Source organism: Leucoraja erinacea, chromosome 19 (genome assembly GCF_028641065.1).
Source record: "Leucoraja erinacea ecotype New England chromosome 19, Leri_hhj_1, whole genome shotgun sequence".
NCBI lineage: Eukaryota > Metazoa > Chordata > Chondrichthyes > Rajiformes > Rajidae > Leucoraja > Leucoraja erinaceus.
The window spans coordinates 3392451-3514950 of record NC_073395.1 but is presented as its reverse complement, the minus strand read 5'-3'; the positions used below and the strand labels follow the sequence as shown (position 1 = coordinate 3514950).

General features: G+C 47.3%; 6 protein-coding genes across 11 annotated transcripts in view; 4 read left to right on the top strand and 2 right to left on the bottom strand.

Annotated features, from left to right (window-relative positions):
* Positions 1 to 18137: 18137 nt before the first annotated feature.
* LOC129706107 (testis-expressed protein 52-like) lies at positions 18138 to 22161 on the bottom strand. The gene is made up of 3 exons (XM_055650094.1): positions 22025 to 22161; positions 20929 to 21524; positions 18138 to 18475 (listed from the first exon to the last, which is right to left on the bottom strand). Exons 1-3 carry the CDS (start codon positions 22106 to 22108, stop codon positions 18397 to 18399), a joined length of 759 nt encoding a protein of 252 aa, XP_055506069.1. The 5' UTR covers positions 22109 to 22161; the 3' UTR covers positions 18138 to 18396.
* Positions 22162 to 28079: 5918 nt separating this feature from the next.
* Positions 28080 to 59992, bottom strand: foxm1 (forkhead box M1). Of its 4 annotated transcripts, XM_055650083.1 has the most exons (10): positions 59908 to 59992; positions 50628 to 50799; positions 45289 to 45962; positions 41696 to 41841; positions 40363 to 40521; positions 37916 to 38044; positions 36131 to 36199; positions 33139 to 33196; positions 31302 to 31507; positions 28080 to 29314 (listed from the first exon to the last, which is right to left on the bottom strand). In XM_055650083.1, exons 3-10 carry the CDS (start codon positions 45917 to 45919, stop codon positions 28475 to 28477), a joined length of 2238 nt encoding a protein of 745 aa, XP_055506058.1. In that variant the 5' UTR covers positions 45920 to 45962; positions 50628 to 50799; positions 59908 to 59992; the 3' UTR covers positions 28080 to 28474. The 4 variants fall into 4 exon arrangements, with proteins under 4 accessions (XP_055506058.1, XP_055506057.1, XP_055506059.1 ...); XM_055650082.1 differs by lacking the exons at positions 50628 to 50799; positions 59908 to 59992 and adding an exon at positions 46766 to 47131; XM_055650084.1 differs by lacking the exons at positions 36131 to 36199; positions 50628 to 50799; positions 59908 to 59992 and adding an exon at positions 46766 to 47131.
* On the top strand, positions 47441 to 54852 carry rhno1 (RAD9-HUS1-RAD1 interacting nuclear orphan 1). 3 transcript variants are annotated; one of them, XM_055650092.1, is made up of 5 exons: positions 47626 to 47791; positions 49890 to 49926; positions 51084 to 51115; positions 52268 to 52452; positions 53839 to 54852. In XM_055650092.1, exons 4-5 carry the CDS (start codon positions 52288 to 52290, stop codon positions 54670 to 54672), a joined length of 999 nt encoding a protein of 332 aa, XP_055506067.1. In that variant the 5' UTR covers positions 47626 to 47791; positions 49890 to 49926; positions 51084 to 51115; positions 52268 to 52287; the 3' UTR covers positions 54673 to 54852. The 3 variants fall into 3 exon arrangements, with proteins under 3 accessions (XP_055506066.1, XP_055506067.1, XP_055506065.1); XM_055650091.1 differs by lacking the exons at positions 47626 to 47791; positions 49890 to 49926 and adding an exon at positions 47441 to 47609; XM_055650090.1 differs by lacking the exon at positions 49890 to 49926.
* A 150-nt stretch (positions 59993 to 60142) lies between the features above and the next one.
* On the top strand, positions 60143 to 86423 carry LOC129706103 (tubby-related protein 3-like). Its single transcript, XM_055650088.1, has 12 exons — positions 60143 to 60379; positions 66344 to 66395; positions 68452 to 68614; positions 71553 to 71681; positions 73268 to 73429; positions 74656 to 74774; positions 75345 to 75539; positions 76495 to 76607; positions 78695 to 78809; positions 79901 to 79999; positions 80710 to 80881; positions 84545 to 86423. Exons 1-12 carry the CDS (start codon positions 60360 to 60362, stop codon positions 84676 to 84678), a joined length of 1473 nt encoding a protein of 490 aa, XP_055506063.1. The 5' UTR covers positions 60143 to 60359; the 3' UTR covers positions 84679 to 86423.
* A 2934-nt stretch (positions 86424 to 89357) lies between these two features.
* On the top strand, positions 89358 to 103094 carry LOC129706108 (hemagglutinin/amebocyte aggregation factor-like). The gene is made up of 7 exons (XM_055650095.1): positions 89358 to 89450; positions 91781 to 91810; positions 92547 to 92576; positions 97901 to 97979; positions 100365 to 100553; positions 101817 to 101969; positions 102897 to 103094. The coding sequence occupies exons 1-7, from the start codon at positions 89396 to 89398 to the stop codon at positions 102940 to 102942; spliced, it is 582 nt and encodes a 193-aa protein (XP_055506070.1). The 5' UTR covers positions 89358 to 89395; the 3' UTR covers positions 102943 to 103094.
* Positions 103095 to 117992: 14898 nt separating this feature from the next.
* Positions 117993 to 122500, top strand: part of LOC129706096 (beta-1,4-N-acetylgalactosaminyltransferase 3-like) — a 96312-nt gene continuing 91804 nt past the window's right edge. The window contains 2 exon segments of the mRNA XM_055650075.1: positions 117993 to 118066; positions 118068 to 118143. Of these exon segments, the coding sequence (XP_055506050.1) occupies positions 117995 to 118066; positions 118068 to 118143 (148 nt within the window). The 5' untranslated portion in view covers positions 117993 to 117994.

Here is a 122500-nt window from a genome sequence, read left to right as displayed (position 1 = left end):
GAGAGAGAGAGAGAGAGAGAGAGAGAGAGAGAGACAGAGAGGGAGAGAGAGAGAGAGGGAGAGAGGGAGAGAGGGAGAGAGGGAGAGAAAGAGAGGTAGAAGGAGAGAAATGGAGAGGGAGAGAGAGGGAGGGAGATGGAGAGAGAGGGAGAGAGAGGAGGGAGAGTGGGAGAGCCTGCAATATGCGTCACCGCCAAGATATTTCCGTAAATGCATTTGGGCTGGTTCACAGATAGGAGAGGATTTGGGGGATAAGGGCCAAACGTGGGCAGGTGGGACTAGTGTAGATGGGGGCATGTTGGCTAGCATGATCGAGTTGGGCCGAAGGGCCTGTTCGCCTGCTCTATGACTCTATATTGTTCCCCGCTTTAAGCGAGATTTGTTTTCAAAATTATTTAAGACTTTGATTTTGGGGAGAAATATTTGTCAAGAGGGAGAATTGTGGTTCAGTGCTGGAGTAACTCAGCGGGACAGGCAGCAGCATCTGTGGAGAGAAGGAATGGGCGACCTTTCGGCCCCTTATTCCCCCTTCTATCCCCTCCCACTGCTCCCACACTCTGTGATTCCTCCTGCTCCCAGACTCTCTACCACCCATGGCCGGTCACGGTGGCGCAGCGGTAGAGTTACTGCCTCGCAGCGCCGGAGACCCGGGTTCGATCCCCGCTGTTTTAATTTAGTTTAGAGATACAGCGTGCAGGAGGACAGGGGTCGCTGGTAAATTGGTGGAGTTTAATGGACATCTTTCATAATTGTGATATCCTCAAGTACAGATCATTACTAGATATTGCCGCATCAATACCAAGCTGATGACTGTTTTAATGCTTGTCCTAATGGCATTTATACCTCTGTTAGTCCTCATATTATACCTCTGTTAGTCCATCATCTACAGACCAAATAAAATTGTTGGTCTGCTTGATGTTATTCAATGGTGCTTTCATCTCTTGGAGATAATTTGACCAATTAAGAATTTTACAGCACTATAACCATATAACAATTACAGCACGGAAACAGGCCATCTCGACCCTACAAGTCCATGCCGAACAACTTTTTTCCCTCAGTCCCACCTGCCTGCACTCATACCATAACCCTTCATTCCCTTCTCATCCATATGCCTATCCAATTTATTTTTAAATGATACCAACGAACCTGCCTCCACCACTTCCACTGGAAGCTCATTCCACACCGCTACCACTCTCTGAGTAAAGAAGTTCCCCCTCATGTTACCCCTAAACTTCTGTCCCTTAATTCTGAAGTCATGTCCTCTTGTTTGAATCGTCCCTATTCTCAAAGGAAAAAGCTTGTCCACATCAACTCTGTCTATCCCTCTCATCATTTTAAAGACCTCTATCAAGTCCCCCTTAACCTTCTGCGCTCCAGAGAATAAAGACCTAACTTGTTCAACCTATGTCTGTAACTTAGTTGTTGAAACCCAGGCAACATTCTAGTAAATCTCCTCTGTACTCTCTCTATTTTGTTGACTACATATCACATCACAAGAGAAAATGTCAAACACTGATTAGTTTAGAAAAACATAGAAACATAGAAAATAGGTGCAGGAGGAGGCCATTCGGCCCTTCGAGCCAGCACCGCCATTCATTGTGATCATGGCTGATCGTCCCCTATCAATAACCCGTGCCTGCCTGCCTTCTCCCCATATCCCTTGACTCCACTAGCCCCTAGAGCTCTATCTAACTCTCTCTTAAATCCATCCAGTGACTTGGCCTCCACTGCCCTCTGTGGCAGGGAATTCCACAAAATTCACAACTCACTGGGTGAAAAAGTTTTTTCTCACCTCAGTCTTAAATGACCTCCCCTTTATTGTAAGACTGTGTGTGGCCCCTGGTTCTGGACTCGCTCCAACATTAGCTGAGTGTAGTTCGGAGATCGTATTGCCCTTCGGCCCACTGAGTCCGTGCCGTCCAGTGATCCTGTACACTAACCCAATGGGGACAATTTACAATGTTACCAAGCCTAATTAGCCTAAAAACCTGCACGTCTTTGGAGTGTGGGGGATGAAACCGGAGCGCCCGAAGGAAACCCACGCAGGTCACGTGCAAACTCCGTACAGACAGCACCTGTAGTCGGGATCGAACCCGCGACTCCGGCGCTATAAAGCAGCAACTCTACCGCAGCGCCACCCGGTGGTGTCTGGCGAATCGCAGCTTTCACTTTGCAAGCCTGACTTGTCCCAACTACACAGCTTGTCCTTCACTTCCATTAGGTCGCTGCACAACTCCTCCTTCCCCCCCCCCCCCTCCCGTTCCCCTACATAGCAACCCTTCCATCTAGGTGCAGGAGAAAGAGGCCATTCGGATACAGCTTTGAGTCTGCCCTTCGCCATTCATGATCATGGCTGATCATCTGCGATCAGTATCCCGTACCTGCCTTCTCTCCTACACATCCCTAGGGACAACAAGGGCCACATCTAACTGCCTCTTAAATATAGCCAATGAACTGGCCTCAACTACCCTCTGGTGGCAGAGAGTTCCACAGATTCACCACTCTCTGTTGAAATATGATTTTTTCTGATCCCGGTCCAACTCAGTATTGTACCTGCTTTCTCCCTAAACTGTAATCCCCTTCTTCCTAACTTCCCGACATTCCTTCCTCTAGCTTCACAATTCACAATTCTTCAATCCTTTTGTCTCACACCTTCTGTCTTGTCATCTCTGGACTTTGTCCACCCAGGGCCGGATTAAGACCCACTTTAAGTGCTTTGGTGCCCCCATATATATGTAATTCAAAATATAAACTGAAATAAACCTTAAAGTATTTTTTTTATTTTATCAAAATGAAACAAAACTAACAGGAAGATGGAAAATAATGTTTATTTTTGTATACTTCCACTTTGTTTATATTTGAAAAGTTTTCTACTTTTTTTAATTGCAAAGTCTTTGAGCAGATCTCAAAATTAATCTTACGTAATTTTACACATATAAAATCATATAAACCACTTTGAATATTATTTTAGCTACTCCTGCAAGTGATTTATATATTTGCTGTTTCTAATCCATTTAAAATTCACTATCCAGAGATGCTTCCCTGATGCCCTAAGACGTTGCTCCAGATTTTGCTTTTTTTGGTACACCAGCATCCAGTTCCCTGTGTCCACACACTTGGAGTCTGTTATAACCCCCCCCCCCCCTCACCTAAATCCACCTATCACTCACCAGGCTCTGTCCTGCCCCATCTTTTATCCAGCTTTCTCCCCTTTACCCCCTCTCTACAGTGGCCCAGCCTGCTAAGAAGTCCTCTTAGACAAAACTTGCCGGACAAATTCAGCAGGGGCAGACATCTATGGATGAAGGAAATATTGTTGTTTCGGGTCGGGCCCTTCTTCAGACTGAAGGGGTGGGGGGGGCTTAAGGAGGGGGGGGAAGAAGAAAAAAGAGCGGAGACCTTTAAAACCGAGGAGAGAAAAACTTTTTTCACACAGAGAGTGGTGAATCTCTGGAACTCTCTGCCGCAGAGGGTAGTTGAGGCCAGTTCATTGGCTATATTTAAGAGGGTTAGATGTGGCCCTAGTGGCTAAGGGAATCAGGGGGTATGGAGAGAAGGCAGGTACGGGATACTGAGTTGGATGATCAGCCATGATCATATTGAATGGCGGTGCAGGCTCGAAGGGCCGAATGGCCTACTCCTGCACCTAATTTCTATGTTTCTATGTTTCTAATCCAAAAAGTCACCTATCCAGAGATGCTGCCTGACCCGTTGAGTTACTCCAGAGCTTTGTGTCTTTTTTTGGTACACCAGCATCTGCAGTTCCCTGTTTCTACATACTTGGAGTCTGTTATCGGGAGGTGTTGTTATTGGGGCTGGCCTCCCGGTACAAGAACAGTATGTTGTGTATGTAAGATAAGTTATCTCCTGACAGAGACTTTATTGCTTGCTACAGTGGCCCAGCACTAAGAAGTCCTTGGTAGACAAAAATGCTGGAGAAACTCAGCGGGTGAGGCAGCATCTATGGAGCGAAGGAAATAGGCGACGTTTCGGGTCGAGGCCCTTCTTCAGACTGATGTGGGGATGGGGGGGGCGGGAAGAAGAAAGGAAGAGGCGGAGACAGTGGGCTGTGGGAGAGCTCGGAAGGGGAGGGGAATGAGGGAGAAAGCAAGGACTACCTGAAATTGGAGAAGTCAATGTTCATACTGCTGGGGTTTAAACTACCAAAGCAAAACTCAGCGGGTGCAGCAGCATCTAGGAACCTTCTGGTTTCAATAGACAATGTCTATAACAATAGGTAGACAAAAATGCTGGAGAAACTCAGCAGGTGCAGCAGCATCTATGGAGCGAAGGAAATAGGCAACGTTTCGGGCCGAAACCCGGAAGGGTTTCGGCCCGAAACGTTGCCTATTTCCTTCAGGGTTTCGACCCGAAACGTTGCCTATTTCCTCCGCTCCATAGATGCTGCTGCACCCGCTGAGTTTCTCCAGCACTTTTATCTACCTTCAATTATTCCAGCATCTGCAGTTCCTTCTTAAAGACGTTTTGTGAAAGGCCTCTGACTCTCTGAGACCGGTGAGAGATTCTCCAGGTCCGGTTTCAAAGCTTTTTTTGTGAGGCAGGTTTTAACTATTTCGAGCTCACGTGGCTCCGTTAAGAAAGTAGATAAACAACTCCTGCCTCCATGGAAACCACTTAAGCTGCTCGCAGTAGCCGGGCAACTAGTGGGAATTACCAAGATTAACAATGTTCAACTTCATGGCCAAACTGGATTGGTGAAGATGAAACACAAACCTTTTGCGCACCACTTACTCAGACAGAGCAGGCACAAACGTGAGCAAGGGTCGCTGAAACACAGCCGTAAGTTAGCCTCAAGATATATTAATCTTCACCACACATCCACAGGCAAGTAGCGTGGTCTGAAATTAAACTGTAACTAAATATTAATATTTAATAACTTTTACATGTTCTTGTCCAAGTCTAGATTGCAGTGTAATGGCCAATCTATAAATGGATTTTATTTTACAGGTTATTTTTAATGTTAATGTTAGCAGCAGTTTGAAGAAAGGTTTCGGCCCGAAACGTTGCTGATTTCCTTCGCTCCATAGATGCTGCTCCACCCGCTGAGTTTCTCCAGCATTTTTTTGTACCTTCGATTTTCCAGCATCTGCAGTTCCTTCTTAAACACAAACATCATGTTCCCGATGTTGGGGGGAGTCCAGAACCAGGGGCCACACACGCACAGTTTAAGAATAAGGGGTAAGCCATTTAGAACGGAGACGAGGAAACACTTTTTCTCACAGAGAGTTGTGAGTGCAGAGGGCTTGGGGAGCCCCTGACCACGGGGAACAGTGGAGGAAGAGGCTGACTTTGGTGCCTTCCCACACAGTGGGAAACGTTGATTCTGCTGTGTGGGGATGTTTTATGTCAAACCCTATAGTGTGTTGTGCCCACCTTTTTCTAAAATTATTATTTTTTTTAAATTGTATGGCTGTATGGGAATTTCATTTCACTGTGCCATCTGGCACATGTGATGAATACATCTATCTTGTATCTTGTGTGGAATTCTCTGCCTCAGAGGGCGGTGGAGGCTGGTTCTCTGGATGCTTTCAAGAGAGAACTAGATAGGGCTCTTAAAGATAGTGGAGTCAGGGGATATGGGGAGAAGGCAGGAACGGGGTACTGATTGTGGATGATCAGCCATGATCACATTGAATGGCGGTGCTGGCTCGAAGGGTCGAATGGCCTCCTCCTGCACCTATTGTCTGCTGTTATTGTCTGTGTGCTTAACCTGATGTTTTTTATATAGAGTCATAGAGTCACACAGAATGGAAACAGGCCCTTCGGCCCAACATGCCCATGCCGACCAACACTAGTCCCATCTCCATGCGTTTGGTCCATATCCTTCTAAAACTGTCCTATCCATGTACCTGTCCAAATATCTTTTAAACATTGTGCTAGTCCCCAGCCTCAACTTCCTCCTCTGGCAGCTCATTCCATACACCCACCACCCTCTGTGTGAAAATGTTGCCCCTCAGATTCCTATTAAATCTTTTCCCTCTAACCTGAAACCTATGTCCCCTGGTTCATGATCACCTCCTACGATGGATAAAAGACTTGATGCATTCACCCTATCTATCCCCCTCATGATCGTGTACACCTCTATAAGATCGCCCCTCAGCCTCCTGAGCTCCAAGGAATAAAGTCCTGGCCTGCTCAACCTCTCCCTGTAGCTCAGGCCCCATCCTGGCAACATCCTTGTAAATATTCCCTGCACTCTTTCCAGTCTAGTTTAGACATCCTTTCTACAGCAGGGTGACCAGAGCTGGGCACAATACTCCAAATACAGTGGTCAAGTAGGCTTTGGCCTACAAACAATTCTTCAATTGGAATGAGCGCAGTCCGGGAGGGAGGCTTTTGTTTCTGTGGTGTTTTATCATTTCCTTCACTAGGAGGGGTTCCAATCCACAATTACAGGGTGATTGATACAAGTGCTTCTATCTCTAAAGCCCTCGAGTTATTTCCTCGTGCGTTACTTGTTTAGTTTAGAGATACAGCGCGGAAACAGGCCCTTCGGCCCACCAGGCAGTCACGGTGGCGCAGCGGTAGAGTTGCTGCCTTACAGCGAATGCAGCTCCGGAGACCCGGGTTCAATCCCGACTACGGGCGCTGTCTGTACGCAGTTTGTACGTTCTCCCCGTGACCTGCGTGGGTTTTCTTCGAGATCTTCGGTTTCCTCCCACGCTCCAAAGACGTACAAGGTTTGTAGGTTAATTGGCTCGATAAAATGTAAAAAATTGTCCAGAGCTGAGTACCCAGTGCTAATTTGAGGAAGGACATTCTTGCTATTGAGGGAGTGCAACGTTGGTTTACAAGGTTAATTCCCGGGATGGCGGGACTGTCATATGCTGAGAGAGTGGAGCGGCTGGGCTTGTACACTCTGGAGTTTAGAAGGATGAGAGGGAATCTTATTGAAACATATAAGATTGTTAAGGGCTTGGACACGCTAGAGAGAGGAAACATGTTCCCGATGTTGGGGGAGTCCAGAGCCAGGGGCCACACACAGTTTAAGAATAAGGAGTAAGCCATTTAGAACGGAGACGAGGAAACACTTTTTCTCACAGAGAGTGGTGAGTCTGTGGAATTCTCTGCCTCAGAGGGCGGTGGAGGCAGGTTCTCTGGATGCTTTCAAGATAGCGGAGTCAGGGGATATGGGGAGAAGGCAGGAACGGGGTACTGATTGTGGATGATCAGCCATGATCATATTGAATGGCGGTGCTGGCTCGAAGGGCCGAATGGCCTCCTCCTGCACCTATTGTCTATTGAGTGATGCTATACCTTTCAGCGTACTACATCCAGATCCACCGAGTCCGCACAGACCTGCGATCCCCTCTCATTAACACTATCCTACACACACTGGGGACAATTTACAACTTATACCGAACCACATGGTCCCAGGGAGAAAGTACAAACTCCGTACAGACTGACCCGTAGTCAGGACGGAACCCGGGTCTCTGGCGCTGTGAGGCAGCAACTCTACCGCTGTGCCACCGTGCCGCCCTCTAGACTCTAAACCAATTGGTAGATGAAGTGAGATGGTGACTGTCCCATTGGTAAAATCCTGTGTTGGTCTATTTACAGATTTTGTCACTTGGATGATCGCGTGGCTGTTCCAGTGTCAATGACATGATCCAGGTTTGGACACAATTGACACGGCGTTGGCAAGAAGCATCTAATCGTCTGCGTGTTTGACACTGGCTGCACACACACACTGAGCCACGGCGTCTGGAGAAGGTGTCTCGACCACACTTTGCAATGGGCAAGATCAAGAGTGGGGACGAAACCGGAGGCAAGTTAAAAGACAAATGCAGAGAGAACTCGAAAGGGAAAAAGGAGGTGAGGTTCGGTGCGATGGAGGGAGCGTTGATCGACCAAATGTTGCTGTCGGTGAGGGAGGGCGGTCATGGCGGCAGCTCCCAGGTGGGTCATTGTGGTGAATCCCACGGAGTGCAGCCTGGAGTTCTCGGAGGCGTTGCAAAGACGGGCACGCAAGTCCCGCCGCGTCCAACGAAGATGAGGAGCAGAAGGAGAAGAAAGCGCGGAGCAGAGGGAAGGGAGAGGTCTCCTGAGAAGAAGCCCGCCAAGGGCAGAGCTACCAGCGCCGTCCCCAGGCCACTCGGCCCTCGTGCTCCACGCTCCTATCCCGGCTCTCCTGCGCGCACGGCGGCGCGGCGGCTCCCAAAGTGGAAAGTGAAACCGAGAGCCCAGAGGAAGCGGCCGAGGCCAGAAGGCGCTCGGAACAAGAGAGTCCTGGCGCCAACCGACAGTCGCCTGGAGAGTTGCGACAACTACGTGATCCGGGAGTGGATCTGTCACAAGGACGAGCTACTGAGGGCGCGGCGGGAAGACGAGAGGAAGCAGAGGTCCCTGGAGAAGGTGGCGAGGAAGAGGCGGGAAATGGACAAGCAGAAGAGGCGAGAAGAATCGGAAGAGCTAGTTAAGATGTGGATGATGAAAAAAGGTTTCAGTAGAACGGAGGGAGTCGGCAACTCCGACGTTGCAAGTGGCCGGATTCCAACAGCATCGCCAGCGACAGTGGCCGGTAAATCCACCGGTCAAACTCCGGCCAATGCGTGGAAGAGTGAACGACACTTCACAGATGACCAGGTGAAACAGACGAGGAGAGTGGATCTGGGATCAGGAACGTCCAGAACTGGGGTCTGGTCTTCGAAGGTGGGTTTGTGCAAAACTCAGTCAACGCTGGCTGGAGGTGCGCAAGAAGGCAGGCCCGCTGTGGCCCACAAGTCAAACACCAAACCCGCCCGCGTGAATAACAACTCAGCGGACCGAGAAATTGACGAGAAATCACGTCCAAAATCAGTCCATTTCAAAGCAGCAAAGAAGAAGAGTTTGGGCCACGCATCTCAGGTCAAAGAGCGGGGCTATCTTATCAGCGGAAAGGGGCCACATTTTGTATGCCAACTGCCGTTCAATGGAAGGCTTTCAATTAAAACGAAGAACTTCAAGCCAGCTCCAGCGTCGATGGAAGGACAAGAGGCCAAACTTTCGAAGAGCAAAGATCTTCAAAATGTTGGCCCAACGTCGGAAGACCAACAAGTGCAAACCGCAACGGAGAGAAGGAAAAGTATCACCATAGTGAAGGAGGCAAATGTATTATCCAGCGTCACGTTAGAGTCTGGGTTCACTGATGTGATTCCAAACGCTAAACGGCTCCAGGAGCCGATGGTGACTCCAGCGGTGAAGAACTGGTTCGTACACAAGATGGCGGAGAGTACAATGCAGGGCGAAGGTGCCCAGTGGTCAGTGCGAGATGGCCAGCCTCGCCAACAGGCCCAACCTCACGCATTATCTCCGTACGGGATATCGCTTCAATCCGCTGAAGATAGAATGTCGGCCCTGAGACTAAGTCACACCTTCAGAGATAAGAATGCCGGTGAAAACTGAAGGACTACATAGAGACACAGAGTGCTGGAGTAACTTAGCGGGTTAGGCAGCATCTGTGGAGAACATGGATAGGTGACGTTTTACAGAGTGCTGGAGTAACTCAGCGGGTGCAGCAGCATCTATGGAGCTAAGGAAATAGGCAACGTTTCGGGTCGAAACCCTTTCGGGTTTCGGCCCGAAACGTTGCCTATTTCCAGAAGGGTTTCGGCCCGAAACGTTGCCTATTTCCTTCGCTCCATAGATGCTGCTGCACCATAACTCAGTGGGTCAGGCAGCATCCATAACTCAGTGGGCCAGGCAGCATCTGTGGAGAACATGGATAGGTGACGTTTCACAGAGTGCTGGAGTAACTCAGCGGGTCAGGCAGCATCTGTGGAGAACATGGATAGGTGACGTTTCACAGAGTGCTTGAGTAACTCAGCGGGTCAGGCAGCATCGGGGGAGAACATGGATAGGTGACGTTTCGAGTCTGGACTCCAGGTCTAGGTGTTGCTTTGTGTACTCTAGCTTGTGCAGTTTCTTGTTTCCCACGGTTCGACTGCTATAACTCCAGAGGTGCTGCCCGACTCACTGAGTTACTCCGGCACTTTGTGCCTTTTTGTGTAAACCGGCATTTGCAGTTCTTTGTTTTGGCGTTGAGACACAAAGAACTGCAGGTGCTGGTTTACAAACAAAGACACAGAGCGCTGGAGTATATTAATGGGTCGGACTCCACCTGAAGAAGGGTCCCGACTCGAAACGTCACCCATCCATGATCTCCAGACACAACCCTGGTCCACTGAGTTACTCCAGCGCCTTTGATAAACAGAAAATATTGTGTGATCCAAATGTGAGACTCTCTCTCCAAGATCAGTTTATGGGACAAGGAGGAGACAAAGGGATGAAGCAGAGGACTTACATGTGGAGGCCTAGCAACAGATTCAGCCTGATTTTGTCACTCAGTCTATAGTCACAATAATTGAGCAACATGTGTCAACGTGGAACAGTACAGAGCAGGAACAGGCCATTCGGCCCACTCTGTCTGTACTGAATATGATGCCCACTTGATCCTCATCCCTCCATATCCTTCAATAAGATTCTAAACTCCACCTCCACCACCCACCCCCGGCAACATGTCCTAGACATCCACCACTTTGTGTCGAAAACCTGCCCCGCACATCCCCCCCCCCCCACCCCCCCCACCCCCCCCCCCCCCCCCCCCCCGAACCCCTCCCCCCCCCCCCCTCCCCCCAACACCCCCCCCCCCCCCACACACACTCCCACCCCCCCCACACACCCTATACACCCCTCCCCCATCTCCCCCCCCACTCCGCACACGTTCTAGTCTCCTTCGGGGGTAAGCGCCGCCCCCCACCCCCCCTTTCTGAGGGACGGGCCCAATGGCCCCCACGGCTGCCCCCCCCCTCACCTTAAAGCCATAGTCTCCTTTAAACCTTGCCCCCCTCACCTTAAAGCTGTGGCCTCTGGTCTTTGACACTCCCACCCTGGGAAATATATTTCTGACTATCTGCCCTATCAAAGCCTCTATATATAACTTTATATACATTTCTATCAGGCCTCAACCCACCACGTTCCAGTGAAAATAGTCCACATTTGTCCGGCCTCTCCTGAAAGCTAACGCCCTCCAATGAAGGCAACACTGTGTAAACCTATTCTGCACCTTCCCCTAAAGCCTCTACATCGTTCCTGTAATGGGGCGACCAGCTCGGCACACAAAGCCTCTGAGCAGAGGAAGGTTTTGGCCACACTTGTTGCCGGGTTTGTCACAAGCGGCAGGATCTAACAAATGGATTAAATTGGAGTAAGCCTTGAGAAACAGAAATGGGGAAAAAATAGATAGAGTCCTGGAGTAACAGTCATAGAGTGAGTGATACAGTGTGGAAACAGGCCCTTCGGCCCGACTTGCCCACACCGGCCAACAATGTCGCAGCTACACTAGTCCCATCTGATCCTGTTTGGTCCATATCCCTCCAAACCTGTCCTATCCATGTACCTGTCAAAATATTTCTTAAACAACCGAAAGACATAGAAACATTGAAATTAGGTGCAGGAGTAGGCCATTCGGCCCTTCGGCCCTTCGAGCCTGCACCGCCATTCAATATGATCATGGCTGATCATCCAACTCAGTATCCCGTACCTGCCTTCGCTCCGTACCCCCTGATCCCTTTAGCCACAAGGGTCACATCTAACTCCCTCTCAAATATAGCCAATGAACTGTGGCCTCAACTACCTTCTGTGGCAGAGAATTCCACTGATTCACCACTCTCTGTGTAAAAAATGATTTTCCTCATCTCGGTCCTAAAAGACTTCCCCCCTTATCCTTAAACTGTGACCCCTAGTTCTGGACTTCCCCAACATCGGGAACAATCTTCCTGCATCTAGCCTGTCCAACCCCTTAAGAATTTTTTTAAGTTTCTATAAGATCCCCCCAATCTTCTTAAATTCCAAGACGATCAACTAAAGAATCAAAGGTTGACATGGGGAAAATGTATTTAACCGTGCGTTAGTACCATGTGGAATCTAGGGTGAAGTAATGGAGGAAGCAGCTTCTGTTCTGGCCATCAAAGAGGAATTAGTAACTGCTTGCGGGAGCACAGTTGCTGGGCTTGGGGCTGGGTTGGGGACAGCTGATCTGAACACACTGGTCCATTGCATCAGTGTGTACGCATTTATGCTTCCATAGAATTATTTCAAATTGTGCCAAGTAGCTGTATGTCTAGGAAATGAATTAATATCACAATTTATTAATAAAACCTTATCCTTATAATGCATTTCGTTGTCTCTGTACTGTACACTGACAATGACAATTAAAATTGAATCTGAATCTGAATCTGAATCTGATCCTACCTTATGTTACATGGTATACTTCTTCATTTGTGTGGAATGATAAATTGTGACTTTTCCAATTATTGCCCGATTCCCGTTATTTTTTGACATTCTTAAAGTGCATTATATATTCTCTACTGCGTTAAATGTTACATAAAGTCTTCAAAACCGTCGACCAAACGACTTATAAAATGTTGCCATAACTTGCTGATGAAGATGTCAATAGGTGCAGGAGTAGGCCATTCGGCCCTTCGAGCCAGCACCGCCATTCACTGTGATCATGGCTGAATAGCAGAAAATGTAGGATAATCGATGAACCTCTTTGGACGTAGAACAAGGAGCAGTACAGGAGCAGCGGGCAGTCTGAAGAAGGACCCTGAACTGAAACATCGCCTGTCCATGTTCATCACCGTCTTCTTGCGTATGGCGTGCACAGCCTAAAGTTGCAGGACAACTTGTTCTATTTGATCTTATTTGTTTATGCACGCCGGGTTGATTGCATTCGTCGAAAAACAGGGCGGACCACGTGATGGTTGCAATCTCCGACCCCGTCCATGTTCATAAGATCATAGGAGATAGGAGCAGAATTAGGACATTCGGCCCATCTAGTCTCCTCCGCCATTCAGCCTGGCTGCCTAATTCTGCTCCTATAAGTTGTGAATTTATGAATGGGTATGGAAAGGGGAGTTCCCAGAGATGCCTAGCGGCATCTCTGGGAACTCCCCTTTCCACACCCATTCATAAATTCATAGGAGCAGGATTAGGCCATTCGGCCCATCAAGTCTACTCCGCCATTCATAGAAACATAGAAACATAGAAATTAGGTGCAGGAGTAGGCCATTCGGCCCTTCGAGCCTGCACCACCATTCAATATGATCATGGCTGATCATCCAACTCAGTATCCCGTACCTGCCTTCTCTCCATACCCCCTGATCCCCTTAGCCACAAGGGCCACATCTAACTCCCTCTTAAATATAGTCAATGAACTGTGGCCTCAACTACCCTCTGCGGCAGAGAGTTCCAGAGATTCACCACTCTCTGTGTGAAAAAAGTTCTTCTCATCTCGGTTTTAAAGGATTTCCCCCTTATCCTTAAGCTGTGACCCCTTGTCCTGGATCATGGCTGATCTATCTGTCAATCACGGCTGATCTATCTCTCCCTCCTAACACCCATTCTCCTGCCTTCTCCCCCTAACCCCCGAGAATAAACTAATCCGGTGATGAAGCTGCCGACTGAGAAGGCAAGATCCTTCTCAGTTATATTTTATCCAAATCGGTGCCAAATTTCAAGGGCATGAAAGTTACATTCTAGACACATTTTCGATGCTAGGATCACGGCCCACAAGGGTTGCTCTACAGAGCGGAGCCTTGCAGCATCGAGGCAGCTGCTGGGCATTTAGGCATTAAATGATGGCGTGCGTTTGTTACTCCAATGTGCTCTGAGATGAAGTGAAATGTTAAAGAAGCCCGGGGGCATGAATGCAAACTTCATTTTCTTCTCCAAAGAGCAACACTGAAATATTCGAGTGTTTGCGTAAAGGCCAGATTCGTAAAGATTTAGTTTAGTTTAGCTTTGAGGTAGGAGCGCGGAAACAGGCCCTTTGGCCCACCTAGTCCCAGTGTTATATATTAGGGTGGTCACGGTGGCGCAGCGGTAGAGTTGCTGCCTCACAGCGCTAGAGACCCGGGTTCGATCCCGACTACGGGTGCTGTCTGTACGGAGTTTGCACGTTCTCCTCGTGACCCGCATGGGTTTTTTCTGAGATCTTCGCTTTCCTCCCACACTGCAAAGACAGTACAGGTCTTGGTGAGACCACACCTGGAGTATTGCGTACAGTCTTGGTCTCCTAATCTGAGGAAAGGCATTCTTGCCATAGAGGGGGTACAGAGAAGGTTCACCAGACTGATTCCTGGGATGTCAGGACTTTCATATGAAGAAAGACTGGATAGACTCGGCTTGTACTCGCTAGAATTTAGAAGATTGAGAGGGGATCTTATAGAAACTTACAAAATTCTTAAGGGGTTCGACAGGCTAGATGCAGGAAGATTGTTCCCGATGTTGGGGAAGTCCAGAACTAGGGGTCACAGTTTAAGGATAAGGGGAAAATCTTTTAGGACCGTGATGAGAAAAACATTTTTCACACAGAGAGTGGTGAATCTGTGGAATTCTCTGCCACAGAAGGTAGTTGAGGCCACAGTTCATTGGCTATATTTAAGAGGGAGTTAGATGTGGCCCTTGTGGCTAAAGGGATCAGGGGGTATGGAGAGAAGGCAGGTACAGGATACTGAGTTGGATGATCAGCCATGATCATATTGAATGGCGGTGCTGGTTCAAAGGGCCGAATGGCCTACTCCTGCACCTATTTTCTATGTTTCTATGTAAATTGGCTTGGCATCAGTGTAAATTGTCCCTAGTGGGTGTAGGATAGTGTTAACGTGTGGGGATCGCAGGTCGGTGTGTGCGTACCCGATGGGCCGAAGGGCCTGTTTCCGCGCTGTATCTCTACACTAAACTAAACCCTCCTGTTTGCCACCTTCCAGGGGAGATAACACATCGGTGCAGCGGGTGGAGCTGCTGCCTCACAGCGCCAGGGACCCGGGTTCCATCCTGACCTCGGGCGCTGACTGTCTGTGTGGAGTTTGCACGTTCTCCCCGTGACCCGCGTGGGTTTCCCCGGGCGCTCCGGTTTCCTCCCACATCCTAAAGGCGCGCGGGTTTGTAGGTTAATCGGCCCGTCTGTAAATGGCCCCGAGTGCGTGCGGGGTGGGGGAGAAGGTGGGGTAGTATAGAGCTAGCGTGTGAGCGGGCGATCGATGGTCGGCGTGGACTCGATGGGCCGAGCGGCCTGCCCTCTTGCCAGTCCTCTCTGACCGTGAGGCTTCCCAGCGTGTACAATGGCTGCGCTGGCAGAGGGGAGCACAGAGCAAACTAGCAGATGGCACCGATACCCTACAGCTTCCTGGCGCCAGTTTGGAGCGTGCCCGAGGCTTGAAGATCATGCTGCCATTCACCAGCACCACCTGTGGCGAGCTGTAACACTAGTGTATGGATGACTAGTCTCACGTTACAATGCTGGCTCCTGAGGCAGGGCTCCTGTGTAGCGCAGGTTCCAGGGTCGGACTCTGTGAATGCTCTAGACCCTGGCATCTTGCAGCCCGGGCAGTTCTCCAGCATTCTCTAATTGGGAATCACCCTCAGTAAGTCCATGCAATAAAACCCACTGCAATAGACAATAGGTACAGGAGGAGGCCATTCAGCCCTTCCAGCCAGCACCACCATTCAATGTGATCATGGCTGATCATCCTCAATCAGTACCCCGTTCCTGCCTTCTCCCCGTATCCACTGACTCCGCTATCTTTAAGAGCCCTATCTAGCTCTCTCTTGAAAGCATCCAGAGAACCGGCCTCCACCGCCCTCTGAGGTAGAGAATTCCACAGACTCACCACTCTCTGTGTGAAAAGGTGTTTCCTCGTCTCCATTCTAAATGGCTTACTCCTTATTCTTAAACTGTGTGGCCCCTGGTTCTGGACTCCCCCAACATCGGGAACATGTTTCCTGCCTCTCGCGTGTCCAAGCCCTTAATAACCTTACGTTTACCTGCTCCCAGCCAAATACTGCAAATCGCAAGTAGCCAAACAGCAGTCACAACATTGGCCCCGGTACACAAATCACAGGGTCACAGAGCACGGAAACAGGCCCTTCGGCCCAACTTGTCCATGTTGACCCAACTACACTCGTTCCATCTGCCCGCATTTAGCCCTTTAAACCTTTATCCATGTACCTGTCCAAGTGTTGCTATTTTTCTTACCTGCCTCAAACACCTCCTCTGGCAGCTCGTTCCGTGTCAAAAAGTTGCCCCTCAGGTTCCTATTAACTTTTGCCACTCACCTGACACCAATATCCTCTGGGTCTTGATTTCCCAACTCTGTAAAAGACATTCACCCTGTCTATTCATGAATCTTCTCTGCTCTCTCTCTCTCTCTCCAAACATGTTGTATCCTTTTGTACAATGTAGTAAGGAAGGCAAATTCAAAGCTCGCATTTATCACCAGGGGCGCTGAGCGATTGGCAGCCCCGCCAACAGTCTGTTTGTTTTTTTGTCTTTTAAATTTTTTTTAGTGCATTTTATAAGTTTGCGTAATTGTTCCCCTGTTTGTTTTATGTGGGGGTTCGGGGTTCGCGGGGGGGGGGGGGGGGGGGGGGTCGGGGGTCGGGGGGAGGGGGGGGTTCGGGGGGTCGGGGGGGGGGGGAGGGGAGGGGGGATGGGGGAGGGGGAAGCTTTTTTTTTTTTTTTCTTCCCCTTTCCTGGAGATGCGATGTTTTCCGGATCGCATTCTCCGGTCACCCTGCGGCCTGCCATCGATGGAGCTGGAGGCCTCCTCGGACTGACCTTGGGCCCCACCGTGGGGAGCGGACTTAACCGCGGAGCCGATCCCTTGCCTGGGATCTCTCCAACCGCGGCCTGCCAGCTTACCATCAAGAGGTCGCAGTCTCGGGAGAGGCCGAGTCGGAAAGCTCTAATGACACAGAGGCACCACCAGCCCCAACGCGGGGTCTGATCGCTGGCACAGGGGGAGCTGACATCCCCCCCTCGATGCAGGAGCTGTTCGCCCCGATGCGGGGGGTCCAAATGCCGCCGGCTACAGGAGTCAAGATCGTCCCGTCAACAGAGGCTCGAGGCCGCCGACCGCGGGAGAGCAAAGAAGGGAAGAGATTGAACATTTTTTCGCCTTCCATCACAGTGAGGAATGTGGAGGAGTCACTGTGGTGGATGTTTATGTTGAAATGTATTTTGTGTGTTCTGTTGCTTTTTATTTGTATAACTGACCTGGCAAATTAAATTCCTCGTATGCTGCAAAACATACTTGGCTAATAAAGTATTATTGTGATTGTGAATTGTGATTATATCAAGAGGACTTGATACAAACACAAGGATGTAATGCTGAGGTTCTATAAGGCGCTGGTCAGGCCACATTTTGAGTGCTGTGAGCGTATTTGGGCCCCATATCTGAGGAAGGATGTGTTGGCTCTGGAGAGAGTCCAGGTGACGTTTACAAGAATGATTCCAGGAATGAGTGGGTTAGCATATGATGAGCGTTTGACAGCACTGGGCCTGCACTCGCTGGAGTTTGGAAGGTTGAGGGGGGGGGGGGGGGGGGGACCTCATTGAAACTTACAGAATAATGAAAGGCACAGATAGAGTGGATGTGGAGAGGATGTTTCCACTGGTGGGAGAGTCTAGGACCAGAGGTCACAGCCTCAGAATTAAAAGGCCGCTCTTTTAGAAAGGAGGCGAGGGGAACCTCTTTAGTCAGAGGGTAGTTAATCTGTGGAACTCATTGCCACAGAGGGCTGTGGAGGCCAAGTCAGTGGATATTTTTAAGGCGGAGACAGATAAATTCTTGATTAGAACGGGTGTCTAGGGTTATGGGGAGAAGGTGGGAAAATGGGATTAGGAGGGAGAGAGATAGATCAGCCATGATTGAATGGCGGAGTAGACTTGATGGGCCGAATGGTCTAATTCTGCTCCTATGAATTTATGAATGGGTTTGGAAAGGGGAGATCCCAGAGATGCCGCTAGGCATCTCTGGGATCTCCCCTTTCCATACCCATTCATAAATTCATAACTTAATTTCTATGTTTCTATGTTTCTATGAATGGCGGAGTAGACTTGATGGGCCGAATGGCCTAATTCTGCTCCTATGAATTTATGAATGGGTTTGGAAAGGGGAGTTCCCAGAGATGCCTGGCGGCATCTCTGGGAACTCCCCTTTCCATACCCATTCATAAATTCATAACTTATAGGAGCAGAATTAGGCAGCCAGGCTGAATGGCGGAGGAGACTAGATGGGCCGAATGTCCTAATTCTGCTCCTATCTCCTATCTATTCCTATCACTTGTGAACCTGTTAAACCAGCACCTCTATTTACTTGTTTCTGCTTGAGGAATTAGTTAAAAATGTCCAAGAACATGTCGTAATAATTGGTTAGTCCGGTAACTATAAATTTAATTCTACTGTTTTAATATCTGCATTATTTCCTTTGACATTTCTTGCAGAAAAGACCAGAGCCGGCAAGCTTTCTCGTGTCATGTAATTCACGAGGAGTTGCACCACTGATCTTTACATTTCCTCTCGTCCCCTATGTTTACACAGGAAGACTGTTGCTAAATAAGATCCCATGTTGTGGATTGTGTCCCGATGTCCGTTAGGTAACGGCAGCAAACTGGAGTCCTGCCCACGTACCTGTCAGAAAGAAATAGCATTTTAAGACGAGTTTGTCAAAAGACACAGAAACATAGAAAATAGGTGCAGGAGTAGGCCATTCGGCCCTTCGAGCCTGCACCGCCATTCAATATGATCATGGCTGATCATCCAACTCAGTATCCCATACCTGCCTTCTCTCCATACCCTCTGATCCCCTTAGCCACAAGGGCCACATCTAACTCCCTCTTAAATATAGCCAATGAACTGGCCTCGACTACCCTCTGTGGCAGAGAGTTCCAGAGATTCACCACTCTCTGTGTGAAAAAAGTTCTTATCTCGGTTTTAAAGGATATCCCCCTTATCCTTAATACAAGGAAACATAGAAACATAGAAATTAGGTGCAGGAGTAGGCCATTCGGCCCTTCGAGCCTGCACCGCCATTTAATATGATCATGGCTGATCATCCAACTCAGTATCCCGTACCTGCCTTCTCTCCATACCCTCTGATCCCCTTGGCCACAAGGGCCACATCTAACTCCCTCTTAAATATAGCCAATGAACTGGCCTCGACTACCCTCTGTGGCAGAGAGTTCCAGAGATTCACCACTCTCTGTATGAAAAAAGTTCTCCTCATCTCGGTTTTAAAGGATTTCCCCCTTATCCTTAAGCTGTGACCCCTTGTCCTGGACTTCCCCAACATCGGGAACAATCTTCCTGCATCTAGCCTGTCCAACCCCCTAAGAATTTTTTAAGTTTCTATAAGATCCCCTCTCAATCTCCTAAATTCTAGAGAGTATAAACCAAGTCTATCCAGTCTTTCTTCATAAGACAGTCCTGACATCCCAGGAATCAGTCTGGTGAACCATCTCTGCACTCCCTCTATGGCAATAATGTCCGTCCTCAGATTTGGAGACCAAAACTGCACGCAATACTCCAGGTGTGGTCTCACCAAGACCCTATACAACTGCAGTAGAACCTCCCTGCTCCTATACTCAAATCCTCTTGCTATGAAAGCCAACATGCCATTCGCTTTCTTTACTGCCTGCTGCACCTGCATGCCTACCTTCAATGACTGGTGTACCATGACACCCAGGTCTCGCTGCATCTCCCCCTTTCCCAATCGGCCACTATTTAGGTAATAGTCTGCTTTCCCGTTTTTGCCACCAAAATGGATAACCTCACATTTATCCACATTAAACTACATCTGCCAAACATTTGCCCACTCACCCAGCCTATCCAAGTCACCTTGCAGTCTCCTAGCATCCTCCTCACACCTAACACTGCCCCCCAGCTTCGTGTCATCCGCAAACTTGGAGATATTGCCTTCAATTCCCTCATCCAGATCATTAATATATATTGTAAATAGCTGGGGTCCCAGTACTGAGCCTTGCGGTACCCCACTAGTCACTGCCTGCCATTGTGAAAAGGACCCGTTTACTCCTACTCTTTGCTTCCTGTTTGCCAGCCAGTTCTCTATCCACATCAATACTGAACCCCCAATGCCATGTGCTTTAAGTTTGTATACTAATCTCTTATGTGGGACCTTGTCGAAAGCCTTCTGGAAGTCCAGATACACCACATCCACTGGTTCTCCCCTATCCACGCTACTAGTTACATCCTCGAAAAATTCTATAAGGTTCGTCAGACATGATTTACCTTTCGTAAATCCATGCTGACTTTGTCCAATGATTTCACCATTTTCCAAATGTGCTGCTATCCCATCTTTAATAACTGACTCTAGCAACTGACTCGTCCACAATCAGTACCCCGTTCCTGCCTTCTCCCCATATCCCCTGACTCCGCTATCTTGAAAGCATCCAGAGAACCTGCCTCCACCGCCCTCTGAGGCAGAGAATTCCACAGACTCACCACTCTCTGTGAGAAAAAGTGTTTCCTCGTCTCCGTTCTAAATGGCTTACTCCTTATTCTTAAACTGTGGCCCCTGGTTCTGGACTCCCCCAACATCGGGAACACGTTTCCTGCCTCTAATGTGTCCAAGCCCTTAACAATCTTATATGCTTCAATGAGATACCCTCTCATCCTTCTAAACTCCAGAGTGTACAAGCCCAGCTGCTCCAGTCTCTCAGCATATGACAGTCCCACCATCCAGGTGTGGTCTCACTAGGGCTCGGTACAACTGCAGAAGGACCTCTTTGCTTCTATATTCGATTCCTCTTGTTATAAAGGCAACATGCCATTCGCTTTATTCACTGCCTGCTGTACCTGCATGCTTACTTTCATAGACTGATGTACAAGGACCCCCAGATCCCGTTGTACTTCCCATTTTCCCAACTTGACACCATTTAGATAGTAATCTGCCTGCCAAAGGTTTTGCTACCAAAGTGGATAACCTCACATTTATCCGCATTAAACTTAATCTGCCATGCATCTGCCCGCTCCCCCAACCTGTCCAAGTCACCCTGCATTCTCATAGCATCCTCCTCACAGTTCCTCACAAATAGAAACAGAGGGAGGGACACAGAGTAACTCACCCATGCTGGTTTTCCGGGGGAATGATATTCCCAAAGATGTCTATTGGGGGCATTCTGCTTTCGCTCTTTATCTTTAGTTTCTTGTCATCAGCCAGCTCTTTCTCCAACAGTCCGATTGCCTTTTTCTTCCCCCGCATGTCAATGTACAGGTTGCCGCAGGATACAAATCGCAGCCAGGTATTGCCCCTCATTGACGAGGGGGTTGGGATGGTGATTGGGTAGAGAGAGGCGATCAGGTTGGGGAAGCGCTCACGGTCTCTGTTGGCGTGATGTCCCGCCGACTGGGAGACATAGAACCTCCAGACGTTGCTGTTGTACACTCGCTCCGACCGGGGCGGGAAGATGGGATCGAGTCTTCCCAGAGTCAGCCAGCCTCGGGAGCTGATGGAGGGGCAGTGGTGCTTCAACAAGGCGTTCCTCCGACGCAAGGACTCCTCGCTCACGTCTGGGCGTGTAGCCGGGTGGATGGCGAATCTCTGCTCGGCCCTAGGGTGGAATCCGGTCAGTTTTTTACGCTTGTCTTCCAGCAGGTACTCTCTCTCCGCTCGTGTCGGTGGCTTGGGAGTTCTGTGGGGAGGTTCCCGGAAGGGTTTGATCTGGAACGTTTTTGGGAAGGAACTCAGGTCAGTAAATCATTGAAGTGACAAACGGGCCCTCATGGACAGTCAGCTCAAGACCCCTGCACTTACATAGAAACATAGAAAATAGGTGCAGGACAAGGCCATTTGGCACTTCGAGCCAGCACCGCCATTCATTGTGATCACGGCTGATCGTCCCCTATCAATAACCCGTGCCTGCCTTCTCCCCATATCCCTTGACTCCACTAGCCCCTAGAGCTCTATCTAACTCTGTGGCAGGGAATTCCATAAATTCACAACTCTCTGGGTGAAATAGTTTTTTCTCACCTTAGTCTTAAATGACCTCCCCTTTATTCTAAGACTGTGTGTGTGGCCCCTGGTTCTGGACTCGCCCAACATTTGGAACATATTTCCTGCATCTAGCTTGTCCAGTCCTTTTATAATTTTATGCGTTTCTATAAGATTACCCCCCTCATACTTCTAAACTCCAGTGAGTGCAGTAAGACAAAATAAATTACCAAGTAGCGCTGGAAGCAACTATAAAGTTCCCGTCGTGCTTTGGTTGCCTCGATGTCCCTTATTCTGCCAGAGGTTGGTTCCATTTTTCCTGGGCATTGTAATTACCGTTGTACGCATGTGTGTCTCTCACCATCTTAGTCTAACTGGTGCTATAAAAGCAGCAGCATAATGCTGTCCAGTGACCTGGTGTTGGTGGTGGTGCACGATGTCACAGAGCTCCATTACTCACCGCCCAGGATAGACACAAAAAAGCTGCAGTAACTCAGCGGGACAGGCAGCGTCTCTCCTCTCTGGAGGGGAAGGGAATGACAAACAAGGGGACATGACATGAGAATTAAGGGACTGAAGTTTAGGGGTAACATGAGGGGGAACTTCTTTACTCAGAGTGGTAGCTGTGTGGAATGAGCTTCCAGTGAAGGTGGTAGAGGCAGGTTCGTTTTTATCATTTAAAAATAAATTGAATAGTTATATGGATGGGAAGGGAATGGAGGGTTATGGTCTGAGCGCAGGTAGATGGGACTAGGGGAGATTATGTGTTTGGCACGGACCAGAAGGGTCGAGATGGCCTGTTTCCGTGCTGTAATTGTTATATGGTTATATGGAAGAGCTGAAGAAGCTAGATGCAGGAAAAATGTTCCCAATGTTGGGGTGTGTTCTCCAGTCCAGAACCAGGGGGGGCACACAGTCTTAGAATAAAGGGGAGGTCATTTAAGACTGAGGTGAGAAACAACTTTTTCACCCAGAGAGTTGTGAATTTATGGAATTCCCTGCCACAGAGGGCAGTGGAGGCCAAGTCGCTGGATGGATTTAAGAGAGAGTTCGATAGAGCTCTAGTGGCTAGTGAGAGTCAAGGGATATGGGGAGAAGGCAGGCACGGGTTATTGATTGGGGATGATCAGCCGTGATCACAATGAATGGCGGTGCTGGCTCAAAGTGCCGAATGGCCTCCTCCTGCACCTATTTTCTGTTTCTATGGAAGGGCCTCGACCCGAAACGTCACCCATTCCTCCTCAGAGACGCTGAATGCCCGTCCCGCTGAGTTGGTCCAGCATTTTTGTGTCTATCTTCGGTTTAAGCCAGTGTCTGCAGTTCCTTCGTACACTTCACTCACTACTGCTCAGACTGGCACGAGTGGACAGGCGCGTGCATGCCAGCCCTTGATGGAACAGGGACGAGAAATGTACAACTGTTGGCGGATTGCCACAGACGGCTGTGGAGGCCAAGTCAGTGGATATATTTAAGGCAGAGATAGATAGATTCTGGATTAGTGCGGGTGTCTGAGGTTATGGGGGAGAAGACAGGAGAATGGGATTAGCAGGGAGTGATAGATCAGCCGTGATTGAATGGCGGAGTAGATTTGATGGGCCGAATGGTCCAATTCTACTACTATCTCTTATAAACTGTTTAAATAGTCGGGGGTGACAGGGACCAAAGACACTTAGGGTCCCACCCCGGTCATTCCTCCGTCTCCCCACTCCCATTCTGCAGAAGATAAACAGGTTTGAAAGCGCGCTCCACCCGGCTCAGGAACAGCTTCGTCCCTTCTGTTATCACGTTTCTGAACAGTCCATCCATAAGCTAGGGTGCTGTCCGTTTCACCTCTACCCCATTGCGGACATTGGACTTTGTCTGGGGAACTGATGCGCTACAATGCTGAGAACTATACTCTGCACTCTGTATCTTCCCCTTTGCTCTACCTATTGCCCTGGAGTTTGACGATTGTTTTGATCTATAGTATTATCCGATTAGATGGAGGGTGGGAGATTGCAACCTTGACGTGGTCCGTCGTGTTTCGACGAATGCAATCAACCCAGCGTGCACAATCAAATAGAACAAGTTGTCCTACAACTTTAGGCTGTGCGCGCCGTACGCAAGGAGAAAGATCTGATTAGATGAGATTGCACATGAAACAAAGCTGTTCACTGTACCTCTGTTATCAGGCTTCTGAAGGGTCCTTCCATAGGCTAGGGTACTGTCCGATTCACCTCTACCCCATTGCGGACATTGGACTTTGTCTGTGGCACTGATGCGCTACAATGCTGAGAACTATACTCTGTATCTTACACTTCACTATACCGATTAGATGGTCAGGCAGCATCTGCAGCATTCCGGAAACGGAAAAGAATTAATTGGAAGGGTCCCAACCCAGAACGTTGCCTCACTATTCCCTCCACAGACAATGGCCGACCCGCAGAGTTCCTCCAGCACTTTGTATTACGAAGGCTTGTCTTTGAAGCCAAAATTAATTGGGAAGAAGCCGAGTGCAAACCTTGTTCTTTCATCGCATCTCTGGAGGACATGGGTAGGTGACGTTTTGGGTCAGGGCCCTTCTGCAGACACTAGTTTTGGAGATGCAGCATGGTAGGGCAGCACAGAGGTGGGGTTGCTGCCTTACAGCGCCAGTGACCCGGGTTTGATCCAGGCTATGGGCACAGTGTGGACGGAGTTTGTACGTTCTGCGTGTGTTTTCTCAGAGAACTTCGGTTTCCTCCCAAACTCCAAAGACGTGCAGGTTTGCAGGTTGATTGGCTTGGTATTAATGCAAAAATTGTCCCTGGTGTGTCTAGGATTGTGTTAATGTGTGGGGAGTGCCGGTGGGGTGAAGGGCCTGTTTCCGTGCTGCATTTCTAAAACTAAACTGTCCCTTCAACCCACCCGCCCAATGCCAACCATCGATCACCTCCTTTATTTACTCACTGACATTCTTATTTGAAGTTTCGAGTCACTTTTGGGAGCGAAATTCTCCCCATGGAAAGCAATGAAAACAGAAGCATCTTTATGTTAAAACCAACACAATAGACAGCAGGATGAATATAAAACAGTGACGTGTAGATGCAATTTGGGTAAATCATTTTTATTGCCATTCTGTTACTGTACAGCAGTCTGTTCACCCATCAGCACATCCAGTGTCGCAACGAACTGCTCGTACTTACACAAGACCGAGTTCTATTAAGGTGCATTGACAGAGTCTGGGGTATTTACAAGTTATTTAATATGAAATATTTACAAAGACTGCAAGCTGGATCGTACATAATTTGCAACTACTGTTGCTGTTGCATGATCTATCGACTCAGCTAAGGAAACGTTCGACCAACAAACTTATTGCTGTTACGTGTTCTGGTCCGCATGTACTCTGGCTGTTCACTGATATCTTGGGATGGAAGGCAGGAGCAGATTAAAATAAAAACCCCACACACGCACATCGCCACTCACACAATACGGGCCTTAAATAAAATGGTGGGCCTTTAATAAAATGGTGGGCCTTTATTGGTTTGGGTGGAGATATCTGATCACCAGTAATCGAGAAAAGACAGCCAACTGTCTTGCCGACCCGTTGAAACAAACAAGAACACAATCTCAAAATGGTTTTGACCCCAAATGTTACTGCCTTGATTGACAACAAGGGCTAAAACTTCACACTATCCAATGTTGATGGCTCCAGCCATACGTGGGGAGAGAAAGATGCAGAGACAAAAGGAGAAGCTCTTCTGCCAATTCATCATTTCTGAATGGATTCTTTCAATGGAATAACTTCAGCAATAAACTGTCTCTTTAATAAAAAGCACTGCTTGAGAAGAGGAGCAGGTGGGTGAATTACAAAGCACAACCTCAGCACTGCTGGAACGACATTTCTGCCCGCGGCAGTACCAAGGTGGACAACACTGGGAACTCCGCAAGATCACCGGCCCGGCCTGGCCTGGCCTCCCCCTTCCGTAAACCGGGACCACGCCTGGAAATAAAATAACACCGGCAATGGGATTTGCTGGGCTCTCTCTTGATGCACGCACGCACGCACGAACGCTGGAGCAGAGAAGAACGGGAAGATAACAGAAAGTCCCAGGCAGCAACGAGAAGGTCTACCGGGGGTGGGGGGGAAGATAGAACAGAACATCTCTCCAGGACATGCAAGGAACATCAAGGCTCTATTCCCACTCCCAGAGACAGCAAGGAGGGGCTGGGGAGACTAGCGGTGTCAAAGCAAAGGAACGCACGGCTTGCAGCAGAGGAACGCACGGCTGGCGAGGTGGGCTCGGTGAGCGTGCTGTCACGAGCCTCGAGCATGAAAATGGACGGTGTCTAGTGCGACGGAACAGTCAGGCGGGAAGGCAGAGGATGGGCATTGGGATCAAAGCGAAAGGGAGCTGTACCGTTCCTGACCAAGTTGTACTCTTGTGAGATGGAGGTGGTGGATGGATGAATGAGGTACGGGCACAATGACGCAGCCTAGAGGCGGGATGACTAATTAACGGGATCTATCGGGTTACAATTGAAGAGTGAAGGAGGGAATGGCTGTAATATTGCACCACTGGACGTGGGGAGGGGGGGGAAGAAACCTGCAGGGATCCATCTGCACCAAAATTGGATGAAAACACAGATGTGAAAGTGAGGAATGTTCATGTCTGAATGAAGCCTTGGAGAAAAGGCAAGGAATACAGACGAGGAAGAAAAGGCAACGAGAGTGGGATTCGCAAAATGTGTCCCAATATTTCTTGATCAAAGTACTTCAGACGTGAAGGGAAGCAGCGTTGGGTGTACACATGGGGAATAAAGTGGAGTGGTTTCAGAATCAGTGTGTGTGTGTGTGGGGGGGACCGAGATGACAATAGCCTTGTGGCCAGTCTTCCAGTTGACTTTCCATTCTTCCTCATTACTTTGATGAACAATTTGATGTCAGGGCACTATCCCAGATATAACCCAGCCTGGTCTACAGCAGGTGTTGGCTGCTGACGCACTAGATGAGAAGGGAGGCATTAGAAGGGAGGTGCCAAAACAGAAAAGCTTCCTCGGAGGGAGGTTCTCTCTCGTTCTCGCTCTCTCTCATTCTCATTCTCACTCTCATGGACTGGAGGGGGGGTCCAGAAATATTTATTTGAAAAGGGAGGGAGAAATCACCAATTACAAGTAGAGAACAGAATCCAATGAATGTGGGGAAATAGATTAATTACTGACAGCCAACACAGATGAATAAAAAGCACGTCACGTTCGACAAACCTAACCTGGGCTATTCAATCAAATAGCGGAAACCCACCACTTTGATCCTTGTGTTTGAGTTTCTCGTCTACGCTACGGGCTGCGAGGACAATCCAGGTCGACAAACACACACCTGCTTTATCCAGGATAACGAATGTCGCCATTGGCAAGCCAGGAGAGTAGAAGTCAGGTCAGTGCAACAAGTCCCCAAGACAGCCCAGATCACAAACCCCAGCACAACAATGGTCCCCTTCATTGGGTTAACTCGAGCCGTTTGTGTAAACAGTTATATTGTATTCCATCTAAATTGCTGACTGTCAAAATGTAACCACCATCTGCGTTTATGCCCGTTTATTCTGGACCAAACACGGTCAGAATGCCAGTGGTTTGAATGTTTACGGTCATGGTCAAGGTGCTGGCTAGAAGGGCCGAATGGCACCTGCACCTATTTTCGATGTCATTTTACAGTGCACAAGAAAAGCTGTCTTCTCTGGCCAGGCAGAGACAGACGCGGTGGTATTGTGAGCAGATACTGAATGATCTAAACATTAAAATCGGACATGCTTATTCAATTTTGCTTTCCTGATAAGGAGGAAACTGCAAACTCGGTTATCGAAAATAATGGAGAATCTGAAATCTGCCCTGATCATCAAATGGAGAACATCAACATCCGAGACTGACTGACTGGCTGACGTCAAGACGCTTCAGTTACCGCTGCTGGAATTGAATGCAATCAGCGACCAGGCACAACTATTAACATCAGTATCCGAGATAACCCACACAGAAACACTGATCTCAAGTCTGACAAATCAGACGTCAACCTTCAGCTCAGACCTCCCAGAGACCAGGAATGCCGTCATAACCCATTGTATTAAAAGGTCTCCATTCCCCCCTTATATAAACTTTACATTTTAAATGGTGTATTTACAAGCGCAGTGTACAAAAGTTAGTCACCCCTGAGAGAAGCTTCAAGTATCAAGATAGTCAGGCAATCAGAGAGAGGGAATGAGAGGGGGGGGGGGGAGGGGGGGGGAGGGGGGGGGGGGGGAGGGAGAGGGAAGGAGGGGGAGGGAAGAAGAGAGAGAGAGAACTAGAGAATGAAATGGCAGAAACATCACAAGGTCTCTTGAAAGTGGCCCGTGGTCCTGGTGTCGAGAAAGGTAAAGCAGCAACATATCGCAAATCAAACATCACAACGATGGCAGCTCCGGTATAGGCGAGAGGTGAACCGTGATTAAATGAGTTACAGTAGGCATATCCAATGGGGAGATGCACCAAGTACTTACACATCTGGGCAGTGGGAACCGATGGTTTAGAAATGAACCGACATTTAGTCCAAGGGTCTGGTACGGGCAGCTTTTTTAAAAAAAACATTTCAGTTGAGAGTTTGAAGTTGACATCTTGAAGTTAAAATGGTCCAAACAGGCAGAGGAAACCATTGAAGCAGCAAAGTCTTCTGCCCGCTGTCCTGGGGCCATTTATCGCAGTTCTGGGATGAGTGCGGACCAGCTCATGTTGCTGAGTTCATAGTCCTCGTCTTCCAGGCCGGTGAAGCTGATGTCCAGCAGTATTTTACTGAGACTCTCGTTGAGGGTGTCGAGGACCAGGCCTTCGGTCAGAGAGCGGTTGGCGGCGGCGTTGAGTTGACCCTTGTCGTGGGGGAGGGGGGAGAAGCCCGCCTCGTGCTCGGGCTCGCGGACGGGAGAGTTGAGCAGCTCGCGCGGCGACTCGAAGAGGGCAAACTCCTTGAAGGGCGTGCTGCTGAGGCTGAGGGAGCCCGTGTCGTTCCTCAGCGGCGTGAGGAAGGAGCCGTGAGGCGTCCTCACGGGACTGAACTCAAACAGGCTGTCGTCTTTCTTCAGCGGGGTCAGGGCGATCTTCCAGCTGTTGGCCACCGTGACGGGGGAACCTCCGCCGGCCCCCCGACTGGGCGTGGACGAGGCGGGCGCGTCTCGGGGCCTCTCCTTGATGGGCGTTTTGAAGTTGTAATCCACGGAGGCGTTGGCAAAGTCTGGGCACTGCTCCAGGTTCCTGGATTCGTGGAATGTGGACAGGTCGGATACTAGGCCGGAGTCCAACCCCACCTCGGCTGCCTCGGGCTCCCCGACCTCGGGGAACAGGAGCACGGGCTCCTCCAGGGGCTGCAGGACGTGCCTCTGCTTCCGCCGCGAGCCGCTCTCCTTGACCGCCTCGCTGAGTCTCGGCGCGGCGCAGCCGTCCATCACCGCGCTCGCCGGGGGGGCCGCAAGCAGCAGCGGGTTCTCGGGAAGCTTCACCGTCAGCACCAGCGGGTTGCAACTCAACGTGTCATTTGGTACCTAAACGGAAAATACAACGTCAGATCAAACCATTGCATCGGAACCCGACTTGAACCACAGCTTTAATACAGTAATGTACACCAAGGAAGCTCACACATGTGCATAGAAACATAGAAAATAGGTGCAGGAGTAGGCCATCTGCCCCTTCGAGCCTGCACCGTCATTCAATATGATCATGGCGGATCATCCAACTCAGTATCCCATCCCTGCCTTCTCTCCATACCCCCTGATCCCTTTAGCCACAAGGGCCATATCTAACCCTCTTAAATATAGCCAATGAACTGGCCTCAACTACTTTCTGTGGCAGAGAATTCCACGGATTCATCACTCTCTGTGTGATTTTTTTTTTTATCATCTCAGTCCTAAAAGATTTCCCCCTTCTCCTTAAACTGTGACCCCTTGTTCTGGACTTCCCCAACATCGGGAACAATCTTCCTGCATCTAGGGTGCAATGGAAGGGGGATTTTAATAGCCGCGGCCATCAACTTGAGTCGGTGGAAAGAGGGGAGAGCGAGGTCTAGGAACTCAGGCCCTAGAGTCCTGGCAACATCCTTGTAGAAGAGGGAGGTGCGAGAAGATGCAATGAAATTGAGCACACAAGAGAGGCATTTTTTATTTGATACTTTGCGGGACTAAGCTCACCCAGGAAGGTTGTGGGTTTTGAACGGGAGGTGTAACAGTCTAGGGCGCGGGGCATACATGCCCAGATCCACATGTGACTACAAGTCACCCACCGCCTGTCACTTTGTCTCCCCCTTGTGGAAACAGCAGTGCAATGGCCAATAACTCTGCACCACATACACAAGGAACAGCAGATAGTGGAACTTGCATAGACCACAGTGTGCTGGAGTAATCTCAGCGGCTCAGGCAGCATCTCTGAAGGACATGGATGCTTCACGACAAAGCCTGGCAAGTTTAGAGTTTGGAAGGATGAGGGGAAGGGGGGGGGGGGGGGAGATCTTATAGAAACATATCACATTATAAAAGGACTGGACAAGCTAGATGCAGGGAAAAAATCCCCAATTTGGGGCGAGTCCAGAACCAGGGGCCACACAGTCTTAGAATAAAGGGGAGGTCATTTAACTGAGGTGGGAAAATACTTTTTCACCCAAAGAGTTGTGAATTTATGGAATTCCTGCCACAGAGGGCAGTGGAGGCCAAGTCACTGGATGGATTTAAGAGAGTTAGATAGAGCTCCAGGGGCTAGGGGAGTCAAGGGATATGGGGCGAAGGCAGACACGGGTTATTGATTGGGGACGATCAGCCGTGATCACAATGAATGGCGGTGCTGGCTCGAAGGGCCGAATGGCCTCCTCCTGCATCTAGTTTATATGTTTCTATGAGTGATAGGTGGAGGGGGGGGGGGTTTATTCACAGATGGATGGACAAGGGCTAGAGTTGAAAAGGGGACAAAAGGGTGTTGATAAGGAGAGTAGAGGGGTGGAGTGCTAAGCCAGAGGGATGGATATGGGTGGAAAGGGACTGGGGAAGAGAGGAGCGGGAGCAACTGTGCGGGGAAAATGGGTGGTGAAGGGGTGGTGGATGGGGAGAAATGTACTAGTAGCAAGCAGACATCATATCCAGATAAGACAAAAGTGCTGGAGAAACTCAGCGGGTGCAGCAGCATCTATGGAGCGAAGGAAATAGGCTCCTGGAACCCTGAAGGGTTTCGGTCCGAAACGTTGCCTATTTCCTTCAGGGTTTCGGCCCGAAACGTTGCCTATTTCCATCGCTCCATAGATGCTGCTGCACCCACTGAGTTTCTCCACCACTTTTTGTCTACCTTTGATTTTCCAGCATCTGCAGTTCCTTCTTAAACAAATATTCTATCCAGAAACATTGATTCTATTCTATTTCATTAAATATTCTATCCAGAAACTTTGGCCAAGTTACAGAGTACACTTGATTCGGGTCACCGGGAGTTCACGACTGGGGAAGGGAACAAACAAGCAGCTCTATAGGGGAGGATGATAAAGGAAGCACTTGCCTTTGGAGCGATGCGGACCCGCTTGTGTTTCCTGGGCAAGTCTTGTCCGGTGGAGGTGGAGGTGGAGGGATGGCCTGTGATGGTGGGCAGGGAGAGGTGAGGAGAGGGCTGCAGGATGAGGGGCGCGGTGGTGACGGGCAGCTGGATGGGCACCAGGTAGGAGTCGGTCCGTGGCAGCAGCGGCTTCATCTTCCTCAGGTTCGCCTCTGCGCAAAGACAACACTATGCAGCACTCACATCATTGGCAACCCTTAACTGGCACTTTGATTCAGTGGATGAAAGATAACCATACAACAATTACAGCACGGAAACAGGCCATCTCGGCCCTTCTAGTCCGTGCCAAACACTTACTCTCACCTAGTCCCATCTACCTGCACTCAGTCCATAACCCTCCATTCCTTTCCCGTCCATATACCTATCCAATTTATTTTTAAATGATAAAATCGAACCTGCCTCCACCACTTCCATTGGAAGCTCATTCCACACAGCTACCACTCCGAGTAAAGAAGATCCCCCTCATGTTACCCCAAAACTTTTGTCCCTTAATTCTCAAATCATGTCCTCGTGTTCATATCATATCACATCATACAGCATGGAGATGGCCCCTTCGGCCCACCGAGTCCATACTGTCCATCGATCACCTGCTCCCACCCAAGTCGCACTAGCTTCTAATTTTCACCCCACAAACAGCTAACAAGGGCCCGTTTCCTTATTATAGTTACTTTTTTGGCATATCTTTCATTCATGGTTCTTTATTTCTCCACATCATCGTTTACATCTCTCGTTTCCCTTATCCCGAACCAGTCTGAAGACGGGTCCTGACCCGAAACATCACCCATTCCTTCTCTCCAGAGATGCTGCCTGTCCCGCCGAGTTCCTCCAGCATTTTGTGTCTACCCACTCGTTCTACATCTTGTTTAAGAGATACAGCACGGAAAGAGGCCCTTCTGCGCCGACCAGCGATCCCCGCACACCAACACTATCCTACACACTAGGGACAATTTACAAATTTCTCCAAAGCCAATTAGTACGTCTTTGAAGTGGGAGAGGAAACCGGTGCACCCGGGGGAAACCCACACAGTGACGGGGAGAACGTACAAACTCCATACAGACAGCACCCGTGGTCAGGATCGAACCGGGGTCTCTGGTGCTGCAAGGCGACAACTCTACCGCTGCGCCACAGTGCCGCCCTATGTTATCCAACTTTCTCATCCACTTCCTACCCACTAGGAAGCAACTTACAGAGGTCAATTAACCTCGAAACCCACACATCTTTGGGCGCTGGGAGGAAACCCAGAGTAAATCTGTATCGAACTGGTGCCGAGAGGCAGGAAGTGTGGCGTCACCGGTGGCACCAGTATTTTTCTCCCGATTTGACCACATCATCAGATGATAATGTTAGGACAGCACTAAGATACACACTGCAGGGAACCAAAATATGTATGGAGTCCACCTGTGTGGATGTTGTTTATAGTCTGGCCCTGGTGTAATACATTCTGTAGTACCCAAAGCTGCCTCCACTTTGCACACCCTCCACTCCGTGGTAGAATACCATATGCGACTTAGCTTTTAATCAATTTAGCAAACGCTACTTTCAGTATTAAAATGGTTGGTTGCTTTTAGCTAATGGAGCAAGCTTCGACAGTGGACCCAGTGCTGTATGAACGGCCATGTGTTTGTGGCTTTATGGAGTTGAATTTTTTAGATTGAATTACAAGCGGTGCATGAAGTGGTTCCACCGCGTATTTTTTTAAATCTTTCCAGCGCACATTGAAAATCAAAGAGTGGCTGTAACAGAAACCGTGGCCGCGTTGAGGTCACCTGTAACGGGACGTACCTGTACTGATCGCCACGCTGCTCTTTGGTGCTTCTATACTGCTGGATCGCTTCTGCTGCTGAACAAAACGGGAACAAATATACATAGATTAAACGGCCCACAATGTCAGTTCCACACAGCTCGTCCACACCCCGATCCCAAGATTTAATCATTCCAGCTGTGCAAGATTAAACACTGACGGACAACACCAGCCAAAGCAAAGCAAAGCATGAAAACCCATCTACAACACGAGGCTTGGATCTGATGAAAGGCTGAATATTGTTGCATCCTCAGAAGGCCATTACCGATGTTAAACAGCTGCATCACTCGGATGCATGGACAAGCAACTAATCACTTCCAGCCGACCCAGAGCATGTCTTTTTCTTTTTGTGATTTTCAGGATTATTATTGTCACGTGCACCGAGGTACAGTGAAGGGCTTGGCTTTGTGCGCTATCTAATCAAATCAGGTAACATACAGATCAAAACCAAACAGGTCAAACTCAAGTACAATATGGGGAAGATACAGAGTGCAGAATATAGTTCTCAACATTGAGGCGCATTAGTTCTGGCGACAAAGCCCAATGTCCTCAATGGGGTAGAGGTTAATCTGACAGAACCCTTGCTTATGGAAGGACTGCTCAGAAGCCAGATTACAGCAGGGGAGTTTTCTAGAAGGAACTGCAGATGCTGGAAAATCGAAGGTAGACAAAAATGCTGGAGAAACTCAGCGGGTGCAACAGCATCTATGGAGCGAAGGAAATAGGCAACGTTTCGGGACGAAACCCTTCCGGGTTTCGGCCCGAAACGTTGCCCATTTCCTTCAGGGTTTCGGCCCGAAACGTTGCCTATTCCCTTCGCTCCATAGATGCTGCTGCACCCGCTGAGTTTCTCCAACATTTTTGTCTACCTTACAGCAGGGTAGACGCTGTTCCCGAGTCTGGCGGCGCGCGCTTTCAAGCCTCTGTAACCTCTGGCCGACAGGAGCGGGCAGGAGGAATGGCTGGGGCGGGACATCTGCGATTATGTCAGCTGCTATTCCGAGATGCGGATGGAACCAGCGGTGGGGAGTCTGGTCTGGGCTACATCCACAACTCTCGACAATTGTCACCCCGGTGGGTCGGGCAGCAAATACTGGCCGAAGCGGAAGTTCAAGATGTTTTAGGAATAAAATGCCAATGAAATACAGCATCAGCTCAGTAAACTGGCCCTACACTTTCAGTAAGTTAAAGCACGGGATAAACAACCCTGTCAGAAGATCCGATTGTGCCATGGCGAAAGGCAGCCTGTGTCTGATCAAATCGAAGGTACACAAAAATGCTGGAGAAACTCAGCGGGTGCGGCAGCATCTATGGAGCGAAGGAAATAGGCAACGTTTTGGGCCGAAACCCTTCCGGGTTTCGGCCCGAAACGTTGCCTATTTCCTTCAGGGTTTCGGCCCGAAACGTTGCCTATTTCCTTCAGGGTTTCAGCCCGAAACGTTGCCTATTTCCTTCGCTCCATAGATGACCACTGTGCAGCGCGCGACTTGTGCTCGCCTCAAGGCATCCTAAATGCTAAAGACCACACGATTAGCCTGGACAAGGCTCCTCGCTGTAAAGGTGGTCCAGCCTCTCCCTCCAGCGCGGTCCATAATTGAACGCTTCCAACCTTTCGGGCAGCATAGTGGCGCAACGGTAGAGCTGCTGCCTTACAGCACTCTGGTTCAATCCCGACTACGGGAGCTGTCTGTACGGAGTTTTGCGTTCTCCCTGCTACAGCGTGGGTTTTCTCTGGCTTCCTTCCACACTCCGAAGACGTACAGGTTTGCACGTTAACAGGCCCCGGCATCAATTGCGAATTGTCCCTGGTGTGCTAGTGTACGGGGTGATCATTGTTCGGCATGGACTTGGTGGGCTGAAGAGCCGGCTTCCACGCTGCAACTCTTAAGTCTAAAGTCAATAAGTTGTATTGTATATAATTACTGGAGTGACACTGGATTACCTCATCTAGTGTTGAATCCTTTCTTCATTTTCCACAAGAGGTTACTGATTCGCTTGCAATGCTCGACTGAACCTGCTGCGGTGATTGTACCAGACCACTGCACATCCCCCCCCCCCAGGCAGATGATGTACAATAATTTATTAACATTTAAAATATTGCTTTCAGCATTTCCTCCTGAACTGTTCTTGTGCCCAAGGTGGAGACAGCGCCACACCATCCTTCCAGTTTTCTTTAATTTCCTCCCTTTGATCTGGCATCTATTCACCAGACTAAATTTCCTGAACACAATTGCTTTCTTGCTCCTTCTATACACAACGCTCTTGTTCTCCGTTGCAAGTTGTTTTCTTCTTCATTCTTCCCCATTTTTGTCCTCAATTCTTTCCTCACCACTAAATTGTAGCGTCAAACTTTTTGGCTCGTAACGATCCAATCAAAATCCGCTCATTATTAAAAGAGGCTGCACGGCGGCGCAGCGGTAGTGTTGCTTCCTGGTAGCGCCAGAGGCCCGGGTTCGATCCTGACTACAGGCACTGTCTGGACAGAGTTTGCACGTTCTCCCCGTGACCTGCGTGGGTTTTCTCCGGGTGCTCCGGTTTCCTCCCACACTCCAAAAACGCACAGGTTTTGTAGGTTAAATGGCTTTGATGAGAATTGTAAATCGTCCTACACACTAGAGTAGCACTAGTGTACAAGGTGATTGCTGGTAGGCCAAAGGGCCTGTTTCCACACTGTATCACTAAACTAAACTTGGCAGAAAACACAAGCAAAGCATCATAAAGCTTAGTAAAGATGGTGGAGTGTAACTTGTAACAATAGAACGCGCTAAGAGTCTTTCTGCTTACAAGTAAATTAATTGATTGAGGTATTCTAAGCTCTGGATCTTGCCATGTTAAACAACCCATCTGATGTTTATAGACAACTCAAAGACAAAGTACCACCAGCAATCGCCTTCCCCTCCACGGCCCGAACTAACCAACACAAACATCAGCACATTGAGGTGACAGAAGGTCACACAGAGCATTGGGTCTTACTTGTTGACAGACCAACACAGGAGCTGCTTGGATCCAATGAGTCTTGTCGGCTGGGCTGAAATCCAATGACTGTGTGAAACATCGATGAAGAACGAGAAGTATTGAACGTTAAAATACATTCACAAAACGCCAACGTCACACATGCAACGCAACTTCTGCCAGCAACGGGATACTTTTACTCGCATTTCAGTCACTCAAACCAACCCCCATTCCATAAAGAGCACAAATAAAATTGTCCTGTACCGTACAGCTTTGGTCACCTGGCCACTCACTAACCTGTGGCACACTGCTCAGAGGCAGTGGCTAGAATCACCCGCGCCAACATCAGGATAACCGGCGAACATGTCAAACAACCACTTGTGTAGGAAGGAACTGCAGATGCTGGTTTAAACCAAAGATAGGCACAAAAAGCCGGTGTAACTCAGCGACACAGGCAGCATCTGGAGAATAACCACCGAAGGAAGTTTCTTCAGGCAAACAACCACTTGTCAGCTCAGGGAACCCACTGGATAACAGAAATGTCTACTGAAACTTCCAAATCCTCAGGGCTCACTACTGCCCCTCAATTAACATCCCCTCTTCAAATGTTATCCTTGCTGTTTCCACCAGTGAAACACCCTTGCAGGAGCAAAGCTCACAAGTTATAGGAGCAGAATTAGGCCATTCGGCCCACTGAGTCGACTTTGTGTTCAATCACGGCTGATCTATCTCTCCCTCTTAACCACATTCTCCTGCCTTCTCCCCACAACCCCCCGACACCCGCACTAATGAAGAATCTGTCAATCTCTGAGAAGTTCATAGGTAAATAAAAGTGATATTTAAACGCTAGAGATATAGAATAACCACTGAAGGAAGAATATTATGTGACAGTTTGTGTGTCCAATGCATGAATTAATATAATTTTAAATACAGATTGTCCTGGTTTGGATTCTTCAACTCATTTAATTTCAATCACAGCTGCAACTTCAAGTGAAGATGATTATTTTTTTAATTATTTTTTATTTTATTCATTTAAAAAAAAATTGTTTATTTTATTAGAAGCAATTGTACAAGAATAAAGCAGTCGTCATAACAATTATACAATTTTCGGACTGCTTCAGTTTTAACATTTTATAAACCGATAAATACATCGGGGGAAAAAAGTAAAAAGGAAAGAATGAAGAGAAAGAAGAAAGATATAAAAGAGAGAAGAAAAAAACCCTGAACTGACAAAAGAAGTGAGAGAAAAAGCATAGATATGTCCCACTATCCTTCCCTACACCCGCTCACCCAACCCAAGCATCGGTTTGTGAAAATGACTATTATACTCCTTCATTCTTCAAAGCGATTGAGGGGATGCTGCTGGTGTCGCTTGGCCTTGCAATCTAGCATCATGAAAGCTTGATCTGTTATTGTCTTGGCCCTGGCAGCAAATGGAAGCTGCCTATCTCGATTAATCTTCACGACTGTCAATCAGATATTTACTCAGCCCGTGACTAACAAATATAAGTGCGTAGGAAAGACGCACGTTTAAAATCGAAGGTAGACACAAAATGCTGGAGTAACTTAGTGGGGACAGGCGGCATCTCTGGAGAGAAGGAATGGGTGACCTTTCGGAACCGAAACGTCACCCATTCCTTCTCCCTAGAGATTCTGCCTGTCCCGCCGAGTCACTCCAGCCTCTTGTGTCTACTAACAAATCTAAACCGCACAGTGAATATAAACACCCTTTCGCTGTTTCAGTGGTCAGGGCTATTTAGAAAAGGCGAAAATTAAAACTGCACTGAGAGCAGGTAGAAAACGCACCTTGACGACCTGATCCAAGGTCAGGAAGCGGTTGGCTTCAGCGCGGATGGTCCAGTGTGAGATCTTGCCGTTGTGGGAGGTCTGGCGGATGAACATATCGTGCAGGGACAGGTTGTGGCGAATGGAGTTCTGGGGGGGGAGAAAGAGGAAGCAAGAACTGCCCGTTAGTACCGAACAGCACAAACGCGCCCACAAAGCACCGCGCTCACTCCACCACTCGTCGCCATTGTATTTCATAGACATAGATAGAAAATAGGTGCAGGAGGAGGCCATTCGGCCCTTCAAGCCAGCACCGCCATTCATTGCAATCATGGCTGATCGTCCCCAATCAATAACCCGTGCCTGTCTTCCCCCCCATATCTCTCGACTCCACTAGCGCTCTATCTAACTCTCTCTTAAATCCACCCAGTGACTTGGCCTCCACTGCCCTCTGTGGCAGGGGATTCCATAAATTCACAACTCTCTGGGTGAAAAAGTTTTTTTCTCACCTCAGTCTTAAATGACCTCCCCTTTATTCGAAGACTGTGGGCCCCTGGTTCTGGACTCGCCCAACATTGGGAACATTTTTCCTTGCATCTAGGTTGTCCAACACCAGCACTCAATTTCCTGCAACAGCACACACTCGGCATTTAGGCAATGCCCTCACCATAATTAAAATGTCTTGAAGCGTTTCACCGGACCACGAGCAAAGAAAGAGTTACAAGGGGAGGGGTAACAATCGATGGCAAATGTTCAGCTCACAAAAATGAGACGGGTTAAAAAAAAGCTGGGCCATAATTCAATGTGGTTCACACGCACACACGCACCATTTTAATATGATTGTGACCCCGATTATAAAATGGGAAAATAACTAGTGTGAATGAATGATCACTGGTCGGTGTGGATTCGGTGGGACGAAGGGCCTGTTTCCATGCTGTATCCCTAAACTGAAACATTAAACCAAGCTGGGTATCTCATAACATGGAAAGTCAAATGTGCCTCGGAAAAGTGCGTTAGGATCGAACACGTGAAATGTTCAGCACTTGAGCAACAGTTTACTGCTAACTAACTACCGAGTAATAACCAAACAGCTCTCCCCAGCGCTGGCACGCTGAGAGCACTCTCTCTCCCTCTTAAATTTTGGTTTAAAATTTCAGAATTTAAATGGAAATATTGGCCCACGGGGTCTAAAAAGCCCCTCTCCCACTTTCAATCACACTGCTGCAGCCCTGACTGGTGAAGAATACGAATGAGCACTTCACCTTGTCCGAACATGCCTTGCAATAATTAATAACGGTCTTCTGGCAATTAACCAAAAAACTGTGCCTCACACAGTCTAATATGTTTGTGCAAGACTGTGGTCTAGACTCAATTTGCCCGAATATTTATTCATTGTAATTCTTTGCTTTTGTTTTCCTGCCTGCAGGTCGACCTGGGCTCAGACTTCCACCAAGTGCAAGCCCCGATAGATGCGTGTAACGTGATGAGAGGTGGTAGACAGTCAGAGCCTTTCTCCCAGGGTGGATTTTAAAATGTAAATACTGGTTCTGTTCTGTGCCACCATCCCGCAGGCATTGCCACTTTCATTTCACTGCACATCTTGTATGTGTATGCGACAATTAAAGTTGACTTGACTTGAAATGTTAAAGAACTGATGGCATAGCTGGTGAGGTGAGAGCGGCAATTCGTTGTCTCTGGACTGTACACTACACAATGACAATAAAGTTTGAATCTGAATCAAAGTTTAAAAGAGATGAGAAGGCAAGGGAAGGGTTTATTTATTTTTCCATAAACACAGTAGGTGGTGGGTTCCTGCAACATGCTGCAAGGCGTGGTGGTGAAGGCAGAAAGGTATTGGGGTACAACATGGAAACAAGCCCTTCATTCCACACCGACCACCCATTCACACTAGTTCTATGTTATCCCACTTTTTCCATCCACTCCCCACATAGTACGGGCAATCTACAGAGGGCCAAGCCCATACATATTTTGATGTGGGAGAAAACCAGAACCTACACAGTCATAGGGTGAACATGCCAATCCCACACACCAACAACCCCGAGGTCAGGATTGAACCTGGGTCTCTGGTGCTGTGAGTGAGGCAGGGCTCTGCCAGCTGCGTTACTGTGTCACCTCATGATTATGGCATTTTAGAGGCTCTTAGACAAGCGCATGGATACGCAGGGAATGGAAGGATATGGGTCACGTGCAGACGGAGATTAGTTTATCTCAGTAGTGTGTTGGGCATGGACATTGCGGGCCAAAGGGCCTGTTCCTGTGCTGTTCTATGATCTATAACCATTCCACATTTCCCTCAGCCTCCATACAAAAGATGCTGTACCATTTCGATGCGACAACTCAGACAAGGATTTATACAGTGGATATGGACCTTGCCCCCCCGCCCACAGCACAGGGATGTGTTACTGATAGAAGCACATTGGTTATTTTCACTTTAGCATCCACCTCACCTTCCAACCTGGCTTGGCCACGTGCTTGAAGTAGGGGAAATGATCCTCGATCCAGGTGTAGATTTCCTTCAGTGTCATCCTCTTGCTCTGGGTGCTGTTTATAGCAAATTGTATCATGGCCATGTAGGAATACGGGGGGCGCTCGTGAACGGTCTCTGGCTGCGTGAGGGGAGAAAACGGTCAGGACACAATACAAAAGGCAGCCCTCCCGCCAAGCCCGCGCCCTATTGATGCATCAGGTCCGTTACATTACCGAAGTATACCTTAGGTCGTGCATTGGACACAAGCAGCAATGATAGGCTGAGTGAAAATCTCCCTCGACACTGCCCTCAATATACTAATGCAAGACATTGCTCAAACTAGTGAATTCATCATCGTTGAAAACATTAGCGACGCAGTGGTGCTGGTTTCCGACAGGAACAGTGACGGACGCACCACACATCTCTGTCCTCCAGTTCCCGTGGACTTCCACTGCTGGAAGCATAGGATTTTGGTGTGTGTGCTTTATCATCATTCCTTACAATGCTATATACGACAGTGATCGCAACTTCTACTGAAGTGTGGATGGCCGTTGGCTCGCTAGAAGCTCATCCGCCCTTTGGCAGGTCCTGCTGGGGGTCCGCAGCCTCGTCCTCACCTGGCAAACCAGGTGGGGGAAGACGGTTTAGTCGCCGACTATCGACCATGGAACAGGTAGCATGGGATTACATGGTACCCGTCGCGGGGGGAGGAGAAACAACCCCCGACCTGACCTGATAACTAGTGAATCAAAAGGTAAAGTCTGACTTGACCCCAAAATCGCCCATATAATATTTGTTCCAAAGGCCTGGTCTTCCAACCTCTCGCCCTACATGCCTCACCTGCAAATTTCTCCAGCATTTTTGTCTACCTTCGGTCTTCCAACCTACCTCACTGCAGATGCTGGAAAATCGAAGGTACACAAAAATGCTGGAGAAACTCAGCAAGTGCAGCAGCATCTATGGAGCGCAGGAAATAGGCAACGTTTCGGGCCGAAACCCTTACGGTTTCGGCACAAAATGTTGCCTATTTCCTTCCGGGTTTCGGCCTGAAACATTGCCTATTTCCTTCGCTCCATAGATGCTGCTGCACCCACTGAGTTTCTCCAGCTTTTTTGTGTAACTTCGATTTTCCAGCATCTGCAGTTTCTTCTTAAACACCCCCATTCTATCATGGCTGATATCTCACCCTCTCCCCAGAATCCCCGACACCCGTACTAATCAAGCAGCTGTCAAATCTGTCTTAAAAATATCCATTGACTTGGCCTCCACAGCCGGCTGTGGCAATGAGTTCCGCAGATTGGCCAGGCACTTACTGTGGGCCCCTGTGGGGCAGGCTCTTTGTTCTCTTTCTCGGCCTCGTCCTTCACGTGGCAAGCTCCCAGTCCATCTGTGCTCATCTTTCCCAGCCATTGGATGTTGGTCAGGCTGTCATCCAGAAGGCGGTCAGTAGCTGCAGGTGCTGAGGCAAAGACATTAGCAGCAGAGCTTTCACACAACATAATTTGGCAGCATCTCTCCTGTACTTAATATTTATCAGTGGGTCAGTCATGTCATCTTTGACACAGCACGTGCCTAGCGTCTGCCTCTGCCACCCCGTTAACCAGACACACAAACTCCTGAGGACTTAGGGATCCCGTGGAGCTAACAGTGTTGCTGCTTTAGTTATTCACCGAGGTAGGAAACCAGGCAACTGGCCATGGGAATGTGGGTTGTTCTGAAACCACTATGACCACCAAACACCCTTTCCCTCTGTCAATGAGCAGGGCTGCTTAGAAAAAGCAAAAAAGTTACACTTTTAAAAGATTTACAAGAATGATTCAGGAATGAATGGGTCAGCGCATGATGAGCGTTTGACGACACTGGGCCTGTGCTTGCTGGAGTTTAGAAGGTTGAGGGGGGGGGGGGGGGGGCCTCATTGAAACGTACAGAATAATGAAAGGCATAGATGGAGTGGATGTGGCGAGGGTGTTTCCACTGGTGGGAGAGTCTGGGACCAGAGGTTATAGCCTCAGAATTAAAGGACGCTCTTTTAGAAAGAAGGTGAGGAGGAACTTCGTTAGTCAGAGGGTAGTTAATCTGTGGAACTCATTGTCACAGAGGGCTGTGGAGGCCAAATCAGTGGATATTTTTAAGGCAGAGATGGACAAATTCTTGATTAGAACGGGTGTCTAGGGTTATGGCAGGAAAATGGGAATAAGAGGCAGAGATCAGCCATGATTAAATGGCGGAGTGGACTCAATGGGCAGAATGGCCTAATTCTACTCCTGAAACTTGTGAACACCAGGAATTTGAAAATTATTTTTTTTAAATAGATATACATATGAACACAATAAACAGCAGCTCAATAATTCAAAGAGGGTTTAAGAAGGAACTACAGGTGCTGGAAAATCAAAGGTAGACAAAAGTGCTGGAGAAACTCAGCGGGTGCAGCAGCACCTATGGAGCGAAGGAAATAAGCAACGTTTCAGGCCGAAACGCTTCTTCGGAGGGTGGTAGGTATACGGAACGAGCTGCCAGAAGAGAGAGATGAGGAAGGTACGGTGACAATATTTAAGAGGCGCTAGAACAGGTACATGGATTGGAAAGGTTTAGGGGGATATGGGCAAAATGCAGGCAGGTGGGACGAGCGTAGATGGGGCATCTTGGTCGGTTTGGATGAGGTGGGCTGAAGGGCCTGTTTCCGTGCTATATGACTATAAATTCAAAGCTTAATTATACAGAAAAATAAAGACCAATAAACAAAAATGTTCAGACAAGTTTAGCTTGGAAGGCAAGTGACTGTAATTCAATTAAACAGGGAACTGCAGGTGCACCTGTTGTGACGGGCAATTTTCAGCATTGACTCATCAGTAACATTCAGCACAGACTTAATGACTGCATGCAGAAAGTATGGAGCAGCTGGGCTTGTACACTCTGGAGTTTAGAAGGATGAAACAAACGTATAAGATTGTTACGGGCTTGGACACACTAGAGGCAGGAAACATGTTCCCGATGTTGGGGGAGTCCAGAACCAGGGGCTATAGTTTAAGAATAAGGAGTAAGCCATTTAGAACGGAGACAAGGAAACCACTTTTTCTCACAGAGAGTGGTGAATCTGTGCAATTCTCTGCCTCAGAAGGCAGTGGGAGGCGGGTTCTCTGGATGCATTCAAGAGAGCTAGATAGGGCTCTTAAAGATAGCGGAGTCAGGGGATATGGGGAGAAGGCAGAAACGGGGTACTGATTAGGAATGATCAGCCATGATCACATTGAATGGCTCGAAGGGCCAAGTGGTCTGCTCCTGCACCTATTGGCTATTGAAAATTACTGCCACCCGAGATTCCCCAAATACTTTGTGAAATCACAGCTTCAACCCAAGGCAGGCGACCAATCCTTTTTGCCGATGTCCTTTCTCCCGAAGCAATTAAAAAACACACAATATTACTGTTAATTAAAAGAACCTTCACGCTGCCTCGGCAAGGCCAGCAGATTAATCAAGGACCAGTCTCACCTTGGCCGCTCCCTCTTCTATCAGGCAAGAGGTACAGAAGTATGAAAACACACATACTTCAGGGACAGTTTCCTCCCAGCTGTTATCAGGCAACTGAATACCTTTTTCTCACCTGCTAGAGAGCAGTCCTGACCTCCCATCTACCTCAGTGGAGACCGTGAACTATCTTTAATCAGACTTTATCTTGCACTAAAAGTTGCACCCTTCGTCCCGTACACTGTGGACAGCTTGATTGTAATCATGCATCGCCTTTTCTTGGACTGGATCAAACAAACATAAGCTTTTCACTGTACCTCAGTACACGTGTCCATAATATACTAAACCAAACCGTTTCGAATCAATCTTAAGCATCTTCCAAATGAAACTTTTAGGAAGATAATTTTTTCAGAGTCGCTAAACAAAGTAAGAATCTGCAGTTTTATCGGTAGAGTGATTCCCTAGACACCATCCAACATTGGGAACTCACATTGGTTATATTGATAAGTTCAGGAAAATTCACCAATTTCCAGTGACACCAACCCAAATCAAAATTCCCATAAATAATGTTTTAGATTTAAATTTAATTTGAAATTACCATCGTGCATCACCTGTGGGGGCTACCTGCATGAAGCCTCAGATACCCAGGTTTGATGTGAAAGTTACAGATTGACCAGTGCTATCAATTTTAAACACAATTTAACAAACATTAGCTCGGTCACAAACCCATCCATTCATCAGGGCTTGAAGGTTCTTCCACCAAATGCCCTCTGTAAACAGATACTGGTTTCTCATTAAATATATCCAAATTAAAAAATAAAAATAATTTGTCGTTTTCATCTTGAGGTGCAAGAGCTCCCACTCTGACAACAGAGGAGGCCACGGACAGAAAGGTCAGTATGGGAATGAGACAGAGTTAAAATGATTAGTAACAGGAAGATCCCACAGGCCTCATTGGACCAAGTGCAAGTGTCCAGCACGACGGAAGCCTTGTCTACGCTTGGTCTTGCCGATGCCATAGCTAGAGTGAGGCCACACTCAAACTGGAGGCACAGCACCACATAGTCCTCTTGGGTAGTTTACAGCTTACAATTGGCAGCACAGAGGCGCAGCTAGACTGAGCGACATTCCTCGTTGTGATTATTATGAATAAATTGTGCACACATTAATAACTGCTACATAATGTCAACAGAATTAAGGCCACTGACAACAGCATTCACACATCGATTCTGTCACGATGGTAGATAAAGATTAATTGTAAATATCCCAAACCTATACACTAAAAATGGACCATAAAAGTGAGGTAGATTTTCAGTGACTGATTCAAAGTGGGGAATGAATCTTGTTGATTCGTGTTTTAGTCTGACTTCCTCTTACTTTACTTTAACGAATTTACTTCCCAGCTAATCGCCATCAGCTCCAACATTGGAATGCTTCTTACCTGTGTTGGTGTCTGGATCACACAGTGCTGATGATACCAATGATTCAGGGACACGCGGCGTGCACGATTCCTCCTTCTTGATGCTGACACCATTTGCAGCATCCAAGGATGCCACTTTGCCATCTTTTACACCCGTTTCTTCCTGTAACTCCAGAGATTTTGGTCTGCCTTCTGGAACATTGGACAAACTGCCTTGAGTTAAGGAAGGATCATTACTCTCCAAGGGCAGACTCTGGCGGGAAGAAGTTGCATTGCCACTCAGGAGGATAAATTTCTTTGGACCATTGGAGCCACTTTCCTTGCCCTTTGCGGTGAGTGCTGCTATGATACTCTGAAGATCTGCGTTTCTTGGAATTAAGACAACTTGGGTGTCGGGTATTGATGGATGGTTTACGATGCGAATCCCTTCTGGAAATTTTTGAACAACGGCGGCCGGATTCTTTTGTGACGTTCCCAAGATGTTGTTACTCGGGGAGGTGTTCGCTGTATCAAAATCTCCACCCACGGCCTTGTCTTGGCTCCCAAACGCCTGCTCTTCCCTGGCGGTGTCCTTTGCATCGACGGGACTGCTGAAGGTTAGGGGCCGTTTCCTCCGCTTCAGAATCAAGGGCCTCCTCGGACTGGCCTTCATCTTATTGCAACAAGAGTGGTTTCATCAACACATGACTCTGTGCCTGCAACAGGATAATACGTTTAGAAACTCGTACTTAATCCAAAGCAATGGTAACAGATGATACACAGCGAAAAGTACAACCTGACTAATTAATTATACGATTAAATATACTTATTCATGGATGACATGGTTCTGAAGTATTTTGGCAAGAAAATAATCTCACCAATGAGAGACAAGTCCCCAGGATCAGATGTCATCCATTCCAGGGTTTTAAATGAAGTACCCAAGAGCTTTGTGGATGCCAGGGCTATATTTTACAAATACTGTAAACATTAAATTAGAACATAGAACAATACAACACAGGAACAGGCCCTTCGGCCCACGATGGGGCTGTGCTGAACACCAATGTGCAGAAATCTCCCATCATGCAGAAAATTCCCATCGTTATTCAGAGGGTGGTGAATGCCTGGAACATGTGTCAGGGTGGCGGCAAACAAGACATAGTAGCGTTATAGAGGCTTTTAGATAGACACGTGTATATGCAGGGAATGTAGGAATATGGAACACGTGCAGGCAGAGGAGATTAGTATAACTGGGCATAGACATGGTGGGCCGAAGGGCCTGTTCCGGTGCTGCATTTGAACGTCGACTGCAGATGGAACATATTTGGTAAGAGGCATGGCCGCTTTTCCTGACACCGCCGGGCAGCTTGCTCCAGACCAACTGGAGGGGCTTATATCAGCCTGGGAGCGGGGGTAGAGCAGAGAGGAAGCGGGGACACTCTGGAACCCTGGGCCATTGTGGGTTTGTTCCACACTGTAGCAGATAACGTGAGGCGGCCTGGGCCGCTCTATGTCGCCTCACCTGCATTGTAGCGAGTTCAAAGCGGGACGAGCCCAGCCCGCCCGACCGAGAGCACCACCCGGGCACGGCGGCGTCCCAGCCCGAATGTCCTCAACTCCCGCGCTGTGGATGTCTTCCGCCCCTGGGCCGCCTCTCTGTCCGAGACTCCCCCACGCCGGCCGCTGCTACTGCTGTGTCAGTCTCCCGGGGACACTGCCGCTTTCTGCGGCTGCCAATGTGTCCTGGCCCTCCTACCTCTGTGTCCCCGGCCCTTCCAACACCGCTGCCGCCACCACTGAGCCTGTGTTCCCAGCCCTGCTGTCCCAGTGTCCCTGCTGCCCCTTCGAGAGCCGCTGTGTCTGTCTCCGCGCCGCTCCCTCTGTGCCCCTGCCCTTTGCCCCTGACCCTCGTAGCGCTGCAGCTATTGCCACCACTGATCCTGTATCCACCGCCCTCTGCTGCCACCACTACTGTGCCCACCCACCCATACACTGCTGCTCCTGCCGCTACCGCTGTTGTTGCCGCTGCCGGGCGGCCGCTTGCTACAGTTTGTCAGCGGTTAGATGTTGTTTGAATTTGTAGCGTTCTGTGCCTCTAGACCAATGATGCGGCTGCGGGCGGGTCAGGTGGGTGCGGGCGGCCAATGGGCGAGCGGCTCACATGTAACAGACTGGCGCCCAATGGGAGCGGCCCGGCCCGGGGTCTCAGTGTTGCACCTCAGGCCAGCCCGGCACCTCTGCTATAGGATCTTTGCCCGGCACCGGCACCGCCACCCAAAGAGACCCACAGCACCGCCACCCCGGGCACCGGGACCCCGGGCACCGCTGGGGCCAGAACCGGCAGCGGGGAACTGACTATCCTTGCAGTAGGTACCGATTTCCCAATACCGGCCACCAGGTATTGGGCACCGCCGACCGGTAGGCACCGCAGCACCACCAACCCCGGGCACCAAACCAACCCAGGGCAGTGGGCATGCTGCCGGCCCCAACACGGCACAGCACTGGACACCCACCCTCCTCAAGCCAACAATCTACACTCAATGCAAAGGTGTGTGTTGGGGAAACGCATTCCCCCAGCAAGGACAAAGGCTGACCATTGTGTGGGAAAGAACTGCAGATGCTGGTTTAAACCGAAGATACACAAAATGCTGGAGTAACTCAGCGGGACAGGCAGCATCTCTGGGGAGGAGGAATGGGTGACGTTTCGGGTTACGACCCTTCATTATTGTACATAGATACCAAAGATATTTGATAGATACATAGACAATAGGAGCAGGAGTAGGCCATTCGGCCCTTCGAGCCAGCACCACCATTCAGTGTGATCATGGCTGACCATCCACAATCAGTAGTACCCTGTTCCTGCCTACTCCCCATATCCCTTGACTCTTCTATCTTTAAGAGCTCTATCAAACTCTCTCTTGAAAATATATCCAGAGAATTCCACAGAATCACCACTCTCTGGGTGAAAAGGTTTTTCCTCATCTCCGTTCTAAATGGCCTTATTCTTAATCCGTGACCACTGGTTCTGGACTCCCGCAACACCGGGAACATTTTTCCTGTCTCTATCGTGTCCAATCCCTTAATAATCTTTTATGTTTCAATAAGATACCCTCTCATCCTTCTAAATTCCAGTGTATACAAGCCCAGTCGCTCCTTTCTTTCAACATAAGACAGTCCCGCCATCTCGAGAATTAACCTCGTGAACCTACGCTGCACTCCCTCAATAGCAGGAATGTCCTTCCTCAATTTTTGAGACCAAAACTGCACATAATACTCCAATGTGGTTTCACTAGGGCCCTGTACAACTGCTGAAGGACCTCTTTGCTCCTATACTCAACTCCTCTTGTTATGAAGGCCAACATGCCATTAGCTTTCTTCACTGCCTGCTGTACATGCATGCTTACTTTCAGTGACTGATGGCCAAGGACACCCAGATCTCATTGTACTTCCCCTTTTCCCAAATTGACACCATTCAGATAATAATCTGCCTCCCTGTTCTGGCCACCAAAGTGGATAACCTCACATTTATCCACATTAACTGCATCTGCCATGCATCTGCCCACTCGCCAACCTGTCCAAGTCACCCTGCATCCTCATAGCATCCTTCATACTTCCACCCAGCTTTGTGTCATCTGCAAATTTATTAACGTTACTTTTAATCCCTTCATCTAAATCATTAATGTATATTGTAAATAGCTGCAGTCCCAGCACCGGTTCTTGCAGTACCCCACTAGTCACTGCCTGCCATTCTGAAAGGGACCCGTTAATCCTTACTACTTGTGTTGTCTTCCTGTCAGGAAGGATGTCAATAAACTGGTAAGAGTAACTAGGATGTAGCCAGGAGTCATGGGCCTCTGAGCTGTAGGGAGAGGCAGGGCAGGCTAGGACGAGTGGGTAGAAACTGCAAATGCTGGTTTACACCGAAGATAGCGACACAAAATGCTGGACAGAGATGCTGCATGTCCCGCTGAGTTACTCCAGCATTTTGTGTCTATCTAGGACTTTATTGGACCACAGCAAGCCTTGGGGTTATAAAATAATGAGAGGATTAGATACGGTGAATGTACAGAGATTTTTTTAAACCTAGAGTAAGGAAATCAAGAATAGACACACAATGCTAGAGTAACTCGGCAGTTCAGGCAGCATCTCTGTACAGAAGGAATGGGTGACGTATCGGGTCGAGACCCTTCTGAAGAAGACCCGGTCTGAAGACGCGTCACCAAGTAAGGTGACGTGCGTCAATGACTATCGACCAGTGGCACTAACGTCTGTGGTGATGAAGTGCTTTGAGAGGTTGATTATGGCGCATATCAAGTAGTTGTCCTACCTCTCCAGAAAACACCTCAGACTATTCTCAATTTTCCAAGGTCTGGAGAAAATAAATCGACTTTTGTAGCCAATTTTCATAATTTAACTCAAACTCTGTGTTTTGATGAATGTGTGCTGTTATTATCTTCTAAAAGCCCATCGTTTTTATTCTGAGGTGCCCATAAATCTAGTTTAGATTGTGCCTCAATTGTATTTTGTATATCTGAAACATCACATGCTTGCTTTTAAATCCTATCCCCTCTTGAGATATTTCAGAATAAGGGTCCACATTCCATTGAACTTCTTGGTTACCGTTTTTGTCCTTCATTTCAATGCAGGTGGAAAAATCATTGAGTCAAACAGGTCAAGACTGAGGTCTGGAACTGAATGGTCAAGTTGAACATACTAATCCTAGTTTGCAATATGTAATTTGTAGGCATCTCTGTTATATTTCAAATGTTCATCAAAATATTTCTTGAATATTGTTCGCTTCCTCAACGATATGTAAAATGATTAGATACATAGATAGGGTAGATTGTAAATAGAGTTATTGAATAGAATTGAAAGTTTGGACCCACCAAGTCCACATCAACCATTGATCACCTAGTTCTATGTTATCCCACTTTCGCATCCACTCCCTACACACTAGGGACAATTTCACCGAGGCCAATTAAGCTACAAACCTGCATGCGCATGTCTTTGGGATGTGGGAGGAATTCGAAGTACCCGGAGGAAACCCCCACCGTCACAGGGAGAGTGTGCAAACTCCACACACAGACAGCACCAGAGGTCAGGATTGGACCCGAGTCTCTTGCGCTGTGAGGCAGCAGCTTCACACTCTGCACCACTGTGCTGCCCAATCGTATATCTTACTTATTGTTAAATTCAGACACACTGAAAGCTATTATGTTTATTTTCAGTGTGAATAATTGTCAATTCTTTCAGTCTTACCTGAAAACTTCACTTGGTAAAACCCACTTTACTTAGTTACTTTAGATTCTAAATGTTGATCCCTTCACCAAAAGGCACTGCCGTTATTTGTCTAAAATACAGTAACTACATTGCCAAACACTAACCTGGAGATGTATCACAGTTCCATCACTGGGTCTAACCTCTGGAATCTTCTCCTCGACGGTACTGTGCGAGTACCTTTACCAAAATGATGACAGCAATTCAAGTGGCTCACCGCCATCTTCCGAAGGGCACTTAAGGACGAGCAATAAATGCTGGCCCTGCCTGAGTCAGATCCTGTAAAATTAATAAATAAAAAATATTCCTTACCCAAAATGAACAATCAAAAACTAAAATAACATTTGTATTGGTGTTAATTAATCAAATGTTTTATTTTTCTATCTACTGACATAGCCCAGTACCTTATTTTCCTTCTGCTATTGCAGTCAAATTAGAATTATCTTTTAATTTTATAGTTTTATCCATCAATGCAGTCATTTGTAACTCATTGTTGATTTGCTTTTGTCTGATTTTGAAGGTGTGGATTGAAAGTTAAAACAATTGTTATTTTGCCTTTTCAGGTAATCCCATAGCTGAGTTTGCAGAATAGCAGGTAAGTCTTCCTTTATCCTGGTTTACAGTCCTGTCTACATAAACACCATTTAATTATGAAGAAAGGTCTCAACCCAAAACATTGCCCATTCCTTCTCTCCAGGGATACTGCCTGTCCTGCTGAGTTACTCCAGCACTTTGTGTCTACCTTTGGTGTAAACCGGCATCTGCAGTTCCATCTTACACCATTTAATTATGCATTGTGTTGCTATTTACGGGATTCTCCTTTTTGTGTCTAATAAAATACTACCTCTGCATTGGCTTGTGGATAAAGCAAAATATTTGACATCTACCTTAATACAATTTGGTAGGCAGTTAGACACAAGGACCTGTAGGAGCCGGTTTACTTAAAAGACACAAAGTGCTGGAATAACTCAGCAGGTCAGTAGATGCTCAATAATTCTGTTCTCATCTAATTGTATGCTTGGCTTAATTTCCAAGACAGGAAAATGACATGATCGAGTCGACTTTGCAAACGATTCCTCCCGAAGATATTAGTTTCACCATTAGTTGGAATATAAAAATGACAGGGAAACGCAGAACAGTGGTGCAGCTGGTAGAGTTGTAGATCCGGCTGACCTCTGGTGCTGTCTGTGTGGAGTTTGCACCTTCTCCCTGTGACTATGTGGGTTTCCTCTGGGTACTCTGGTTTCCTCCCACACCACAAAGATCTGCAGGTAGACAAAAGTGCTGGGGAAACTCAGCGGGTGCAGCAGCATCTATGAAGTGAAGGAAATAGGCAACGTTTGCCCATAAACGTTGCCTATTTCCTTCAGGGTTTCGGCCCGAAATGTTGCCTATTTCCTTCGCTCCATAGATGCTGCTGCACCGCTGAGTTTTTCCAGCACTTTTGTCTACCTTCGATTTTCCAGCATCCTTCTTAAACACAAAGATCTGCAGGTTTGTTGGCTAATTGCTCTTTGTAAATTGCCGCAGTGGATGTGAAAGGTCTACGTCAGTGAGATCACATAAAACTGGGTGATCGGTTGACTCAGTGGGCCGAAGGACTTATTTCCGTGCTTTATCTCTAAACTAAACTAACAATCTTGGTGTCATCTTTATTGATATTGTTCAGCTAATTAACATGATAAACTATGACAGGAAACAGTTTGTTGTTACATTTTGAAAAAATGTCCTTTCTTTTATTATCAAGACCAAGATGCTGGGATCTTGATGCCCCGCAAAAAGAAAACTATCAGATCCAAGAAGCCACCCCTGCTGTTTGTGGAGAGCCCACTGAAGAGGGAACAGTACAAGCAAGTCCTGTCTGTACCATCTACAACAATCCCTCGGCAAGTTTCCTGTATACCTGTTGACCAGATATCTGCGCACGCATGGGTATGTTTTTTTGTATGAAGGAACTGCAGATGCTTTATACACAAAAAGCTGGAGTAACTCAGCGGGTCGGACAGCATCTCTGGTGAAAAGGAATTGGTGACGTTTTGGACTGAGATTGAAGAAGGGTCTTGACCCAAAACGCCACCGATTCCTTTTCTCCAGAGATGCTGTCTGACTCGCTGAGTTACTCCAGCTTTTAGTGTCTATCTACTACATAATTCGAAATTGCCTCGTTTTTCCAGTTAAAATATTGTTGGTTTGACTTGCATTGGGACAACTTCCATCAATCCCACCACCCACACCTCCAACATACATGTTGCAAAGTGCCTGCTTTTGACAATTCATTGTGAGGAGTATTTCAAAAGACGTTTTTCCGGGAGCAAATTCATTTTGGATGAAAATGAAACTGAGTTATTCAGTGATCATTATTTGTATTTATGTATTTAGAGATACAGCATGGAATCAGGCCCTTTGGCCTACCTTAGTCCACATCGACCACATGTTCACAATAGTTCTATGTCATCCCACTTTCTCATCCACTCCCTACACACCAGGGTGCAATGTACAGAGGCCATCATATGACGGGACTGTCAAATGCTGAGAGAATGGAGCAGCTGGGCTTGTACACTGAGTTTAGAAGGATGAGAGGATATCTCATTGAAATATATAAGATTGGTAAGGGCTTAGACACACTAGAGGCAGGGAACATGTTCCCGATGTTGGGGGAGTCCAGAACCAGGGGCCACAGTTTAAAAATAAGGAGTATGCCATTTAGAACGGAGACGAGGAAACCGCTTTTTCTCACAGAGGGTGGTGAGTGTGGAATTCTCCGCCTCAAGATACTGAGTACGGGATACTGGATGATCAGCCATAATCATATTGAATGGCGTTGCAGGCTCGAAGGGCCGAATGGCCTACTCCTGCACCTAATTTCTATGTTTCTATGTAAGAGGGTAGTGGAGGCAGGGTCTCTGGATGCTTTCAAGAGAGCTAGAGTCAGGGGATATGGGGAGAAGGCAGGAATGGGGTACTGATTGGTGATGATCAGCAGTGCTGTCTCGAAGGGCCAAATGGCCTATTCCTGCACCTATTGTCTATTGATTAACCTGCAAACCCTACACGTCTTTGGAATGTAGGAACCCGGAGCACCCGGGCGAAACCCACAGTCACAGGGGGAACGTGCAGAATCCACACAGGCAGCTCCTAAGGTCAGGATCGAACCCAGGTCTCTGGCGCTGCGAGGCACCAACTCCACCAGCTGTGTTACTGTGCATTATTGATTGGCAGCCATGTAAATTGTGGCACGGTTGCAAGGATGGAAAGTAAAAACTATTTGGATATTTAGAACTGATATGAGTTATGCTTCTTCCTCTCGTCACCATGCAGGTGTTGTCAGAGTTTCAGACCACAACGGCTCGAGGATCAAGACGAGAACAAAAATCTGATGGAGCAAAACAACGTTGCAGCTACAACAAACCGCGCGCTCCATCTAAAACAGGGTCTGTGAAAAAACTGCAGGTGAACTTTGTCCCTTTGACCTTCGTGGGCAGTGGAGGGATACCTGTTCAGAAGGAGAACCGCAATGTTCGGCTTAACACCAGTCAGCATATTCCAAACCGTGGACAAGCCATATTCCAAGCAAATAAATCCTCTCTCGCGGGAAGTGACAAACGAGGATGTGGAGTTGACACTTTTGGCAAAGCTCAGAATTCAGAGACATTGGACAAGCAGAAATGCAGAGAAAGATTTGCAGCAAAGCGACGCTTGGTTGGCAAAAGTACAGTTCGAAATACAGCGGAGAAGATCTCTAGGCTCTGCCCTCCGATGAATGATATCAACGATCAGGCGGATGCGGACTCGGACGAAACGGAGATCTCTTTCTCGGAGAACCTCTCTCGCTCAATCGATGAGGCATTTACCCTGCCACAAGTTAGCACTCCCACTGTTGGTGGCTTATCCTCGCCAGCCATCTTCAAGAAAAATATTTGCAGTAGATTAAGAAGTAGTGGATTGAATAAACACAAAGCACCTCCTGGACTGTTCGACTGCTTAGACAAGAGTTCTGGTCGAAAGGATGACTTTTCTGAAGATGTTTTGGTCCAGGACACGCCAGAACGTGAATATGGTCGCAAAAGGACTTGGCAAAGGCGACCACATATCATGCAGTACTTGATGGATCACGGAAAATTGAACACCACTGATGTGTTTGTTGGCTCTTGAACTTGCGTTTTGTTATGAAGATTGTAATCTATGCTTTTAAACGTCACCATTGATATTGTGATTGTCAGTTTACCTGGATTTTGGTGTAGGTAAGAATAAATAACAGCATTGCCCTTTAAGCGATAACCATGAACATTGCAGGTAGACAAAAATGCTGGAGAAACTCAACGGGTGAGGCAGCATCTATGGGGCGAAGGAATAGGTGACGTTTCGGGTCAAGACCCGAAACGTCACCTATTTCCTTCGCTCCATAGATGCTGCCTCACCCGCTGAGATTCTCCAGCATTTTTGTCTAGCATCGATTTTTCCAGCATCTGCAGTTCTTTCTTAACCATGAACATTGCAATGTGGCTTATCCAAGCCATTTTCTTTGAGTCTAAAAATTTAAACTACAGTATTTGCATCCCGAATATCAAGACAGTTTCTGCCAGATTCACTTTAAATGCCTGAAGTGTGTGTTCAGATTGGTGCCAGGACATTATTGTCCGCTAACACCCACAGTATTGTGGTGTTGCGAGACTTGATCAGTGACCTGTGTTAAAGGATCATCGGGCTGTCAAACTAAGGGTGTTTAGCTTTTGTTCCAGATTGTTGGAAGAATAGAAAGTTTGGACTGCAATCTAAAAGAGTCCTATATCAAGGGTTTATTCAGTTCCAAATTGATTCTCATGGAGTATAGATCTTGTCATAAAACTGCTTGAAATCTGGAAGTAAAGTTACGATTTGAAGGCTGTTGGTGTGAGAAGTGGAAAGATGTCAGTTATTGCCTTGTGTATTTAATTAGGGCAACAGTTGCCACTTTTACATTTCTGTGTGAATACGTACTTTTCCTACATTCCTTGACTCAAATGTGCAGCAAAATGAAATAAAATTGCAGAAATTAAAGCATAACATTATGAAGAATATTTCCCTTTTAAGTGATATTCAGAAAAAGTAATGACAACACTTTTAACCACACTTTATCCCTAAATTTTTAATAGGATATTGAAATGTTTTTTAGTTGCCTTTCTTCTCATTGTTATTTGAGTAAAATCGAATGGGGGTAAAGAACAAGAGGTGCAGCGGAATTTTAATAAACCTGTGAATTGAATCTGTTGCCAGATTTCCTGACAATTTTGTCTAAATTGAACATGATTTGGTCCAGATGTGCATGCGTTTCTGAAACCTTGCTTGACTTGAATTTTGTCATCCTGGATTCTGACCACTCCATGGCTGCTATCTCGAGTAAATGCCAAATCAGAACGTGAAAAGCAGCAACTGTAGAGCTATAGGCTGACGGGACTTGTTGGGATCCTGAGGGGTGATAGTATATAATCTGTTCCTCCACAGCGATTTAAAATTTTGGATTCTATGCAAAAAAAAATGAAAGATTCTTGATACTTTTTCCATTAATTTTGCTGAGGAAAATTAAGTAACTGAAATGATAGAGGTTGCAATAAAAAGGAAGCTGTTGGTCTATTAGGTGTGGATTGGAAGAAAAAGACTACCCAACCTAATGCCACCTCCAGCATTTGATCTGCAGTCTTGCCGATCATTGCTCTCCGAATACAGGTCCAATGAGGCCACAAGCAAACTGGAGGAACTGCACCTCGTATTTGGCTTGGGTACCTCACAACCCAATGGTATGATGATTGAATTTTCTAATATTAATGGCAACACCCCCCCCCCCCACCCTTTCTCCACCCTGTTCCCCCCCCCCCCCCCCCACTACTACCCCCCACTCTTGCCCGCCTTCACATAATCCAAAAGTCTCCTGACTTCCACTAACTAATCGGAACATAGAATACAAGAGCAGGGAGGTTGGGGTACGTTTATAACTGTACAGTTCTGGTCACCACAGTACAGGATGGATATGATTACAATGAGTAAGGTTCTGGGTTGAGGTGTTTCAGCTGGGTAGGCTGGGTTGTTTTCTTTGGAGTACAGCAAGCTGAGGTGAGTGGGGGTTGATTGAGGTGCACACTAGTACAAGAAGTGTAGAGGACATATAGAAAAAAAATCCCCCTTAGCAGAGGTGCCCCAAGACCAAAGGGTACAGGTTTAAGATAAGGGTGAGGGATCTTTTTTCACCCAAAGAGGTTGAAATTTGGAACACACTGCCTGAAGGAGTAATAGAGGCAAGTAAACTCACAGCATTGAAGACATTTTTACATGAGCACTTCATATGCCATGACTTACAAAACTACGGGCTGAATGCTGGAACTGGGATTAGTTTAGCTAGGTTTTTGATGGCTGGCATGGAAACAATGGACCAAAGGATTTGTTTTTCTTCTGTTTGATACCATGAGTCTGAAAGGAGTTGTCGAGTTTTGGATCTCTGATCTTTACATTTCGTTGAAGATTGGCCGAGAGGTGATCGAATAGTGGTTCTCAAAATGAGGTTGGTAGATGCCAATTAATTTCTTTCTCTCATGAAGAAATGCAAATTAGGGAATGTTATTTTAACAGTAAGAACCAGACCAGAAAATCAAAAGGCAGTTTTTTCGATGGGTGATGTTCATCTGATGTGATGGCCAGAAAGCAGTCAGACAGTCTGTGCATTACTGCCCTGCGGCTGAAGACTGTGTGAGCAACTGAGGTGCCCGGTCCATCACAGGTACTGACCTCCCCACCATCAAAGGGATCTAGAGGAAGTACTGCCTCAAAAAGTCAATTAGCATTATCAAAGACCCACAACACCATGGCCACTCTCTCATTTCGACTAGACCGTTGGGAAGATGATACAGGAGTCGGAAAACCGCGACAACCAGATTCAAGAACAGCTTTTTCCCAAAAACCATCAGACTCTTGAACAGTATACAACACTATCCTCACCAACTATGAACTACCTTGGTTGCACTTTCTTTTCACTTGTTTTAGAGTTGTTCATTGATTTCCATTTTCAAAAATAAGCTTTATACGGAACAAAAATATATATATATATACAAAACAAACTCTTCATTCATTCCTATTGTCTATACATTCAATGGTATCATACTCAGTAATGTTCTCGCGTATTAATTAATGATTTTTTTTTGTTTATGATAAATCATCTAAGTGTAATTTCTTTGCAGGTTGTTGAGGTGCTGTACGCAAGGACTTGATTGTTCTGTTGTCAGACAAACATTCTTGAGGTGATATCAGGACCTTCAAAGAAGATTTCTGAGGATGTTGCCAGGACTCGAGGGTCTGAGCTATAGGGAGCGGTTGAGTAGGCGAGGACTTTATTCCTTGGGAATGCAGGAGGTTGAGGAGTGATCCTGTAGTGGTGTATAAAATCATAAGGGGAATAGGGTGAATGTATAGTCCTTTTATCCAGAATAGGAGAATCAAGAATCAGAGGACATAGGTTTAAGGCAAGGGATCAGAAATCTGGGGTAAATTTACCCCCAGGGAGTAAATTTTGCCTACCCAAGGGGTAAATTTGTTGATTCTGGAGGTGTCTGTTCTTCATTAGTTGTTCATAAATAAGTGAAATAACATTGTTGTGTGCGATTAAAAGTTGCCAGGGGTAAACGTGATGAAAAAGGTTGGGAACCCCTGGTTTAACGTGGGGGGGGGGGGGGATTTAATAGTTTAGTTTATTATTGTCACATATACTCAAATACAATGAAAAGCTTTTAAGAAGGAACTGCAGATGCTGGAAAATCGAAGGTACACAAAAAAGCTGGAGAAACTCAGCAGGTGCAGCAGCATCTATGGAGCGAAGGAAATAGGCAACATTTCGGCCCGAAACGTTGCCTATTTCCTTCACTCCATAGATGCTGCTGCACCCGCTGAGTTTATCCAGCTTTTTTGTGTACCAGTGAAAAGCTTTTATGTGCTATCCGGCCAAAGGAAGGACAAGAATACAAACAAGCTGTCCACAGCGTACAGGTAAAGGGTACAGCATTTAGTGCAAGATATAACATTGAGAATAGAAATGTGAGATGCAACTATTTTCCACACAGAGGGTGGCCGGTATATGGAACGGGCTGCCTGAGAGGGGGTATGTGTAGGAAGGAACTGCAGATGCTGGTTTTTAAACTGAAGATAGACACAAAATGCTGGGGTAACTCAGCGGGTCAGGCAGCATCTCTGGAGAAAAGGAATAGGTGATGTTTCGGGTCGAGACCCTTCTTCACAGGAGGTAGTCGAGGCACGTACTATAACGACATTTGAGCAGGACAGGTTTAGAGGGGAAATGGGGCAAATGTGGGCAGGTAGAACCAGTGTAGATGGGACATGTTGACCGGCATGGGCAAGTTGAGCTGAAGGGCTTGTTTCTGTGCCGTCGATGGGATATGTTGGGCCAAATTTCTGTGTCTTGTGTCTACTGTTTGTGGGTAAGTGTGTCTGTTTAGTGTTCAGCCATGAGCGAATGGCGGTGCGGGCTCGACGGACCTGGTGGTCTACTCTCGCACCTACTTTCTATGTTTCTATGTAAAGGGCTTGTTTCAGTACTGTGGATGGGTTATGTTGGTCGGTAAGGGGTGGTTGGGCCGAAGGACCTGTTGCCATGCTGTAGATGGAATATGTTGGTCGGTATGAACAAGTTGGACTGAAGGGCCTGTTGCCGTGCTATGGATGGGATATGTACTATGTTGGTCAGTATGGACAAGTTGGGCAGAAGGGCCTTCTGCCGTATTGTGGATGGGATATGTTGGTCGGTATGGATAAGTGGGTCTAAGGGCCTTTTGCCGTATTGGGGAGGGGGCAGGCACGGGTATTGGTGGACGATGGGCCGAATCACAATGAATTTCAGTGCTGGTGGGAAGGGCCGAATGTTGGTCTGCAATGGGGTGGTTCTGGCCGAAGGGCCTTTGCCGTATTGTGTGGATGGGATATGGGGTCAGCATGAGGTGGTCGAAGGGCATGGACAGTGCTGGGTGGGCTAGTTGGTCAGCATGAGGTGTATGGGGGAGAAGGGACTGTTTCGGGTTATTGATAGTGGGACGATCAGCCATGAGGAGGTTAATGGCGGTTGCTGGCTCGAAGGGCCGAATGGCCTCCTGGTGCACCTAATTTATGTTTCTATGGGCCGATGGGCTCTTTGCCATGTTGTGGATGGGATATGTTGGTCAGCATGAGGTGTTTGGGCCGAAGGGCCTGTTTCAGTGCTGTGGATGGGGTATGTTGGTCGGCATGGGGTGGTTGGGCCGAAGGGCCTGTTTCGGTGCTGTGGATGGGGTATGTTGGTCAGCATGGGGAGGTTGGGGGTGAAGGGGCCGGGTTCAGTACTGTGTGACTATGACTAAAGTGGCGGCTATAGCTTACATTGGCGGGCGCCAGCGAGCCTCCGGCCCCCGCGGGGAGAGCGAGAGCGCGAGCGAGAGCGGCGTCTCCCTCCTGCTCTCCCTCCCGCCATTGAGGGCCACGCGCGTGCGTGCGTGACGCGCCGAGGCGCAGAGCCAATGGGGGCGGCGGTTGTTGGCCGGTGCGTTGCTAGGGGCCGGAGCTCTGGGAGTGAGGCCGGAGCCCGGGGACGACACAGCGCCCTAGCGCCGGTAGACCGAACCGCGCCGCCGGCAGACGGGGGGACACACAGCCGCACGGCCCCAGCCCCAGCTCCAGCTCCGGGACGCGGCCTCAGCAACGGGGACACCGGGACACGGCCTCAGTAACGGGACACGGGGGCCAGGACGCCAGCCTCATCTGGAGACGGGGACACCGGGATACGGCACCAGCAGCAGCCGCCAACTACAACATCATAGCAACGGCGCCCAAAGATGTCCTACTACAGCGTGAGGTAGGGAGAGGGCGGCCGAGGGGGCAACTGTGCGGCGAGAGCGGGGCTACTTGCTGGGCAATGGGCTGACTCTCCCAATATATCACTATCTGTGGGGTCCGGCTCCCTTGGGCTAATAATATAATATCACCGAGTATTTTACTATCTTAGTTCTTGGTTTCTTAGTCCTCCAAAATATTCCAACTGCAATTAAAACTGGAGGCGGACTATAATGCGCACAATGCTCATGGCTCATCATGAAAGGTCTCAACTCCTTAAGAAATGTTTGCAAATAAGAAATGTTTGCATTTCTTCACCGGAGAGGAAAACAAATTGGTATTCTATGAAGTGGTGCGCTTATTTTGGCTGAAAATCTCTTCTATTTTTCGATGTACAAGCGTTATTTACTGCGATTGGTTTCTGTCTATCTTTTTTGTTTTCCAAATCATAGCCTCAGTAGAAACCGCGTTGCTATTTAGTGCCATATTGTTCTGCTCGGTGTGAGAGAGAATTTGCTAATGGATTTGTAATCTACCTTTACAAAAGCTTCTACTGTACCATTGAAACACTTTGTACATTTGTTTTGTGTTTAGGTAGCTGAGCAAGGGGGGTATAATAAATTATGGTCTTGTGGTTCAGCTGCCATTCATGGCAGGGTTAATGCGAATGTGAGCTTTATTGATTTAAGATCTGGTCTCTCAAATGATAGAGATAAAGAAATGAGTCACATTTTATGTAGTAGAGGGGCTGGAGGTACATAGCAGGTCAGTCAGCATCTGTAGAGGGAAATGGACAGTTGCCGTATTGGGTTGAGAACCATCATCCAGCTGCTCTCCTTTATTTAACTGCAGGCTAGATGAAGGGTCTTGTCCAAATACTTTGCCTGTCCATTTCCTTCCATAGTTGCTGCCTGACCCTCTGAGTTTTTCCAGATCTATTTGATTTTGCCACAGATTCCAACATCTGTAGTCTTTTGTGCCACCTTCGTATTGTTTAAAGACAAAATAGCTGCAGAAATCTAGATACATTGCTTTGAGATTTCTCAGTGTGGTTTTTTTTTAATGGTTTTCGCCCGTCAGTTTTTAAAATAAAAAGCCATGGTTGATTTTTTAAAATTATACAGATGCTTGTTAAAGGACAATGATACCACCTCTTAGATAATATTTCTGCTTTGCCATTTGTTTATTGCAAAACAGTGTTGAAGAGCATTTAAACTTTGTACATATGCTTTTAGTAATACCACATTATTGTGACGTCATAACCTGGATTATACAATATACTGTGCATCATTAAAAATCAATTTCTATATATAGCGTCAGAATTACGACCGATGTCACAATATTCACAAAGCTCTGATGCCTGTTGAATCATAAAGCATCTTTTAGTATCAATACAAGCACAGGGGAATTAATTCTTTATTTCACTTGGCCTATAGATAAAATGTCTTAATTTTACCATTCTAATCTTGCTTTCTCGTCCTTCCATAAACCTGCCCTTCTCCCTCTCTCTCTCTCTCTCTGTCTCTTAATTGCCTCCAATCTGAATTCAGTCCTACAGTCGTAACCTATGGCACATCCCTAATTACTTCAGCCTAAACTCTGAAATCTTCTTCCTATCAATCCTTATTTAAGACGTTCTTCAAATTAGTCTGCCCTAATATCTCCATGTGCGCTTTGGCGTCGTTGTTTATAAATGGTCTTCTGAGGTGTGTGAGAGTCATCTGTTTTGTTTAAGGTGTTATGATCAGTTATTATATTGTCGTGCATTCATCTATTTTACAATTTTGGTGCCCGTTTTGTGAACCATCAGATAAGCATGCTAGTTGTGGATTTCATTCTGTATGCCCCATGTTTAGTTACTCAACCAGTAACCATGAGGCATGGATTTGTAATCCAGCAACATATGACTTCTATGTAGGAAATAACTGCAGATGCTGGTTTAAATTCAAAGGTGGACACAAAATGCCTGAGTAACTCAGCGGGACAGGCAGCATCTCTGGAGAGAAGGAATGGGTGACGTTTCGGGTCGAGACCCTTCTTCCTGACCTTTTGGGTCGAGACCCTTCTTATGAAATTTAATAAATAATTTGTGTTCAATTGTTAATGATGAGTAATGGTGGCAGTGAAGTTATTGGATTTTGTGTAAACCTGTCTGGTTAACAAATGGAGCCGCATAAGTCCGAAGAAAGGTCCTGACCAACATTGTCTAACCATTCCACTTGAACCGCTGAGTTACTCCAGCGCATTGTGTTTTGCTGTTTGGTTCACAACTGTTTCCTAACTAACGTTCTGTACAGTTGCAACACGGCATCCCATTTCTTGTTCTCAATGCCTTGCCCTATGAAGGCAAGCTTATCAAACACCCTTTTCACTACCCTGTCCATCTTGCCACCACTGTACTGTGAACCACCACCCCATTTGGAAAAAATGTGACAGATAGATCAGCTCAAAACTGTTAAAGTGGCAGAAGGTAGTAATCCCGTGAAAAATAGAACAGAATAAAAGCCTGCAGTAATGGTAGTGGACAACATATCAACAGAAGGGAGTAGGAAATGTCAAGAATATTCCATCCTCAACAGCGTAACCTAGCTGTCAGGCATCTTTCTTTACTATTCGGATGCAAAATGATGGAGTAACTCAGTGGGTCAGACAACATCTTTGGAGAAAATGGATAGGTAACATTTGTGGTTGGGACCCTTCAGACGCAAAAAATATCACCTGCCTGTTCTCCAGAGATGCAGCCTGACCTGCTGAGTTACTCCAGCACTTTGTGTCCTTTTGTGTATTTTTCTTACAAGCACCTGCAGTTCCTTGTTTGAGATGAGATAGATATGACATTTATTGTCACTATACATGTACAGTGAAACTGAAAGCTGCTCGTACTCAGTGCATACATACAATTTAGCACAAAAAACAAGAAACAGAAAAACAAAACAGAAGGGAGATGGGGGGGGGGGGGGGATAGGTGCACAAATTCTGTGGCGCAAAATACATATATACATAAATACAGATGGAAGTCCGTGTTGGGCGGTGTAGTCACATGTGTGGATTTGAATTTATGGTAGATATAATTTCGGGAACCCTATTCTGAGTCTGTTTGTCCTGGATTTGATGCACCTATAGCGCCTTCCAGAGGGCAGCAGGTCGAACAGTCCAAACGCAGGATGGGAGCTGTCTTTGGTGATCTTCTTTGCCCTGCTAAGGCAGCGGGAGGTGAGATGTCCATCAGGGAGGGGAGAGGGCCAATGATCCTCTGCGCTGTCCTGGTTACCCTCTGAAGCCTCTCCCTGTCTGTGGTGCAGCTGCCATCCATGCTGTAATGTGTATGTCAGCAGGCTCTCGATGGACGAGCGGTAGAAGTCAGCAGCAGGTTAGAGTCCAGGTTGTGCTTCCTGAGGACCCTCAGGAAGTGCAGCCGCTGCTGAGCCTTTGATGACCGCTGTCGTGTTGTCCGTCCAGGAGATGTCAGCCGCGATATTAAGGTGTTGACCCTCTCCACACACCGTTTGTGTAGGGGGACTAAGTCGGTGCTGTGCCTCCTGAAGTCGACCTCCTGGTGTTCAGAGCCAGATTGTTTTCCCCAGGTTGTCAACTTCAGGACTTCCTCTGTAGGCTTCGTCTCCCTTTGAAATAAGTCCGACCACAGTAGTGTCGTCAGCAAATTTGACGATGCGGTTGTTGTTGTGGGCCGGACTACAGTCGTAGGTGTAGAGACAGTATAAGAGGGGGCTTAGCACACAGCCCTGTGGGGAACCGGTACTCAACCTGCGAGTGGAGGAGAGGTGGGGGCCAAGTCTCACAGTCTGGGGCCGGTTTGTGAGGAAATCCTTAATCCAGGCACATGTGACAGTGGGGAGGCCGAGAGTGACCAGTTTACCAATTTACTTGTTTACAATTTACTTGTAAATAGTTTCTTTATTTACTATTATCTATTTTAATAACATTAAGTTAAATTCCTCACCTTTATTAGTCAATTCCCCCCCACCCACCCCATTGTATTATGTTTTTATTTATGTTATTTTTGATTTCTGCAAAAATATTAGTTTCATGTTTTAATCATTTCCTTATTGGGATGAATCTTGCCCGGGTGATATCGATGGTTCCGACCTGAACTGCTGTTTTTCAGACATCAAATCTGGTCAACCTACGATCTTGGTGTATGCATTAAGTGGTGCCACATTTGTGCCTGTTGCCTGAAATCCCACTACATAGACCAGTCTTGCCCCTCTGGTCATATAGCAGGCCAGGGCCCGAGTGGAATTGGGAAAACCCCCATTGATTTCAATGGCATTCCAAGGCTGCAGATGAGGAAGCAAAGGGAAAGTAAACACATGCTTAGAATAATTTTGGTTTAATTTTGTTAACTCTTTTTGTGTTTTTAGTTAACCATGTTGTAATTCCTATTTTAAATTACCTCATTTATCGTGGTTTCTGAATTATTCTGAATGTTGAAACGCTCCCAGAAGCAAAGCTCCACCCCTTCCAGCTTTTCCTCTGGCAGAGTGGACAGGACATTCCAGAGACGGGGAGGCTGCTGCCTGAGGCCTCGGCTCTGCCTGAATTAAGTGTGCAGGGGCTAGTGAGATTGGCCCTCCACAGCTGGGCCGGCAGCTAGGTCACACATGGTCCAGCCCAGTCTCTTCCTCCCACGCATTCATGCATTTATGAATCTGCCTCTTGCCGGAGTGTGTTTATGGAAATCTTTAGAAAATAATCTTTCTAAGCTATTCTTCACTATGTCAGTTTAGCTTCATGATATTCCTCATTACTGAAATCTGAGCTGTGGTTCCTCAAATTCTTGAACACTGCTTTCTTGCCAGCAGAAATGCCAGCTCATATACTCCGCTGCCTCTCAGATTCTCCACTAGACACTGACAGGACTTGTTTGGTTCCATTAAACAAAAGGTATATAGATTTTGGGGACTGTGAATGCATGCAACCGATCTTAGCTGTTTTTCAAGTGCAAAACAAATTGTTGAATGAAATGCACTAGTTGACTGTAGCTGGTGAAGTTATATCCAATGTAATACTTATTTACCTTCCTCTATTCCACATGGGTCACTATTCCTGGCTTGGAGGGTGTTTTGCTCTGTCTCTTTCTGCCTCTTCCCCATCGTCAACTTCCCCTCCACTTTTCAACTCCATTTTGGCTGAGAGGCTATTAGGATGAGAATGGTTTGGATTGCTTCACCCCTTCAGAAATCTGCCTTGTGGAAAACCTTACATTCTGTTATTCTGTTGTATAAAAAGTGATATGTCAATCCTTTTGAGTTATCAAATTGATAACCAAACGGGTACTGTTGGAAATATATTGCACATTGATTAAGTGAACAGCATAAATTAATAATTGCGGTGTGGACAAGGTGAATAGTCTTTTTCCCAGGGTAAAACTACAAGGCATAGGTTTTTGGTAGACATAAGTGCTGGAGAAACTCAGCGGATCAATGGAGCAAAGGAAATAGGCAACGTTGCCTGTTTCCTTCACTCCATGGATGCTGCTGCACCCGCTGAGTTTCTCCAGCACTTTTGTCTACCTTCGATTTTCCAGCATCTGCAGTTCCTTCTTAAACACAAGGCATAGGTTTAATTGATGGCAAGGCTTCACACAGAGGGTGGTGGATATGTGGAATGAGCTGCCAGGGGAAGAGGTTGAGCTGGGCACAATTATGACATTTAAAAGACTATTGGCCAGGCACAGGCAAGTGGGAGAAGCAGGTTCATGGATCTTTGACTTTCTCTTCCTGAAGTCAAGAATCAGCTCCTTTATCTTTCTAATGTAAGAGCAAGATTGTTGTTTCAGATGTCATTTAATCCGTTTATCAATCTCCCTCCTGTGCTCTGACTTATTTGTCCAAAAACTGTGGAATCGTTGGTGAATTTAAGGGTGGACTGAAGAACCTGTTTCCTTGCTTTCTGGCTCTATGACTCAATATTTCTGTTAGAAATGTCATTGCATCAGTAATTAATTCTGTTTTTTTTCCCCCAGTGTCTTTGAAGATGAAAATATTAACCTCAGACAGCAGAAGTTGGAGAAACAGGTATAATATTGTTGAAGACGAAATTAAAATTTGCAACCTGATTTATCATCTGTTCAATCAATACTGACAGATTTGTCCACTTTTCACGGCCATTTATTGCTGTAGCTGTTTAATGAAAAGGCTTTCGGTTCCTATTAATTGACCATGCGCAACTGTACAATTTGTTTTTATTGTTTATGCGTTTAAGATTATGTTATCAGGTAAAAATTGAAAGAACGCAGATGTAGTTTAAAAATAAAGGTGAATAAATTATACCAAATATGAGTAAAACAAAAAAAATATTGAGACTAAGTGAGAAGCAAGAAGTGACTCTTGTTTCAGGCTACCACAGTCTTTGTGTTTAATGAACTCGGTGTAGTTCGGTAGTCAATTCTAGTTCCTGACACAGTGTTTTGATACATCAGCTTTTTGAACAGGCATGGTGTTGAAGAGGAAAGAGCACCTGTAATTATTTTCTCAACTTATCACATTTGCTCCTGTTGATGCTCTGGCTGAGCAAATGGATGGAAGCAATGTAAATAACTTGGTTATTTGCTGCATTAACTCACTGAGTAATCCTGAACATCTTGACTTGTCCTAGTAACAAAGATATGGTTCATTGTTTAAGTTGTTGTCACAACTGCGTACAGTTATTTCAAGGGAAAGAACAAATAGGCTAATTTGTTATCCAACAAAGATCTTTAAAAGTATTAAAAGTTCACACGGATGGATTTGAGAGATTTCTTGATCATGCTCCTAGGTAGAGTGGATGTGGACAGGATATTTACAGTAATGGGAGAGTCTAGGATCAGAGGGTGCAGCCTCAGAATAAAAGGACGTATTTTGAATGGGGATGAGGAGGAATTTCTCTAGCCAGAAAGAGTAAATATGTAGAATTCGTTGCCGCAGATGGTGGTAGAGGTCGAGTCATCAGGTATTTTTAAAGCAGAGATGAATAGGTTCTTGATTAGTATGGGTATCAAAGGTTATGGGGAGAAAGCAGAAGAATGAGATTGAGAGGGAAAATAGATCAGCCATGGTTGATTAGTGGAGCAGACTCGGTGGACTGAATGGCCTAATTCATCTCCTATGTCTTATCATCTTATGGATATGGATACAAATGCCGCATAACTCTAAAGTAGTTATGAAGAAATCAAGTGGGGAATTCAGTAGAAGTGGGAGGGTGGAGCACATTACCTGGGTTACTGAGGCAAATGATGATAGATGTATTTAAGCAAAGACTGATGAGGATGGTTGGGAATAAGTTCGAGTGAAGAATAGATATAATACACTTCTTGGAAGGGGTGGTCTGCTTTTTGCAACTTTGGGGGGATAATTCCATGTAAGATTAATGTAATTCTTCAAAGACAGAAACATAGAAAATAGGTGCAGGAGGAGGCCATTCGGCTCTTCGGGCCATTGTGATCATGGCTGATTGTCCCCAATCAATAACGCGTGCCTGCCTTCTCCCCATATCCCTTGATTCCACTAGCCCCTAGAGCTCTATCTAACTCTCTCTTAAATCCATCCAGTGACTTGGCCTCCACTGCCCTATTTGGTAGGGAATTCCACAAATTCACAACTCTCTGGGTGAAAACGTTTTTTCTCACCTCAGTCTTAAATGGCTTCCCCTTTATTCTAAGACTGTGGCCCCTGGTTCTGGACTCGCCCAAAGCCGATTGTCTCTTAAGTTGTAATCAAGTTTCTGTTTGTGAGAATGTTATTAATGTTAGTTCTTGAACTTCTCTTTCTCAAGTCAAGTCAAGTGAGTTTATTGTCATGTGTCCCTATATAGGACAATGAAATTCTTGCTTTGCTTAAGCACGCAGAAAATAGTAGGCATTTACTACAAAACAGATAAATGTGTCCATATACCATGATATAAATATATACACACATGATAGATAAACTGGTAAAGTGCAAATAACAGAAAGTGGTTATTAATAATCAGAGCTTTGTCCGAGCCAGGTTTAATAGCCTGATGGCTATGGGGAAGTAGCTATTCCTGAACCTGGAATAGTTCTTATACTTAGTAAACACATTTCTAAACTGATCCATTTCTTTTCCTTCTCTCTAGCGTGCATTGCTGGAACAAAAGCAGAGGAAGAAACGCCAGGACCTTCTCATGGTTCAGCCCAACCATGAAGCCAAGCCACGGAGGTTGAAGCCAAAGCGTTGTGAGGAGCAATCCCAATTAGTAGAGTCCCTGAACAACATCACCACCCACAGGATACTAGATGGTTGGTAATGTATACTTCACATAATCACCTTCTTAAAGATCACGTACTCCATCGTGGCATGGATAAGAAGCTGTTTGTGCTGTGTAACATAATATTATCCAATTTATAATAACATCATTAAAACGATGAAAAACTAATGCTTTTGAACTTGAAAGAGTTCATGTGTAAGGCAAGTGTGTATGTTCACCGTTGCTGGGCAAATGGATGTTATCTCACTTTCTCATCCACTCCCCACACACTAGGAACAACTCACAGAGGGCCAATTAACCTATAAACCCGCATGTCTTTGGGATGTGGGAGGAAACGGGGCACCCGGAGGAAACCCCACGCAGCCACAGGGAGAAAATGCAAACTCTACACAGACGACACCTGAGGTCAGAATCAAACCCGATCTCTAGCACCATGAGGTAGCAGCTCCACCCGCTGCGCCACCGTGCCACATTAGTTATTTGAGGGTCGATGTGGCACACAAGATTTTCTACACTTGTTATTGGAAAGTTTCAAAATCATAAGTGTACTCAAAGGCAAAAGTAGACACATACTGCATATTGAATATTGCTTGTATTTGTAACCACAAAATGAATAGCATCCCATTTATTAGGGTAGATCTCCCACTTGGTCACGTTGGTGATTGTTATTTATCCCAGTGTGGATTAGAGTGCAGCCTCTACTAGGAGTCCAGCTTTCTGTGTGGATGCTCTGACCGTGCCTCGCCAGCTGTGAATCTGGCGTATTAATTGAATATTTCTTAATATCCTTGACATTTGTTCGTCTGATTCCTCTTTTGTGCCTGGCTGGATAATCATAATGAGATGAAGGTTTTGTTGACTTACCTGTTTCTCATTAACACAATTCCCCATATTTCAGGCCTCAAGTGCTTTGTGTTAGCATTCACCAATTGTTTACCTTCTCCAGATGGTGTCGTGTTTAAATGGTGTTTAGTAAAAGACACCAAGTAACTCAGCGGTCAGGCAGCATCTGTGGAGAACATTGTTGGGTGATGTTCTGGGTCGGGGCCCTTCTTCAGATTGATTGTTTGGGGGGGAGGGAAGGAAACTACCCAATACTTATTCTATGGAGTTATTTTGCTCAAACGTGTTAAATGCTATAGACTAATACTGGAATGGAGTGTGCCATTTTTTTTAGCTTAGAGAGGTTTGCTGTGGATAATCCATAATGTTTCAACCAGTTTAAGGTGGCATTAAGTTGGATTATTATCGTACCTACCAATATAAACTGTTTTGTGTGCAATTTGGTTAAACCATACTATATAGCAGTACAAGTCAAGTTTATTCGTCACATACACATACGAGATGTGTAGTGAAATGAAAAGTGGCAATGCTCGCGAATTGTGTAAAAACAAAAACAAACTCCAAACAGAATGGAACAGATTCACATATTACATATTTGTGGGAGGGAAGAAAAAGGAAAAAATAGCAATTTTAAAAAGACACCACACAACAGTAAAATAGTACAGTAAAGTTAGTCCCTGGAGAGATAGGTGTTTACAGTCCTAATGGCCTCTGGGAAGAAACTCCTTCTCATCCTCTCCATTCTCACAGCATGGCAACGGAGGCGTTTGCCTGACCGTAGCAGCTGGAACAGTCCGTTGATGGGGTGGAAGGGGTCTCCCATGATTTTGTTGGCTCTGGAGTTGCACCTTCTGATGTATAGTTCCTGCAGAGGGGTGAGTGTAGTTCCCATCGGCCGAACGCACTACTCATCATGCTATACATCAGTATAACAGATAAAAAGTGAAAGGAAATTAGGTTGCAGAATATAGTGTTACCGCTATAGAGAAAGTGCAGGGAACAAAAAGTGCAAGGGCTGCAAAATATGAGATTGGGAATATGTCCATAGCTTATGGCAGGTCCGTTGAACAGCAGGGAAGAAAGAAGCTGTTCTTGAATCTGCTAGTGCATACTTTCAAGCTTCTGCCTGACAAGAGAGGGGAAAAGAGAGAGAGTGCTCGGGGTGTGAATGGTCCTTAATTATGCTGGCTACTTTCCCAGGAAGCGAGGATGACATTCACAGGGCCAGACAGGTTTGCACGATGGACTGGGCTACGTCCACATCTACCTGTGATTTCTTGAGCAAGCTGTGATGCATCCCAGTAGGATGCTGTCTGTTGACGGCGCACATGGAGCCAGGTGCACAAAACTTGGTGTTCCCTGTTAATGTTCAAGTTAGAAGTGAAAGACAGTACTTAAGCAATTTTGTTTTCACCAGTGTGAAAAATATACATCTTCTAGATGCGCTGGGACGCATCCTCAGTGATGTGAACTGGGGTCATCGGGTGTTTCGGGTCTCACAACATCAGACTCCCTCGCCCAGACGACCCAGCCCCCGATCAGGCCCCGACTTGCTTCCCAGCAGCAAGCACCCACGGATCAGCCATCTTAATAACTACTCTGCAGGGGTTGGGAGATTCTAGTGTGTGGAGGGACTGGGCTCCGTGGGGTGAGTCCTGGCCGAAATAATATAACGAATGGAATAATGTGCATCGTTTTTCCATGGCTTGTGGATGAATTTGTCCATGTATATGTTGGCATGACTAATATAAATTAGTCACGGTGGCACAGATGTAGAGTTGCTGCCTCACAGCGCCAGAGGCCTGGGTTCAATCCTGACTACAGGTGCTGTATGTACGGAGTTTGTACGTTCTCCACGTGTCCTCCGTGGATTTTCTCCAAGATCTTTGCTTTCTTCCCACACTCCCAAGACGTACAGGTTTGTAGGTTCATTGGCTTTGGTATATTTATAAATTGTCCCTAGTGTGTGTAGGATAGCGTTAGTGTGCGGGGATCGCTGGACGGGTGGGCTGAAGGGCTTGTTTCCGTGCTGTATCTCTAAACTAAACTAAATTAGTATTAGAAAGTAAGGAAAACAAATTTTTTTGCAGGTGCTCTCAAATTTTTTTTGCTTTTATTTAAATTAGCGGAAGGAGATAGAAAGAAACCCGACGTGGGACTTCCTCTTGAAAAATCCTTACGGCCAGACAGAAGGAAAAATGTGCGAGGAGGTAACAAATTGGACAGAGATATCGAAAGGGACAAAGGCGAACCAGGTTAGCTTCAAAACCCTGAAAGCTGCTACTTTTTGATTGCCATAAAAGTTGAATTGTTTATATCTGGATCGTTCAGTGTTGTGTGTCTCTCCTCGGAATACGAGATGTCTCTGTAATCTCTCAAGACGCTAGAGTACGTTATTGCCATATGTCTCGAAATGGAACAATGAAATTCATACCTGATATGTAAACATTGTACTCGGTAGACATCTACTGTTTGAAAGAAAAAATGAAACAGACATTTGAGAAACTGGAATGCAGACTGCCTGAGCAGAAAACAAGATCTACAAATGGTGGTAGTATGGGGGCTGTAGGAGATTAATGAGAAGAGACATTAATGAAATGAGTTGTACACAAGACATGGTATGCATGCAGGGCTGAAGATAGTATCAGGTGAGTGAAATTTAAATAGAATGGCATGAAACTGGCAAAAATAAATCGGGATAGACAATATATGCAGGAGGAGGCCATTCGGCCCCTCGAGCCAGCACCGCCATTCAATGTGATCATGGCTGATCATCCACAATCAGTACCCCGTTCCTGCCTTCTTCCCATATCCCCTGACTCCGCTATCTTTAAGAGCCCTATCTAGCTCTCTCTTGAAAGTATCCAAAGAACCGGTCTCCACTGCCCTCTGAGGCAGAGAATTCCACAGACTCACAACTCTGTGTGTGGAAAAAGTGTTTCCTTGTCTCTGTTCTAAATGGCTTGCCCGTTATTCTCAAACTGTGGCCCCTGGTTCTGGGAAGGAAAAAGCCAAGGAGACACAAAGAGCCACAGATTTTGGAATCAAGTGCTGGAGAAACTCGTCAGGTCAGGCAGCATCTCTAGAGGTGAATGGACAGGCACAACTTCACTCACCTGGTGCCATCTACAGCTGTTCAAGGAATGACACAAAATGCTGGAGTAACTCAGTGGGTCAGGCAGCAACCCTGGAGAACATGAATAGGTGATGTTTTGGGTCGGGACACTTCCTGTCAACCTGAAACATCATCTATCCATGTTCTCCAGGTTATGCTGCATGACCCGCAGAGTTACTCCCGCATTTTTTGTCTTTCCTTGGTAAACCAGCATCTGCAGTTCCTTGTTTCTACAGCTATTCAGTTGTATCACTTCTGGCATATGTTACTTGAAGGTAGACAAAAATGCTGGAGAAACTCAGCGGGTGCGGTAGCATCTATGGAGCGAAGGAGTAGGTGACGTTTCAGGTCGAGATCTTTCTTCAGACTGATGGGGGGGGGGGGTGTGTGACAGGAAAAAGAAAGGAAAAGGTGGAGACAGTAGGCTGTGGGAGAGCTGGGAAAGGGAGGGGAAGGAGGGAGAAAGCAAGGACTACCTGAAATTGGAGAAGTCACTGTTCATACTGCTGGGGTGTAACTGAGTTACTTGATCACTTTTCTAACAAGCAAGTCGCAGGAACTTTATGTTCATTGATTTTGGAGTGCACTTGTAAGTAAGCTGGATGGTTTTTAATGGCGTATCATGCAAAAAGCCTCAATAAGCACTGTGGAGGTGTCGAATTATTATAGAACAAGTGTTAAACATTATTACGTCACACTAACATAAGATTGCTTCCACCCCTGCAGATATTGATGGGCCAGGATTCTTAATGAACAATGATGTGCACGATGTTGGCAACAGACTCCAAACCCTTTCTGTTGGTGATTCAATGTCAGCAAGTCATGATGTTGAAGCACTTTTGGAACCTACAACAAAAACAGAAATCCAAGAAATAATGGAACAAAGAGGTAGGGAAGAAGATTCCTTGCTGCTACATCGAACAGTTCAGTTCCGGATCAGGTTCTGATTAAATGCATCTGATTTTTGCATTTTATTCCCTTAATAATAAATGATAATCACTGGTGCAGCTGGCAGAGCTGTTGCCCTCAGTGCCAGAGAACCAGGTTTGATCCTGACCCAGGGTACTGTCTATGTGGAGTTTGCACGTACTCCCTATGACCATGTGGGTTTCCACCGGGTGCTCCGGTTTCCTCCCAATTCCCTAAGATGTGCAGGTTTGTAGGTTAATTGGCCTCTGCAAATTGTCCTATAGTGTGTCGGGAGTGGATGAGAAAGTGGGATAACGTAGAACTAGTGTGCACGGGTGAGAATGGACACAATGGGCTGAAGGGCCTGTTTCCATGCTGTATCTTTCCCTCAATCTTCTGACAACTTTCCCCATTGCTTGTTGTAACTGCATGTCAAACCACATCCCTCTGCAACATACAGCTCTGTAATGTCTTACCTTTCAGGACGAGAATTTCCCAGTTTCTTACATTATGGTCCATTTAACACATTCCTGCCCCACCTATCCACATCCCTCATGCAGGCCAAACTCTGTGGATCAGTTTACTGAAGCGATTGGCTGCAGTCACAGAAAGAATGGTTTGTGTTGGAATATGCATTATTGAAGAAAAGAAAATAATGCCTAGTTATGCTCTTGGATCTAAAGTATGAAATTACGGAGTGGTTTAAGGAAGCAAATCTGAAAAAGCAAAGGAGGAATAATGTGCTAAAATAAATTGTTATTTTTAATGTAAACATGTAAATGGATACCACTTGAGAAGGCATTTTAGCTCACGAAGCCTGTGCCGTTATGATGCCAATTTTAACTGCCAACTACCTGCATGTGGTGTATCGCCCTCCGTTCCTGGCGTGTGTTTGTCAATACATCAAACAAGTGTCAGAACATTTCCTTATCTCTATATCTCCCTCTCTCCTGATGCAGTCTAAAGAAGGGTCTCGACCTGAAACGTCACCCATTCTTTCTATCCAGAGACGCTGCCTGTCCTGCTGAGTTACTCTAGCATTTTGTATCTAACTTGGACAAGCCTCAAGCAATTTAGTGTCTCTTGAACAAAAGCATTGCAGGGTCATGATGATCTATATCATATGTATTTTATTTTGCGCAGCAGGCCTTTATTTAACACAATTAAATATTTAACTGTTGATTTGTGTTTTGTTTCCCATTTAGGAATCTCTGGAAGCATGAACTTCGAAGAAGACGATGAAGGGGAGAATGATAATACTTCGGGCTCTCAGAGTTATGAAAACGTCAGGCCCTCGTCTGCCAGCAGTAAACAGTCCATCAAGGTGAGAGATGAATTCCACTTTAGATGGAGGTTTTGTTGATTCAATTACTTTTAGGAAGGAGACGAGGAGAAATGTATTTAGTCAGAGGGTGGCGAATCTGTGGAATTCTTTGCCACGGACGGCTGTGGAGGCCAAGAGCATATATTATTAAGGCAGAGATTGATAAATTCTTGATTAGTACGGGTATCAGAGGTTATGGGGAGAAGGCAGGAGAATGGGGTTAGGAGGGAGAGATAGATCAGCCATGATTGAATAGCAGAGTAGACTGGATGGGTCAACTTGCCTAATTCTACTCCTCTCACATGTCCTTTTGACTTTTAGACAACGAACTAGGCATTTCCCTGGCTGTTGCAATGGCAACAGAGTCAGGGGATATGGGGAGAAGGCAGGAACGGATTACTGATTGGGGATATTCAGCTATGATCACATTGAATGGCGGTGCTGGCTCGAAGGGCCAAATGGCCTACTCCTGCACCTATTGTCTATTGGCTCTTATATTGGCATACAATTCCAGGCAGACATGGGTGAGTTAATGTATACAACATTGAGGTCTTCCCTCATGGTTTGCAGGAACCAACTGCTGCCACTCTCCCTTCTCCTGGATCTGGCTTAAACTTGGATGTGGACAACTTGGAGGAATTTGCACTAAGACCTGCCCCCCGGGGAATAACGATCCAGTGCAGGATCACCCGGGACAAGAAGGGAGTGGACCGTGGTCTGTACCCAACCTACTTCATGCACCTCGAGCGGGACGATGGCAAGAAGGTGAGGCCACCCTGGAAGCAAAACACACAGTGATTATCCAGCAGCTCCAACAGTCTTCACAGCATCTTTCAATCAGTTCCACTAGTCCCGCTGTGACTGGCTGGTTCCCTTTCTACATAGAGAGAAGTTAACACTGTAATCTGTCCACACATTATCTACAAACATGGCATCTTGGTGCAAGGTTCAATTGTGTTGCCAATAGAACTAAGTTTAAGGTGCAAGTTAAAAGGGATAAGCCTTGAATAAAACACTCTTGACTCTTGGATGCAGAGTCTGCATCCAAGTCAAGAATGTTTTATTGTCATATGTCCTAGATGGAACAATCAAATTCATTATGAATTGGACTTTACATGGCAGGCATATTGCTTTGCATGTGTTTGGGAAGGTAGCAATTAGGATAAATCAAATACAAAATGGGTATAAGGAACGTGCTGCCAGAGGAGGTAGTTGAGGCAGTTATGTAACATATAAAAGACACTTGTATAGGTATACATGGATAAACAGGTTTAGAGGGATATGGGCCAAACGCAGGCAGGTGGGACTCGTGTAGATGAAACATTTTGTTCGGCACGGGCAGAGGGGCCTGTTTCTGTGCTGCAATATGCTGTTGTAGATGAGTATGTTTTCAGCCCAGTATTTGCGCGCTGTCACAGATGCTTAATGCTGTCATCTGGCAGTGTATAGAGAGAGAGAAAGCTTCATTCTGCATCTGACAGACTTGTGAACTCTCCCAGCTACCCAGGATGTGAAGGGATGTGACTGTGTTGGAAACATCTGAGACTCTATGCCATTAGTATGTAAGGCTGCATCTTGCAGCACTGAGTCACCATTTGATCAAATAACCCAATCCTCTTGAAAGAGGAAAATGATTATTTTGCTGGAAACTGAAGCCAGTTAAAGTGAGGAGATTGACTATGATAAGCACACAGTTCTAAATATGCTTTTTTTTTCACAGGTGTTTTTATTAGCTGGAAGAAAAAGAAAAAAAAGCAAAACGTCCAATTATTTAATATCGGTTGATGCAACCGACTTATCGCGGGAAGCTGAGAGCTACATAGGGAAATTAAGGTAGGTGCATTTGGATGAGTTGGTGGTATGTACTATATATTTATATAGTTCAGTACATATGATATTGAGCTAAAGCCAAAGTGCAAGAAGGGCCATGCACCTTCTGTGGAGGGAATGGATAGGTGACGTTTCAGGTTTAGACTAGGCGCTGGCCAGCTTAGTTGGGGCATCTTGGTTGGCATGGACAATTTGGGCCGAAGGGTCTGTTTCCATGCTGAGTGACCAGATATTTAGAGCCACTACTTTCACTCCCCTCACTGCAAATGAGAATTCCACAGACCACCAACTTTTTGCCAAAATAAATTATTTCATCTCTGTCTTAAATAAGCAAATGCTTATTTTCAAACAGTGACCCCAAGATTTAGATTCTTCCACAAGAATAAATGTCCTTGCTACATCCACCTTGTTAAAATCACTCAGGATCTTGGATCTTTCAGTTAAGTCCCTCTATTTAATTTGCTAATTGCCTAACTGGTCTTTCTTCATTAGACATCCCATGTGTTACAAATATCAGTGTAGTACATATACACCCAAACAGGTCTAGGGTGCCGTAACCTTGGAGTGTCCACAGAAAGATGTACTGCAATTGTTCTAGGGATAAGAGGCGTTGGCTAAATGGATGGACTGCAAAGGCTTGAACAGTTTCCTCAGAATAGAAACATTTACAATGTGAGTTGCAAGAAGCGTTCAAAATTCAGACAAAGTGAAACTGTTTTCATTGATATAAGGATTGATAATCTGAGGACTGGGCTTAAAGGTGAATGGCAAATGAACTAAAGGTGACAAAAAAAAAATCCCGTTGCCAGAGTTTATGATCTGGAATTCGTTGCCTAAAAGGGTGGTTGAAACTGTTTCAATGGTGACATGCTAAAAGGAATTGGAATCAAAAATAAATTATTCCTGTGGGAAACATGCCGAGAAATGGATTATTCTTGCAAACAATTAGAATGGTCCCGTGCTGTAATGTTCTCATTCTCCTGGACTCGATCTAGAAGTGGTTCTCTTCCTGAACCTCAAAGGTTTCAAAGGTCTTTTATTGTCACGTGTGCCAATTAAGGTACAGTGACATGCAAACTAACATACAGCCATACTAAAGAAAAAGCAACAAGACACAACTACATAAAAGTTAACATAAACATCCACCACAGCGGATTCCCCACATTCCTCACTGTGATGGAAGGCAATAAAGTCCAATCTTTTTCCTCTTTATTCTCCCACGGTTGCGGGGTAGTTGAACCATCTGCATTTGGGGCGATGGAAGCCCCCGCGTCGTGGCGATCGAAGCTCTTGCGGCTTGGAACTCCCGAAGTCGGTCTCTGACCAGAGACCACGAGCTCCACGATGTTAAAGCCCGCCGGCCCCCGTGGTTGGAGCACAGAGGTCGTTCACTGGTAAAGGGATGGCGAGCTCTGCGATGTTCAGTCCCGCAGGTTTCCCGCGGTTGGTGCTCCCAAATCCATCCATTTATGGAGCAAAGACCCCCAACTCCTTGATGTTAGGCTGCAGTGTGGACGGAGATACGATATGGAAAAAAGGCACATCTCCGTCGAGGTAAGAGATTAAAAAGGTTTCCCTCAACCCCCACCCCCACTCCATCACACCCCCCACATAAAACAAGCTAAAGAACACTAAAAGCATACATTTAACACATACTATTAAAACAACAATGAAGGAAGGGACAGACAGACTATTGGCGAGGCAGCCATTGCTGGTGCCACCCGGTGGTGGAACCTTGACTATTATCTGTGTTTGCTATTAGTAGATGCAGTAGGTAAAACTAAACATTATTGCCTGAAGAAGGGTCTCGACCCGAAATGTCACCCATTCCTCTCCAGAGATGCTGCCTGCCCAGCTGAGTTACTCCAGCATTTTGTGTACCATTATTGCCTGAGGATGAGAGTCTGCACTACAGACTGTAATGACAACAGGACAACGCACTGTTTATCAAAAATGAATCGCACTCTTAAAATCAAATGTGTCTTTGAGGTTCTGCTGAGTAAGTGGGAGTGTACTGAAGAGTCATTTGGGATTCAGAGAATACGTGTTGCGATTGATGCTAATTAGTGTGTGGTTTTCTTTACAATTAGGTCAAATTTAATGGGAACCAAGTTTACAATCTATGATAATGGCGTCAATCCAGCTAAGGCAGTTGGATTACTTGACGAAGCCAATACCAGGCAAGAATTAGCTGCGATTTGTTATGTGAGTACACGGTATTTTACCAGTATACAATATGGCAAGATTACTTTGGCTGGCCTTCTAGATACTCAGTCCGCCTGTTACAACTGACCTATGTAATGATAAATGTATTTAAGAATCCTGTAGATCTTGTACAGCTTGGACGAGCAATTCCTTAGAATTTGTTTTGGTAAATATGAACTGCACTTTAAATGATCCCTGCCACGCCACGATACGCCATGCCACGCCACGCCATGGATCTCTGGAACTCTCTGCCACAGAGGGTAGTTGAGGCCACAGTTCATTGGCTATATTTAGGACGGAGTTAGATGTGGCCCTTGTGGCTAAGGGGATCGGGGGGTATGGAGAGAAGGCAGGTACGGGATGCTGAGTTGGATGATCAGCCATGATCATATTGAATGGCGGTGCAGGCTCGAAGGGCTGAATGGCCTACTCCTGCACCTAATTTCTATGTTTCTATGTTTCTATGATACACATGCCAGACATGCTAGCTTTTGGCTCTTTTTTTTAAAAGTTTTGTTTTAAATGAATAGAATTATTTTTGTGCAAGATTTTAAATACTCAGATGCTTGGAGTTTGCAAGAGCCATTGCAATGGGGGCAAGTAGTAGCAAAAAATTCCCATTCTACCCCAGTGTGGACACTGGCCAACTCATTAACTAACCAAAGGTGCACAAAAATGCTGGAGAAACTCAGCCGGTGCAGCAGCATCTATGGAGCGAAGGAAATAGGCAACGTTTCGGGCCGAAAACCCTGAAGGAAATAGGCAACGTTTCGGGCCGAAACCCTGAAGGAAATAGGCAACGTTTCGGGCCGAAACCCGGAAGGGTTTCGTCCCGAAACGTTGCCTATTTCCTTCGCTTCATAGATGCTGCTGCACCCGCTGAGTTTCTCCAGCTTTTTTGTATACCTTCAATTTTCCAGCATCTGCAGTTCCTTCTTAAACACATTAACTAACCAATCTGGGAATGAAGGTACCAAGTTTGCTGACCTTGTATTTGACAGGTGCTGTGTCCGTGATGTGAACTTGGTATTTATGTGCAATAATATTGTTATAATTTATGACTGTGCCAACTGGTATTTATGTCTCTCCAGGAGACCAATGTCCTTGGGTTTAAAGGCCCACGGAAAATGACGGTTGTCATTCCAGGGATGAGCATGAATCATGAGCGAGTCCCGATCAAACCTCGTAATGTAAGTCAGTAGGAAATGAGAGAGGTCTTCAAAATTAATAGGTCTTTAAATTTAGCAGGGTGCATGTGTTCGTAATATGTGGCTTTTGCGAGTTGTGGGCGCATGGGCTATCAGCGATGCTGGATGGAAAAATAAACCTGTTCAAATGTTTTTTTAAATGTTTTTTTAAATGAGCTCTGTGCGGTACGGTGGCGCAGCGGTAGAGTCGCTGCCTTACAGCGCCAGAGACCCGGTTACAATCCTGACTGTATGGAGTTTGTACCTTCTCCCCATGACCTGCGTCGGTTTTCTTTGGTTTTCTCTCTCTCTCTCTCTCTCTCTCACTCCAAAGGCAAACAGGTTTGTAAACTAATTGGCTTCTGTAAATTGTCCCGATTGTGTGTAGGATAGTGTAAGTGTGCGGGGATCGCTGGTCGGCACGGACTCGGTGGGCCAAAGGGCTGTTTCCGCCCTGTATCTCGAAACTAAACAATAGTTCTAAATAGTTCTGACGGCCGCATTTAAAACAAAATATCAATCAAATAGCATGTCCAATAGAGATGGAATAACAACATATTTTAACGTTCAACTTGGTTCCCATTAAATTTGACCTAATTGTAAGGAAAACCAACACAATAATAAGTTTAAAAATACTCTTCACGTTTTGCTTTGTCTTTTCTAAATTCAAGAGAGGCTGTAAGTGTTACATCTGCTTTCATGACCCCCCCCAGGAACATGAAAGTTTACTGTTAATGTGGCAGAACAGGAATATGGAAAACCTAATCGAGCTGCATAACAAGGTGCCGGTTTGGAACGATGATACTCAGTCCTACGTGCTGAATTTCCACGGGAGAGTCACGCAGGCATCTGTCAAGAACTTTCAGATTGTTCACGACAATGATCGTAAGTACCAAGGCTCAAACTCCCATCCAACGATTGCAAGTGACGAGAGAGAGTTTACGTTAATGATCTGAATGTGGAATATCCCTTCATAGACTGGCCTTACGCCCCACCTCGTCCGTAGAGACCAGCGTGCCTATGTAGGAGAATCTTTTAAAAGATTACAAAAGTTGTTTTAAAAAAATGATTGGTAAAGATAACTAACGTCAGAAGAAGTAATGTTGAAGAAGGAACTTCAGATGCTGGAAAAATCGAAAGTAGACAAAAAATGCTGGAGAAACTCAGTGGGTGAGGCAGCATCAATGGAGAGAAGGAGTAGGTGACGGATGTCCTTCATGAGTTTCTCCAACATTTTTTGTCTACTTTCAGAAGAAATGTAATGTTTCTGGAGAGTGAAAGTGCAAGTCAAGTCAACGTAATTTGTCACATACACATACCAGATGTGCAGTGAAATGAAAATGGCAATGCCTGTGGATTGTGCAAAAACAACAGAAATGAATAGAACAGAATCAGTATCTACATATTAGAATTAAAAAAAAAAAGACACAACACAACAGTAGATTAGTCCCTGGTGATAAAAGAGTTCACAGTCCTGATTGCCTGTGGGAAGAAACTCCGTGTCATCCTCTCTGTTTTCACAGCGTGACAGCGGAGGCTCTTGCCTGACCGTAGCAGCTGGAACAGTCCGTTGCAAGGTCTCAGATAAGCTAGTGGTACATGTATTGAACAGAAAAGCCCATTAAACCAGGCTGGGAAAACCTGCAGGTGCAATTAATCATATGGTACTGCAGTGCTCTGGCAATAACAATGACCTCAATTCAAGGGAGTACAAGAGAAAGGGAGGGGGAAGGGGGCTGTTACTTAAAATTGGAGAATTCAACAGTCATACCGTTGAGTTGTAAGCTATGTCCCCTCCCCTCCAACACTATCCTGCCCCTCTTCCCCACCCCCTTCCATCTACATTCCTCCATCTAGCTTTACATTTCTCTCTTCTCCTTCTATCTGATGCCCTTTTGTCTCCTTTTCATCTCCAGCCTTGTCCACCCATCTACCAATCCAAGCCCTCCTCGCCTAGAACCCTCCTCTGAAGAAGGGTTTCGGTCCGAAACGTTGCCTATTTCCTTTGCTCCATAGATGCTGCTGCACCCGCTGAGTTTCTCCAGCACTTTTGTCTACCCTCCTCACCTATATTCACCTATCCAAGCTATGCCCCCCCTATCCCTTTTCCAGCTTTCTTCCTTCCCCGTGCTACAATCAGTCTTAAAATACTCCCGACCCGAAACATGTCCTCCACAGATGCTGCCTGACCCGCTGAGTTCCTCCATCACTCTGTGAAACATCACCGATCTATGTTCTGCACAGATGCTGCCTGATCCCGCTGAGTTACTCCAGCACTCTGTGAAAGGTCACCTATCCATGTTCTCCACAGATGCTGCCTGACCCACTGAGTTACTCCAGCACTCTGTGAAAGGTCACCTATCCATGTTCTCCACAGATGCTGCCTGACCCGCAGAGTTTCTCCAGCTCTCTGTGAAACGTCACCTATCCATGTTCTCCACAGATGCTGCCTGACCCGCTGAGTTATTCCAGCACTCTGTGAAACTGAGTTATTCACTGTGATCTATGTCCTCCAAAGATGCTGCCTGACCCGCAGAGTTACTCCAGCACCTTGTGATTTGCTCACAATTTCCTTGTCTCCAAGCACAGAATGTATTTGTTTCGGAGTAAGAAACTAAAGAGGAACAAATACACTATTGGTTGTTCTATACCCTGCCAACTAGTGGGAAAGATGTTGAGGGGTAAACTTGCTGGGGGAGGATTTCAGAGGCAAAGGCCATGGAGTAGTAAGAATGGGGAAGCTCCAATTATTCAGATGTAGATGTGGCTAACAATTCCACAGATAGACACAAAAGGCTGGAGTAACTCAGCGGGACAGGCAGCATCTCTCGAGAGAAGGAATGGGTGACCTTTCGGGATGAGAGCCTTCTCCAAAGAATTCCACAGATCCCACAAAGCATATGTGGAGTCTGTCACTGACAGATGTGTTTCTGGCCCGACAAGGAAGATGGCACCAAAATGGAAATGTTGTAACCATTCAGCAGCCTGGGGAGCGTGGAGAGAAGATGAACAGAGGCCTGGAATGTTAACTGCTTGGCATCACTTCCTTGCTGACTGTTTCCAGCACTTGTTTTTCAGATTTAAAACATCAGTTGTTTTTTTCTTTTACTTTTCATTTACTGAGGAGAGGCGGCAGTGCTGGACCTGGCTCGGGGGAAATGAGCCAGAGTCAAGGAGGGGACGCATGCAGAGGTCATAACAACACAAGATTTAGCACAGCTATACAAAAGACATGTAATCCACTTTATCATGTGTTTCTGTTACATAGTAAACAGGCGTGGTGTGCAATGAGCTGTCAGGGTGGGGAGTTGCAGTAGATTCAATTGTAACATTTGAATGTGAAATAGAAGGATTTTCAGAGCGGTGGTGAGAGAGGAGAATGGGACTAGTTGGATGGCTCTTCCGGAGAGCCAGTAAGGATTGAATAACCGCCTTCATTCCTGTAACCATTCTGTGACGGTGATGTTAACATAAGATGCCAACATAACATCCACTGGCAACTTAAACGAGGTGACCATTTCGCTGAATACTCGCGCTGGGTCCGCCAAGGTCTGCTGGTTCTCCCCGTTGCTCACCATTTTAACTCGCCCTTCCCATTGCCACACTGGCCTTTCTGTCCTGGGCCTCATCCATTGCCAGAGTGAAGCCACATGCAAACTGGAGGAACAGCACCGCATATAGCAACGGTATGAGGGTTGAATCTTCCAATTTTAGATAACGAACCTACAAACACAACCCCCCTATCCTCCCTCTCACCCCCCACCTCTCTTCCCTGTGCCCCACCTGGATGTGCACCCATTTCACCCATATTCCACCTTCACATTCCACATCTCCTCATCTCCCGACCTCGCATCTATTGCCATTCCATCTGTGGCCTTTGTCCAACCATCCGCCAATCAGCCCCGTCACCTGTATCCACCCATCACTCACCGGGCTTTGTCCCACCCTAATGGGGTTGTCCCACTGTACGAGCTACTTCAAGAGTTCTCCCGAGTTTCTCCTGATTCGAACTCTGAGAATTACGGTAATAGCCGCTCGTAGGTACTCGGGGCTCTCGTGGACATTTTTCAACATGTTGAAAAATCTTCACGAGTCTTCCCGAGCTTACCGCGTTTCCCAGGTAGCTGCCGTTAGCGTTACGAGCCGCTAAGAGTCGTCCCAAGCTCCGACGTACCCGCTACGTACATTCTAGGTGCTTACCATGAGTTTGATTTTGTTTTAAACTAGGGAGAGCTCTTGAATTAGCTCGTACATTGGGACAGGCCCCAGTGCTCTCTTCCAGCTTTCTCCCTTCACCTACTCCAGTCAATCTGAAGAAGGGTCCCGACCTGAAAGGTCACCCTCCTAACCAGAGATGCTGTCTGTCCCGCTGGGTTCCTCCAGCATTTTGTCCCAACCTGAAATTTCACCTATGTTGCCTGTCCCAGCACTTTATGTGCATTGTTGCTTGAGTTTGTTGTTTAAAATTAACCTGCTGGTGCTTGCAAAATTGTAATTTGAATTTGGGTGAAGACCTTCCAATGACTAATAATGTTTCCCACCCCACAGCTGATTACATTGTGATGCAGTTTGGACGCGTGGCAGAAGATGTCTTTACACTGGACTACAATTATCCCATGTGTGCACTGCAGGCCTTTGCAATCGGCTTGTCCAGTTTTGACAGTAAATTAGCGTGCGAATGACAACATCAGTGGATTACAGAAGGACACAAAGGGACATATCTCTGAAGCAGCCTCACAAAGGACTATGGATTTGTTGCAATCATGCAAGTAGATTTACTATGGACTTGGTTTAAATCAAAAATAGATTAAAAAAAACAATAAAAAATCTCCGAATATCAGAAATATATTCCCAAGTGGCCTAGCAATCATGGCAGTTTGATTATGCTATTAATGCACTGTATTTTACATTGCTGTACTTGAATAAGATATTTTGCCAAATTGTCATGTGGATCAAAATATCACTGTTCATGTTTGCCCACAGAAACAAAATGGGAGCTATCTTAAAAAGTAGGATCCAATTTGGCATTAGGTGAAACAGGCAGCACTCCTTTAAATTATGTCACAAACAAATGGCCGGAATGACGATGCTTGAAGATCCTATTTTGATCCACAGAGCCTTATTTACCCTAGTTTCATCAAAGGCAGTATTACATTGCCGGATCTCCGTTCCAAAGACATCAGTGCTTCCCAATACCTCGTTCAATTAGTCGTTCCTCAGGTTGCCCAGAGCTGGTAAATTGAGCCGCCTTTTCATTCGGCACCCACAGGAAAACACTACTGGCGAAGAGGTGGATGTTAATTAACAGGATGAAGAGTCCTGGCGTAACATAACAGGGATATCCCGCCCGATAGCTGAGCATGTCAAGGTTCTTTCCGTTCCGACACCTTGAGAATTTGTTTTTCCACATCACATGTTCCATATAACTGCAAGTTGGTGTGGCACAGTATGTGGCTACGTTTCCACATTGAGGCACAATACTTGCTGCACAGCTTTCCAAGAGAGGCATCTGATTATCAGTTCTGCTCCCCATGTTGTAGCCGGAATGGTACCCAGTTAAACACTCAGACGCAGAAAATGAGGCTGGTTTTGATTAAATTAATCTGTACGTGTTAGGGCTTGTGCCTTGCTCTCTGTCTAGTTATCTACCATCAGCGTCGAAAATAATAGAAACTGACAATAATATTTGGTGTGTTTCGACAGCAGAACACCCAGAATCATGTGCTGTTACTTAACTGCCTCTGTGCTCGTGCTATATAGAGTTACTCGACGTATTGCTGCCTCGAAACACATTCCTGCCAGTGGCCTTTTGTGTTGAACACGATGTGTTGCCCTCCAAATGTGTGCATTATCTTGTGTGGTCTTCAATGTTGTCCGCATGGTCTGCAGATCTTTTCCCTCTCCCCATTACCACCAGCTCAAATATAGTGTGTGATTATATCCTTACTCTAATCTCACCGCCACACAGCCCACCCTTCGATGTCACATTTGTTTGATGTGCTGCTGCCTCTTGTGTTTCTCCTCTCCATGCTTCTGTTTGTACATTGTCCCCATATGACACTAATAAGTATATTCTTTATTTATATAACTTAGGATTTTGTGGCAAAGAGAATGCACTTCACGACATCTTAAAATGCAGGGTTTTTATTTTAAATCCTGATCATTTTTATAAACATTTCAGCATTGTTTTTTTAGCCAAATCTTAGCTGCAGTAAAATGCCTATATTTAACCCATGACAATGGTGGATACCTTTTATTGCCTGTGTTATGTCTGCCCTCCATCCATACTTGCACACCTCAATATGCCATTGTGATTTATACTTTGTCTGGTTTGTATTCATTAGTATCTATTATGAAGCCATTGTGTGATTTATTCCAATGCAAATTGACTGTGGAAAGTGTATTTTATAAATTAAGCAAATGTAAACGAGAAGGTATGTGTTTTTATTATGGATTTGAAAAAACCCCAAAACATTTGCCCTCTGTTCAAACCGATGACATTTTTAATCGACAGACCCACAAAATTGCAGATGCTGGAATTATGAGCAAAAACCAAAGTGTTGGAGGAACTCAGTGGGTCAGGCAGCGTCTGTGGGAGGTGACATTTCTGGTTAGGACTTACTGAATGACAGCTTCAGCGATGTGCTGTTGCTAATTGATAATAACCAACAAACATCTTCCTTTAGGTTTAGAGATACAGCACGGAAACAGGCCCTGCAGCCCAGGGGGTCTGCATCCACCAGTGATCCCTGCACATTAACACTATCCTACACACACGCACACACAAAGGACATTTTACACATACACCAAGCCAATTAACCTACAAACCTGCACGTCTTTGGAGTGTGGGAGGAAACCGAAGATCTCGGAGAAAACGCACGCAGGTCACGGGGAGAACGTACAAACTCCGTACAGACAGCGCCCGTAATCGGGATGGAACCCGGGTCTCATGCGCTGAATTCGCTGTAAGGCAGCAACTCTACTGCTGCGCCACAATGTCCCGTTTAAATGAGATAAGACTCCAACCATTGAAGCATTTTCCTCTTGATGCCCATTGACTTGAGTTATACCCTGGGACCTTGATTCCACATTCATTCAGCTGCACCTGCCTCACTTAAGATTTCAATGAGGAGGAGAAGAAAGAATGGAGCTTGGCAGAACCTGTCCACTCCAACTCAACCACATGTCAATGAATCTCCTCTCACCCCAGCGCTCCTGAATCTCAGGAACCCTAAATATTAATATCTTTATTTCTACAAAAAGTTATAGAAAGCAAAGGCAAATAATCAGTGGGAAGTGATCAGAGACTTAGAAGCAATGAGCTTCCAGGTGGCTTGAGTTTAGTCCCACACAGTGGCACAGCAGTAGAGTTGCTGCCTTGCAGTGCCAGAGACCCGGGTTCGATCCTGACCTAAATACTAGATATTTGATTCCCAAAATGGTGCAAAAAAAATCACCCATGACCAACTACGGCTTTTTCGCCTAGTGGTCCATCTTGCTCCTCCAGTATCTTTGATCCTGACTACTGGTGCTGTCTGTGCGGAGTTTGTACGTTCTCCCCGTGACCATGTGGTGTTTCTCTGGTTTCTTCCGACATTCCAAAGACGTGCGGGTTTGTAGGTTAATTGTATTCTGTAAATTGTCCGTGGTGTGTAGGTTAGAACTTGTGTGCGGGTGATCGCTGGTCGGCATGGGCTCGGTGGGTCGAAGGGCCTGTTTCCATGCTGTATAACTAAACCTAAAAATGGATTTTAATATATATCAGTGATCCGGATTTAAATGCAGGGGGCATGATGAGGTAGGAAATCGTAGGAACAGGAAGATATTAAAGAATTGATCAGGTTCTTGAAAAAATCGAAAAAATATGTTTTTTGATGGGCAGGCAAGGCAAAGAAATCACATTACATTAGGCTTATGTACTGAGTGAGGTACAGTGAAAAGCTTTGATTTTCAGGTTATCTGAACAGATTAAATACTATTATACATAAATATGACCAGTTCAAAGTCAAGTGTAATAGGTGGAGCAAAGGGGAAGATACAGAATGCAGAATCTAGTTCTCAGCATTGTAGCGCATCAGTTCCACAGACAAAGTCCAATGTCCACAATGGGGTAGAGGTGAATGGGACAGCACCCTAGCGTATGGAAGGACCGTTCAGAAGCCTGATAACAGAGGGGAAGAAGCTGTTCCTGAGTCTGGTGGTGCGCGCTTTCAAGCTTCTGTACCTCCTGCCCGACGAGTATGGGACAAGTGCACAAAAATGCTGGAGAAACTCAGCGGGTGCAGCAGCATCTATGGAGCGAAGGAAATAGGCAACGTTTCGGCCCGAAACCCTGAAGGAAATAGGCAACGTTTCGGGCCGAAACCCGGAAGGGTTTCGTCCCGAAACGTTGCCTATTTCCTTCGCTCCATAGATGCTGCCGCACCCGCTGAGTTTCTCCAGCATTTTTTGTGTACCTTCGATTTTCCAGCATCTGCAGTTCCTTCTTAAACACGAGTGTGGGACAAGTCTTTGTTTGTGTTGGCTGCTTATTCCAAAGCTCCACCAAGTGCAGAAGGAGTCAATGGAGAGCGGTTCAAAGGAATAGAAGGACCTTGGTTGTGCTGCTGAACAAGATAAGCTGTTGGCCAATGTGTCTGGGACACTGTGACTAAGCCACACATTGACAGAAGGGAGATCTTACTGAACTTGTGAAGAGGCAAGGGGGGAAGAATGTAATCCACCATCAGATGACCAAATGAACATTGGGGCTGGAATTCAATTCAATTCAACTTTAATGTCATCGCACAAATACAAGTATCAGTACAACGAAATGCAGTTTTGCGTCAGTCCGTAGTAGTTGTACATAAAGAAAACAAAAAAAAATAGAAAGAGGGAAGATACAGAATAATCAGGAAATACAGAATAATTAAACAAAGGGGACGGAGGGACTGGAGAAATCTATCGGCGGGACTCCGAGTTCAGCAATGTGATTGTGTTGTTGTAGAAGCTGTTCCTCATCCTACTAGTACGTGACCTGAGGCTCCTGTAACGCCTCCCTGATGGGAGGAGGGCAAACAGTCCATGGTTGGGGTGTGAGGGGTCTTTGATGATCTTCCCAGTATCTCAGTAAAATGAATAATTGAAGGTTTGTTTATGCTCTGAGCAAAATGTATTCCTGTCCTCTCAAAAATAATAATATGCCTGTCGTACTATTTTCCTACTTAGCAATTTCTCAAAGATTGGGATGTTGACTTTCCCCACAGCACCTGCGCTTAATGGGATTTTGAACCACCGATACACACAGCCGATTAATGTTTAAAGAGGCAGCTGTTGGAAATATTTTGCCTGGGTATAAATGCTGGTGTAAATGCCCCTCCTGCACTCAGTTAACTGGTGTGAACTCTTGGATCTGGAACAATGAGAGTGTTGAGTCTTTTGCTTCTCGTTGCTGGTGTCTATGGAGTGCCTTCAGGTACAGCAGATGCTTTGGTTAGACTTGGTGCTCCAGTCTCTGGCACTTCAGAGAGAGCAGTCGTCTGCATTCAAGATAGCACTGAGGAAGATTTTGGATGATCAGCCATGATCATATTGAATGGCTGTTTTTCCTGTGTTTTCCTGTGGATACTGAATGAAAACATAGAAAATAGGTGCAGGAGTAGGCCATTCGGTCCTTCGAGCTGGCTCGAAGGACCAAATGGCCTGCTCCTGCACCTATTTTCTATGTTTCTAATGCCCCTGTCGCACTTCAGAAACCTGACGGAAACGTCTGGAGACTTTGTGCCCCACCCAGGGTTTCCGTGCGGTTCCCGGAGGTTGCAGGTGGTTGCCAGAGGTTGCAGGTAGTGGAAGCAGGTAGGGAGACTGACAAAAACTTCCGGGAACCGCACGGAAACCTTGGGTGGGGCCCAAAGTCTCCAGAGGTTTCCGTTCAGGTTTCCTAAGTGGGACAGGGGCATTAGTGTGCTGGAGGAAGCGCTCCAAGGAATAGAGTTTAGGACTTTATTCCTTGGAGCGCAGGAGGGTGAGGAGCGATCGTCTAGAGGTTTACAAAATCATAAGAGGAATAGATCGGGTAAACGCACAGTGTCTTTTGCCCAGAGTAGGTGGGTCGAGAACGAGAGGACATAGGTTTTAAGGTGAGGGGAGAAAGATTTAATAGGAACCTGAAGGGCAACTTTGTTTACACAAAGGGTGGTGAGCATAGGATGTAGTTGAGGCAGGTACTATCGTAACGTTTAACAAACAGGTACATAGATGGGCTAGATTTAAAGGAATATGGGCCGAACACGGGCAGGTGGGACTAGTGTTGATGGGGCATGTTAGTCCACGTGGGCAAGTTGGGCCAAAGGGCCTGTTCCCATGCTGTACGACTATGACTCAGTAAGTGGCCAGGGAAACAGCAGTTTAACTAAACATTAAATGGAAGGGAGATCACTGTATTGTTCTGGCCATCACCATTACCTAAGTATTGTTGAGGTACAGTTTGATTTGTGATTGTGAACTGGTTGTGGGTTGGAGGTTGATTAGCTCCAAGCAGGAAGTTGGAACTTGGCTTGTTTGCTGGGAAGTGGAAAGAGAATTCCTAAGTTTATTTCACATGGGATACTTGAAGTTAATTGATTCCGGAGACATCATCTCGTTTAAAAAGTCCCTCCATAACTCTAGCCTCTGTGGCACAGATAGGGTAGGCAGTCAGATCCTTTCTCACAGTGTGGAAATATTAAGAACCTGAGGGCATAGGTTTAAGGCGAGAGGCAATATTTAAAAGAGATGGTAGACAAAAGTGCTGGAGAAACTCAGCGGGTGCAGCAGCATCTATGGAGCAAAGGAAATGGGCAACGTTTCGGGCCGAAACCCTTCTTCAGATTAAAAGAGATTTTTTTAACGCAGAAGGTGGTGGGTGCCTGGGACACGCTGCCAGGGGTGGTGGTGGAGGCAGATAAGATAGTGGCATTGTTTACGAGGCTTTTAGATGGGCACATGGATGTGCAGGAAATGGAGGGATACGGGTCACTAGCAGGCAGAGGTGATCAGTTTAACGTGTCGTCATGGTCGGCACAGATGTGGCCATTCTGTACTGTTCTATGTTCTACGTTTTATTGGACTCCAATGAATATATATATTGGGCGAGTCCAGAACCAGGGGCCACAGTCTTAGAATAAAGGGGAGGCCATTTAAAACTGAGGTGAGAAAAAACTTTTTCAGTTGTGAATTTGTGGAATTCCCTGCCACAGAGGGCAGTGGAGGCCAAGTCACTGGATGGATGTAAGAGAGAGTTAGGTAGAACTCGAGGGGCTAGTGAAGTCAAGGGATATGGGGAGAAGTCGGGCTCGGGTTATTGATTGGGGACGATCAGCCATGATCCAAATGAATGGCGGTGCTGGCACGAAGGGCCGAATGGCCTCCTTGCACCTATTTTCTATGTTTCTATAGTCTTGGAAGATCCACTCATAAGTCAGTCATCGGGCTTCACAGATGCAGCTTTAGTTTGAGTTAAGGAGACTTTAATTTAGCGAAACAATAATTGGATATGCGGTCCCTTAAACTGGAGGAACACAACAGGTAACCAAATTGTGCAGGAAGGATCTACAGAGCTGGTTTACATTGAAGATAGACGCAAAATGCTGGAGTAGCTCAGCGGGACAGGCAGCATCTCTGGAGAGAAGGAATGGGTGACGTTTCGGGCCGAGACCCTTCTTCAGCCTGACTTCACTGCAACTCTCACAATGACCCAATTTGCTTTTGGCACCATCTCCGAACTGCGATGATGTTATCTAAATTCAATTATGTTATCTTTTCCAGCACACAGACCTGTTGATCTTATGCTTCCCGGTAAGTCACAAGATGATCTATAACCTATCGTACATTAGTTGATAAAAAAAAATATGAGAGGCATGGACAGAGTAGACACTCAGAACCTTTTCCCTGGCTGTCAAATGTCAAAGCCTGCCGGCCCGCAGCCGCCTCAACGCTGTACGCACCGCCTCAACGGGCATACACAGCGTCTCGACACCAGACGCAGCGTCTTGACGCCGTACGTCACGCGCGAACTCCCCACGGACTTCACTCGAACTTCACGCCACTCACTCGACCTCCGCGCGGCCCCCGCTTCCGGTTTGGTCGCGCTTGCTGCATGCAGTCACATGCTGGTGGGACAGACCCTTAACAGGTCTGTACACAGACCACTGTAGAATCACAGTCGGAATAGAATGCAGAATTCCAATAAAGGTCAGCGTTGTCATCATCGATATTCCAAGTGTAGGTGCCGGAGAGCATTAATGCTTGATACATTTTTTCTCCCAACTCCATGGATACGAATCTCATTTGTAGCCTCGTGTAGGAAAGAACTGCAGATGCTGGTTTAAATCGAAGGTAGATACAAAATGCTGGAGTAGCTCAGCGGGACAGGCAGCATCTCTGGAGAGAAGGAATGGGTGACGTTTCGGGCCGAGACCCTTCTTCAGTCTGACTTCAGACTTTTCACTGCAACTTTCACAATGACCCAATTTGCTTTTGAAATCCGAACTGCGATGATGTTATCTAAATTCAATTATGTTATCTTTTCCAGCACACAGACCTGTTGATCATATGCTTCCCGGTAAGTCGCGAGATGATCTATAACCTATTGTACATTAGTTGATTAAAAAAATATGAGAGGCATGGACAGAGTAGACACTCAGAACCTTTTCTCTGGCTGTCAAATGTCAAAGCCTAGATGGCACAGATTTAAGGTGAGGGGGCAAAGTTTAAAGGAGATGTGCGGGGTATGTTTTTTTTTTTACACAGGGTGGTGGGTGCCTAGAATGCACTGCCAGGGGTGGTGGTGGAGGCTGATATGATAGTGGCATTTAAGGGACGTTTAGATAGGAACAAGGGAATGGAGGGATATGGATCACGTGCGGGCAGATACAATACAATACAATACAATACAAATTTATTATCATTTGAGCCCCAGTGAGACTCAAACGAAATGTTGTTTCCACAGCCATACAAACAAAGACACTGTCTTACAGACATACACATAATTAAATTCACACAAACATCCATCACAGTGAAGCCACTGTGATGGAAGGCAAGTCTTTTCTCTCCCCTGTTCTCCGTGTCTCTCCCGATGTCCAAGCCCCAGGCGGGCGATGATGAGTCCCACGGCCATTTTAGGCCGCGCGGGGCGATTTACGGCCCCGCTCCCGGTCTGAAAAGTCCAAGGTTGGAACCCCCACGGGCGATGGTGAGTCCCACGGCCATGAAGCCGTGCCGGGTGATATACTGTCCCGGTCCGGGTTGTTCCAACCCCGTGACACCGGCTGGAGAAGTCGCGTTGTGGGAGCTCCGGGAAGCGGTCTCTCTCTCTCCTCCCAGACCCGCGAGCTCCCGATGTCACAGTCCACCGGACCTGCGGCTGCGTTGCTGGAGCCTCCGAGCCCCAGGAGTCGAGTCGCAGCAGCGAGTCACCGCCGCTCCCCACGCTCCGAGGCCGGCCACCCCCGACGATGGTGAGTCCGCAGCTCCGCAGCTCCGCAGTCTCCCGAGCCCCCGGCTCGTTCAGGCTGGAGGCCGCTCCACGGTGCTAGGCCCCAACGACAGCCGAGACCCGACAGGGAAAAAGTCGGGTCTCCCGGACAGGGAAGAGATTTAAACAGTTTCCCCCTCCCCCCACATTTACACATTTAAAAATACTATTAAAAAACACCAAACACTACATTTAACTAGACAAAAAATAAAAAAAAGACAGACAGGCTGTAGGGGCCGCTGCAACGGGTGAGTCGCGCCGCCAACCAAGAAGAAGGAAGAGTTGGTCTTGACATCATGTTCGGCACAGACATTGTGGGCCGAAGGGCCTGTTTCTGTGCTGTACTGTTCTGTGTTCTACAACCAAAACAATGGCCCCTTCGTTGAAAATCAAACAAGTTGCAGAGGCTGGGAATCTAAAGTAAAAAACAAAAGATGCACGATGCGTTCAGCAGACCAGCGGTCCAATGAAGTGCCTTTCAGCTGCACAATCACCTCTGCTGCCTGACCCTCCGAGTGTTTCCAGCATTTTCTGTTTTTAACGGGCTATTATTTCCCCCAGTGTAACATTAGCGTAATATTTTCTTCGCACGGATACAGATTTTTTAATGAGTTGGTTTACGTAATGTGCAACTCTGAGACAAGATTGTTTGATTGTCGTATGTACTGAAACGGAACAGTGAAATTCTTACTTGCAGCTGCGTAAAGGGCCTGTCCACAGACTACTGTGGAACCATAGTTGAAATTGAGTGCAGAATTCCAATAATATTGTCATCATCAATATTCCAAGTGCCAGAGAGCATTAATGTTTGATACATTTTTTTCTCCCAACTCCATGGATACTAATCTCCTTTGTAGCCTTGTGATAGGAAAGAACTGCAGATGCTGGAAAAAAAAATCAAAAGTAGACACAAAATGCTGGAGTAACTCAGCGGGACGGGCAGCATCTTTGGAGAGAAGGAACGGGTGACGTTTCGGGACGAGACTCTTCTTCAGACTGAAGAGTCATCACCCTGTTCCTTCTCTCCAGAGATGCTGCCCGTCCCGCTGAGTTACTCCAGCATTTTGGGTCTATTGAACAGCACAGGAACAGGCCGTTCGGCCCACAATGTCCATGCGAACATGATGCCAAGTTAAATTAATCTTCCCTGCCTGCACGTGTTCCATATCCCTCCATTCCCTGCATATCCATGTGCCTATCTAAAAGCCTCTTAAATACCACTATCATATATGCCTCCACCACCACCCCTGGCTGTGTGTTCCAGGCACCCACCACCCTCTGTGTAAAAAAAAAACAAAAAAAACTTGCCCCACACATCTCCTTTAAAGTCTTCCCCCTCTCTGCTTAAAGCTATAAAGAACTTGCGTGCACTCTATGTAATAATTAGTGCATGTTGGAAAGATAATATTTCCTGTGTGAATCAGGGACATGGAGAACATTCCAAATCATAATGTCATGCACCATGCGTACAGCAGCCAAGTTTGCTGGCAATGCAGAGACAGATAGGAGTGCATGTTCGTGCAGAGAATACAGAAAGAGTGGGCAAAAACTCAGCAGGAGTGCAATGTGTGGTTATCCACCTTGGCAGGGTTGACAGGCTGGGGGGCAGTGTTAGCTGTGAGGAGGATGCTAGGAGACTGCAAGGTGACTTGGATAGGCTGGGTGAGTGGGCAAATGTTTGGCAGATGCAGTATAATGTGGGATAAATGTGAGGTTATCCATTTTGGTGGCAAAAACGGGAAAGCAGACTATTATCTAAATGGTGGCCGATTGGGAAAGGGGGAGATGCAGCGAGACCTGGGTGTCATGGTACACCAGTCATTGAAGGTAGGCATGCAGGTGCAGCAGGCAGTAAAGAAAGCGAATGGTATGTTAGCTTTCATTGCAAAAGGATTTGAGTATAGTAGCAGGGAGGTTCTACTGCAGTTGTACAGGGTCTTGGTTTAGACCACACCTGGAGTATTGCGTACAGTTTTGGCTCCAAATCTGAGGAAGGACATTATTGCCAGAGAGGGAGTGCAGAGACGGTTCACCAGACTGATTCCTGGGATGTCAGGATTGTCTTATGAAGAAAGACTGGATAGACTTGGTTTATACTCTCTAGAATTTAGGAGATTGAGGGAGGATCTTATAGAAACTTACAAAATTCTTAAGGGGTTGGACAGGCTAGATGCAGGAAGATTGTTCCCAATGTTAGGGAATTCCAGGACAAGGGGTCACAGCTTAAGGATAAGGGGGAAATCCTTTAAAACCGAGATGAGAAGAACTTTTTTCACACAGAGAGTGGTGAATCTCTGGAACTCTCTGCCGCAGAGGGTAGTCGAGGCCAGTTCATTGGCTATATTTAAGAGGGAGTTAGATGTAGCCCTTGTGGCTAAGGGGATCAGGGGGTATGGAAAGAAGGCAGGTACGGGATACTGAGTTGGATGATCAGCCATGATCATATTGAATGGCGGTGCAGGCTCGAAGGGCCGAATGGCCTCTACTCCTGCACCTAATTTCTATGTTTCTATGTTTCAATGCAGAGACAGATAGGAGTGCATGTTTGTGCAGAGAATACAGAAAGAGTGGGCAAAATCTCAGCAGGAGTGTAATGTGTGGTTATCCACCTTGGCAGGGTGGACAGAGAAGAAAAAAAAAGACTTGTGGGCTTGTCCCACTTACGTGATTTTTTAGGCGACTAGTCTGTGTCCCCTGTACGGTCGTGAGTCGTCTCCTCAGTCGCCCAAAGAGTTGTAGCGTCTTTCTGATCGCCGCTGGATTCTCAACATGTTGAAAATATTTCTGCGAAAGTGGCGACTGTGGATTTGACGCCAATCAGCGTAGCCTGACGCAGGTGTTGTCGTAGGTTGCCGCTGGTGCTGACTTCGGTGAATTCCATTCTCGTATCCGCCGGCAGTCGCCCAAAACATCGCCCAAGTGGGACGGACCCATAAGTTTAATTGGAGATGGACCAAAGGCTGTTGCTGTTGAAAAGGAGCTGGAGAACGTATGCATGAATTCAGAGAGCTAGCAAATTATCACCAAGGTTCAATGTTACACAGGTCCCACCTGCCAAGTTTGCTGGCAATGCAGAGACAGATAGGAGTGCATGTTCGTGCAGAGAATACAGAAAGAGTGGGCAAAAACTCAGCAGGAGTGTAATGTGTGATTATCCACCTTGGCAGGGTTGACAGGCTGGGGGGCAGTGTTAGCTGTGAGGAGGATGCTAGGAGGATCCTATCCGTGTACCTGTCCAAATGCCATAGGTTGAGACATGCAGCGCGGGAACAGGCCCTTTGGCCCATCGAGTCCGCACCTCGTACATTAACCCTATCCTGCTCACACTAGGGACAATTTATACCCAGCCAATTAGCCTATAAACCTGTACGTCTTTGGAGTGTGGAAGGAAACCGAAGATCTCGGAGAAAACCCACGCAGGTCACGGGGGGAGAATGTACAAACTCCGTGCAGACAGCGCCCAGTGTCGGGATCGAACCCGGGTCTCCTGCGCTGTGAGGCAGCAACTCTACCGCTGCCCCACCGTGCCGTGTTTAGATTGTATTGGATAGTTTTGCGTATCATTGGCTGGACCCGCCCCAGATAGATCCTTTATACTGAGAGCAGACAGATTCGTTATTTCATAACTTCTCGTTGCAGAATTTAGTCACCTGGCCCATCAAGTCTACTCCGCCGTTCAATCATGGCTGATCTATCTCTCCCTCTTAACCCCATTCTCCTGCCTTCTCCCCATAACCCCTGACACCCATGGCAATCAAGAATCTATCTGCAGTATCTCTGCCTTTAAATACATCCATTGACGTGGCCTCCGCAGCCTTCTGTGGCAATGAATTCCACAGATTCACCACCCTCTGACTGAAGAAATTCCTCCTCGTCTCCTTTAATTCTGAGGCTGTGGCCTCTGGTCCTAGACTCTCCCACTAGTGGAAACATCCACTTCACGCCTATACTATCCTCTCCTGCAAAGTCCAGCACCTGTGTCCTACAATCTGTCTCTTGAAAGACTGCTCCATTGGTATGTCTAGAAGATGCCTGTGCTCCAAGGTACACAAAAATGCTGGAGAAACTCAGCGGGTGCAGCAGCATCTATGGAGCGATGGAAATAGGCAACGTTTCGGGCCGAAACCCGGAAGGGTTTCGGCCCGAAACGTTGCCTATTTCCTTCGGGGTTTCGGCCCGAAACGTTGTCTATTTCCTTAAGGATTTCAGGCCCGAAACGTTGCCTATTTCCTTCAGGGTTTCGGCCCGAAACGTTGCCTATTTCCTTCAGGGTTTCGGCCCGAAACGTTGCCTATTTCCTTCGCTCCATAGATGCTGCTGCACCCGCTGAGTTTCTCCAGCACTTTTGTCTACCTTCGATTTTCCAGCATCTGCAGTCCCTTCTTAAACAACATGACTGTGCTCCGTTTCAGAAAACCGCTGGGTAAACGAGTTTGATGACAAGCTGTTGTACACTTGTCCCATATTTGAAACTATTTCTACAATTTCCAGGTAAGCGACTGAGAAAGTTGTCTGCGCCGTATTCTGGTGGTATTCTGGCGCGCGCAGCGATTGATTTCAGCACGTGTGGCGTGCAAATGTTTTCAGTGAAGAAAGCGAATGGTTTGTTAGCTTTCATAGCAAAAGGATTTGAGTATAGGAGCAGGGAGGTTCTACTGCAGTTGTACAGGGTCTTGGTGAGACCACACCTGGAGTATTGCGTACAGTTTTGGTCTGCAAATCTGAGGAAGGACATTATTGCCAGAGAGGGAGTGCAGAGAAGGTTCACCAGACTGATTCCTGGGATGTCAGGACTGTCTTATGAAGAAAGACTGCATAGACTTGGTTTATACTCTCTAGAATTTAGGAGATTGAGAGGGGATCTTATAGAAACTTACAAAATTCTTAAGGGGTTGGACAGGCTAGATGCAGGAAGATTGTTCCCGATGTTGGGGAAGTCCAGGACAAGGGGTCACAGCTTAAGGATAAGGGGGAAATGTTTTAAAACCGAGATGAGAAGAACTTTTTTCACACAGAGAGTGGTGAATCTCTGGAACTCTCTGCCGCTGAGGGTAGTTGAGGCCAGTTCATCTGAGTTGGATGATCAGCCATGATCATATTGAATGGCGGTGCAGGCTCGAAGGGCTGAATGGCCTACTCCTGCACCTAATTTCTATGTTTCTGTACGACATGGGTCAGCTGCAGACAAGGGCAGAGAAATGGTAGATGGAGTTTAATCTGAGCAAGCGTGAGGTGTGTGGGAAGGAACTACAGACGCTGGTTTTACACCAAAGGTAGATACAAAAAGCTGGCGTTACTCAGCGGGTCAGACAGCATCTCTGGAGAGAATGAATGGGTGACTTTTCGTGACGAGACCCTTCTGCGGACTCGGTGTTGTACAGTTGTACAGTTTGATAGCCACAGGGTAGAAGGATCTCCTGTGGCGTTCTGTGCTGCATCTTGGAGGAACCAGTCTGTTGCTGAAGGTGCTCCTCAGGTTGTCCAGTGTGTCGTGGAGGGGGTGAGCTGTAATGTCCAGGATGCTCCACATATAGAAACATAGAAAATAGGTGCAGGAGTAGGCCATTCGGCCCTTCGAGCCTGCACCGCCATTCAATATGATCACGGCTGATCATCCAACTCCGTATCCCGTACCTGCCTTCTCTCCATACCCCCTGATCCCTTTAGCCACAAGGGCCACATCTGACTCGCTCTTAAATATAGTCAATGAACTGTGGCCTCAACTACCTTCTGTGGCAGAGAATTCCACAGATTCACCACTCTCTGTGTAAAAAATGATTTTCTCATCTCGGTCCTAAAAGATTTCCCCCTTATCCTTAAACTGTGACCCCTTGTTCTGGAGGTGACATCCGCTGGGTTTCATCTGCACGGTTGTGGAAGACTGTCTTTGCGAGTGTGGGAGTACGTGAGTCAACACTTTGACTTTTACCTACTTTCCTTCTGCAGTTGTACAGAGCCCTAGTGAGACCACACCTGGAGTATTGTGCACAGTTTTGGTCCCCTAATTTGAGGAAGGACATTCTTGCTATTGAGGGAGCGCAGCGCAGGTTTACAAGGTTAATTCCAGGGATGGCGGGACTGTCGTATGCTGAGAGAGTGGAGCAGCTGGGCTTGTACACTCTGGGGTTTAGAAGGATGAGAGGGGATCTCATTGAAACATATAAGATTGTTAAGGGCTTGGACACTCTAGAGGCAGGAAACATGTTCCTGAATGTTGGGGGAGTCCAGAACCAGGGGCCACACACAGTTTAAGAATAAGGAGTAAGCCATTTAGAACGGAGACGAGGAAACACTTTTTCTCACAGAGAGTGGTGAGTCTGTGGAATTCTCTGCCTCACGGGGTGGTGTTGCCAAGACCAGAGGGTGTGAGCTATGGGATGGGGGGGTGGTTGAGTAGGCTGGGTCTCTATTCATGAAGTATGCAGGAGGATGAGAGGGTAATCTTATAGAGGTGTCTAGATATTTTACCTTATTCAGCTTAAGAATAAGGAGTAAGCCATTTAGAACGGACACTTTTTCTCACAGAGAGTGGTGAGTCTGTGGAATTCTCTGCCTCAGAGGGCGGTGGAGGCAGGTTCTCTGGATGCTTTCAAGAGAGAGCTAGATAGGGTTCTTAAAAATAGTAGAGTCAGGGGATATGGGGAGAAGGCAGGAACGGGGTACTGATTAATATTAATAATAAATTTTATTAATGGGCGCCTTTCAAGAGTCTCAAGGACACCTGATTGGGAATGATCAGCTATCAGTCATTGAGGCTACTCCTGCACCTATTGTCTATTGTCTATTGATTATACATACTCTTGTCAATTGACAGACCTACACTCAGCTTGCAGGAGTCGCGGAGACTGACCTTGCCTCTCGTGTGTTGTGTTGCAGTCAGCATCATAGCTACTACGAGGATCGCATGTGGGATTTCAAGTGCCAGACGACGTTCACTGAGCAACCCTCCTGTATCTGGAGCAACTATGTGAACAACTTCGATGAGGAATTCACCTTCACCTGCCCGTTTGACTCGGTCATCAGTGGCATGGAGTCCGACCACGTGAACAAGCACGAGGACCGGAGGTACTGGGGCAGCCAATGTTACCTGAGCCAATTCGCCCACAGTCCTGGGGGATGGGAACCGCAGATGCTGGTTTCAACCCAAGACAGACACAAAATGCTGGAGCAACTCAGCGGGACGGGCAGCGTCTCTGGAGAGAAGGAACGGATGAAGTCTGAAGAAGGATCTCGACCCGAAACGTCACGCATTCCTTCTCTCCAGAGACGCTGCCTGTCCCGCTGAGTTGCTCCAGCATTCTGTGTCTATCTAATTAATGACTTATTCTGATAACCTTATTTTGTCATTAGCTGCATTTTCCTAAAGCTCTCCACTGAGCTTATGGTGTCCACTCCATAGGGAGTTTAGGAGGGGGGAACTCACCAAATAGTGAAAGGCCTGGATAGAGTGGATGTGGAGAGGGTGTTTCCACTAGTCATAAGGTCATAAGGGATAGGAGTAGCATTAGGCCATTCGGCCCCATCAAGTCTATTCCGTCATTCAATCATGGCTGATCTATCTATCTCCCTCCTAACACCATTCTCCTGCCTTCTTCTCATAACATCTGACACCCGCACTATTCAAGAATCTATCTATCTCTGCCTTCAAAATATCCACTGACTTGGCCTCCACAGCCACCTGTGGCAACGAATCCCACAGATTCACCAGCCTCTGGCTAAAGAGAGTTCTCCTCATCTCCTCCTTGCCGGAGATGCGATTGTTTTCTGGATTGTATCTCTGGTCGTTCTGCGGCCTAACATCATGGAGCTGGCGGCCTTGCTCGAGACTGACTTTGAGCCCCACCGCGGGATTCATGGACTTACCATTGGAGCCTGCGATCCCTTGCCTGGGATCGACGCTCCAACTGTGGCCTGCGGATTTCACCATCGAGGAGCTCGCTGTATCGGGTACAGACTGGTGTCTGGAAGCTCCAATAATCAGGAGGTTGGACCAACCCCGACCCGGGGTCCGATCACCCGGTGCGGGGGTGCTGACATCCCCCCTGATGTGGGAGCTTGATCACCCCGATGCTGCTCTATATCTTATCCCATTGATGGTATCCACATTCCCCGCTAAACTAACGTCCTTGCACTAAAGGTTATTCCCTTTATCATGTATCTGTACACTGTGGACGGCTCGATTGTAATCATGTATATTTTTTCCGCTGACTGGTTAGCGCGCAACAAAAGCTTTTCACTGTACCTCGGTACACTGGACAGTAAACTAAACTGAACTGTTATGTCTTAAAAGCTTGTGTCAGTCACCGCTGCTGTGGTATATTTTGTCAGATGGAAGTTTTACTGCTGCCGTGTGAATAAGGTGTGTAACACCACGTGTTTCTGGACCGACTACCTCAACCTCTTTGACCAGTACTTCAGCTGGCAGCTCCCTGCGTCCACGTACCTCGTCGGTGCCTCCAGCTACCACGACAACTACCGCGAGTGAGTAACAAGCTGCAGGCTAACCCTTCGACCTTGCTTCACTGGCAGGCAGGCAGGCAGGCGGGCTGCAGGGTCCACCCTGGTTATTGTGCTCCTCTTTATAATGGATGTGGGTTATAGTGGACAGGTCTACCGGCCTTCACCGCCAGGCTGGGCTGCTGAGTCACCCCCAACCCGCACCCGCAACCCCCCCCCCCCCCCCCCCCCCCACCCCCCCCACACACTCCCCCCACCCCCCCCCCCCCCTCCCCACCCCACACACCCCCCACGCCCCGCCCCCACCCCCCCACCACCCCCACCCCGAACACCCCCACCCCCATGACCCGCAACCCCCCCCCCACACAAGCCCCACCCCACCCCATTCACACCCCCCCCCACACACACACATGCCCACACCCCACCACCCCACCCACAACCCCCCCCCATCCCCACCCCCCCCCCCCCCCCAACCCCCAGCCCCACCCCGCAACCCACCCGCACCCCAACGCCCCGCACCGCACTATCATCGGTTCGTGAGTTGGACGGGGCGCCGGACTTTGTGCGCGACGTCGCGCGGCCCAGGGCCAGAACTCCTCAGCTGGCCCCGCCGGCTGGGCTTTGTGTGCAGTCCAGCACCCGAGGCCAACCCATCGTTCACCCAGACACGGCCCAGTCGGTCGACAAATTGCCGTCGGGAATCTGTCCCTTATTTTGACCTCTGTGCCTTATTTGGGAGCGGGAAAGTTGGTGGCCCTAGGTACATGGACAGGAAAAGGTTCGAGGGATTATGGGCCAAACGCTGGCAGATGAGACTAGTTTAACTGGGGCATCTGTGTTGGCGTGTACGTTGGGCCATGGGACCTGTCTCCGTGCTGGATGCACGTATTTTCATCCAAATGATGTTCTGCCATTTTATCTTGTCATTCTCTTGTCTTCCCCCGCTGCTAGGGACCGCCGTTGGAAGTACCAGTATTGTGAGCAGCAGGCATGCTGAGCTGGTGTGGGACAGGCAGAGAAATGGTCACTTGTTTTCAGACCCGTTCTCTCACTCGACCCGTTCTCATCATCGACTTGGAAATTTTCATCCAAAAAATTAAAGTATTAGACTGCAGAAATATTGGTGGGCTCTGGATCACTTTCACGTGCGAGCAAGTTAAGTCCCACGGGCATGCGACCTGTATGCGGCAAGCGCGACCTAACGTGGTCGCTTGAGCCTTGCGGCCTCACGGGCCGGTCCCACTTCGATCGCCGGAGCAGTATGGAGTTGTGCGGAGCTGGTCCCGACATCGCGCGGGGCTCCGAAAAACTGACCGTGTTCAAAAATTACGCGCGGCAAGGGCCTGCCGGCCCGTAGCCGCCTCGACGCCGTGTCACTCACTCAACCTCCGCGCGGCTCCCGCTTCTGGTTTGGTCGCGCTTGCCGCATGCAGGTCGCATGCCCGTGGGTCGCGCTTGCCGCATGCAGGTCGCATGCCCGTGGGACAGGCCCTTGACCTTGGTTAAAGCAGGTTGGATTGGCATCACTCTCTGCATTACAGGCAGCAGCAGAATGATTCAGTTCAAGTGCCACGGTTTGGGGCACCACTATAGACAATAGGTGCAGGAGTAGGCCATTTGGCCCTTCGAGCCAGCACCGCCATTCAATGTGATCGTGGCTGATCATCACCAATCAGCACCCCGTTCCTGCCTTCTCCCCATATCCCCTGACTCCGCTATTTTTAAGAGCCCTATCTAGCTCTCTCTTGAAAACATCCAGAGAACCGGCCTCCACCGCCCTCTGAGGCAGGGAATTCCCCTGACTCACCACTCTCTGTGAGAAAAAGTGTTTCCTCGTCTCCGTTCTAAATGGCTTACTCCTTATTCTTAAACTGTGTGGCCCCTGGTTCGGACTCCCCCCAACATCGGGAACATGTTTCCTGCCTCTAGTGTGTCCAAGCCCTTCAATGTGGGGAAGAAACTGAAGATCTCGGAGAAAACCCACGCAGATCACGGGGAGAACGTACAAACTCCGTACAGACAGCGCCCTTGGTCGGGATCGAACCCGGGTCTCTGAGGCAGCAGCTCTACAGCTGCGCCACCCATCTAATTGTATAATCAGAACGTTATAATTGATAGACCATCACACTTTCTGAGTTTCATCATTTAAGACGTTTACCTTCATCACATAACAATTATTAAACAAAGTGGGAGATCAAATAATCGCACAGTACGCTGAGTCACAAATAAATCAATTAAGATTCAGAGGGGATTAATCAAACGCTATTCAATGCATTTGATTATTTATTGACCCTCGATTGTTCAAAACCAGTCACTATGAAAAACTTACCTTCATTGAACAATGAAGACAACAGCCAGGGCTACATGTGCCAAAACTCACCAACCGCCAAGGACAATGTGAACTTAAACACTCTCATTCATGCAAAGTTGAGTTTTCAGGATAATATTGGGTCTCGAGTATATATTCCACTCCCTTCAACCTTGGCTCCATATAATATTGCTTCATTAATCGTTCCTCTTGAAGTAGGGTCAGGTAGGGTCAGTTAGGGCATGTCGTTGTGACAGATTTGTTGCAATAAACAGCATCGTATCTTGAAGCTCTGGGTCACGGCATGCTTTACCACTTGCTCATATCAGTGCCATGCAGAGATTATGAACAGCACACTGGCAATGAAAATGTGGCTGTGAAGTTTAGACCGCAGAGGCTGAAACCACGTTACTCAATCTCAAGATTTCTACTGAAGAGGGAGGGGGGTGAAGGGCCTGTCCCTGTGCTGTTGCATGTGGAGTTCTCCGCCACAGAAGGCAGTGGAGGACAATTCACTGGATGTTTTCAAGAGAGAGTTAGACTTAGCTCGTAGGGCTGGGGAGAAGGCAGGAACGGGGTACTGATTTTAAATGATCAGCCATGATCATATTGAATGCTCGAAGGGCCGAATGACCTACTCCTGCACCTATTTGCTATGTTTTCATTCTTTCTATGTTCAATAAGACAATAGAATTGCTTAATACACACCTAGAGTAAATAAGTTTAGTTCATTGTCACGTCCAGTGAATAATAGCTTTTGTTGCGTGCTAACTAGTCAGCGGGAAAGACAGTACATGTTTACAATCAAACAATTCACTGTGTACAGATACATGATAAGGGAATAATGTTTCAATTTAACTAAAAATAATTAAATTGCAAAATGGATTTAGGAGCAGACTCAGGCTGGATATATTAAAAGATTAGATCAAGATTACAGTTAACTAATCTTTTAATATATGCTAGATAATTATACCACAAGTAGAGAGCGTGGTAAAGAAGGCAAATGCTCCGGGCTTTGATCTTAAGAGTCAGGAAACCATTTTGGGCCTTTATTGGACTTTGGTCGGGCCACATTTGAGTAGAAGAGTCGGGAAGTCATGATTCAGCCCGATAAGACTTTGGTTAGTCCACATGCAGTTCTGATCACCTCGTAGGTCGGGGGATAGGATGGAGTCGAGGTATGTGGGAATCATTTCCGTAGGACAGGAGCAGGCAGAAACAATGGGCCTGCCGGGGCAGTTGTGTTTGTGGATTTTGGGGAGAAGGTTAAAAACGGGCTGTGCGAGGGTGATGAAATCAGTAGGGGTTTGAGACCATAGATCCTACAGTGGAGCAAGATAGACCACTGCTGCTAACTGCAACGGGCTGACGTGTAGTACGCAACGGAGTGGAATGTGAGCCTTTTTTTCATCCATTTCAGTAACCGGACCGGACCCGACCCGCAGTGTAATCAACATTGCGGGGGAACAGTTTGTGTTAATAAATTATAATTCTGAAAATGAGGAGAAGATTTTTACCAAATAACTTTTATTTTTACGAGGATGTTTCCGTAACCGGCTTCCGTCTACGCACCAGTATCTTTGCTCCGCTACGGGATCTTTGGTGCGGAGGCGGAAGCCGGTTACGGAAATGGGGCCGAAAATGAATCCGTGAATCTGCCCATGACCGCACTGCGTCTATTTCGTCGAGTGGACTATCTTGCTCGCTGTAGGGTCTTTGTTTGAGATAGTGGCCTGGTGCTCATCCGTGTGATCATGGTCGAAGGATAAGTAGGAGGAGGTGTCCAAGAGTTGTGGCCTAATTGAGGTCAGCGCGCCAGACTACCACGGCACCTCCCTTGTCGGCGGGTTTGATTATCATGTCAGGGTTGCTGCAGAGTGCGTGGGGGGGCAGTAACGTTCAGAGGGGGTGAGGTTGGAGTGGACAAGGTGAGTGGAAAAGTTGATGTCACGCCAGCAGTTAGAAATAACGAGGTCTAGAGAGGGGAGAAGGCTAACAGAAGCCCGGTAGAAATATATTTAATGATGAGAGGCATCGATCGACAGTCAGAACCTTCTTCCCCCAGGGTGGAATAGAGGACACAGCGTTAAGGGGAGAGGGCAAACTTTAAAGGAGATGTGCAGGGGAAAGATCTTTTTTACAGAGGGGGGTGGGTGCCTGGAACACCAGAGGAGGTCGATGAGGCAGGGACTATCCCAATGTTTAAGGAACAGTTAAACAGGGACATGAAGAAGGGTTTCGGGCCGAAACGTTGCCTATTTCCTTTGCTCCATAGATGATGCTGCACCCGCTGAGTTTCTCCAGCATTTTTGTGTACCTTCGATTTTCCAGCATCTGCAGTTCCTTCTTAAATACATGGATAGGACAGGTTTGGAGGGATATGGACCAAACGCAGGCAGGTGGGACGAGTGTAGCTGGGACATGTTGGCCGGTGTGGGCAAGTTGGGCCGAAGGGCCTGTTTCTACACTGTATCACTCTATGACTAGTGTAGCTGGGACATGTTGGTCGGTGTGGGCAAGTTGGGCCGAAGGGCCTGTTTCTACACTGTATCACTCTGTGAGGATCTCTTCTGCTCTCTCCCCACACTTTCTCTAGATGCCTGTAGGTGGCGACCTCACTCTCTGACACACAGTGCCAAGGGACAATATAACTGACCATGTTAATGCAGTCCAGGCATCGGAATAATTCACCCACTTCTAATCTCGTTGGCAGAGGTTAGGAATTAGTCATTCCAGGCATTGCATTCGTCAAATTAAAATGCAGTTACTTCATTGGTTTTATGACTTTAGTTGACCTTTATAATACGAGACAGACACAAAATATTTCAGTTTGGTTTATTGTCACGTGTACCGAGGTACAGCAAAAGGCTTTTGCAGGGTGCTAACCAGTCAGCGGAAAGGCAATACATGATTAAGCCATGATCAGGAGTAAGCCATTTAGAGCGGAGACAAGGAAACACTTTTTCTCACAGAGATTGGTGAGTCTGTGGAATTCTCTGCCTCGGAGGGCGGTGGAGGCTGGTTCTCTGGATGCTTTCAAGAGAGAGCTAGATAGGGCTCTTAAATATAGCGGAGTTCGGGGATATGGGGAGAAGGCCGGAACGGGGTACTGATTGGGGATGATCAGACATGATCACATTGAATGGCGGTGCTGGCTCGAAGGGCCGAATGGCCTCTACTCCCCTGTACCTATTGTCTATTGATTACAATCGACTCATTTAGTGTACAGACACATGATAAAGGAATAGCAGGTACACAAAAAAGCTGGAGAAACTCAGCGGGTGCAGCAGCATCTATGGAGCGAAGGAAATAGGCAACGTTTCGGGCCGAAACCCTTCTTCAGACTGGGAGTTTCTCCAGCTTTTTTGTGTACCTTCGATTCTCCAGCATCTGCAGTTCCTTCTTAAACACTGATAAAGGACAAGCGTTTAGTGCAAGGTAAAGCCAGCAAAGTCTGATCAAGGATAGTACAAGGTAGACAAAAATGCTGTCGAAACTCAGCGGGTGAGGAGGCATTTATGGAGCGAAGGAATAGGTGACGTTTCAGGTCGAGACCCTTCTTCAGTCCAAGGGTCACCAATGAGGTAGATAGTAGTTCAGCACTGCTCTCTGGTTGTGGTAGGATGGTTCAGTTGCCTGATAACAGCTGGGAAGAAACTGTCCCTGAATCTGGAGGTGTGCGTTCGTTTTCACACTTCTGTTCCTTTTGCCCCGATGGGAGAGGGGAGAAGAGGGAGTGGCCGGGGTGCGACTGGTCCTTGATGATGCTGCTGGCCTTGCCGAGGCAGCGTGAGGTGTAGATGGAGTCGATGGGAGGGAGGTTGGTTGGTGTGTGATGGTTGGGGCTGCGTCCACTCTCAATTCGCTGCAATTTCTTGTGGTCGTGGGTGGAGCTGTTCCCAAACCTGTTCGTGTTGCGGGATGAGAAAACATTTTGATTTCATTCGTGACTTGGACACTCCCTACACTCTTGCAGAAATATTACAGAACCCAATTAATCTACAATGCTTAAGAGGGAACTGCAGATGCTGGTGAATCGAAGGTTACACAAAAAAGCTGGAGAAACTCAGCGGGTGCAGCAGCATCTGAAGAAGGGTTTCGGCCCGAAACGTTGCCTATTTCCTTCGCTCCATAGATGCTGCTGCACCCGCTGAGTTTCTCCAGCTTTTTTGTGTAACCTAATCTACAATGCTGTTTAAGAAGGAACTGCAGTTGTTGGAAAATCGAAGGTAGACAAAAACGCTGGAGAAACTCAGCGGGGTGCAGCAGCATCTATGGAGCGAAGGAAATAGGTAACGTTTCGGGCCAAAACCCTGAAGGAAATAGGCAACGTTTCGGGCCGAAACCCTTCCGGGTTTCGGCCCGAAACGTTGCCTATTTCCTTCGCTCCATAGATGCTGCTGCCTTCTTCAGACTAGAATGCAAGCTCTCACAGGCAGAACGTGCAAACTCAGAGTCAGGTCAGGAAAGGAGGTGAGAGGGGGGATTTATTTCGTCAGAGGGTGGTGAATCTGTGGGATTCTTTGCCACAGACGGCTGTGGAGGCCACAAGTCAGTGGATGTTTTTAAGGCGGAGATACTCAAGTCAAGTCAAGTGAGTTTATTGTCATGTGTCCCAGATGGGACAATTAAGTTCTTGCTTTCCCTTCTTGATTCTAGATTAGTGCGGGTGTCAGGGGTTACGGGGAGAAGGCAGGAGAATGGGGTTGGGAGGGAGAGATAGATCAGCCACGATTGAATGGTGGAGTAGACTTGATGGGCCGAATGGCCTGATTCTACTTATATCACTTATAGAAGTTATGACCTTCTGAGTCGTGCATGATCGATCCCCAGCTGTTATGCCAAAGCACCAGAGAGCCTCAGCCACGCGCTCTCCACAAATTCCTCCAAACCCTTTAGGGTCAGCAGGTAAAGTTCATAAATGTAGGCCATTCAGCCCAACACGTCTACTCCGCCATTCAATCATGGCTGATCTATCTTTTCCCTCTCAACCCCATTCTCCTGCCTTCTCCCCATAACCCCCGACACACGTACTAATCAATAATCCGTCAATTGGTGCTTTAAAAATACCCACTGACGTGGCCTCCACAGCCGTCTGTGGCAATGAACTCCACAGATTCACCACCCTCTGACTAAAGAAATTCCTCCTCATCTCCTTTCTATTCTGAAGCTGTGACCTCTGGTCCTAGACTCTCCCACTAGTGTGGAAACATCCTCTCCACGTTCACTCTATCCAGGCTTTTCGCCATTCAGTGCCTGAAAGCGCTAGAGATCCGGATCTTGGGTGCTGTCTGTGTGGAGTTTGCACGATCAAAACAGTCTGCATGTTTGAAAAGGAGTGGGGACTCGAAAAGCTGACGATCCAATCTCTCCTGGTGGTGTTCAAGAAGGAACTGCAGATGCTGGAAAATCGAAGGTGGACAAAAATGCTGGAGAAACTCAGCGGGTGCAGCAGCATCTACGGAGCGAAGGAAATAGGCAACGTTTCAGAGACCAGGGATCCAGGTTCAATCCCGACTACGGGTGCTGTCTGTACGGAGTTTGCACGTTCTCCCCGTGACCTGCGTGGGTTTCCTCCGGGTGTTCCGGTTTCCTCCCACACTCTAAAGACGTGCAAATTTGTAGGTTAATTGGCTTTGGGGAAAAAATGGTAAATTGTCCCTAGTGTGTTATTGTGCGGGGATCGCTGGTCGGCACGGACTGGGTGGGCCGAATGGCCTGTTTCCATGTCATATTTCTAATCTATGGTGAGGTGATGGGGGGGGGGTTAAGGACTGGAGGCTTCAGAATGAAGAACGAGGCTGGAACGACAATACAGGTGTTTCCAAAGTCAGGAAAGTGATTTTCCAGACTGCAGGCATTGGACAAAGCAGGATATAATGTCAGCCTGAACTAGTCCTGATACCTGCCGTGGGTAACTCTGGTTTACACAACAAATACTCTCGGGATAGGCAGCTCGGAGTGGTCAGATTCTTGTTCAAAGGGAGTCAATAAATAGTTTTGCCCTGCATGGCAGACTTGTTACTGATAAGAAGTGTCTCGACCCGAAAAGTCACCCATTCCTTCTCTCCAGAGATGCTGCCTGTCCCGCTGAGTTACTCCAGCATTTTCTGCTTATCTTTGATGTAAACCAGCATCTGCAGTTCCTTCTTTATACACAAAGGGCGGTGGGTGTATGGAACAAGCTGCCAGAGGAGGTAGTTGAGGCTGAGACTAACCCAATGTTTAAGAAACAGTTAGACAGATACACAGATAAGACAGGGGGAGACTAAGCGGAGGTTGGGCGATCGTTTCGCCGAACACCTCCGCTCAGTCCGCAATAACCAACCTGAACTCCCGGTGGCTCAGCACTTCAACTCCCCCTCCCATTCCCAATCCGACCTCTCTGTCCTGGGTCTCCTCCATTGCCAGAGTGAGCAACAGCGGAAATTGGAGGAACAGCACCTCATATTCCGCCTGGGTTGCTTGCGTCCTGATGGCATGAACGTTGAATTCTCCCAATTTTGCTAGCCCTTGCTGTCTCCTCCCCTTCCTTAACCCTCAAGCTGTCTCCTCCCATCCCCCCGCCCTCGGGCTCCTCCTCCTCCCTTTTTCCTTCCTTCTCCCCCCCCACCCCTCCCATCAGTCTGAAGAAGGGTTTCGGCCCGAAACGTTGCCTATTTCCTTCGCTCCATAGATGCTGCTGCACCTGCTGAGTTTCTCCAGCAATTTTGTGTACCACAGATAAGACGGGTTTGGAGGGATATGGTACAAATGCAGGCAGGTGGGACTGGTGTAGCTGGGACACTGGTGGCCGGTGTGGGCAAGTTGGGCTGAAGGGCCTGTTTCCACACTGTTATCACTCTGTGACTTAAAAAAATATTGACGAGAAGATTTAATCAGAACTTGAAGAACCTGAAGATTTATTCGGAACCTGACGGGCAACATTTACTACCAGAGGGTAACAGGTGTAGACACACAGTAGTTGAGGCAGATAATAATAACAACACAAAAGATATTTGGGTGGATACAGGAATTGCAGAGGTTTGGAGGTACATGGGCCAAACGTGGGCAGGTGGGACTATCATAGAAGGGGCGTGTTGGCCGGTGTGGGCAAGTTGGGCTGAAGGGCCTGTTTCCACACTGTCTGACTCTAAAACAGAAACATGCACAAGACCAGAGAGCACCATGGAAATGTAGTTAACAACACATCTCCGTGTGGTTTCACATCAAGAGACAGCCAGCCCGTGCCGCCCAAATAATTGAGGCTGTTTACCTGAACGTGCTCCGTTTGATAATGGCCCCAGGGGTGTAAGTAACGAGCCTCGGCTGAATGCACGCCGCTGGTGCTCAGCAACAGTCCGTTCAGCTGCGCTGAAACCATGTCGGAAGCTAGAGGCCGAGAGGTCGGAAATGGGCTCTGGTTGGTTTGGCTTCCCACTGGGACGGGTGCCAACCTGCAGTGTTCAAGAAGGAACTGCAGATGCTGGAAAATAGAAGGTAGACAAAAATGCTGGAGGAACTCAGCGGGTGCAGCAGCATCTATGGAGCGAAGGAAATAGGCAACGTTTCGGGCCGAAAACCCTGAAGGAAATGGGCAACGTTTCGGGCCGAAACCCGGAAGGAAATAGGCAACGTTTCGGGCCGAAATCCCTGAAGGAAATAGGCAATGTTTTGGTCTGAAATCCGGAAGGAAATAGGCAACGTTTCGGTCCGAAACCTGGAAGGAAATAGGCAACGTTTCGGTCCGAAATCCGGAAGGAAATAGGCAACGTTTCGGGCCGAAACCCTTCCGGGTTTCGGCCCGAAACGTTGCCTATTTCCTTCGCTCCATAGATGCTGCTGCACCTGCTGAGTTTCTCCAGTTTTTTGTGTCTATCTGCGGTATAAACCAGTATCTGCAGTGCCAAGCCGGTCAAAATTAGGTTGCCCGGCGGCACTTTGGGTGGTCATGGGCACCCGGGCAACCACTAATTTCGAGCCCTGGACTCGCCCCATGGGCCTCCCAGTGGACGGCGGTGAAACCAGGTGGCAAGGCCTGTCTGGGCTGAAGGAGCCTCAGCGGCGGCGGTGGTGGGAGCCTCAGGGAATGAGACTGCGTTTGTTTGTTTGTTCCAGTGAAGGCGCTGTGCACACTCGCTTGTGTTGTTCCATTTGTTTTCACTTTTAATTTCAAGTCTTTGTTTACCTCGTTGTGTGCTGTGACTGTCCCCAGAACAATGTCCCTCCGTGGATGAATAAAGTTTTACCGTATATCGTTTCGAGATACAGCATGGAAACTGGCCCTTCGGCCCGACGAGTCTGTGCCGACCAACAATCACCTTATGGGGAGGGTTTGCTGCAGTATTATCTGAACTGATTGGATCGCACACGCAAAACCCAGCTTTTCACTGTACCTCGGTACACGTGACATTTATAGACCTAAATCAGCGACACAGCGGGTAGAGCTGCTGCCTCACGGCGCCAGAGACCCGGGTTCGATCCTGATTACGGATGCTGTCTGTACGGAGTTTGCACGTTCTCCCCGTGGCCTGCGTGGGTTTTCTCCAAGATCTCCCGTTTCTTCCCACGCTCCAAAGGCGTGCAGGTCAATGGGTTAATTGGTATAAAATGTAATATTGTCCCTAGTGTGTGTAGGATAGTGTAATAGCCCTGTCCCACTGTACAAGTTCATTCCAAGAGCTCTCCCGAGTTTAAAACAAATCAAAAATAGAAACGTAGAAAATAGGTGCAGGAGTAGGCCATTCGGCCCTTCGAACCTGCACCGCCATTCAATATGATCATGGCTTATCGTCCAACTCAGTATCCTGTACCTGCCTTCTCTCCATACCCCCTGATCCCTTTAGCCCCAAGGGCCACATCTAACTCCCTCTTAAATATAGCCAATGAACTGTGGCCTCAACTGCCTTCTGTGGCAGAGAATTCCAGAGATTCACCACTCTCTGTGTGAAAAATGTTTTTCTCATCTCGGTCCTTAAGGATTTCCCCTCTAAACTCGTGGTAAGCACGGAGAATGAATGTAGCGGGTACGTCGGAGCTCGGGGACGTCTCTTAGCGCTAACGGCAGGTACTCGGGAAGACTCGCTAACGGCAGGTAAGCACGGGAAGACTGGTGAAGATTTTTCAACATGATGAAAAATGTCCACGAGAGCCCCGAGTACCGACGAGTGGCCATTACCGTAAATCTCCGAGTTCGAATCAGGGCAAACTGGGGAGAACTCTTGGAATGAACTCGTACCGTGGGACAGGGGTTTAAGTGTGCGGGGATCGCTGGTCAGTGCGGACTCGGTGAGCCGAATGGCCTGTTACCCTGCTGTATCTCAAAGCTAAACTAAATTAAATGTATTGCATGCTATTCATTCGGAGCTGAATGTCAAAAACAAAATATTTCTCGGTAGGGTGGGGCTTACTGAGACTGAAAATATGTGAAAATTCTGGGTCATTTAACAAGGGTAAAAAACAGAAAGAGATCATTGTGGATTATTAGTTTCCCATTCCAAAGCATAAAACAACAATGTACTAGAATTGGTGAGTAATAAATTCTACTAAATGGTTTTAAAATCTACTCAACCCACCATGACGACCAAGTTAACTTTTAGACGTTTAGACTCTATAGATACAGCAAGGAAACAGGCCCTTCGGCCCATCGAGTCCGCGCCGACCAGCGATCCCCGTACACTAGTACTATCCCACACACAAGGGACAATTTACAACTTTACGAAAGCCAATGAACATGGATCCTTGCACATCTTGAGAAGAACTTTTTTAACACAGAGAGTGGTGAATCTCTGGAACTCTCTGCCACAGACGGTAGTTGAGGCCAGTTCATTGGCTATATTTAAGAGGGAGTTAGATGTGGCCCTTGTGGCTAAGGGGATCAGAAGGTATGGAGAGAAGGCAGGTACGGGATACTGAGTTGGATGATCAGCCATGATCATATTGAATGGCGGTGCAGGCTCGAAGGGCCGAATGGCCTACTCCTGCACCTAATTTCTATGTTTCTATGTTTTTGAGTGTGGGAGGAAACTGGAGCACCCGGAGAAAACCCACGCTGGTCACGGGGAGAACGTGCAAACTCCGTACAGACAGCACGGGGAGTCCGGATCGAACTCGGGGTCTCTGGAGCTGTGAGGCAGCAGCTCCACTGCTGTGTCGCACCTAACATAGAACAGTACAGCTTAGGATGAGGCCCTTCAGCCCACAATGTCTGTGCCAATATAATGCCAAGTTAAACTATTCTCATGATCCCTCCGTATCCAATGGGCTGATCTAAAAGCTTAAAAGACACTTTTGTATCTGCCTCCACCACAACCCCTGGCATCGTGTTCCAGGCTCCCACCACCCTCTGTGTCGAAAACAAGTCAGCCTTGCCTCTCATCTTAAAGCCAAGCCCTCTAGTCTTTGATATTTTCACCTTGGCCAAATGGTTCTGACTGTCCACCTTGTCTATACCTCTCCTAACTCTACATCGGGCAAGTGTCAGGTCTCTCCTCAGGCTCCGGAGAATACGATCCAAGCATATGCGAGGACGCTGGCAGTGCTCAGCAGGTCAGGCAGCATCCCCGGAGAACTTTGATCCTGGCTAAAAAAGAGGCAGAAAGTATATCGCACTTTGTGTCATTCATGTGTAAACCAGAATTGGCAGTTCCTTGTCTCTTTGTGGTTTCTGGGAAACCTCCTCCACAATTGCCCCAAAAAGTCCAAGTCCTGTAATCGGGCGAGGACACATACCGTGTACTAAACTCCAAAGTCTAACAACTGTTGAAGCAGGAACACTTCTCATTGTAGGACGTTACGAAGAATAGTTTCTTCAAAGTCTAACAGGGTCTTGACCCGAAACGTCACCAATTCCTTTTCTCCAGAGATGCTGTCTGACCCTCGTGAGTTACTCCATCAAGTTGTGTCTATACTTGGTTGGATAGACTTGGTTTATACTCTCTAGAATTTAGGAGATTGAGAGGGGATCTTATAGAAACCTACAAAATTCTTAAGGGGTTGGACAGGTTAGATGCAGGAAGATTGTTCCCGATGTTGGGGAAGTCCAGGACAAGGGGTCACAGCTTAAGGATAAGGGGGAAATCCTTTAAAACTGAGATGAGAAGAACTTTTTTCACACAGAGAGTGGTGAATCTCTGGAACTCTCTGCCACAGAGGGTAGTTGAGGCCAGTTCATTGGCTATATTTAAGAGGGAGTTAGATGTGGCCCTTGTGGCTAAGGGGATCAGGGGGTACGGAGAGAAGGCAGGTACGGGATACGGAGTTGGATGATCAGCCATGATCATATTGAATGGCGGTGCAGGCTCGAAGGGCCGAATGGCCTACTCCTGCATCTAATTTCTATGTTTCTATGTGTCCATCTTTGGAAACAGGTCCATCAGCCCAACTTGGCCATGCTGGCCACCAAACCCAATCTACACTAGTGCCACCTGCCCTTGCTTGGCCTACACTCTCCCTAAACCTTTCCTATCCACGAACCTGTCCAAATGTTTAACATTGTGATTGTACCTGCCTCAAATATCTCCTCTGGCAGTTCGTTCCATACACCCTCTGTCCTTTGTGTAATGTTGCCCCCCAAGTTCCTATTAAATCTTTCCCCCTCACCTTGAACCTATGTCTGCTGGTTCTTGATTCCTCTACTCTGGCACAAAAAACTAGCATGGCGCATTTTCCCGATCTAATCCCTTCATAGACAGTAGACAATAGGTGCAGGAGTAGGCCATTCAGCCCTTCGAGCTAGCACTGCCATTCAATGTGATCATGGCTGATCATCCCCAATCAGTACCCCGTTCCTGCCATCTCCCCATATCCCCTGACTCCGCTATTTTTAAGAGCCCTATCTAGCTCTCTCTTGAAAGCATCCAGAGAACCGCCCTCCACCGCCCTCTGAGGCAGAGAATTCCACAGACTCGCCACTCTCTGTGTGAAAAAGTGTTTCCTCGTCTCCGTTCTAAATGACTTACTCCTTATTCTTAAACTGTGTGTGGCCCCTGGTTCTGGACTCCCCCAACATCGGGAACATGTTTCCTGCCTCTAGCGTGTCCAAGCCCTTAACAATCTTACATGTTTCAATGAGATGCCCTCTCAACCTTCTAAACTCCAGAGTGTACAAGCCCAGCTGCTCCATTCTCTCAGCATACGACAGTCCCGCCATCCCGGGAATTAACTCCAGAGTGTACAAGCCCAGCTGGTCAAGGGTGACAATGCACAAACGGGGCTGTGTCAAGGGTCCAACAACCTGTGTGACTGTGGGCCACAGACCCAGACAAGGCAATGCCCATTGCTGGATAGTCCATGTACTACTGCAGACCTTGCACTTCACCACGTGCAACAATGTGTACAGGAGTGGTGATCCACTACATAGCATCAGGACATGAAAGAAGAACATATTTAATTCTGATTTTGGCATCTCAATAAGAATTTTGCCTCCAAAGTCTATCGAGGTGTTAAGTTCTGATCTTAGTACCTCGAGAAGAACTGTTTTTCCAAAGGCTGACAACATATTTAGTTCTGAGCATCTCAAGAAAAATAGTTTCTCCAAAGACGAGCAAAGTTTTATTCAAGAAAAAATGTGTCTTCAAAGTCTAACGAGGTGTCGAGATCTGATCTCAGTGCCTCAAGAATAAATGTTTCTTCAAAGTCAGGCAGCATGTGATTTTTGTACCTCAAGAAAAAATGTGTCTTCAAAGCCAAACGGGATGTTGAACTTTGATGTTAGTTCCTCAGGAAGGAAAGTTTCAGCTGAGAGTGACAGACATCATGTTGTTGAGACATCATGCATCTGCAGTTCCTTCTTGAACACAGACATCATGTTGTTGAGAGGTGCAAGGAGGTAGGAATGTTTTAAGGAATGTCTCTCTGTAATTCAGTGTGTCATTGTTCTATCTGGAACATATGACAATAAAACTCTAGACTCTCTCTCCATCTCCCTCTCTCTCCGTCTACTGGAGGGGTGGAGGATATCAGCAGCAGGCTTGGCGGACGCGGTGTGTTGGGAGATGTTTCCTGAACGCGATGTTTTTCTCCATAACACTATAATAGTGGAAGTGTGCGGGGCTGAAGAGCGGGCGGGGGTGTGAGTGTGTGTGTGTGTGAGAGAGAGGCGGGGATGGGATGGGATGCGTGTGCTGGCTTTCTCTCACTCCTGGGGGCTGCTCCACGGCCCCGCCGCTGCCTGTAGCCGGGGTGTGGGGGTAGAGGAGAGGGGGAAGGAGGGAGGGGGAGAGAGAGGAGGGGGAGGGGGGGGGGAGAGGGGGAGGGGAGAGGGAGAGGGAAAGGGAGGGGAGAGGGGGGGGGGTGGCGAGGAGAGAGGATGGGGGGAGAGGGCAGAGAGAGGGACAGAGAGGAGAGAGGGAAAGATAGATTAGAGGAGAGGGAGAGAGAGGGTGTCAGAGAGAGAGGAGAGGGAGAGAGAGAGGAGAGGGGGGGGGAGGGAGAGAGGAGGAAGGGGAGAAGAGAAAAGGAGAGAGGGAGGGGAGAGAAAAGAGAGGAGGCGGGAGAGAGAGAGAAGAGAGAAGAGGAAAGGAGAGAGAGAGAGCGAAAGTGAGGAGGGGGGAGAGGGGGAGGAGAGAGGGGAGGGGGGTGGGAGGGACAGAGAGGGAGCGGGGCAGAGAGACGGAGAGAGGGAAGGAGGCAGGAGGGAGAGAGGAGAGAGGGAGGGAGGCAGGGAGGGAGGGGGAGGACCAGTGGCAGGGCCGGCACTCTGGGCTCCTCCACAGACACAGACACACACAGTGGGGGGGGGGGGGGGGGGGGGGGGAGGACGATGCTGCTGTTCCCGGTGAAGAAGGTCCGCAAACACTCCAAGCTGCTGCTGCTGTCGCTGCTGCTGGGGGTTGGGCGGGTGGGTGGCCTATCTGGAGCTCGCCGCTTCCAGCGAGTGGAGGAAGAGCAGCGGCTTCAAGCACAACCGAGGTGAGAGGGAGAGGGGGGGAGTGTGGAGGGAGGGAAGGAGGGAGTGTGGAGGGATGGAGGAGAGGGGAGGGAGGGAGTGTGGGAGGGAGAGAGAGAGTGAAGGGATGGAGGGAGAGGGAGGGAGAGGGGAGAGGGGAGGGGGGGGGATGGAGGGGGGGTGAGGTCCCGGGACGGGGCGATGGGGCCGCGGGACCTCAGGGACGGGAACACAACTCCGTCTCCTCTCCGCCACCCCATGTGCGGGAAAAAAAAAATGGCGTAGAACCCCCTGGCCCCCCCCGCCCCCCCCCCCCCCCCCCCCCAGCCCGGGCTGTTGTTAAACCAGAGTTTTGTGTGTGTGTGGGGGGGGGGGAGAGTTTAACTTGGGCTCGTTACAGGGGGGCGGGCGGGACCCGGGAACAATGGGAACAAGTCGGCGCCGCGTCTGTCTCTCTCTCTCTCCCCCCCCCCCTCCCTCCCTCCTTCCCTCCCTCCCTCTCCCCCCCTCCCTCCCTCTCTCGTTCCCTCTCCCCCTCCTTCCCTCCTCCCCCTCTCCCCTCTCTCTCTCTCCCTCTCTCTCTCCCTCTCTCTCTCTCTCCCCCTCCTTCCCTCTCTCCCCCTCTCCCCCCTCCCTCTCTCCCTCTCCCCCTCCCTCCCCTCGGTCAATTCTAGGCACATTTTCCAGCCCCAACCCCCACAGAGACTGTGCTGGAGTCGGCTCCGCCGAGCGCTGAAACTTATTCTCCCTCCCTCCCCTCGGGTCAAATAATCGTTTTTTCTTCCAGCAAGTCCCCCCACACAGACTGTCACTGGAGTCGGCTCCGCCAGCGCAAACGTATTCAGAAGTTTTTCACACAATAACAGTTTTTTTTCTCTTTAGAAAGTCACTCACACACACACACACACACACACACACACACACACACACACACACACACACACACACACACACACACACACACACACACACACACACACACACACACACACACACACACACACACACACACACACACACACACACACTCACATTCACACACACACTTACACACACAATTACTTGCACACTTACACACACACACACACACCCACACTCGTTAAGATCCTTTCCATGCCTTGTTCACTGGATGTTTTCAAGAGAGAGTTAGATTTAGCTCTTAGGGCTAGCGGAATCAAGGGACATGGGGGGAATAAAGCAGGATTACTGATTGTGGATGATCAGCCATGATCATATTGAATGGCGGTGCTGGCTCGAATGGTTGAAATGGCCTACTCCTGCACCTATTGTCCATGCTGTTCAAACTTCAAACTCGACTGCTGTCTCTATAAGCCTCTGAGATAGTGGGACCTCTCTATATTATAATTCTACAGTTGCTCTTTTGTCCTTGTAGCTGTCAGCATCTTTAGCTGTCTTGTGCAACTCTGAGACTTCAACCTTTCTATGTCATAGGAACATAGGAACATAGAAACATAGACAATAGGTGCAGGAGTAGGCCATTCGGCCCTTCGAGCCTGCACCGCCATTCAATATGATCATGGCTGATCATCCAACTCAGTATCCTGTACCTGCCTTCTCTCCATACCCCCTGATCCCTTTAGCCACAAGGACCACATCTAACTCCCTCTTAAATATAGCCAATGAACTGTGGCCTCAACTACCCTCTGTGGCAGAGAATTCCAGAGATTCACCACTCTCTGTGTGAAAAATGTTTTTCTCACCTCAATCCTAAAAGATTTCCCCCGTATCCTTAAACTGTGACCCCTTGTTCTGGACTTCCCCAACATCGGGAACAATCTTCCTGCATCTAGCCTGTCCAACCCCTTAAGAATTTTGTAAGTTTCTATAAGATCCCCCCTCAATCTCCTAAATTCTAGCGAGTACAAGCCGAGTATCCAGTCTTTCTTCATATGAAAGTCCTGACGTCCCAGGAATCAATGATTCCCAGGACTTTTACTTCTAACTTTAGATGTCACCTCCGACTAATGTTTTGTTCCTCCGTCCCAGCTATAGGTTTGTATTAGTGTCTCGTGTCCCCAGGTACCAAGGCTTTACCTTGCACTCAACGTTATTCCCTTATCAGCGCGTGAGGCAGCATCTACGGAGCGAAGGAAATAGGCAACGTTTCGGGCCGAAACCCTTCCGGGTTTCGGCTCGAAACGTTGCCTATTTCCTTCAGGGTTTTGGCCGGAAACGTTGCCCATTTCCTTCGCTCCATAGATGCTGCTGCACCCGCTGAGTTCCTCCAGCATTTTTGTCTACCTGCGATTTTTCAGCATCTGCAGTTCCTTCTTAAACGTTATTCCCTTATCATGTATATCTCGATTATCGGCACGAAAGGCTGGAGTAACTCAGCGGGACAGGCAGAGAGAAGTCTCTGGAGAGAAGGAATGGGTCGAGACCCCCTTCTTCTTCAGACCTCTTCTTCATGCGAATGAAACATAAATGAACCAAAGGAATAGTTAGATCTCCAGCCGGGTGTTGAGCAGCCAGGTTGTTGTCTCTGTTGACGTCAATGTCTGCCAGGCCCTGATACATAGAAACCTAGAAACATAGAAATTAGGTGCAGGAGTAGGCCATTCGGCCCTTCGAACCTGCACCGCCATTCAATATGATCATGGCTGATCATCCAACTCAGTATCCCGTACCTGCCTTCTCTCCATACCCTCTGATCCCCTTAGCCACAAGGGCCACATCTAACTCCCTCTTTAATATAGCCAATGAACTGTGGCCTCAACTACCTTCTGTGGCAGAGAGTTCCAGAGATTCACCACTCTCTGTGTGAAAAAAGTTCTTCTCATCTCGGTTTAAAAGATTTCCCCTTTATCCTTAAACTGTGTGACCCCTTGTCCTGGACTTCCCCAACATCGGGAACAATCTTCCTGCATCTAGCCTGTCCAACCCCTTAAGAATTTTGTAAGTTTCCATAAGATCCCCTCACAATCTCCTAAATTCTAGAGAGTATAAACCAAGTCTATCCAGTCTTTCTTCATAAGACAGTCCTGATACATAATACAGCTCCATTTGGTGGGTGGTAGAGCGGGCACCCAGAGATGACAAGGTTGGCTGTGTGTTTGTTCTGCTCCACATTCACAGGCTGGGCTCTGGCGGAGGGAGTCCCCATCTCCACACGCTGGCGTTGAAACACCCAACTCCAGTACCAAGTCTGTTGAGCTTTCTTCACCCATCCACGCTCCTCTGTGGAGCTCACACCCTGGACTGATTTTATCTGGTTCAAAGTTCAAAGTAAACTATTGTCAATTCAATTATGCAACTGAGGGTTGAAATTCCGTTTCCCCATACTCCAAATGTGCAGTAATATTAAAACCACAGACAGACAACATACCAATAAAAATAGACAATAGACATTACATTATTTAAAATATTAAAATATTCACAGTATGCCAAAATGTAGCAAAAACGTTGAGGTATTTTAAAAAGGGGGCAACAATGAAAGGTGCAATATAGAAAAAAGTGCTGGAGACATTGAGCCAAAGTTATTTTCACAGTTTGTTTGTCTTTGTTTGGGTACTGTTCATGGAATTTTCTTAAGTGTGTTGAGTAGTTTGATGGCCTGAGGGAAAAAGCTGTTTTTGAATCTGGTGGTTTTGCTCCGCATGCTGCGGTGAAGAGATGTAGCTGTGTAATGGAGATGAGGTTGTCTTCCACTCCTTTGACCACTTGGTGGTTATCCAGTGTGCTTCTTTGAACCCCTGTCCCACGGTACGAGTTCATTCCAAGAGTTCTCCCGAGTTTGCCCTGATTCGAGCTCGGAGATTTACGGTAATGGCCGCTCTTCGGTACTCGGGGCTCTCGTGGACATTGTTCAACATGTTGAAAAATCTTCACCAGTCTTCCCGTGCTTACCTGCCGTTAGCGAGTCTTCCCAAGTACCTGCCGTTAGCGCTAAGAGACGTCCCCGAGCTCCGACGTACCCGCTACGTTCATTCTCCGTGCTTACCGCGGGTCTGATTTTTTTTTAACTCGGGTGAGCTCTTGGAATGAACTCGTACAGTGGGACAGGGGCTATCAGTGGTTAAAGATAAGGGAAACGAGAGATATAAGCGGTGATGTAGAGAGATAAAGAACAATGAATGAAAGATATGCAGAAAAGGTAACGATGATAAAGGAAACGGGCCATTGTTAGCTGTTTGTTGGGTGAGAACGAGAAGCTGGTGAGACTTGGGTGGGGGTGGGGATGGAGAGAGACGGAATGCCGGGGCTACCTGCAGTGAGAGAAATCAACATTCATGCCACTGGGCTGTAAGCTGCCCAAGTGAAATATGAGATGCTGTTCCTCCAATTTGCGTTTAGCCCCACTGACAATGGAGGAGACCCGAGGACAGAAAGGTCTGTGTAGGAATGGGGAGGAGAATTAAA

Bases quoted from the DNA above. Each gene is read 5' to 3' on its own strand.
- LOC129706107 (XM_055650094.1), bottom strand. From the start codon at position 22,108: ATGGAACCAACCTCTGGCAGAATAAGGGACATCGAGGCAACCAAAGCA. The intron at 21,525-22,024 runs GTAATTTATTTT...AAAACGTTCCAG, and splicing joins GTTGCTTCCAGCGCTACTTG to ATCAAACCCTTCCGGGAACC. The intron at 18,476-20,928 runs GTGAGTTACTCT...TCTTTCTGACAG, and splicing joins CCCCCGGAAAACCAGCATGG to GTACGTGGGCAGGACTCCAG.
- foxm1 (XM_055650083.1), bottom strand. From the start codon at position 45,919: ATGAAGGCCAGTCCGAGGAGGCCCTTGATTCTGAAGCGGAGGAAACGG. The intron at 41,842-45,288 runs GTAAGAAGCATT...TCTTTGCCTCAG, and splicing joins TGATCCAGACACCAACACAG to CACCTGCAGCTACTGACCGC. The intron at 33,197-36,130 runs GTAAGACCCAAT...CGTTTTGTTCAG, and splicing joins CTGTGTTGGTCTGTCAACAA to CAGCAGAAGCGATCCAGCAG.
- rhno1 (XM_055650091.1), top strand. From the start codon at position 52,288: ATGCCCCGCAAAAAGAAAACTATCAGATCCAAGAAGCCACCCCTGCTG. The intron at 52,453-53,838 runs GTATGTTTTTTT...GTCACCATGCAG, and splicing joins AGATATCTGCGCACGCATGG to GTGTTGTCAGAGTTTCAGAC.
- LOC129706103 (XM_055650088.1), top strand. From the start codon at position 60,360: ATGTCCTACTACAGCGTGAG. The intron at 71,682-73,267 runs GTTAGCTTCAAA...CCACCCCTGCAG, and splicing joins AAGGGACAAAGGCGAACCAG to ATATTGATGGGCCAGGATTC. The intron at 78,810-79,900 runs GTGAGTACACGG...ATGTCTCTCCAG, and splicing joins AATTAGCTGCGATTTGTTAT to GAGACCAATGTCCTTGGGTT.
- LOC129706108 (XM_055650095.1), top strand. From the start codon at position 89,396: ATGAGAGTGTTGAGTCTTTTGCTTCTCGTTGCTGGTGTCTATGGAGTG. The intron at 92,577-97,900 runs GTAAGTCGCGAG...GCTCCGTTTCAG, and splicing joins TGTTGATCATATGCTTCCCG to AAAACCGCTGGGTAAACGAG. The intron at 100,554-101,816 runs GTACTGGGGCAG...ATATTTTGTCAG, and splicing joins AACAAGCACGAGGACCGGAG to ATGGAAGTTTTACTGCTGCC.